Source organism: Peromyscus leucopus, chromosome 3 (assembly GCF_004664715.2).
Source record: "Peromyscus leucopus breed LL Stock chromosome 3, UCI_PerLeu_2.1, whole genome shotgun sequence".
NCBI lineage: Eukaryota > Metazoa > Chordata > Mammalia > Rodentia > Cricetidae > Peromyscus > Peromyscus leucopus.
Genome location: NC_051065.1, coordinates 142,465,543 through 142,609,721, shown reverse-complemented (window position 1 = coordinate 142,609,721; position 144,179 = coordinate 142,465,543). Strand labels below are relative to the sequence as shown.

The following is a 144,179-nucleotide window of genomic DNA, read 5'->3' as shown; positions in this document are numbered from 1 at the left end:
GCATTTTAAAGGCCAGGTGTGGAGCAGGGTGGTTGGACGTTGGTACCCGCAGGGACGGCTGCAGGAGAAAAAGACAGCGAAGGTGAACCTGTGCAGACTTTCATTAGCAAGTCTCTCAAGGGCAAGGAGCCCACATAGCTAAAATGGCTAGCATGCGGATTGAGCAGGATGCAGTGAGCAAACCGAGATACCAAATGGTGGGGTCACTTTGTTCTCACTTTATACCAATAGCGACTTGACTTCATTAAAGTGTTTTTAGGTGTAAGAGTAACAGCCATGCCCTCTCTGTTGTTATTTGTTTGCTTGGTTGGTTACATTTTTGAAAGAAAGAATGAGAGGGTTAAACACAAGATCTGCAGTCAGGGAGCTGGAGCCCCAGGGAACTGGTACAGGGTCCCATTCCAAGCTCAATAGCCCGAGGAGCATGGCAGCCGATGAGGTTATCTCCAGTCCCGATTCCAGCACCTCAGATCCGAAGACCGCGATGCTTTCATCCAAGGACAAGGCAGACACAACCTGACCTCTCAACTCAAAAGTCAGGCAGAACCTGGCCTTTTTTGCTCTGTGAGGTCTCAGTTGATTGGATGTGGCCCCCACACACGGAGGGAGGGGCAGGCTTTGTTCAGCCACCAATTGAAATCTCCCTGTGGGGAAGGGTTATCTTCTTTCCTTGTGCCCTACTGAGAAGTGCTTTGCCCGCTCAGCCAGCTTCCTGGCTTTTCTTCAAAAGATTTTTTTTCTTAACTTGGGGGCATTGGAAGTTAGGCCTCTTTTGTTGATTTCCCAGTTTTTATGTTATATTATTGTATTGTGTAATTATCTTAGAGGTAATTTCATAGTTATCTCTCCAAAAAATAAATGTCCTTAAATGTTGAAAGAAATACACAGATAATTCTGATTCAATAGGAAATAGCAGTGTTTGACCTAGAACATCATAGTTCCATCCTACTCTCCTCTAAAGGTCCCCATTCGGTCATTTGTAAGTTGACCTGATCATAATGGCCAAGGCATCAGCTATTTGATAGTTACAAATGCATTTTAACATAAAATAAGTAAATATTGAAAATACTTGGAAGTCAAAATTAAAGCATTTCTAGCAGTGAGGATTTTAGGTACACAAAACTATAGGGTTATTTTGTGTCAGAAGAACAACATTGAATTAATTACACTAATTTTCTTTTAAGGTGAGACCTATGAAGTGATTTCTGTAGAAAATTTCTGTAGAAAACCTAAAAGGAAAATTTAGTTTGTTTTCTCAGTAAATGAATACCTTGTGGTTTTTATAGTCTTCATAGTATTCAAAATTTACTTTTTTTTTTTTTTAAAAAATTAGAGTATCAGCCTCTAATTGTTTCCAATATAATTTAAACAGAGCTCATAGAACATGCCTGTCCTTTAAGTGCCCAGTGTGTTCCAATGCACTACAGAACGTGGACAAGAGCATTCAGACACGTGAAGGAGTGGCTGGTGTCAACCTCCCATATCTATACTATCTAAGAACCTAGACAAAGCATGGATATGCTGTTCTTGGCTTGGCCAGTGGAACCACATCTTCACTGTGCCAAGTCTTCGGTTCGCACATTCACCCCCTCCTTCCAATCTCTTCACTGCACAAACATTGGCTTATTCCTTGGATTGACACCTTGGAAAAGCTGTTGTTTGCTCATGGAGGACAGACCTTGCTCTGAGGCCTCTAACAACTTCTCTTGGTCAAAAGTGGTTTCATTAGATAGCTCAAAAGAGGCTTCAAAAGCACAGTGACTACAGTGGCTATTCAACACATGGACAAGAATGGGGCCTTTGACTGAGTAGAGGGGATCTTTGTCCTCATAACATAGCCAGGTTGTAAATGGGACCATCAGAAGCCCAGAGAGCATCCTTTAAGAGGTTCATGGAGCTAAGGCTTCTGCCCATCTTCTTGTGAAGAAAGAATATTTTCTTTCAGGTTGATGTCAAAGTATAGCCTGTTCAGGAGAGCAGAGGCATAGTTTCTGGGCCTTTGGGTCACTTTATTTCATCTATTTTTATTTAATGATAAGTACACTTTAAGTTTTCTCTTCTTGGTGCTTTAAATGCTCTGCTAGCATTGATTTTGATTTCCACATTTTCTGTAACTGAAACATCGATGAAGGCCAGGCACGGTTATACACACCTGTAATCCAGCTAAGGCCTGGGGATGTAGCTAAGTGGTAGAGTGCTTGTCTAGTATGTGCAAGGCCTTAATCCCCAGTGGAAGGCAAAGCCAGAAGGTACAGGTTCGAGGCCAGTCTATGTTACATAGTGACACACTGTTGAACCAGGATTGAGATAGAACTCAGTGACAGAGGGGTTGTTTTGCACATCCAAGGCCCAGAGTTTGAGCCCCAGCATCCCACCTCTCTCTCTCTCTCTCTCTCTCTCTCTCTCTCTCTCTCTCTCTCTCTCTCTCTCTCTCTCTCTCACACACACACACACACACACACACACACACACACACATACACAGTGTTTCTTTATCTAGTGTTTAGTGTTTCTATTTACTATTTACTAACCAGATTGTCTCGATGCAAGAATATAGTTACCTTTTGAAGTCTTTGATGTTCCATTCCATTTATATGTGTTATAATAGATGATTTTTAAATTTCTAGCCTGACTTGGTGACTCATACATACAACACCAGCACATGGAAGGCTGAGGCAGGGTGCCTGTCAGTATCAGGTCAGCCTAAGCTGCATAGCAAGACCCTGTTACAGAAAGCACCAAAGGCTGAGGTTGTAGCTCAGAGTCAGAGGGCCTGTCTAGCATGCAGAAGGCCCGAGTCCCACCTCCAGCACCACAACACGGATCAATCGATCTCTAAGGCTGTAAAACTCTTTCTCACCAAATTGTCCACATCTCAATGCAAATAGCAGTGAACCAGTTATTTGACTTAATTCCATAGATCAGTATTGAAGACTAATAGTCAGACCCCCTTACCCCTACAGTAACTTTTAGTATTATCTAATTTATACTAGTTGGATGGACTGGAGACTCTCTGTTGAAATTGTAGTTCCCAGACCTGCAGTCTGGACTGTGTGAGAGAAGCTTGCTGTCTCAGGCCTCAGGCCTCTGCAGCTCTCAAACCAGAGTCTGCCAAGAGCCTCAGGGGCTGTGTGTGCACAGAAGAAAGGACTGCACAGACAGTCAAGGTCATTTAAGTTCTGTTTTCTGTGCTCACCACTGATTAGCAAAACTGCTAAGCTTCCAGCCCTAGACTCTTATTAGATGAAGCAATTTCTAACTCAAGTTCTAAAAATCATTACCAAAGTAAATTTGTTTATACAGCACACATTTCAATACACTTTAGGTATTTTGTTCTTTAAGATTCAAGAAGCAGGGAATAGTGAGGTGGCTCACTAGTTAAGAGCACCAATTATTCTTCCAGAGGGCCTAGGTTCAAGTCCCAGCACCCACATGGTGGCTTACAATTGTCTGTCACTACAGTTCCAGGTGATTCGATGTCCTCTCCTGACCTTTCAGAGCACTAGGCATACATGTGTTGTACAGATATACATGCAGGTAAAACACTCATACATGTTAAAATTAAATATATTTTTTTAAAAGAAATTGAAGAAGCAATTTAAGAATTTGACTATTTGGAAAAAAATCCAAAGTGTAGAAAAGTTCAAAATGATTTCCATATGAAATGATTTGTTAAAAACAAACCAGTTCCAGTCTTTTATTTGATTTGGCTTTTCTTTATGTTACTGTACATCATGCCATGCTTTTCATTCTTCAGAACTGCACAGGTTAAATTGATTATGGAGTTCTTTCTCCCTCTGATCCAAGAAACGCTTGCAGGCATTATTGCCTTGCTCTGCATGGGGTTGACATGACTGGGGTGATAAGGGAATGAAGAAAGGATAGACAGACAGACAGTCAGGCAGGCAGGCAGGCAGGCAGGCACGCACGCACGCACGCACGCACACTAAAAGGCTGAGATCAGGTGGGCCGTGTGCTCTGATGGAGTTGTAATCACAATTGGAAACTCAGTATGCTTATTTTGTACTTTAGAGTGGAGGAAGTGGGTTTATTGTTAGAGTAGGATTAACTAATCTTAGTAGGGGGTCTCTGCAGAGAAACAGTCTCAGACTGTAGAAGTCCTAAAGAAGGGAACAGTGGTCCACACTTTCTGCATACATTGTTAACATTGGCACATGGACCAGGGGAAGGCTTTGCCATTCCCATGGGTCTGAGGCATTGAGGTCCTTGACATGGCTGTGCCCCGGTCAACTATACACATTCACTCAGAACTTCATCAGCTCCACACATTACATTTGGACACTGTGCAAGTTAAAAGGACACTTGGCCCACTGCATGACAGGGACTCTGAACTTGGATCCACTTGGATAGCTGGGGCATTTCAAATTCCTATCAGTATCTTATCGATGCTTATATTACAAGATACATATTTTGCTTTAGAAAACACTGGAGATTTATGTTGTTGGTTGTTTTATTCTTTTTACTCTTTTGCTCTTTAGCTCTTTTGGGGGCCCACCATCCAGCTCCCAAATAAATCTACATGGAGCCTTATTATTACTTATAAATGTCCAGCCTTAGCTTAGCTTGTTTCTAACCAGCTTTTCTTTCTTTCTTTTTTTCTTTTTTTTTTTTTTTTTTTGGTTTTTCGAGACAGGGTTTCTCTGTGTAGCTTTGCGCCTTTTCCTGGAACTCACTTGGTAGCCCAGGCTGGCCTCGAACTCACAGAGATCCGCCTGGCTCTGCCTCCCGAGTGCTGGGATTAAAGGCGTGCGCCACCAACGCCCGGCCAGCTTTTCTTAAATTATCCCATCTATCTTTTGCCTCTGGGCTTTTATCTTTTTCTATTTCTATATACCTTTCTTTCATTCTTAATCTGTGGCTGGTTGTGTGGCTGGGTGGCTGGCCCTTGTGTCTTCCTCTCCTTGTTCTCTTGCTCCTCCCAGATTTCTCCATTTATTCTCTCTGCCTGTCAGCCCCGCCTATCCTTTTTGCTGCCTTGCTATTGACCATTTAGCTCTTTATTAGACCAATCAGGTGTTTTAGACAGGCAAAGTAACACAGCTTCACAGAATTAAACAAATGCAACATAAAAGAATGCAACACATCTTTGCATCATTAAACAAATGTTCCACAGCGCAAACAAATGTAACCCATCTTAACATTCTACAACAGATTTATATTGGAACATCTTTATTTAGTAATTGCTCACTGTGCTGTTTCTTACAGGGAGAGAATCAATGCAATTCATCACCAGGATGTTGTGCCAGGGAAGAACACAATGCCTTAAACGTAGCAAGACTGCAATAAGTGTATATTAATTGAAGTAATAAGTAAATGTAAATTTTATTGCTTGAAAAGTGGTTCTCAAAGAATGTGGGCCCCTGAGTCAGGGACACTTTTCATTTATGCCCCACTGTTCATTCTCTGCCTGTTTTTCTTCATTGTGGTTGGCCTAGGGATTATAAAGAAGTGCACGTGTGATTAAGAAACTCTTTAAACTCTGGGAGTGAAAAGTGAAATGTTAACTTAAAAAAATTAGGTGTATGAATGTTTTGGCTGGGTGTTTGGGTGTCTTAGAGGCTAGAAAGGATGTCAGAGCCCTTGGAACTGCAGGTACAGAACCTTATGAGTGCCATGTGGGTCTTCTGGAAGAGCAGTCAGTGCTCTTAACCACTGAGCCAGGCTCCAGCTCAGCTTATGGTTTCTTTAGATGTTGGCAGTCAAGTTTGGGGTGATTTTACTGCTATGACTAATGGAGTACCATTGTTTCGAGCTACTAGATGACAGATTAATGAGAGCAAGGAAGGAGAAAAGAGAGAAAGAATGAAGGGGGGATGGGAAAGAAAAGCCAATGCAGTGTGGTGGCTCATACTTTTTATCTTAGCACTTGAAAGGCTAAAGCAGGAGAATTGCCATGAGTCTGAGGTCAGCCTGGGCTGCCTGGTGAATTCTAGGCCAGCCTATCTCAAAAAACAAAGGGTAACAAGAAAAGGTAAGGATATACCTATCTGATCTCTAGTTCACACTGATTCTAATCTAATACTTCAAAATTATTCTGGACTTCTGACTTGACATGTTTACAAGTGCATTTTCCATTACAATGCAATGTGGCTCTCATGATCAACAATGCCCTTATTTATTGACTCAACCAATTTAATTATTTGCAATCCGATAAATCTTCAAACTTCCCCAAGACATCCCTCCATCTGTAAGTCCCCCTCCGCCTTGACTGTACTCCTGCTTGACTCTTCTCCCATGCATCAGTACCCTGCCTGCTTCCAGGAGGACTCCCCAGGTCCCCACTGTACAGATGGATTCCGATGTCTTCCCTCTTGACCTCACTAACAGGTCCTTCAGTGGAGGGCACTTTTGTCCTCACCTCCTGGCACTCCTGCCTACTGCTTGGGTGATATCATTCACTACAGACCCCAGGAAGTCTTCCTATGCCTCCCATCCTGGCCCATGGGTAGGTCTTTGTCTCCCAGAAAGCTATGTTTCAGTGGGCATCTCATTTCCATAGATCTTAAAGCTATGATCAGATTTTTATCCTTCATACAAATTAGTCTGAGTTATCCTTCATGAGTTAGTTTGCCTGGTCCATGAATTCTTGCACAGAAGACATGGACTCTGGAGGCACAGAAACAATGGACAGGGGGATTGCATTTTGCTTTGGTTCTACTTGTCCCAAGCCCTGCATATTCTCTCCATATCTTACTGCCATGTTGCATAGAAGCATTTGGAGGCATTTTGAGTTTTCCAGGCATGCAATGATCTATGCTGTATCTTAAACAGCAGTGGTTTCTCCCATATACCTTCCATTTCTGTTTTGGGGAAATATATTTCCAGATTATAACTTCACAGGAGGCGACTCTGACTCAGATACTGCCTGAATGTTCGCTTTTCCTGGCTTCATTAGTTCACCGTACTGACTGAGTGCCCTCTGTACCAGCTTGGAGAAGGTCATCTTGAAAAATTCAAATAAGAAGCTGGATTTTTACAACTGTCTCAAAAGGCGGATATTATTCATTGCAAATTAAGACTAGTTAGTATTTATTCACTAAAAACAATGCTAGGATTAGGGGTAAAACTGAGTGTCATCCAGCAAGTTGAAACCTCTTGAAAAACTGATGTTTTTGTCTGCCAAATGAGAAAAGCAAATGAGTATCCGCAATATAGGTTTTAAATAAAGATCAAATGAATCATTAAAGACAAAATATTTAGAATGAGGCTTGGCCTGCTGTAAGAACTCAATAAATCCCAGGATTGGTGAATAGGTAGAGAATTTGTGCCTAAGCCAACCTTGGATGTGGTGATCTTTTGGCTGTTGTAGAATGCGGCCACTGCACACTGTCCTGTCTCTACGGTTCCATACAGACTTATACAGCCTACTCTGTGGCTAGCTTAACTGAACTTTCTAGCCAAAGGAAAGGTCAGTTTGCTTAGAAAAAGGAGCGATTGCTTGCTGGATGCCAGGCAGTGGTGCACATTGTTCCAGGAAGAAGGAGGATCATAAATATTTTGCTGTGCTCTGGACTCTGCCTAATTGATCTGTCACTGTGCAAATGATTACAACAATGTTTGGTTAATTCACTCCAACCCAAGCACAGAGACATTCTTCCATGCTTCCCTCGTCTTCCAGGACTCAAAAGTGCGGCGGGGGGGGGGGCGTGTTGGAGTGCAGAGACTGAAAAAAAAAAACGAACAAAAACCCTATAACAACATCCCCCCCCCCAATAAAAATCTAAGTGTCACTCAGATCTTTCAAAGGCCAAGCATTTTCTTTTAGAATAAACAAGGAAGTTCTTATTTGGGATTAGAAAATATTAGACATAATGCTAATGTCTTTGTTAAGCCTTCTCTGATCTGAGCTGTGTCCAGCTTCCCTTTGTTCACTGACCTGTGATACCTTTAAGTATTAGAAGTACAGGGAGACTCTACGGATGTCATCGTCCCGTATCAAAGGGAAATGTTCTAAAAAATGGAGGTTTTAATTCTTCAGGTAAAATGATTATTATGCAAGATAGCCCTGATTAAAAGTGATGTAAATAAAAGCATGTAATTTTAGTTTTGAAGAAACTGTGCAACCACAAAAACTAATGCCTCAGATAACAAGACATTTGTGGAGTCAAGATACACATGGTTCTTTTTGCTGCCCCAAAGTTCTATCCAATTACACCAGTAAGATTAGGAATAAGTCCTCTGTACATCTAATAAATAAATCTAATCAATTTTCTCATATTTGAACCTACTTTTTCTTGAACTCCTTTTTTATTATAATGTGAACACTTGACACGAAAACTGCCATCTTTACAAATTTTAAGTGCAGAATTCAATATTATTAATTTAGCAGTGTTGCATAGCAGATTTCTAGAATTTATCATCTCATATAATAAAATTTTTATACCTATTGATAGCAAGTCCCCATCCCTCCCTGCCCCCTCCATTCCACTCTCTTTTCTATGAGATTCACTAGTTTGTATGCCTCTCAGAAGGGGAATCAGAGACACTTGTCCTTAAGATTAAATTGAATCTGGGGCTGGAGAGATAGCTCAGTGGTTAAGAGCATTGGTTGCTCTTACAGAGGACCAGAGTTCGAATCCCAGCACCCCTATGACAGAACCAGAGTTCAAATCCTAGCACCCCTATGACAGCTCACAACTGTCTGTAACTCTAGTTCCAGGAGCTCTGACACCCTCCTCTATCAAGCATGAGGTGTACAAATATACATGCAGGCAAATATACATACACATAAAATAAAAATAAGCCAGGCAGGCTGGTGGTGTGCTTCTTTAATTCCAGCACTCAGGAGGCTGAGGAATGGAGAACTCTGTAAGTTTGAGGCCAGCCTGGTCTACATAGTGAGTTCCAGGACAGCCAGGGCTACATAGAGGGGCTCTATCTCAAATAACAAAACAAAACTCCCAAACAACAACAAAACATTAATAGTAAGAGTAATATAATTAGAATAATACATAAGTTTTTATTAAAAAAGATGAAGTGGACTCCTATTTTCATGCCTCTGACTCACAGGATGTTGGGCTATTTGCTTTAGTACTTAAATGGCACGACCAAAATTAAGCAGTGCTGGCCAGGACATGCTGACCGTGTGTGAGGCCTGTGGAGTTTATGGAAGTCCCACTTCAGAACAAGCAGAAGGAGGCCTTGGGAAGGTCATGAAGAGCTGGTGGTCTGCCTCACAAGGGCTCCATTCACCCAGGTTTAGACTTAGGCACAATTTCCACCTCTGTCTTTTCAATCCCTGTTTCACAATCACAGAACCCAACAACTTCTGAAACAAGAGCAAATATTTAAAAATGCGTTTCCTATTTCAGACCCAGTGGACTTCCTCAAACACTTCTTCAAATACTTCGTTATCAAGAGATTTTTGCCCATACTAAGATCTGTGCACAAAATGATCCAACCCCCCATTTCCTAGGAGGCCTGTACCTTTGAGCCAAGGCATAAGATGGTACCGTTGAGCACAGTGCCAACCTGGAGAAGCCCTTCCCTCACCATCTCTGCTTTCATTCTCTTTGACACACTTAGGATTTTTTCATCCATATTGCTTCTGACATTGCTAATTCCTTATTTATTTCCTCTACTTAATAGCAGAAAGCAAAACCTTTCTTTTTCTACTTTCTGTTTCTAAGCATAGGACAATTGCTCAGTATGTATTTATAAAAAAATGGCTATTTATATTAATATTATGGAGAAACTGACCAGATGTGAATTATTCAATTACTAGTTATGAACAAAGTTTATTTTTCAAATAACTGCTTTAGCTTCTTCAGTAAGAATAGCTTTATATTAATTTTATTTTTATGCATATTGATGTTTTGCCTGCACGCATGTCTGTGCACCACATGCTAGCAGTGCCCACGGAGGCCAGAAGAGGACGTCAGATCCCCTGGGATTGGAGTTACAGATTGCATTAGTCAGAGTTTTCTAGAGTAACAGAATTTATAGAATGACTCTTCCTCTAATTATAAAAGGGGATTTATTAGAATGACTTACAGGATGCAGTCCAGCTAATCCAACAACTGCTGACTGTGAATGGAAAGTCCAAGATTCCAGTCATTGCTCAGTCCACAAACCTGATGTCTCAGCTTCAGTATGCGCTGGAGTCCTGAAGAAGTTGGCTCTAATGCCAGTGAAGGAATGTATGTGCTGGCAAGGAAAGGGTAGGCAAGCAGGCAAAGAACAAAAGCTTCCCTTTTTATGTCCTTATCTAGACTTCCAACAAAAGGTGTGGCCCAGATTAAACGTGTGTCTTCCTACATCAAGATCTGGATTTAGGGTATGTATCTTCCCATCTCAAAGTGGATTCATCCACTTCAAACCAAGCCCCCCCCCCAAAAAAAAAAATCTCTCACAGGTGTGTCCTCCAATTCTGGATTGTAGTTCATTCCAGATGTAGTCAAGTTGACAACCAAGAACAGCCATCACACAGATGGTTGTGAGCTGATGTATGGATGCTGGCAATTGAACCCAGGTCCTCTGGAAGAAAGATCAGGAGTCTGAAATTAATCCTTTGTTATTGATTGTGGTGCTGAATGAATAGGGTGGCATGTTAATGAGCCAATTATTAAGAATATTACTTTATTCACATTATGCATAAAATAAAAACACCCTTTAAAATATTATAGCAAAGTCAACTTCTTCAGGACTCCAGCACATACTGAAGCTGAGACATCAGGTTTGTGGACTGAGCAATGACTGGAATCTTGGACTTTCCACTTACAGCAGTTGTTGGATTAGCTGTACTGCAACCTGTAAGTCATTCTATAAAATATAATTTTGCGGCTTGCAGCACAAGAGTGTGGTTAGAGAGCCATACTCCAGTTATAGAATGTGAATGAAAACATAACACAAGATGATTATGTAACTACAACATAAAGAATATTTGAAAACTAATGTATATTGGCAACGTGTCACATTCTTCTTTATTTTATTTTATTTGGGGTTTTTGAGACTGGCTTTCTATGTGTAGCCCTGACTGTCATGGAACTTGCTCTATAGACCAGGCTGGCCTTGAACCCAGAGATCTGCCTGTCTAAAGGTGTGCGCCACCACTGCCTTTGGAACCCATCTCATACTCTGTATTTTTAAATTGAATTTAATCTGAAAAGAACAAGTCATTGTGGTTCTGCTAAAAGTCAATATCCTCTCTCCTCTTCTGTCTGTCTGTTTCTCTCTCCTCTCTTCTCTCTTTTTTCTCAAAGGAAATACTGACCTAACATGATGAGATGTGCTACAGATACTTCAAAACTATACACTAAAACTCAGGGTAAAATTATGTTTGAACTTTTGGCTAAAGTTATATTTGATCATGCATCAAAACCACTTGAGAATTGTCCAGGGAGTCTGCCTCTTCCTGAAGTCCATAAGCCCTAATTTTATGTGTTTTTAAGATAAATACAGTGGGGCTGGAGAGATGGCTCAGAGGTTAAGAGCACTGACTGTTCTTCCAGAGGTCCTGAGTTCAATTCCCAGCAACCACATGGTGGCTCACAACCATCTATAATGAGATTTGGCGCCCTCTTCTGTATACTTAATAAATAAATAAATCTTAAAAAAAAAAGATAAATACAGTGGTGGCTGTTGGTTATCTCACAAGAGTCTAACTGGCTCTGGTTGGCTAGTGCTCAGTAACTAAGTGGCAATAATGCCCAAATACCTCAAATTCAAGTCTTTAAAAGAAAAAATTTGAGTGTGCTGCAGGAGTGTTTTTTAGACTGCTGTCTACAGCCTAAGGCAGTAGGTTTTGTTTTTGTCCATTGATTATTTACTGGTACAGAGGCTTGAGAAGAACATTGTTACCGCAAACTCCCTGTGTAGCTGGAATGACTTGAACTCCCAGCCTTCCTCCTCCACCCCTTCAGTACTGAGTACTGGGATTTCAGGTGTGTGACACCAAGCCTGAAAAATCCATATCTGTAGGTTTCATCTCATCTCAACACTTCAGACCAATTTAAAAATACAGAGTATGAGATGGGTTCCAAAGGCAGTGGTGGCGCACACCTTTAGACAGGCAGATCTCTGGGTTCAAGGCCAGCCTGGTCTACAGAGCAAGTTCCATGACAGTCAGGGCTACACATAGAAAGCCAGTCTCAAAAAAACCAAATAAAATAAAATAAAGAAGAATGTGACATGTTGCCAATATACATTAGTTTTCAAATATTCTTTATGTTGTAGTTACATAATCATCTTGTGTTATGTTTTCATTCACATTCTATAACTGGAGTATAGCTCTCTAACCATACTTTTGTGCTGCAAGCCGCAAAAATATATGAAGTAGGATTTCAGCTGATTATGACAAGCTAATACCTGGAAGAAGCCAAGGGCCTTCCAGAGGTCAAGCTGAGGTCACGGAGTCTTGGTGATATTGGCTTTTGATTACTAGCCATTTCCTACTATTAATTTCTTGCGTGTTATTGTAGCTTTTCCATCATTTATTTCCCCTCTACTAAAGGAATATTTAGATAACCTTCTGTGCTGACAGCTTTGCACAGCCAGAACCCCAGTTCAAGCCTCCCTGTAATTATCGTCATTAGCAGCATCCGGCCAGGTCCATCCCCAGATGAAGGAAAATACCTTATCAGAGATACCTCTGCACTCTCTAAGAACAGACTTAAGTGTCAGGACTACCTGTTTGAGAAGGCCTGGCAGATGCACCAATTAAGCTTAACTTTCTCCTTTCCAAAGTCTTATCTCTAGTTTTAGATCCACCCTTAACAATTAACTCAGAACTAAGGGTTCCAACTTACAGGTACGTTGAGCTGTGACAGAAGTTGCGAGCACACTCACCAGAAACAGCAGGAGCAGAGATAGCTTGGAGAGATAAGGGTCAAAGGGATAAAAAGGCCGTTTCATTTTCAGAGAACGAGGAGACGGAGAAGAGAGAAGAGTATGGGAGACCTAGATGGAGAACTTGAGGATGAGATGGAAGATGAGAAAGAGCCAGACGGGGAAGTACTAGCTGGGTAAGAAAAAGATGAGAAGAACCTAGTTGAGGCAGAATTAAGATGAGAGAATTAAAATAGAACTTAGAGGGGACAACAGATAAATATAGAGAGAAATCAGGCAAGAAAGGAGCTAGGCACGAGAACAGAACTGAAGCTGTGTAGATAGGATTTTATCCCAGAGAAACAAAGTAGACAGACAAAGAGCTTAGATTCATTTGCTGAAAAGAATTCTCATCATCATAGTTTTTCTTCTGAGCCCCTGGGAAGTATATTATTAAGGCTGGCCATATGATAATATACAAGACTCTTGGCTTAATAATCATTCCCATCAACTGGATTACACACTAAACACAACTTACTAAACTTTTTCACAACACTCAATACCATCTCTTACTCATTCAAAACAAAATATGAATCCTGAGTCACTAGAAATCATAAATCCTAAGTAGTTCAGTGAATAAAATGAGGTACTTGGTCCAAAAGATAATAATGGCTGTCTGTCTAATATTAGATTTTTTTTTTCGAGACAGGGTTTCTCTGTGTAGCGTTGTGCCTTTCCTTTAACTCACTCTGTAGACCCAGCTGGCTTCAAACTCACAGAGATCCAGCTGGTTCTGCCTCCTGAGTGCTGGGATTAAAGGTGTGTGCCACCACCACCACCCCCCGGCTTAATATTAGATATTTTTACACAATTGGCAAACCGTCTTATCATTTTACTTGTACATTATACAAGTCAACCCAGAAGAAAATAATTTTATCTGATGATGTTAAGGATGGAGAGTTCTTTTCATTATTTCCTTACTCTTGGACAGTTTCATAATACAATATATTATGATTATATTTAACCCTCCATTACCCTGTCTTATCCTTTATTCCTCTGAATTACATCTCCCACCTAACTAATTTCCCTACTGTTTTTGTGCCTCCGCTCTTTCCCCTTTCCTTTCTTTGACTCACTGAGTTTATTAGGGTTGCTTGTAAGATCATGGGTAGGGGGTTGTTTGTAGGAGCGTGAGCACCTTACAGCAGCAGCACCACTGAGGAAAACCACGCCCTCTCTGACGGCAACCATTAACTCCTCACAGAAGGGCGGGGCCTCGCGACACCTCCCCCATCCATGATGGATGCTGAAGGGCCTGATCCTGTGCAGGCATCCTTGGCTGCTGTTTGTCCATGATCAGTACCGCCCTGGCACAACCAGACGGCGGTGTTTACGGCAGTCCTCCCCACCCTCCAGTTCTTACATCTTGTTTTTTTTCCTCACCATGTCCTATTACAGCTGAGCACCCAACTATCACTTATTCTCAATACTTTGGCCAGATAATATGCCTCTGCATGAATCATTGCCTGCTGCAAAAAGATTCTCTGTGCAAGGCTGAAAGCTGCACTAGCCTATGGGTATAAGAGAAGGCAATTTGACGACATATCTATTTACCATTTTGCCCAGGCTTACAGGATCATGCATGTGTGCCCTCCTGTGGAGAGGCCTCAAATCCAATTGGAGAGCAGTTGGTTACCCCATAAACACTCACATCATTATCGTACCAGTGGACATCTCTTGCCTGGCAGGTCAGAACTGTATCATGATGAGTCTACAGCTGGATAAGATCACTGATGAATCTGCTTTTCCAGTACCTTTTGGCACAAATTTATGGTCACCAGAAAGGAAGGAGCCTCTAGCTTTGTTCTGGGTAAATCTCTCTGTATCCTGTAACCAAAGCATGTGGTATTTTCAGCAATAGGATCTTACCATGTAATTCTGGGGGCCAACCAAGAATAACGACACTAGCTTGGATTATTTGAGGACCCTTGGAGGCCTCTCTGGCCAACAATTCACAGGGTGGTATCATGCACATGGCAGTGGGATTTTAATTTTAAAACCATGACTCTGGGAGCAGCATTATCCACCCATGTAGGGATCCTGCATTTCAATCTCCTTTTAAAAGTATATTTTAAATTATCCCATAAAATAGTAAGTTTCTATATGACTTTTTCACAAAAGGTTTCATTTCTAGGATTTTAAATGTTATTTTTTGGGGAGTAAAATAATGACCCTGTAGCGATATTAAAGTTCTTACATCTTTTCTGTCTTCACACACCACTACCTACCACTGTAACCCACTGAGTGCTTGACCCTGCTTAAAAAAAGCTCCCAGTGTTTAATCTTTATTAGAAAATTATCTAGTCTTTACACAGGTCCTTTGTAGGTTTCTTCAAATAATACTGATTTCATTTTATTTAATAACAGTATAGATTTAAAAACGAAACATATTTAAAGTGTCAAGGAAGCTATTCAATTACAGATTCAAATTTAATCCGGAAACATGATCTTCTCTCTGAATTCAAGTCAGTCTGTGTGACTGATTTAAATATCCTCCCCCACATTTGCAGGGAAAGGTTATTCTTTGTACAAATAGAGGTGTGTTCAGTTTTTTTTTTTTTTTTAGGTTGTTGCTTGCTCACTTGGAAAATGGCTTTCCACTGGAAATATTACTAAATAACTTTATAAAAAATTTACCCTTTATCAAAGCAATGTCTGGTATTCAGCAGAAAATAGAACTCAAAACCATAAAACAAAGCTAACAAAGTTTCAGAACCTACAGATCTTCTATGTCCTAAAAGGAAGTTATTGCATAAATTGGTGAGAAAAACTCCACACCTCTATGTTTAGGGCACATCTCTACAGAAAACAAGTGTGACTAGATATGACAATATCCAATATCAAAACTAGATTGATCAATACTAGATCAACACTATTGACACAGTCTTATCATTAAACATGTAGAAACAACTTCTCTGCAATAATCGCCCAAGTACATCCCTTCATGACTTAAACATGGGAATTTACTTTTCCTAGAGAGACACCACGAAAACAAAAGCCACCACCACCCTTTGAAGGAAGGGACCTTATTACTACTGCTATCAGCAGCACAGAAACTGGAGTATTTAAAATATACATTACAGTTTCTCTAGCAGAATGTTTATAATAAACGATACTGATGGCATGTATATATGCCTACATGGGACGGAACCAGATCTTCCTCAGAGAGATCATCACTGTGTTGGATTTTCTTATTATTGATGAGTAAATTAGACATCTAAGACAACCACCACTGGCTTATTAAGGATCAGACAATTTGGGTGGCTGAATTAGGACCTCGGTCCAGAGAATCTTCTATTGCACGTGCCGTATATACAGAATACATAAGAGGAGGAGACTTTTTAGAAAAAAGAAGTAATAGCTGTCACAGCTTCTTCCTAGTCCCTACAGCAAGCACAAGGAGTGAAATAAGAAATGGCCTGGTGCTGACATTGGAGAGCCAATAGGGTTCACCTAGACATTGGAAGATGAGACTTCAATGATTGAAACAGTTGCTGGAAACATTTAATGCTGTAAGAACTTAAATGATTGGGATAGGGGTCCCTTTAGACTGGAAAATTCTCATTCTTCCTTTTTTTATGTGCGTGAAAAGTAATCTATGGTTCTGAAACATCACTAGAGCCATCAGCCTCATGAACAGAACTTGGAGTTGAAGGGACAATGAAGACAAACTTGTTTCTATTATTTGTTGCATTAATAAGTGCTATCTACTGCTGAATAAATCCCCCAAAATGTATTAGATCGAAACATCCCTTACTTTACGACCGTCTGTTTTAGCACGGGGGCTCACATGGTTCCACTGGGTGATTTTCTCATGGTTTCCAGTAGAGTCACAGTCGGGGGGCAGCTCCGGCTGGGGGGCTTTCCTGACTTACATGCCAGCGAAGAAGGGTGCCTGTCACCCTGAACTTCACCTGGGACTGCGGGCCAGAGCACAGTACATGCAGCTTCATTTCTCTTGTTGGGATCCAAAAACAAGCTTCTCAGGAGGACCCGGCAGCGCCTCCTTGAGTTGTGTGGCGGTATCACCCGGCACCTCCCCCACCCCCACCTCCATCCCCATTAATTGAAGCCAACGTCTAATTCCGTTCTAGAGCTGGAGCGTGGACTCTTCCCTGTGGAAAATGTCAAAGAATTTGGGGCCCAACTTTTAACATTGAAAATGAAATGAGGAGAAAACAGTCACACATATCCAGAATGCCAGAAATTCTTGGACTCTTCAATCAACGGATGCCAGCGGGGAAGGGAAGGATGGATCGCTCTTTATTAAAAGAGACCAAAGGGTCAACAACCAACTACAAACTCTAAACTGGGGTAGGACTCATGTTTGAGGAGGGGGTTCTAAAATATATTAACGATAGTTTAGTAAAACTTGAAAAATCCATATGTATCTTAGAATATGAGGTTGGTCTTTTTATGCCTTACGTTTTCCCCCATGCACAACTTTCAAATCATTCAGAAAAAAAGTAGTCAAGAGGGAGGCTAAGGACATTCAAAAGAATTGTAACGATTATTGGGCCTGTATGGGGAGGATACCAGTGTCCACTGAACGTTCTCCATCATTTGGGTAAGTGTGAAAATGCCCCTAAAGAGCTACGCTTTCAACGTTGCAGCTGTATATTATCGCCACAAGGTGGCGATAGACTCCCATTTGAATTTTTGTGAAACCATTCCTGTAACCCAAACTGCATGGAGAAGCAAATCCTTTCCTCCCCTACTGGATCTAGAAAAGGTGTGAAGGTAACCCAGAAAGCAGGCAACCCCGAGAAAGTTCTCCAGTGAGTAGTTAACACGTAAATCAGCTGGAAGTCTAAGAAGCGACAATTGGTAGCTTGCGAGAGATCTGGGTTCAAGTCCTGGCTCTCCTGCTGTGACTTGATCAAGACATCAGCTTTGGGAGGTAACATGTGGAGCCAGTTTTGAAGATATGGGGCTTTTCATCTGGTTGGAAGAGCCAATATTTCCTGTTTGGTTACACACACACACACACACACACACACACACACACACACACAATGATAAATAAGATTGAATTTTAGACATACACGCAAGTATAGACGCTATGAATTTTTTTGGGGGGGCAGTGTCTCTATTTGCAGAACAGAAGCTATTCCCAGAGCACAGAGGTGGGTTGGTGAGAACTGGGCTGCTGTTGGGCAGGAGTGTCAAGGTCCTTGTGCTGGTGCTCCGTGGGGTGACTGCAAATAATGATAAAGTACTTAAAAGAGGAAAAAAGCTAAAGGAATGATTGAATGTTTTCAATGTAAAGAAATGATAAATGTTGAGGGTAGCTTCATGTACCCTGTTTCAAACAGTATACAGTGAATACATGTATCTAAACACAGAGTCCTATAAATGTGTCCAATTTTATGTCTTTTTAAAGGTGTGTGTGTGTGTGTGTGTGTGTGTGTGTGTGTGTGTGTGTTCGCATGAGTGCATGCCAAGTGTATGCAGCGCCCACAGAGTCCAGGAGAGCGCATCAGATCGCCTGGAATTGGAGTTATAGGAAACTGTGAGTCACCCCACATGGAAGAGCAGCAGAGTTTTGTTAACCACTGAGCCATCTCTACAACCTGATTTTATGTTTTATATATCAAATCAAAATTTCAATGAAAAGATCAAATGTCTGAGTTTCCCTCTCCGCCCCGCGCCGCGCCGCCCCCCCCCCTCTCTGTGTGTGTGTGTGTGTGTGTGTGTGTGTGTGTGTGTGTGTAACAGAGATGGCAGCCGTTTGGGGTCAGTTATTTCTCCTGCCTCTGAGTCTCCTGCCTTGAACAGCAGTGATGGGTCCTACCAGGAGGCAGTGTGAAGTAACAGATTAAGCATGAGGAGACCACAGTGACAGGGCAGATTTGAACAAGCAAGATTGAAATGTTACATGAGTCTTATTGGAAAGGAAAATAGACTAGGCCTTTAATGAAAAGCACACCGTGAACTACACCCCATCACCTTGCTCCTTCTGGGAGCCTACTGCCTTACACTACGCTTTCAAAGTTGCAGCTGTGAACTCAGCATTCCGAAATGTAGAAAACACCGGGACCTTCTTCTTTTGTCCTGTCTGAACCTGCTGTTGTTACTGTCCTAAGTGGTCATGCTGTCAAATTGCCTCCTAAATATGTTTATACCCGCAGGCCTGGGCTGCTCTTGGCCTTGGTCAGAGAAGCTCTTGGTGCAGTAAGAGCCCTCAACAGACAGATGCGTAACTGGTCAAAGTGCTGAGAGTAAGACTCGGTGTCTAGCCAGTGAGTGAGCGCAATGCTGTCTTCCGCTCGGGACACAGCCACAGCACTCATGAACTCCCAGCAGCTGTGGTTACAGCAGAGCTGGGATCGAGGATTTCCACCCCTTACCGAGGGGCCCGTGGCAGTGGACAGGAGCCCAGGAGAGACAGTCTTCTTCTTCTTCTTCTTCTTCTTCTTCTTCTTCTTCTTCTTCTTCTTCTTCTTCTTCTTCTTCTTCTTCTTCTCCTCCTCCTCCTCCTCCTCCTCCTCCTCCTCCTCCTCCTCCTCCTCCTCCTTCCTCCTCCTCCTTCCTCTTCCTCTTCTTCCTCCTCCTTTCTCTTCCTCTTCTTCTTCCTCTTCCTCTTCTTCCTCCCCCTCCTCTTCTTCCTCCTCCTCCTCTTCCTCCTCCTTCTTCTCATGCTCCAGTGGACCCATGCTAATTATAAAGTGACTTCAACTCTCCTTCCCTAAAGACAAGATAGCAGGTTCTCCACCCTTGAGCCTAGGGTGGTCTTTTGACTTGATTTACCTAACAGAATGTGAGGGGCATGAGTTCTGAGTGGACATCTATCCAGTGACCACATAAATAACCCACCTGAGAACTGGAGACATGAGTGTGTCCACCACGTGGTCCCTGAGCTCATGTCCCACGTGTGGTGGAGCTCAGCCTACAGCAGCCAGGTCTCAGACAACCAACCAAGGTTCCACAGATGTGAGGTTAGGCGGAGAGTTGAGCACAAATTCCCAGCTAATCTCATCTTATACACAAAGCCACTGGATGCTGAGAAGAGAGTCATGTGGCAAAACTTAACAGTCATAGGCATCAGAGGACAGCCGTATTTGTACTTACTTATGCCATTATGATTTTGTAGTTCAGATTAGATAATTTTGTTAATTACATTTGAAATGATTTTGAATCATTTGCTACTGATTTGTTTGCTCTGATCATACTAACCACAATTTTTGGAGGTTTTAGTTTCTTTTTATTATTCATTTGGGCTATTTTTGTCTGTGGTTAACTGGTAACTGCCATAGATCCTAATTTAGAAAAATATATAACTAGCTTTAAAGTAGCCCAGTTATGTGCTAACCAGGTGATGAGGACTGTGAAAAATACATGCATCATATGTCCCTTTTAGTATTGTTCTATGCCATGATAAAACAGTGTGTTTGTCTTAGGTAGGGTTATCATTGCTGTGATGAAACACCATGACCATAGCAACTTGGGGAGGGAAGGGTTTATGTGGCTTCTCCTTTCACATCACAGTTCATCACCAAAGAAAGTCAGGACAGAACTCAAACATTGCAGGAGCTGATGCAGAGGCCATGGAGGGATGCTGCTTTCTGGCTTGCTCTCCATAGCTGGCTCAGTCTGCTTTCTTATAGAACCCAGGACCACCAGCCCAGGGATGGCACCACCCACATGGGCTGGGCCCTCCCTCTCCCCATCTTATAAAAGCATTTTTTTCAGCTGAGTTTCCCTCCTCTCGGATGATGTTAGCGTATATCAAGTTGACATAAAACTGTCCAGCACAGTTGACCTGTCAACCTGACACACAAACACATCACCCTTAAGCCAGAGGTTTTTCCTTTCTTGTTCATCCTCCAGATATCCGTTAAAATATAAATAACTCAAAAGGCATATAGTCTTTACAAACTCAAAACACATTAGAAGTTAGTCTCTTTAAAATGGTCAATCTCAGGCTGGAGAAATGACGCAAGGCTAGGCTTACAACCAAAATTATAAAATAACCAATTTCTTTTAAAATCCAAAGCCTTTTATAATTCAAAGTCTCTCAAGTCTGTGGGCGCATATAAAATCAAAGTTAAGTTAAATACTTTCTTACTTCAAGAGGGAAGAACCAGGGCACAGTTAAAATCAGATCAAAGAAAAGCCAAACTCCCAACAGTGTAAATAACACGTTGTCAAATGTCTGGATTCACTCGTGATCTTCTGGGCTCCTCCAAAGCTCCTGGGTCACTTCTGCTCTGTCCTCTGCAGCACACATAGCTTGTCTTCTAGGCTCGGGCTGGCTCCACTCCACATCTGCAGCTGTCCTTGGCAGTCATCCATGGTCCTGGCATTTCCAAAACCCTGGGGTCCTCTGCTGCAACTGGGCTGTACTTTCACCAATGGCCTCTCCTGGGCTCTCTTCATGGTGCCAAGCCTCAAGTCATTCTCTGCATGACTCCTCCCTTCAATCCCAGACCTTCAACTGCCACAGGCTGCACCTTCACCAAGGGCTTTTCCTGACCTCTCTGAGCGCCAAGCCTCCATGACTCTCCATGACCCCTTGGTACTTCAAAATCAGAACCACCTGGGTGACCCTTACAAAGTTCTGCTCTACCAGTTCTCTGGAACACAGCTTCTGTGTGTTCTCAGGAAACGCTTTCCAGGAAACTTCACCTCAACAATGCCGGTCTCTTCTAATCACTGCTAATTTCTCACCTCCAGCTGACTAGCACTGAGTATCTCAGCAAAGGAAAGGTTTCACTTTAGTAGTTCTGGTATCTTGTTAATCACAGCTGATTCGTCAGCCCCAGATAACCAGAACCACAGACTCTAAATTAAAAAATAACAAGTGGCCTGGACTGAGTCTACCAAGTTGATCACAGTCCTCGGGGGAGGACTTGTCCTGGAGGAGGTGGGAATGGAGGGTGGGCTGGGGGTAAGGGGGGGGGGGGGGAGGGGGGAGAATAGGGGAACCCATGGCTGATATGTAGAACTGAATGGTATTGTAAAATAATATATATATATATATAATAACAAGTGGCCCAGTTAGTCTTTAAACTTCCCTTGAGACTTCACAAGCCAGGCCTCTATCTTTTGCATTGCCCTCAACATTCTTATCTTCCAAGCTCCCACGGAACAGCTCACCAAGCATTGAGCACCCAATGGCTTTTCCTGCACAAAGTTCCAATGTCCTTTCACAATCCTCACCAAAACATCATGGTCAGATCTGTCACAGCAATACCCTACAATCCTGGTACCAATTTGTCTGGGTTACTATTGCTATGATGAAACACCATGACCAAAGCAAGTTGCGGAGGAAAGGGTTTATTTGGCTCACACTTCCACATCACAGTCCATCATCTACTCTGTGTCAAGTTGACATAAAGCTATCCAGCACAGTGACCAAGGCAACTTATAGAAAGAAAGGTTTGTTTGGTTTACAGCGCCAGTGGGTTAGGAGTCCTTCACCATCATGGAGGGGTAAAGCATGAGAGCAGGCAGGCATGGTGGTTGGAGCAGAAGCTGAGAGATCACATCTGGAACTGCAAGCAGCAAGCAGAGAGAGCAAACTGGGAATGATGCATGGCTTTTAAACCCCAATGGCTACCCCCAGTGATACACTTCCTCCAAAGCCACACCTCCTAAACCTACCCAAACCATGCCACAAACTGGAGGCCAAGTATTCAAACACCTGAATTTCACCTTATTTCTATTTTATTATACTGTGTATAGTGCAGCTCTTTATGGACTGTGGTGGTTTGAATGAGATGAGAATGTTCCCCATAGGCTTAGGTGTTTGTATACTTGGTCTCCAGTTTCTAAAATTATTCAGAATTTCCAGTAGATGAAGAAATTTCAGGATACGTAAGTGAGAAGATGAGATATTGTTAGTGTTTATGTTCTATGCATTCTACATATTTCACTACTGTTAAGGTAAAGGGATTCTATAAACTAACTATCAATGTAAATCACTCTGTAGTGTTCCTTATAGTCTCAAATGACAAATTGAAGCAAGACAGTGGCAAATCCCAATGGGTATTACTTTTCCTGTGTTACTCCTGAAAACCACTGCTGATGAATAGAAATATCTGAATCTAAGCATCTGAACAAAACAAGTCAAATGCAGAGGAACGACAGTCAGCCTTGGGATTCAGTTAGTTGTGGTTGCTGGTTGAATGCCTTTGCCCAGAAATGTTTAGCTGTTGTGTTGGATAGTTTTACGTCAAATTGATACGCTAAAGTCATTTGAGAAAAGAGAACCCCAATTAAGAAAATGCTTCCATAAGATCAGGCTGTAGGCAAGTCTATAGGGCATTTTCTTAATTAGTGATTAATGGGGGAGGGCCCAGCCCTTGTGGGTGGTGCTATCCTATCCCTGGGCTGTGGTCCTGGGTTCTATAAGAAAGCAGGCTGAGCAAGCCATGAGAAACCAGCCAGTAGGTAGCACCCCTCCACAGCCTCTGCATCAGCTCCCACTTCACTGTTCCTGCCTTGCTTGAGTTCCTGTCCTGACTTCCTTCAATAATGAACAGTGAAATGGAAGTGTAAGCCAAATAAACCCTTTCCTCAACTTGCTGTTGGTCATGGTGTTTCACTACAGTAATAGAAACCTTAATTAAGACAGTTGTTATGGGTTATCTGCTTTCCAATGTAATATGCAGGGGATTTAGGATGAAGTACAAAGGGCCGCATGCTCTGATTTCCCAGTGTTCCCTGGTGTGTGAGAAAGGGCCTTAAGAGGTGGTGTTGGGGTAGTGCACAGCAGTGCACTAAAACTTGGGGTCCAGCTCTATCAGTGGGTTGCTCCCAAATGCTGACAAATCATTCCACACTCTGCCTTAGTATTTGAAAAACAGACCTCATCCATTTCTTTGTCACTGGGTGATCCCTGTGTCTTTCTTAGGGTCCTCTTTACTAGGTAGTCTCCCTGGAGTTGTGAGTTACAGTCTGGTTATCCTTTGCTTTACATCTAGTATCCACTTATGAGTGAGTACATACCATGTTTGTCTTTCTGAGTCTGGGTTACCTCACGCAGGATGATATTTTCTAGATCCATCCATTTGCCTGAAAACCTCATGATGTCATTGCTTTTCTCTGCTGAGTAGTACTCCATTGTGTATATGTACCACATTTTATTTATCCATTCTTCAGAACTCTCATCCAGTGACTGGTGGAAGCAGATGCAGAGATCCACGGCCAAACGCCAGGTGTATCTCCAGGAGTCCAATCGGTGAGAGAGAGGAGGGATTATATGAGCAAGAGATATTGAGACCATGATAGAAAAAGCACAGGGACAAATAGTCAAACTAGCAGAAACACATGAACTGTGAACCAAGGGCTGAGGAGTCCCCATGGAATTGAACCAGGCCCTCTGGTTAAGTGAGTCAGTTGATGAGCTTGAACTATTTAGGAGGCCCCCAGGCACTGGGACTGGGACCTGTCTTTGGTGCATGAGCTGGCTTTTTGGAACCTTAGGCATATGCTGACACACTTTGCTCAGCCTTGATACAGGGAGGAGGGGACTGGACCTGCCTCAGCTGAATCTACCAGACTGGGCTGAATCCTCAGGAGAGACCTTGCCTTGAAGGAGGTGGGAATGGGGAGTGGATTGAGGGGGAAGGCTGGGGAGTGGGAGGAGGGAGGACAGGGGAATCCATGGCTGATATATAAAATTAAATTAATTATAAAATAAAAATATTTAAAAAAAGAAAAATAGTCCTTTTGGGAAGAATCACTGTTACTACCCAGCTTAGGTACAGGGCAACATCCATTATCAATAACCATATATGTAAATGACATATGTTGCCAGTAGTTAGGCCAGGGTGGAGTGTTTCAGGTTTTTGAGTGTCCTTCAGGGAGTAGAAAAATGGCTGGGAAACTTTATCTAAAGCAAGGCTATAGTACAGATTAGAACACACTGTAAAGAGAACACCCAGCCACAAGAGTGAGTACTCTAGGGTCCTAGTTGTTGCTTGGAGCTTCCTTTCAGGGGGCTCAAGAGAAGGAGGACTTTGGTTACTAGGAGATTAATTTGGGTGGTTCTCTATTTTGACTGGCAACCCTTCCCATAACACATCTTTAATAATGATTTTGCAAATGGTTTTGTGGCTGTTTGCAGATGACCTCAGACACAGGGAGTGAGGGTCACAGACTTGAGAATCCAGGGCCCCCCAGCTGTCTGGATTTCTTTCCACAGATCATTTCTCCTTAAAAAAATTTTTTTAAAGATGTATTTATTCATAATATACTAGTGCTCTATCTGCATGTACACCTTTATACCAGAAGAGGGCATCAGATCCCATTATAGATGGCTGCGAGCCACTATGTGGGTGCTGGGAATTGAACCCTGGTCCTCTGGAAGAGCAGCACAGTACTCTTAACACTGAGCCATTTCTCCAGCCCAGGTCTCTTCTCTTAAATGGCACGTCTCTCTGTGCCCTTTACAGAATGAAGAAACTGGACAAGGCATTTGTTAGAGTCACAGTGTTTTTAGATTCCATGCTTTGCGCTACTAACTGTGTGCTGGGGGATGGGTGGGATGTCAGCAGCCTAGACATATTGGGTGCAGAGATCTGGTGTGGATGGTAAAGTAATGGAGATGGGATTCACAGTCAGGGGTCATCACACATGGTTTCAGAGACATGGTTTTGGTTCCTTTTGGCAGATCCAGTTGTTGTCTGAAACACAGCTCTCAGAAACCACTTTGTCTTTTGAGACGGAGGCACAGCTGTTTTCTTTAGCTTCACCAAAGATTTGTAATCTGAGAGCAAGAGAACAGCCACTGTTAGTGTTTAGGATTTTCTCACAATGATCCTGTCAGCCATTGTTCTCCTTTGGACAGAATGCACAGTTATTAAGTATAGTGAACACAGACGCGATGCTATAAACATTGAAGGCAGAGCTGATTCTAAAACCTGCTGTTTCTTCACTGGCAAAGAACGATTCCAGCAAGAATCTTCATAATGACGCATGAAACGGAGACGGTTTGAAAGAGGGGGTGATGGTGACCTCATCACTGGACCACTGACACATCATGTGAAGACCTTCATTTCTTTTTAGTTTCAGTTTTCTTTCATTTACAGGGTTAGGCACTGGCTGGAGACATGGCTCAGTGGTTAAATCACTGGCTGCTCTTGTGAAGGACCTGAGTTCAGTTCCCAGCACCCACATGGTGGCTCACAGTTTCTGTAACTCCAGTACCAAGGGATCTGATACCCTCTTCTGATTTCCATGGATACCAGGCATTCATGTGGTACACATACACACACGCATGCAAACACTCCTGTACATAAACCAAAAATGAGTAAGTCTCTAAAACAGATTAATAGCAGAAAAGCATAAGTATTACACACACACACAAACACACACACACACACACACACACACACACACACACACACACGGTTTAACAAGCTAATGTTCGGGGAAGTATTAAGATGGACATGAATGTATGACAACAGTTACACACAGCAGGTGTTCAATGAATTCAGAGTGAGCTCACAGAGTCTGGATCACAGAACTGGATGCAGACAGGGAAAGAGGCTCAGCTCATGTGACACAGAGTCACAATTCCTTTCATTCTCCTGTCTTAGGTTGAAGTGTTTGATGAACACATGGGTTCCAAACCTCCATGTTTTTCATGGCTCCGTGCTGGTGGGAACTAGAATTCAAGCGCTAACACAGACAGTATCAGGGTTGGCTGTAAGGGGCAGATGAGTTCTAAGCACACTGGTAGGTCTTACAAAGAAGGTGACTTATGCCAGTGCCAGGGCTCCTCACGGGTGTCCCTCTTTGTTTTGTTCTTCGTGGAGCCCCTTGGGACTGAGAGGCAAATCTGATGCCACCCTAGTGGTCAGCATGCTAGTCCAGCCATGATTTCCCTCTTTCATTTCCTCCATGCTCAGGATCTTCCTTCAGCTGTCAGGATCATTTCCTCAGGGCTGGTCTGTTTCAGTCAATGACTTCCTTTCCAAATTCCTTTAAGGCTTCCCAGGCCTTCTCCTACCAGACACCTGGAGAATTCTCTAACAGTCCTTATTAATTCCCCAAATAACCCTGTGGGGGAAACTGTTGCTCTCTCCCTTTCTGGTACTGAATCCAGGGACAGAGAGTTGAAACAAAAGCAGGGCTTGCTTGACTGACACTTTGGACTGAGCACAGCAGCCTCCAGGCCGACCAATCGCTTTTCCCTAACCCCAGTGTCACTTTGTCCTCGGAGGAAACTGACAGATGAGCTGAGCTTAATCCGCACACTTCACGTATACTTCTCTACTGAACGCCAGCTTCTTATGTTTAACAATTTCTATACTTAATAAATTGTCAGTACATTTTAAGTAAACCTAAATATGTTTCAGCATTTTACATTTCAATCTCATGTGTTCTGAATAACAAGAAGTACATTTTCTTGTAAGATTTGCCTAAGTTTATTCAAGCAAGATGAATAAAATGATTCTCATTATAATCCCTGAAAACCTCATTGAAAGCACTGTATAGGAATTTGGCTGAATCCTATACACTTTTACTTATGAAATGAATGAATATTCTGTTCTTCTTGTACAAAACGTCGTTAATTCCACTAAAACATATGACTTAACTCCATAGTGTCGGCTCTTTGTAGCACAGTTACCACGACAATCTCACACAATAAGAAAATAACAAGACACCAAAGAGCTAATGACGTTCTTTGTACCTATACTCAATTTTATCTTTGATGGCAAATGCCCCAGGAGGTCATGTGTAGGATAGCTGTGACACTGTGAAGAGGTGACTGGATCGTGGGTGCACTGATGCCATCAAGGAAATTACTCATTGCTGAGTTCCCAGCCAAACAAAATGAGGCCTCCTGGAAAGATGTAGGTCATGGGGGTGAGGGCACAGCCTTTGAAAGGCAGATCTCTGCTCCCCATCCCAGCCCAGGGGTGGCCATCTCCTCTGCTTCCTGCCAACTATGAGGGGAGCAGCTTTCCTGTGCCCTTACACAACCACATTTCTGCCTTGCCACAGGGCTAGCATCAACGGAGCAGGCTGAAGACGGACAGGAGATCCCTTGACTGTGAGCCAAAATGACTTCACTTTCCTGTTTCTCTGTGATATTTTGTCACAACAACAAAAGCTGATTAAGGCTTCTTTCACCACAGCTCCTCAGATAACTATATCTTTCCCAACTCTAGCCACACTACAGTGTAACCTGTGACAATGTGGTCATTTCTCTCAGCTGACCAAGCTCCCTGCTGACACTTAGAGCTTTTCCTTCACACTCACTCTTCCTCTGCTGGCTGTCACCTGAGAAACTGGCCTCAGGACACACTGTGACTCATTTTCACCACAGTGTGGAAAGTACCACTTAGAAATTCTTTGGCCATCCCTGGTCTATGGGCAGGCTTTTGGGAATCCGGTGCCTGTGGAGTGACGACTTGCACAACCTTGGTGCAGTGGGAAGGGGCTTGGACCTGCCTAGGCTCAGTGTGCCGGGCTCTGCTAACTCCCCACGGGAGACCTGATTTGGGGGATGTGGGAATGCGGGGTGGCTTGGGAGAGAGGGCTGGGAGGTAGAAGGAGGGAGGAGGTGGAATCTGTGGGTGGTATGTAGAGTGAGTAGAAAATTTCTTAGTAAAGAAAAAGGAAAAAAAGAAATTCTTTGGAAAATTTATAAAAGTGTAAGAGTGAAAAAAGAAAAGTTCTCTGTGCCTACAGGTTCTCAGTAGATATTTACAACTGCATTCTCTTTCCAAAGGAGAGGTCCTTTGAAGTCCACTGGATACATATATATAGTCCACTGTATACATACACATACATACATACATGCACACACACGACCTTATAAAAGGCTGATACCTTTTCATACATGGAAAATTCTAACTAACTTTGAAATCATACTTTTAAACTCTTCCGAACCTCTTTAATCTTTGGTATCAGTGTTAGAGCCCTGAAATGACCTGAAATGAATATTCAGGGTAGCTCCTCCAATACTCACACATCAGAACTCAAAGTAGAGCCGTTTATCCACCTCCAGTTCTCGTCTGGCAATGTGTAATTTAGTCCAATCCAAAGTGAATCGCCTTTTTCTTTTGCTGAGTCCTTTATGAATCTCTACAATCAAAACAGAGTAGAGGACTTAACCCTGAGTCTGTGTACTGGTGACTCATATTCTCCCAGCCTCCTGAAACCTAGTTCAAGTGTCACCTGTATCCATCCTGAGTCCCCAGCACAGTTAATTCTTGCTCCTTTGAGAAATCTGTGTCCGGTATTTATGATCCTAGGACACTCACCTTGCATAAGCAGTTATTGGATCACATGACCAATTAGCCTCTCAGACCATGAGCTTCCATAATATAAAGTCTCCATTCCCTTTGCATGGAAGAGTCTAGGACACTGGTGTAGCTTCAAGAACATGCTAACATCTCTATTAAACAGAACAACTTACCAGCTCTTCTTCGTCTTGAATGAGCAGCAAAGTGCCTCCTTTTGTAGCACAGTCAACTAGACCTTCCTTCCAAATGTTGACATTTTGAGAAAAATGTATGCATTTATCTCGGTGTGTAAGCCAGTCTTTTGGACACTTTAACATAGCTGGACTCTCTGAAGTGAGAAGGAGACATGGAATATTTCTACCTTGTTCTTGCTGCACCACATCCAGTTACACACAGTAGTTGCTTTACTAACACGCACTTTTATTAACACATGCAGGGACAAAATTGTTGTTTTGACACATCAAAGAAATATAATTAACAAGGAATTCATTTGTGTTTCTATCAATTAACTTTATACAAAGTTAATTGTTTAACACATTTTGTTAAAACAAATATTCTGTTAGAGTGTTGTTAAAGTTAATGATCCATGTGCTAGCTTATTGAGTGGTTAAGATCTGAGGCTTCAAGGTCACATAGTTTCAAAGAGGTTCCCAGCATTGTTAACTACCAGTCATGAGACCCTTAACAAGACTTTATGCAACAATTCCTTCTAACATAAAACCATGGGACTGTAGTGTCTTCATGAGTGAGTGTTTTAAACCTCGACTGATGTAAGCCCTGGTAAATAGCAAATGTCAACTGTTATTCTTGGGAAATCCAAACTGAAAAATTACCTGTTGGTTTAGCCATGTTCTCTTGAATATACACTCTGCATTTTTCTATTGATGGTTTTTGTATCAAGACTCGCACTAGAAAATAAGAAAACATGGAGAGGATTAAATCCTGAAATGAAAGGTGGAGTGTGTGTTCTCTTTCCCACTTCAGGAAATCAAGCTATTTCAACAAACCTGAACATCTGCACAGGATAAAATATAAGGGACCAGTTGGAGACAGATGTATAAACAAAGAAGAAAAGCCCAGAACATGTGGATTCACACCACTGTTAACTTACCCACGCTCATGCCTGCATTCTCACCTTCAGAATGAGAATTATCACACCCCTCCAAGAAAGACAGCTTAACGCCACTGGAGTTTAGTAGCCACTTAAGAAACTAAACACTTGAGCCTTTGGTTTTCCTTGTTGTTGTTTTTGTCTCAGTTATGGCTTTTTTTTTTTTTTTTGGTTCTGGGTGTATGTGTGTTGTTGGGGGCTTGGTGTCAGCTCAGAACACACACAGACACCAAATCTCAACACAAAGGAGATTTATTACCCTGGAGGAAGGGGGGAAGGCTGCCTCTGTATCTGGCAAAGACAGCAGCAGGTGTTTTTGCAGGAGTGGTTTTTAAGGAGAAAATGGGGAAGTCTGTGTTAGGATGAGGTGATAAGTCCTGGTTGGACAGGCTAGCCAGTGTAGCCAAATAATGAATTTTGATTGCTGGACCTTGATGTTTTGATAGTTGAACCTGAGTGCTCAGTCTCAGGAATGTTCCATGGCCAAATAAGGGAGTGGACCTCGGGGGCTAACTGAGGAATGTAATCTGACAGTTCAGTGAGAGGAAAGGGGAAAGGGAAAAGCCTGCGGGTGCCACGTTTGCCCCGCATGGGCCTGTTAGAGAGCCCTTCATGAGTAACAGCCCCTAATGACTCTCAGAGGAATTCAGAAGCACAGAAATGTGAAGCTTCTGCACTGGACATGGGACACTGTCCTGTAACTACTCATGTCATTGACTTCCCCAAGGCTCAAGTTGACCAAACCATGTGAAGAGGCCCTGATATTTAGAGGGAAAAGTCTGAAGCAAAAGTTCTTGCCTCGGCTGGGCGGTCGTGGTGCACGCCTTGAATCCCAGCACTCGGGAGGCAGAGCCAGGTGGATCATTGTGATTTTGAGGCCAGCCTGGACTACCGAGTGAGTTTTAGGAAAGGCGCAAAGCTACACAGAGAAACCATGTCTCGAAAAAACCAAAAACCAAAATAAATAAATAAATAAATAAATAAATAAATAAATAAATAAATAAATAAAGTTCTTGCCTCACTTACCTAAAACACTGAGCCCAATCACGGTCAAGACAAGAAGGATGAGCCCAGCACAAGTGAGTTTCAGAGCCAACCTATGGGAGCGTGGCCACCGACAGGCATCTGTGAAGTTAAACACCTGTTACTTGTTTAAGTCAGTTGAGTACATCAACGGGAATGAAAGTGAAAGGTGGTTTGGGGACAATTGGATTCAAGTAGAGGGTCAGCTGCAGATGTGAGCCTTTCCCTGCCAATTTAAAGCAGAATTCCATGAGATGAATTCTTCGTTAGGTTCAACTGTTTGCTTTGATGAAGTAGGACTGAAGAATAATGCTTATGCACATACTATGTATTGGAATTCCTGGCCACTGGCCACTCCCCCAGCTATATGACCATACATGCACTGTCCAGTAGCTGAAGAAGAGGCTTAGTCACCCTGGGGCCTTATGTCCTGCATAATTCATGCACTGTGTGGACGAGTAATTTGTCCGCAGTGTGATAACCCAATCTATGCACATGCGTGGTGTAGCTACAAAAGCCCATATGCACATGTGTGTGTGGGATCCATAAAAAGCGGGTCACACACTCCTCCCCTTCTCTTTCTCTTTCTCTCTCTCTGCACAATCTCCATAGGCCTAAGCACATTCCCTCTGTTCCTTCTCTTCATAAACTCTTATAGTGGGTTTTGTTGTGCCTTGTGGCTTTTCTTGCATGGTGAACAGCGCCGCTTAATGAATAACATTGCATTGCATAGAACTAACACTATGCACAAAGACATATTGGGTGAACCAAACTTGATAGATGTGAAGATGTGCTGAAAACTATGAGTGCTGTCAAAGTCAAGTGACATGTTCTGTTGCAGGAAGGGGGTCAAAGCATCCCTAAGGAGGACCTTCTTTTATTCAATAGACAGGTTTGATGCTCCCTTTTGTGGTAATTGTGACTTTTGGTGCTAATGACATGTGAATCTATTCCTGAACACGGTGTCTGCTTCACTGCTATGTACAATGATCTTCTCCAACTTGGGTCAAAGTATGACATGAAAGGAGGGGCCTCTCATGAGTCCCCAGGATATTTTCAGTATTTCAATTGAGTTATTCCCTCCTTATTGGCTGAGTTCTGAATCCCCCTAAAGGATAGATGAACTGGAAATGTGGCTAATATCACATACTATATATACTGTTACACACACACACGTACACACACACAAACTAAACACATACACCACACATTGTGGCTGTAGCTTACAGTGTTCTCTCTTTAGAGTACATTCATAATTGCTTTTTGTTGTGCTCTGTTCTGTTTCTGAGATAGGGTGGCCTGTTATTCCAGGCTGACCTCTGACTCTCTATACGGCTCAAGAGGACCTCCAGTTCTTGATTCTCCTGCCTCCACCTCACCACTGATGGGATTCTGTTGGGAGGTCCTGCTACTGGCAGCTTTCTTTAAGCTCAGAAACATGGGGGACCCCCTCTCACTCCCAGCGAGACTTCCTGCTCTTACCTGCCCTTATCTGGTGAATGTCTCTGGGCCAGGAAGACTGACCTTATCTGAAAGCTGTCTCTAAGCCTGAATGCCTGATTTATCTTCAGCATGACTCTTGGCACAGTTTCCTGCTGGAAGTCTTTCCCATGCTGCACGTATGGTAACTAAGATTTGTACTAGGAGCTTTGCTATAGGACCCTGCTGCCACATATGAAGCCTTATAATAGGAGCGTGCCACTTAATGCAAATTAGGGTTTGTCTCCAGGCTCCCCAATCTGATATATATTTCCTATACTCTGGAATAAAGCTGAGCTGACTCATCAAAGTCATCTCCTGGAGGGCTATCTCTGTCTTACCCACAGCCATCCAAACCCTGTTCCCTGCTTCTGTTCCTTCCACCCTCCTGGACCAATGCAGCTAACCACCCAAGGAAGAAGCAAAGCAACAGGATTCTAGGTGTGCACCACCCACAACTATTCAGCATTTACAGAATAAGAGACTACTAAGTACTCCACCCTAAATGGGACATCTGCATCCCATCCCATCCCCAACCAAAGCCCAGGCATCATCACAGAAGAAGGGGCAGAGTGGACATAAAACAGAAGTGATGGATAACTACAAGGAAACACTGTCTTCTGGATGTAACAGGCAGTTGCACATATGAACTTGCACGATTTGTGACAGCGTGCACAAGACCTTGAAAAGCTTAAGTCAGACAAAAGATTGTCAGGGGAGTTGGACATGAAGTTCCACCTCCAGCTGGGGAGCTATTGACAGCTGATGGCTGCTAGGAGTGGGAGAGTCCGTTTTCTTCAAGGATACAGTCCCTAAGAGGCCACCTATGCTGCAGGACATGGCCCACACCCACGCACACACTGGAGCCGCTGACTGGACTCAGTGAGAAAACAAACCCCAAACCTTAAGCTGTCAAGGTCCCTTCTTCCACTTTTACAGTCTCTCTGCTAGAAGCATCCCTTTCTTTATATATGTAATTATCCTTTCTCCAGGGTCTTGTGACTAAAGCTGAAAAGAATGGCTGCCCAAGTTTCACACTGACTGACTAAAAGTGGAATGCATGAGCCTTTAATCTCTAAAGTTGTGACCGTCTACCCTCTTCAGCACGGACAGCTGCTCATCTTCATAGCGATCACAAAATGGTAAGAAGAAATCATAACTCTGGAAGATATTCTAATGCCAAATGGAGAAATAAAGCCACTGACCTGGGGGAAGAGATGGCGGTGATGCACGCTGAGCCCCTGGAGTCTTGGATGCCTTGAAATTGAGGCAGACCCTTGATGTGTCCATTGTAAATGGGGGACGTGAGATGAAATGAGCAAAAAAAGGAAGTCCGCTGCGAACACTCGGCTGTGTGTCCACACCCACCCACACTTGTCTCTGAGGGTTTCTCCGAAGTTACTGACCTTGATGTTTGTCCTGCTCACATAGCTCACACATTATTGCCTTTTTTCTCTTTTATTCTTCTTTCACACAATACATCCTAACTGCAGTCTTTCCTCCCTTCCCTACCCCTAGTCCTCCCCTCCTCCCCTCTCCCCCAGATGCACTGCTCTTCCATTCCCTTCAGAAAAGACCAGGCCTGTCAGGGATATCAGTGAACACAGGATAACAAGATGCAGTAAGACTAGGCACAGACCCTCATGTCAAGGCTTGACAAGGTAACCCAGTAGGAGGAAAAGAGTCCCAGGAGCAGGCAAAAGGGTCAGAGACACCCCAACTCCCACTGTTAGGAGTCTAACAAAAACTCTAAGATAAACAACAACAGCATGTATGTAGATGGCCTACTAAAGACCCATGCAGGCTCTATGGTTGCTGCTTAAGTCTGTGAGCCCCTGTGAACCTTGCTTAGTTGATTCTGTGTGTGGTGTTCTCCTGTCTCCTCTACCCCTCTGGCTTCTACAGTCCTTCCTCCCCATACTGTGGGGTTCCCAGAACTTCACCTTATGTTTGGCTGTGGGTCTCTGTATCTGCTCCCATCACATGCTATTGTCTTAAAAAGTTGTAACATGTTGTCTCCTTTTCTTAATAAAACTCAAGAGAGGGGACTTCTTGTTGTGATTCCTCTAACCATCTGTTTTGAATCATTCTCTCAGGGTGACGGTCAGTGTAAGTGAAGTGTAACATTTTTCCTCAATTCAAATTTAAGTGACCATTTTCCCGCAAATTATCAGCAATTAAAATATACAATATATTACGCTGTGTTGTAAAAATACATATTGACATGCGAAAGTTCATGGTCATAGTTGACATGAATTGAAGCTCTAAAGTCCTCTGGAAACATCCATGATGTGAAGGGAGCTGTGAAGTGAGGCAATGAGGACAAGAATGTGGGAAAAGCTCATGACGGACATGACAGGAAAGCAGTGAGGAGGGGCTGCATGTGCTGCTCAGCCTTGTCCTGAGGGTCCCTGTGGCTGTAACATCATTCACCAGTGAACGGACTTCATCTCAGAGCTACAGCGTGGAGGACACAGGTGTACAGGATGTGCTAATTCCTCCAAGGATTTCCAGACCTAGAGCCTTAGAGCAGAACTACAAATGCCAAGTCAGACGTTCCCATATCACAAGCGAAGAAGAAGAAAAGCCAGGATTTCCTAAAGTCACCTTCTGTGTCTCTGTGTCACAGTGGACTCTTACCAGGCTCTCACAGTGTGACAGTGACAACAGTCTGTGAGTTCCAGGAGACAGAGGTGTGTACACAGTGTGTGGGGCTCACACTCACTCCCCAAGACCACCGACGATTACACAGTGAGGGAAGCATGTGTGAGGGTCTCAGCACACTTGAGACTCGGGACTCCTCCTCGGCTGTCACTGTTTGGGGACAGTCATTTCGCTCAGAGTCGGACATGAGGTTCTGCCCCTTATGCCATCTGTTTATTTTTGTAGCACTGGGAAGTAAACTCAGGGCCTCATGAATTTGAGGCAAGCGCTCTAACTATGAACTATGTTTCTGGCCCTAAGTTTTGTGCTTGCCTAAGCTGAAGATTTTAGCAATTAGAAAAGATTTTTCCAGAGTTTCCCCTCTTGAGTCATTATTTTTTACAATCAAATATAGAGAATTTAATGAAAATATTCTCAAGTTTCAGTACATAAAAATTTTAGCATTTATAAGAGTCTCAGGCCTCACCCAAATGCTTATGAATGATGTTTGTTCCTGCCTATTATCCCCTTCCCTTGCCAAGACACTGACAGCTTTAGGAGGGGAATGTGTTAATAAACATTGGGTCTATTTAGGTGTTTATAATCACCTAGTAACCTGGTAACCAGTGAACCTGTGGGGATGTATTAGATAGATCAATAAGGAGAAATCTGATGCTCTTAGCAGAAGATTCAAACAATGCTTTGTGGTCACTGAGGTTTAACTAAGTTCTGAAGTTGTCTGTGGCTACCAGGAATCCACAACGGTCCTGTGAATTGTAACAGATCTGAGGTGAGATGTTTTCTTTAACAGATGCTGGCAAAAGTGTAAAGTGACCAGAAGTGAGAAGAGCTTCGTGTGTCTGCAGGCAGCATGCAGTGTGCAGCAAACTGGGGTTATTTTGCCGGATACAGAATCTGGAACAACATCAAATACCGGCATAATCATTTACACAGCAAAAATCTTTATAATCATTATTGTGATATAGAAATAAAACCCTCTGAGAATTCATACTTGGAGAATATATCTGTGCGTGCTAATAAAGCCACACGATTATGTAATTGCCAAAATCTTACTGCAAAATCTATCAGATTTCAGGATTATCTTGGTTGTGTCACAATAAAATACATGGATAGATGTAGGTGGAGGTTTTGTTGGGACAGCCAGTTCAAAAAAAAAAAAGAGGCTGGAGAGGTGGCTCAGCTATTGAAGAGCACTGGCTGCTCTTCCAGAGGACCTGAGTTCAATTCCCAGCAACCATATGGTGGCCCACAACCATCTGTAATGAGATCTGGAGCCCTCTTCAGGCAGAACACTGTGTACATAAGAAATAAATAAAAAACAAAATTAAAAAAAAACAATGCACAGAGACTTAATAATAATTATAAATGCTTGGCCAATAGCTCAGGTTTGTACTGGATAGCTCTTACATTTTAAATTAACCCATATTTCTTATCTAATCTCGCCACGTGGCAATACCTGTTTTCAGTATGGAACACCCATCTTGCTTCTCTCTGCATCTGCCTGCAGCTCCTCTCACTCTGCCCTTCTTCTTCCCAGTGTCCATAGTCTGGTTTTCTTGCCTCCCCTTATCCTGCCCAGCTATTGGAAAGTCAGCTTCTTTATTAAGGCAATCACAATGTAATTTACACAATGTATAGAAGGATTATACCACAGCAGATGAAGAGTGTGTGTTTGTGTGTGAGAAGGAGATTACAGTGGGATATTAAACACACATACAATGTGATATTAAATATAAATAAATCAAATGGTGAATGAATGGGGTCTGGAGATATGGCTCAGTGGCTAAGGGTGCTTACTGCACTTGTGGAGGACCCAGTTCCTACACCTACATCAGGTTGCTGTGGGATAATCCTTCTGTACACTGTGAATAGGTATTACTCTCATTGGTTAATAAAAAACTGACAGGCTGGTATCCAGGCAGGAAATATAGGCAGTACAACCAGACACAGAAGACTTTGGGAAGAAAGGCAGAGTCAGAAGAGTAACCAGGAGATGCAGAGGGAGTGAAATATGCTGGAGGACAGGTAAAGCCACGTGGCAGCACATAGATGAATAGAAATGGGTTAATTTATGTTGTAAGAGCTAGTTAGCTATTGGCCAAGCATTTATAATTAATATTAAGCCTCCGTGTTGGTTATTTGGGAACTGGCAGGTGGGAAAAAAAAGTCTGCCAACATCAGGTGGCACAGTACTGCCTGTCACTTCAGCTCCAGTGGATTCAATGCCCTCATCTGGCCACACCAGGAAGCTGTACACACACACACACACACACACACACACACACACACACACACACACAAATACTTTTTATATGATTAATGATTATAAGAAATCCTGGGTTTTAGAGTGTGGCAATATAAAAGTCATATTGAGAATTTGAGAATCTCAATAAGAAATAAAGGCAAGCTTCGCCCCCCCCCCCCCAGGCAGGGTTTCTTTGTGTAGCCCTGACTGTCCTGAAACTCACTCTTTAGAGTAGACTGGCCTCAAACTCAGAGATCCGCCTGCCTCTGCTTCCTAAATGCTGGGATTAAAGGCCTGTGCCACCATTGCCTGGAATAAAGACATGTTTTTAACCAAAAGCTGTTTTGATATTGAACTCAGGTTAATAAAGGGAGTTGGGACATGTAGAAAGTAGAACAAAAAATACTATAAATAGCAATACTCTTTTTTTTTTTTTTTTTTTTGGTTTTTCGAGACAGGGTTTCTCTGTGTAGCTTTGTGCCTTTCCTGGGACTCACTTGGTAGCCCAGGCTGGCCTCGAACTCACAGAGATCCGCCTGCCTCTGCCTCCCGAGTGCTGGGATTAAAGGCGTGCACCACCACCGCCCGGCAAAATAGCAATACTCTTTTTTTTTTTTTTTTGGTTTTTTTGAGACAGGGTTTCTCTGTGTAGCTTTGCGCCTTTTCCTGGAACTCACTTGGTAGCCCAGGCTGGCCTCGAACTCACAGAGATCCGCCTGGCTCTGCCTCCCGAGTGCTGGGACTAAAGGCGTGCGCCACCACGCCCGGCAGCAATACTCTTGAATGAAGCAAAACAGGAAAACAAGAGTAATAAAATAATGTTTTATGCATCAATGTGAAAATACGAATCAGAAAGTGGTAATTATGAGGTGGGAGCATTCACTTCACACTAGAAAACACATGTAAAATGTCTCACCCACCTGGAAGCACACCTCGCTCCACATGGGTCAGCACTGTACAGATTGTACGCCCCTGTGGGGAGCCTGAAGACTGTCTGAAAACGTGAGGCATCAGCCCGCTTCCTTCCTTCCTTTCTTTTTTAATACTCCTCTCCTGTAAAGAAAAAGGCCAAACAGGTCTAAATATATTTTGGAAATCAAAAGGCTATTGAAATAAAAAGGAGCATTGTGACTCAGAGAACTTGTGGAAAATATGTCTGTTTGTGAAATAATCTTTTTAGAAATCTGACAAATGAACCGCAATAGATCTGTCATGAGAGTTTAAAAATATTTTGTTGATTTTTTTCTTGCTTTCACAGATGATTTTCTGAGCTCCATTTGCTTGTTTCTATGAAACAAAGCAAACATTTCAAACATATCTCCTTTTTTATGTAAAACCCAGAGACTCCAGACAAGTTATTTTATGCAATGTACAAAATCATTTTCAAATTGCCAGCATTCTTTCATGATGCCTACCAGCTTCTATGGTAAAAATAGGTACTATTTTTTTTAATATTAAACAGACTTAGGACTATGTTATAATTTAGACATCCAGTCTCCTAAATTGTAAAGATACAATGATCTAACTTACTAGGTCTTCATGAGTATTTCTTTTTTTTTTTTTTTTTGGTTTTTCGAGACAGGGTTTCTCTGTGTAGCTTTGCGCCTTTCCTGGGACTCACTTGGTAGCCCAGGCTGGCCTCGAACTCACAGAGATCCGCCTGGCTCTGCCTCCCGAGTGCTGGGATTAAAGGCGTGCACCACCACCGCCCGGCTCTTCATGAGTATTTCTAATACATATATGTAATTGTTACACACATATGTACATAGTTTATTAGACAGTAATTTAATCTCATCTATTTTTCTTTATTCTTCTCTCATGCAATGCATCCCGACACAGCCTTCCCTCCCTGTCCTCTTCACAGCTACCCCCCTCTGCCCCGCCCAGATCTGATGCTCCTCCCTTTCCCATTAGAAAAGAGTAGGCCTCCCAGAGACATCAACCAAACATGGCATAACAAGATGCAAGAAGACGAGGCACAAACCCTAGTTGACTGGATGAGGCAACCCTGTAGGAGGAAAAGGGTCCATATGGACATCTGATTTTTGATAAAGAAACCAGAAATACACAATGGAAAAAAGAAAGCATCTTCAGCAAATGGTGCTGGTCTAACTGGATGCCTGCATGTGGAAGAATGCAAATAGATCCATATTTATCATCTTGCACAAAACTCAAGTCCAACTGGATCAAAGACCTCAACATAAAACCAGATACACTGAACGTGCTAGAAAGGAAAGTGAGGAATAACCTTTAATACATTGGCACAAAAGACAATTTTATAAACAGAACATCAATTGCACAGGCATTAAGATTGGCAATTAATAAAAGGGACCTCATGAAACTGAAAAGCTTCTATAAGGCAAAGGACACTGTCAATATAACGGTAGGTTCCAGAATGGGAAAAGATTTCCACCAACTCCACATCCAACAGAGAGCTAATACCCAAAACATATAAAGAACCCAAGAAACTGGATATCACAAACCAAACAATCCTATTAAAAATGGGGTACATGCCAGATGGTCGTGGTGCATGCCTTTAATCTCAGTCCTCCAGAGGCAGAGACAGGCAGAACTCTGTGAGTTTGAGGCCATCCTGGTCTACAGAGCAAGTTCCAGGACAGCCAGGGCTACACAAACCCTGTCTTAAAAACCCAAAACTAAAAGGGCAGAGGGAGGGGGGAGTACAGGCCTAAACAGAGAATTCTCATTAGAGGAATCTCAAATGGCTGAGAATCACTTAAAGAAATGTTCGGCATCTTTAGCAATTCCATTTTATACCTGTCAGAATGGCTAAGATCAGTAATACAAAGGACAGCTCATGCTGGCGACCCTGTGAAGCAAGGCGAACATTCCTCTGCTGCTGGTGGAAGTGCAAACTCATATAGTCACTATGGAAATCAATATGCAGATTCCTCAGAAAATTGGGAATTGATTTACCTCAAGACCCAGCTATACCACTCTTGGGTATATATTCAAAAGACACTCTATCCTACCACAAGGACACTTAAGTGCTCAACTATGTTCATAGTGGATTTATAATAGCCAGAAATTGGAAACAACCTAGATGTCCCTCAAATGAAGAATAGATAAAGAAAGTGTGATATATTTATGCAATGGAGTACAATACAGCTGTTAGAAAAAATGAAATTTGCAGGTGAATGGATGGAACCAGAAAAAATTGTCCTGAGTGAGGCAACCCAGACCCAGAAAGACAAAAGAGTAGGTAATCGATGCAGCTCTCCTATGCCCCATTCTCCAGAAACTCTAGGAGGAAACACCCCATACAGGGATTCCTTCCTCTCAATGAAACAAAACTGCACACACTGAGTGTTCTGTCTTGTCTGGAGATGTATCCAGAGCTGGTTCTGTCTTGCCTTACTTGGATTGTTGATGGGAAGGAGTGTTCCTGATTTTGTTAAAGAACTTGAGGTTATGGTCGGTAGCCCAAGAAGCCAGATTCAGCTACCTATCCTCAAGAAGCCAATTTAAATAGCCCAGTTAATAGTGTGTTTGTGTGTGGGGGATTAGAAAGGGGAGATTTCTCAGTGTAGGCACAAGGGGAAGAGGGACAAAGAGATGAGTGATCCCGCCCATGCGGAGTTAGTTTTGGAGCCCACAGAACAGCCTGTTCCAAGTGTAGTTCTCAGGCAGATTCTAGGGAGAGGGAGACACGAGGATAGATTTGAGGATGGCCATCATTTCAAATTGAAATGATTGGTGAAGCGTTCCTGTGGGTGGAGAACATTTGTAAAGTCTGGAAGAGACGACTTCATTTTCAAATTCTGAAGCCACAGTGAGAACTGGGTGTAGTGAGGCATACCTTTAATCCCAGAACAGTGTCAGAGGCTGAGGCAGAGGAGGCGGAGACAGAGGCAGGTGGATCTCTGTGAGTTTGAGGACAGTCTGGTCTACATATCGAGATCCAGGACAGCCAGGGCTATGTAGAGAGACTTTGTCTTAAGAAAAATGAAAATGAAAACAAAACAAAAACCAAAGGGAGAAAATATTCTACACAGATACAAAGAAACAGAGAAAGAGGTCCCATCGAATGAAGAAAAGGATGCTTCACAGACTAAAGTGTCATAGATGTGTGAGCTGCTTGACAAGAATTTAAAAATGCGTCCTAAACTTGCTCAGTCAGCTGACGGAACCACAGAGAAAGCGCTAACAGAAGACGGGGAAATGATGAATGGACACAATTATCTAACGATATAAATAGAACCAAACAGGAAGACAAAAGGTGTATGAACATCTCAGTGAATGCAGAAGCAGCATTTGACAAGATTACACACCACTTCATGCTGAGATCTTTATCAAACTAGTGGGAGAAGTCCATCCCTGAAGTCAATGCCAGACTAGTCAGATGGCTCTTTGGAGAGAGGCTCCTACAATCAAGCCGGATGATCAGAGTTCAATCATCCGGACCCATACGATGGAGAGCAATGACTCCCACAGCTGTCCTCTGTACTCTGACCTCCACAGGCACACTAAGGCGCTCATGTGTGTCATGCTTGCACACACACAAAAAATCAGTGTTTTTAAACGTTTTTAATTCTAAAAGCCAGTGACTAACATCATAGTCAAGTGATGTAAGACTGAAAACATTTTCTCTGAAACAGGAGTATCTGCCCCGCCCCCTTCTATTCATGACATAGGAATATACTGAAGTGAACATGTGACGTTTTTGCTGTGTTTGTACTGCGCTTTCTTGTTTGTACTGAGGAGCAGATCTGAAATACTTCCTGTGTTGGATTTTCTCAGATTTGCATGAAGAGTATCACTGCTTGGGCAGCTTAAACACTAGGAATTTATATTCTCAAAGTTCTGGAAGCCAAAGTCTACAATCAGAGTGTTCTCAACATTGGTTTCACCTGAGGCCTCCCTCATGATTTCAAAGTGATCTTCTTGTTTCTCTATGTCCCCCTCCCCTGTATCTGTGCCCTAATCTTTTTTTCATCAGTCATTGTAGATTAAGGTATAGCTTAAAGCTTCATTTCAACTAATGAACCAAGACCCTGTCTCCAATACCATCCCATTCTGAGGCATTAAGGATTAGAACCTCAACATATAAATGGGAAGGGCACATATCCTAGTGATTTAGACCAGTCCAGTGGTAGCCTTTATCTACAAATGACTTTTTAAATTGTCAACACTCTAAAACAGTGATTTATTTAATGTTTGTGTGTGGGTGTGCACATGCTATGAAGCGAAAACTCATGAGAGTTAGTTCTGTCCTTCCACCTGGTGGGTTTCCTTGATCAAACTCAGGTCATCAGGTATGGCTGCAAGTGCCATCGGCCTCTGAGCCGGCTCTATCTGTAAATGATTTCATCTGTTTCTATGACTGGGTATTATAGCTAAATGAATGGTTATTGATATACACAGGACAAATAGCAAAGATTCAAGACTTCTCAATGCCAAGTGAAACTACTGATTAGTATCAGACGTTAAGTGCAAACTCTTCTGAACAGGAAGTGCTCTTTCTGACTTGTCCTGTAATAAATGACACCAGTACTCAGAAAAATTTCAAAATCATGATGAAATGACACATTGGCCAAAAGCCTTTGATATTCAAGGTTCAGAACTTTCCACTGCAAACAAAAGCAGGGCAGTTGTCTTTGTGTACAGGAAATACCAACCACAAAGGTCTCCAAAGAAGCAGGTTTTTGTAATTATGATCAATAGACACATTAACCATTTGTGTACTAACAAGCCTATTAGCGTCTGCCTGGAGCCTATGGACATCGATTTTTTTTTTCCTTAACAAATGGTTCTATAATTCTGTTACCAAAAACAAAGATTGTAGATAGGGAAACAGCCCTGGAAGTCACTCTTCTCCAAATTCCCCATAAACAATATGGCCCCCTTATTAGGTGGTCACTCCAGTTCAACCGTTCAGTAAACAGTCACTACACAGCTACTTGAGTTGCAAGCCACCTTATTTGTTGGAAGGGTTGCATGGAAAAACTGAAGTATGGAATACACATTCTGTATGAGGACAATGTACATACAAAGCTGGATCTCCAGAATTAAAAACCAGAGTCGGGGGAAGGCTGCTCACGTGATGTTGCACTGATGGATGGTTTTGTTGTTAGGGATGGAGTAAAAGTAAAAGAATTTACCCAAAGCATGGGAAGTTGCAAGCCGATGACCAAGGGTCTTTGGTTGTGGGTATACCACAAGATAGAAATTACATAAACAAATGTATGTTATTTATCATTGAATATTTATGGTGACCTCACAGGAAGGGCAAGCACAAATAATCTCTGAAATCTCCTACTACCCGTTACCTCTGTTTATACAGAAAATGGGACATTTCATCAGGATGTGTTTTTTTCCTTGACTGCTCAGATGATTTTTGGTAAAGTTTCCCATATAAATGTCTACCTTTTGGGCTGTTTGTTTTTCAGAAACATCAGTTTCATACGTGTCAGATTTCCTAGTTGTTTAACAATTACCTTCCTGTGGCTTTAACTTGCTGACATGTAACTATCCCCCTTTGTCTGTCCCATTGCATCCTCTATTCAGTTCCCATTGTCTTCTGTCTCTGCTGACTGCTGCCAGCTCGTTTACCCCACTTTCATGCCTGTTCTTTTAATTTGATCTATTGCAGAAAATCTCTTATCAAAGTCAGGTTTGTCCACAACTTAACCGGCTATGATAAGGTTCTATATGACTTATCGTATTTTTCCTAAACTATTTATTCTGATATGAATTCTTCATCAGCTTTCATATTTGTTTTCCCTTGGTTCTGGTGCAGTCTGTGGCAAAGGAATGTCAGAGCAGTGTCAATGCAAAATCTCCAGCAAGTCCTTCTTGTAATTACGTGCTGTGTGTGGAAATGTCAGCGGCTGGCTGAGGGTTCTTTCTCTTCACCTGGATAAGAAAGAAGCTCTTCCATTTCTGGTCCTGGCCCCCTTTGCTTCCCTGCTGTCCCCAGTGTTTGCAGAAGGGAGCCACAGTGGCTGTTGGGGACTCAGCAGCAACTGGCGCCCTCAAGTGTTCAGTCTTTGTGCAGACATCAATGATCACAACCCTCAGCCCTCAAGGGTTCAGACCCCAGGACTCATGACCCTTAGTCCTTAGCAGAAGCCTGTGTTACAGCTCTCAGCCCCAGGTCTGAGACCCTTGTCTATGAAGACTTAGTAGCTCTCTGGGACTCTTCCTGCAACAAGGACCTGCTGTTTCTCTTCACTTGCTCCTTACAGTCCTTTATCCCTCTTCAGCCTCAGCTCCCCCCCACCCTTTGTCCTCTTTCTCCTTCTCTCCTTCTCCCTCCTGCCCTGGCTGCTGGAAAACTGACCAACTGCTTCTTCAGCTGTCCAGCAGCAGCTGCCTTGACCTGTTCACAGCGTGGCCTGACTACACTCGGCTTCCCTGCCTCTTGCATGTTCTGTAGCCTCAAACATCACGTCGCTCTCTGCTGTCCCTCCTGCTACTTCCCCAGTGTTACCAGCTCAGCCTGATCTGCTTAGGAAGGCAAGAAAAAGCCACTCAAGAGAGGCCTTTGGACAGGCCTGAGCGGCAGCACAGGACTGCATCTGCCAGCAGACTTGGTGAGGCAGAGCAACCTTAGATGATCAAAGGACTGAGTATAAGTAAGTGCTGACTGCTGAGCCTCGAACAAGACGTCTGTGTCAACAAGACATCTCTTGGCCTCCAATGCAAAGAGAATACTGTGGAGTAGGGTTGGAAGGATTGACTGTAGGAGCTAAAAGGTGGGGAGAAGTGAGGTGGGATGCTGTCTTCTTTGATTTACACTAATTCCATGTTTGTGTGTTCGGTATTCCCTCTTCAAAACACTTTTTGGCCACGGGTGTCTCTTTTTTTGCTACAGTGCCTATTGAAATGCTTCACCCATTTTTGTTTGGTTATTAAAATGTTAAAAACTGCTGAATCAGTCATGCAATCTCCTGGTTTTATTTGGGACATATAAGAGGTAGGGCAGGGGCCTCCCCACCTGTCAACGAAAACTCTAAGCCATTGATGTGACACCATCCAGGTGCCCAGTTGCCCTCCACAGCAGGTGGCCAAGTCCAGACCACACCCAGTTCATGGCACACAGATAGATGGAAATCCTTAACCTAATTCTGGCAAAGAAATGTGAAGTTGGGATGAGATGCACACTGAACCACGGGTTCATTAAAGGTGGTGTCTACAGCTGGAGGAGGGTAAGTGTTCTGGTGACGGGCACCACTGGGCAAGAACCAGCGGTGTCCACCACTGTTTTATTTTTGTATCGAGTTCTCTTCCCACCCTGACCCGGCCTCTCCTGAAGTCACGCACGTGGAAACCAGTGTCAAGCCCCCAAGTGTCGGTGGTCCCAGCAGTTTCCCGAGGATTGAGTTTTGAGACCTGTCGGTCATTCCTGAGGACGGTCACCTTGTGCAGCCTCCTTTCGGTCACTGATCTTCCGCTGTGAACGTGGAGGGCGACAGGGCAGAGGGATAGAGAGTACAGATGAATCCACGCATGAGCAGCAGAGTGACGGCCTGCTAGCTGCTGGTAGAGTGTTCCCCAGAGTGAACAGCAGGGATGCTCCACAGAGGAAGGGCTTTCAGGGCTGGTGAGGATGTGGATCCCTGGAGTGAGGGCGGTGGGCTTGAGGCTGGTCGTGGTGGTAGATACCACTAGGCTTTGCTGATAAGACAGAGGCAAGGAAGATCAGGAATGCTAGGCCAGCCTGGGATACATATCTTTTTTTTTTTTTTTTTTCTTCCAAACACCAAAACTCAATCTATGGCCACACCCCACTCCAAAGCATCCCTCCAAGAGCCACAAAGGCCCTCCTTCCACCCCTGTCCTTCTCTGGGCAACCAGCACCCAGGTCACACCAGCTACTCCAGTCATAGTCACCAGCTCCACACGGCTGCTCACAAGCCCTTGCCCATGTGCCTCACTCACTCTTGGGTCCGCAGGAACCTGCTCTTCACTCTCCTCTCCTGACACACTCTGTTCCCTCCTCTCTGCGGCCTCAGCCCTCTCAACCCTTAGGCTCCTTTTTAGCTAACCCTGCAGGTGCAAAGCAGCAAGCAGTCAGTTGCTAGATTAGAAATGATGTCTACAAAGGTTTGGGACTCATCCAGTGCGGGTTTGTTTTTTAACCTCCGACTCAGACAAATAGTTCCTCAGAGAACAGAGATGTGAATATGCTCGACAGAAACGTAGTTTCACCACGGTTCTGAAGTACTTCAGAGAAAGATTGGAAACCCACTGAAGGCTGGAGAAAGGGTTCAGCCTTTAAAGGCTAGGATCACAACCCCAGCTACCTCTCAAGCGACTTTATTTTGTTTTGTTTTCTTAACAGGCCCTGCATATTTCAATAAAAAGAAGAATATTATCTGTTAAAAATAAAAAAGACTATTTTCATTTTTAATTTATTTGAAGGTCACCTTTTAAGCCTAACCTGATTATACTTAGTTTTCTTTATAAAATTAAATCCATTCCAATTAGTTAATTTTAAGTTCAGCTCGAAACCCAGAACGTTCCTGGGGGTGACATATTTTGAAAAATACAAAGTGCTCCACTTCCACGTCTGGTCTGCACCGTCCTTGCACTGTGGGGCCCAGGTCCTTGGTGCTCTCTGCATCAGCTTCAGGTTTCAGAGCAGTGTGTGGTGACAGGAAATGTCCACCTAAAGAGACCTGCCCCTCATCCTTAGGTAGGGCCCACACCACCTGCCCCACATCCTGCACAGGACCCAGACGACTGACCCGCATCCTGCATAGGACCCACATGACTGACCCACATCCTATACATGTTTATCTTCTCTTGCTTGTTGTGCTTCATTTAACATAAAGACCTGGTTTCATCCTTATTATGTCTGGTACATTTCCCCATCCCCTCCTCCTTCCCCCTCCATATTCCCTTCCCCCTCATGAGCCTCTCTCAAGCCACCAGGACACAGGCACTGCCAACATCTTTTTTCTTTTCCAAGATTGGCAAACCCTATCCAAATTAATTAAAAGGCATGGAGAGAATATTCAAATTAACAAAACCAGAAATTAAAAGGGGGACATAACAACAGACATCAAGGAAATCCAGAGAATCATAAGGGCATACTTTAAAAATGTGTATGCCACCAACTGGAAAACATAAAAGAAATGAATAGTTTTCTCAATAGGTACCACATGCCAAATTTAAATAAAGGCCAGATAAGTAATTTAAGCAGATCTATAGCCCCCAGTGAAATAGAAGTAGTCATTAAAAGTCTCCCAATCAAAGAAGCCCAGGGCAAGATGGTTTTAGCACAGAATTCTACCAGACTTTCAAAGAAGAGTTAATGCCATTACTCTTCAAATTATTCACAAAATAGAAACAGGAAACATTGCCCAATTCATTTTATCAGTCACCCTGATACCCAAACCATATAAAGTTCCAACAAAGAAAGAGAATTACAGACCCATTTCCCTTATGAACATAGATGTAAATATACTCAATAAAATACTTGCAAACTGAATCTAAGAACATATCAAAAAGATCATCCACCATGATCAAGTAGGCTTCATCCCAAAGATGCAGGGATGTTTAGATATATGAAGATCAATAAATGTCATTAACCAAATAAGCAGACTTAAAGAAAAAAGCCACTTGATCATCTCATTAAATGCAGAAAAGGCCTTTGACAAAATCTCACCCCTTTCATAATAAAGGTCCTGGAGAAATTAGGGATAAAAGGGACATACTTCAACATAATAAAGTCAGTTTACAGCAAGCTCATAGCAAACATCAAATTCAATGGAGAGAAACTCAAAGCAATTCCACTAAAATCAGGAACAAGACAAGGTTGTCCACTCTCTCCATATCTATTCAATGTAATACTTGAAGTCTTAGATAGAGCAGTAAGACAACTGAAGGAGACCAAGGGGATTCAATGGGAAAGGAAGAAGTCAAAGTATCTCTGTTTGCAGATGTTATAATAGTATACATAAGTGACCTTAAAAATTCTACCAGGAACAGTCTATAGCTGATAAATACTTTCAGCAAAGTAGCTGGATACAAAATGAACTCACAAAAGTCAGTGACCTTCCTACATACAAGTGGCAAACAGACTGAGAAAGAAATCAGGGAAACAACACCTTTCATTATAGCCACAAATAATATCAAATATCTGGGGGTAACTCTAACCAAGCAAGTGAAAGACTTGTATGATAAAAACTTAAGGTCATTGCAGGAATAAACTTAAGAAGATATCAAAATATGGAACGATCTCCCTTGCTCATAGATTGGTAGGATTAACAGTAAAAATGGTCACTCTACCAAAAGTAATGTGCAGATTTAATGCAATCCACATCAAAATTCCACTGATTCTTCACAGATCTTGAAAGGACAATTCTCACCTTCATATGGAAATATGAACAATAAACAAATAAACAAACAAAAACAATGACATCTTCCCTCAACCTCCACAAAACCCAGGATAGCTAAAATAGTCCAGAACAATAAAGGAACTGCTGGAGGTATCACCATTCCCAATTTCAAGTTGTACTGTAAAGCTACAATAATCAAAACAGTGTGGTATTGACATAAAAATAGACACACTAATCCATGGAATTGAACTGAAGACACAGACACAAATCCACACACTTATGGCCACATGACTTTTATTTTTTACAGGAAGCTATAAATACACACTGGAAAAAAAGACAATGTCTTCAACAAATGGTGCTGGTCAAATTGGATGGGTGCATGTAGAAGAATGCAAAGAGATCCAATCTTATTACTGTGAACAAAACTCAACTCCAAATGGATCAAGGACTTCAACATAAGACAAGATATATTGAACCTGAGAGATGAGTAAGTGGGGAATAGCCTTGAACTCACTGTCACAGGAAAAGACATTCTAAACAGAACACCATTAGTGCAGGCACGAAGATCAATGATTAATAAACAGGGCCTCATGAAACAGAAAAGCTCCTGTAAGGCAAAGGACAACATCATTTGGACAGAGCAGCAGCCTACATTCTGTAGAAAATGGGAAAAGATTTTTACCATCTCTACATTTGATACAGGACTAACATCTAAAACATGTAAAGAACTCAAGGAAGTAGGTATCAAAAGACTAAATAATCCAATTAAAAGTGGTATATAGATCTAAACAGAGAATTCCCAATAGAGGAAACTCAAATGGCCCAATAGAAAGAAGTGTGTTTCAGTCAACAAAGCTGAAAGGAGTTGGAGATCTGAAGTGTGTTTTGACATCAGACATGGAGATGCAGAGTTTGGAGTTTGTTCAGCTGGTTTTTAGTCTTTTTTTGGTTCAGTGTTTCCTTACCATACTGCATTTCCTACCCTTTGGAATGATAATGTATAATCTGTGCCATTGTATGTTGGAAGTATGTGATCTGCTTTTTGATTTCACTTTTACAGAGGGTTATAGTTAAGATATTGTCATGAGTCTCAGAAGAGAATTTAAACTGGCCATCGCTCATCACCAAATGAAGCTTCCAATAGTAGGACTAGGTTACATGCAATTGAATTATTGCCCAAAGGGATGCCCTGGAAATTCCCAAACAGTCCAGGTTGTTGCCAAGACAATAGATTGCTCTTTAAACTGACAGCAAGGTCCCATTGCTGAAGACAATACCCACATAACTCATTGAACATGGCAGGGTTGAACTGGTGCCTACATAGAACCATCACCCCTATGTTCTAGTGTCTTTGGGACAATGCTGTCACGCCTGAAAAATATCCTAGGGCAATAGTGTCACAAAGCTTGTGGGAATAGCCAACCAATGTCTGATTTGACTTACGGGCCACTCCACAAGATGGAACCCATACCCAACATCCGACATTGCTTGGGTGACCAAGAACCAGAGACTAGATAGCCAAGAGAGACCTAGGATAAAACCAAATGCTACTGGTCTTTAAAAAACAAAAGTAGACTCCCTCTCCTGGGCTCCATATCCTGACCAACACACACATCTAGTTGCTTTACCAGAGGCCAGGCCAGATCTAGGGACTCCAAGTAAGACATTGTTCACTGCCTGCCAGCATCACTTAAAGTCCACCCAACATCAAACCTACTCTGAACTCTGTATCTTGGCCACCACACACCTCTGGCTGCTTTAGTGGGGGTTAGGCTGGTCCTAGGGACCCCAGGTAAGATATCCCCCACCTTTGTCAACAATCCTTAAAGCCCACCCAACAACCCCAGGCTGTGCCTCCTTCCCTGGGTTCCATATTTTAGCAAACAACTTCAGCAGAAGACATCTGCTTTACCTGAGGCCAGGCAAGGAGGATTTTGGAACTTTGTGCAAAAAAAGCCATTGGGTGTTCAGTGCTCTTGGTGAGCTGTTGTGTAGGAGCTTGGGACATCAAATGTTGAGGACAATGCAAAAGATGGAGACCTGGCTTGTGAAGTCTCAGGAGGAAGTTTAAAGACTCCAACTGGGCCATTTGTTTTGAATTTAGATTCTGTGGTTCTGGTTAGCTGGGACTGAAGAATCAGCTATGATTAACAAGATAGCAGAATTACTAAGGTGAAACATTTGCTTTTCTGGGATACTTGATGCTGGTTGGCTGTGTAAATGATTATGCCGGCATTTGATGTTGTTCCAGATTCTGTATCAGGCAAAATGATCCCAGTTTGCTGCACACTGCATGCTGCCTGCAGACACACAAAGCTCTTCTCACTTCTGGTCACTTTACACTTTTGCCAGCATCTGTTAAAGAAAACGTCTCACCTCAGATCTGTTACAATTCACAGGGCCATTGTGGATTCCTGGTAGCCACAGACAACTTCAGAACTTAGTTAAACCTCAGTGTCCACAAAACATTGTTTGAATCTTCTGCTAAGAGTATCAGGTTTCTCCTTATTGATCTATCTAATACATCCCCACAGTTTCCAGTGGTTACCAGTTACTATGTGGTTATAAACACTTAAATAGTTGCAATGTTTATTAACACATTCCCCTCCTAAAGCTGTCAGTGTCTTGGCAAGGGAAGGGGATAATAGGCAGGAACAAACATCAATCATAAATGTGGTATTTTGTTTGTGCTCTAACAAATAAAGCTTGCCTGGAGACCAACATGCAGAGCTACCCACTAGTTAACCATAGAGACCAGGCAGTGGGGCACACACCTGTAATCCCAGCACTTGAAAGGAGAAAGCAGGAAGACCAGGAGATCAAGGCCACCCTGGGCTACAGGAGATTAATCCAGTCTAAAAGAGAAACAGAGCCAGGCAAGTGGTAGTACACACCTTTGATCCTAGCACTTGGGATCTCATGCCTTTGATCCCAGCACTAGGGAGGTGGAGACAGGGAGTGATATGGCTGGGTGGAGAGAGGAATAGAAGGTGAGAGGAGACAGGAGCTCACCCCCTTTGGTCTGAGGATTGGGTAGAGGTAAGAAGTCTCTCTAGTGGCTGGCTCCTTTACTTCTCTGATCTCCAGGCAAGCTTTATTTGTTAGAGCACAAAGTATCACCACACTTAAGCAATCGGGTAGTTCTCTATATACTAAGGCCTGAGGCCCTAACATTTGCTGGAATTTTTATGTACTGAAACTTGAGAATATTTTCATAAATTATAATTGATTGTAAAAAATAACTCTGGAAAATCTTGTCTAACTGCTAAAATCTTCAGCTTAGGCAAGCACAAAACATAGGGCCAGAAACATAGTTCATAGTTAAAGTGCTTGCCTCAAATTCATGAGGCCCTGAGTTCACTTCCCAGTGCTACAAAAATAAACAGATGGCGTAAGGGGCAGAACCTCATGTCCTGCTCTGAGCGAAATGACTGTCCCCAAACAGTGACAGCTGAAGCCTGGGAGTGGTGGTGCACGCCCTTAATCCCAGCACTCGGGAGGCAGAGCCAGGTGGATCTCTGTGAGTTCGAGGCCGGCCTGGGCTACCAAGTGAGTTCCAGGAAAGGCGCAAAGCTACACAGAGAAACCCTGTCTCCAAAACCAAACCAAACCAACCAAACAAAAAAAGAGTGACAGCCGAGGAGGAGTCCCTAGTCTCAAGTGTGCTGAGACCCTCACACATGCTTCCCTCACTGTGTAATCACCGGTGGTCTTGGGGAGTGAGTGTGAGCCCCGCACACTGTGTACACACCTCTGTCTCCTGGAACTCACAGCCAGCAGACTGTTGTCACTGTCACACTGTGAGAGCCTGGTAAGAGTCCACTGTGACACAGAGACACAGAAGGTGACTTTAGGAAATCCTGGCTTTTCTTCTTCTTCTTCGCTTGTGATATGGGAACGTCTGACTTGGCATTTGTAGTTCTGCTCTAAGGCTCTAGGTCTGGAAATCCTTGGAGGAGTTAGCACATCCCGTACACCTGTGTCCTCCACGCTGTAGCTCTGAGATGAAGTCCGTTCACTGGTGAATGATGTCACAGCCACAGGGACCCTCAGGACAAGGCTGAGCAGCACATGCAGCCCCTCCTCACTGCTTTCATGTCATGTCCGTCATGAGCTTTTCCCACATTCTTGTCCTCATTGCCACACTTCACAGCTCCCTTCACATCGTGGATGTTTCCAGAGGACTTTAGAGCTTCAATTCATGTCAACTATGACCATGAACTTTCTCGTGTCAATATGTATTTTTATAACACAGTGTAAAATATTGTATATTTTAATTGCTGATAATTTGGGGAAAATGGTCACTTAAATTTGAATTGAGGAAAAATGTTACATTTTACTTGCCTTGGGCTTCACCCTGAGAGAATAACTCAAAACAGATGGTTAGAGGAATCAGAACAAGAAGTCTCCCCTGATTATATTAAGAAAAGGAGACTACATGCTACAACTTCTTAAAATAATAGCATATGATGAGAGCAGATATAGAGATTCACAGCAAAATGTTAGGTGGAGTTCCAGGAACCTCAGAGGAGATGGGGAGGAGGGACTGTAGGAGCCAGAGGGGTAGAGAAGACCAGGAAAACACCATCCACAGAATCAACTAAGCAGGGCTCACAGGGGCTCACAGAGACTGAAGTAGCAAGCATGGAGCCTGCATGGGTCTGCAGTCTAGCATCTGCATACATGCTGTGGTTGTTTATCATAGGGTTTTTGTGGGACTTCTAACAGTGGGAGTTGGGGTGTCTCTGACTCTTTTGCCTGCTCCTGGGACTCTTTTCCTCCTACTGTGTTGCTGTGTCAAGACTTGATATGAGGGTCTGTGCCTAGTCTTACTGCATCTTGTTATCCTGTGTTCACTGATATCCCTGACAGGCCTGCTCTTTTCTGAAGGGAAATGGAAGAGCAGTGTATCTGCGGGAGAGCAGAGGTGGGGTTAAATTGGAAGGAGGGTAGGGAGGGAAGTATTGTATGAAAGAAGAATAAAAGAAAAAGAAAATAGCATGTAATCTATGTGAGCAGGACAGACATCAAGGTCAGTAACTTCGGAGAAACCCTCAGAGACAAGTATGGGTGGGTGTGGACACACAGCCGAGCGTTTGCAGCGGACTTCCTTTTTTTGCTCATTTCACCTCACAGACCTTGGAGTTTGTCCAGTTCACAAGTTCAGTGTCACATCCCCCATTTACAATGGACACATCAAGGGTCTGCCTCAGTTTCAAGGCATCCAGGACTCCAGGGGCTCAGCGTGCATCACCGCCATCTCTTCCCCCAGGTCAGTGGCTTCATTTCTCCATTTGGCATTAGAATATCTTCCAGAGTTATGATTTCTTCTTACTGATTTGTGATCGCTATAAAGATGAGCAGCTGTCCGTGCTGAAGAGGGTAGTCGGTCACAACTTTAGAGATTAAAGGCTCATGCATTCCATTTTTAGTCAGTCAGTGTGAAACTTGGGCAGCCATTCTTTTCAGCTTTAGTCACAAGACCCTGGAGAAAGGTTACTTTACGTCTGTAAGGAAAGAGATTCTTCTAGCAGAGAGACTGCTATGCAGCATCTTGCCTGGTCCAAACTCTGCAGAACACAAACACCAAGACTCAGCACCACCACGGCATCCTAGCACCGGGCACAGGTGGAATCAGCACTCTGTCTCTCAGAAGACTTAAAATCAGAGTGACAGAAATGTGGAAGACTGATATGTGCCACAAATTACAATGACTTAGGGATGGATGAAAAGAGACAGACATGGAGGCAGAAAATAAGTCTAAAATGGTCAAGGTATAGTATGAGATTCTGTGATGTAACTGAGCTTCCTTATATAATACTGCAATGTTTACTTAATCTTTCTATATTATGTCAAGAATGAATGTGAACCATGGGAGGCAGAAACAGTTGGATTTCTGTGAGTTTCAGACAAGCCTGGTCTACAAAGTGAGTTCCTGGACAGCCAGGGCTGTTATACCAAGAAACCCTGTCTCAAAAAACCAAAGAGAAAAAGATAAAATGTGAACCACAACTTTTTAAGGATGCTTGTCAGAAACTTTTAAATTAACAGATTTTTTTTTAAATCAAAAAAGTCTTAGAGTCACCTAATAAGCTTCATTATAATCTTTACAAAGGGTCTGGGGAAAGTGGGGGGGTTGATAACTAGAGGGAGGATTTGACAGAGCTACTTATCTGTGATAGGCACAAGAAAGTCTTTGTTTTCCCTGTTTATACCTGTAAAAGTGGAAGAAGGGACCTAGACAGCTTAAGGTTTGGGGTTTGTTTTCCCACTGAGTCCAGTCAGCGAGGCCAGTGTGTGCGTGGGTGTAGGCCATGTCCGGGAGCATAGGTGGCCTCTTAGGGACTGTATCCTTGAAGAAAACGGACTCTCCCACTCCTAGCAGCCATCAGCTGTCAATAGCTCCCCAGCTGGAGGTGGAACTTCATGTCCAACTCCCCTGACAATTTTTGTCTGACGAGCTTTTGAAGGTCTTGTGTAGGCTGTGACAAATGGTGCAAGTTCATATGTGCAACTGCCTGTTACATCCAGAAGACAGTGTTTCCTTGTAGTTATCTGCTACTTCTTGCTGTGGGATATCTTTCTGCATGCTGTGAATATGTGTTGTTCCCATTGGTTAATAAATAAGCTGTTTTGGCCTATGGCAAGGCAGCTTAGAGACAGGTGGGAAAGGATAGAGACAAGAAAGAGAAAGACAGGGTCTGGAGACACTCAGCCACCATGGAAGGAGCAGCAAGATGCTAGCAGACTGGTAAAGCCATGGAACACGTGGGAAAACATAGACTGATAGAAATGGGTTAAGTTAGGATATAAGAGCTAGCTAGCACAAGGACTTCAATAGGTCATAGAGTTTGTAAATAATATTAATCCTCTGAGGCTGCAGGATTGTGGGGCCAGGCAGAACCAAAGAAAACTTTCAACTACAACTTCTAGTTTATAGTCATTCTGCCGCTCTTCTGTGGCGATGCCTGAGCTTTGGTTGGGGATGGAATGGGATGCAGATGTCCCATTTAGGGTGGAGTACTAGGTAGTCTCTTATTCTGTAAATGCTGAGCAGTTGTGGGTGGTGCACACCTAGAATCCCATCACCTGAGAGGTGGAGGCAGGAGAGTCAGGAGCTCAAAGTCATCCTCAGTTAAAGATCAGCCTGGACTATTGGCAACCGATCTCAGAACACAGTGCAACAAAAAGCAATTATGAAAGTATTCTATTTAAGGAAAGAACACCATGAAATTTACAGCCACAATGTGTAGTATGTGTTTAGTTCGTGTGTGTGTGTGTGTGTGTGTGTGTGTGTGTGTGTGTGTGTGTGTAACAGTGTGTGATATTAGCCACATTTCCAGTTCATCTATCCATGAGGGGGATTTAGAACTCAGCCAATAAGGAGGGAATAACACAATTGAAATACTGAAAATATCCTGGGGACTCATGAGAGGCCCCTCCTTTCATGTCATACTTTGACCCAAGTTGGAGAAGATCATTGTAGATAGCAGTGAAGCAGACCCCGTGTTCAGGAATAGATTCACATGTCATTAGCACCAAAAGTCACAATTACCACAAATGGGAGCATCAAACATGTCTATTGAATAAAAGAAGGTCCTCCTTAGGGATGCTTTGACCCCCTTCCTGCAACAGAACATGTCACTTGGTTTTGACAGCATTCGTGGTTTTCAGCACATCTTCACATCTATTGAGCTTGATTTACTCAATACAACTTTGTGCTTATGCATGGGTGTGCATAATAAGCATTATTCTTCAGTCCGACTTTATCAAAGCAAACAGTTGAACCTAATGGAGAATTTATCTCATGGAATTCTGCTTTAAGTTGGCAGAGAAAGGCTCACATTTGCAGCTGACCCTCTACTTGAATCCAATTGTCCATGTTAACCCAGGCCACCTTTCACTTTCATTCCCAATGTCCTCAACTGACTAAAACAAGTAACAGGTGTTTAACTTCACAGATGCCTGTCGGTGGCCACGCTCCCATAGGTTGGCTCTGAAACTCACTTGTGCTGGGCTCATCCTTCTTGTCTTGACGGTGATTGGGCTCAGTGTTTTAGGTAAGTGAGGTAAGAACTTTTGCTTCAGAATTTTCCCTCTAAATATCAGGGCCTCTTCACATGGTTTGGTCAACTTGAGCCTGGGGGAAGTCAATGACATGAGTAGTTACAGGACAGTGTCCCATGTCCAGTGCAGAAGCTTCACATTTCTGTGCTTCTGAATTCCTCTGAGAGTCATTAGGGGCTATTACTCATGAAGGGCTCTCTAACAGGCCCATGCGGGGCAAACATGGCGCCCGCAGGCTTTTCCCTTTCCCCTTTCCTCTCACTGAACCGTCAGATTATATTCCTCAGCTAGCCCCTGAGGTCCACTCCCTTATTTGGCCATGGAACATTCCTGAGACTGAGCACTCAGGTTCAACTATCAAAACATCAAGGTCTAGCAATCAAAATTCATTATTTGGCTACACTGGCTTGCCTGTCCAACCAGGACTTAATCACCTCATCCTAACACAGACTTCCCCATTTTCTCCTTAAAAACCCACTCCTGCAAAAACACCTGTTGCTGTCTTTGCCAGATACAGAGGCAGCCTTCCCCGCTTCCTCCAGGGTAATAAATCTCCTTTGTGTTGAGATTTGGTGTCTGCGTGTGTTCTGAGCTGACACCAAGCCCCCAACAACACACATACACCCAGAACCAAAAAAAAAAAAAAAAAAAAAAAAAGCCATAACTGAGACAAAAACAACAACAAGGAAAACCAAAGGCTCAAGTGTTTAGTTTATTAAGTGGCTACTAAACTCCAGTGGCGTTAAGCTGTCTTTCTTGGAGGGGTTGTGATAATTCTCATTCTGAAGGTGAGAATGCAGGCATGAGCGTGGGTAATTTAACAGTGGTGTGAATCCACATGTTCTGGGCTTTTCTTCTTTGTTTATACATCTGTCTCCAACTGGTCCCTCCGTCCAGTTGGCTAATATTTTATCCTGTGCAGATGTTCAGGTTTGTTGAAATAGCTTGATTTCCTGAAGTGGGAAAGAGAACACTCACTCCACCTTTCATTTCAGCAATTAATCCTCTCTGTGTTTTCTTATTTTCTAGTGCGAGTCTTGATACAAAAACCATCAATAGAAAAATGCAGAGTGTATATTCAAGAGAACATGGCTAAACCAACAGGTAATTTTTCAGTTTGGATTTCCCAAGAATAACAGTTGACATTTGCTATTTACCAGGGCTTACATCACTCGAGGTTTAAAACACTCACTCATGAAGACACTACAGTCCCATGGTCTTGTGTTAGAAGGAATTGTTGCATAAAGTCTTGTTAAGGGTCTCATGACTGGTAGTTGACAATGCTGGGAACCTCTTTGAAACTATGTGACCTTGAAGCCCGAGTTCTTATCCACTTGGGCAAGCTGCCTCAATATGCCAGCACACTGGATCATTAACTTTAACAACACTCTAATAGAATATTTGTTTCAACAAATGTGTCAAATAGTTAACTTTGTCTAAACTTTGATAGAAACACAAATGAATTCTTGTTATTTTTATTTCTTTAATATGTCAAAACAACAATTTTGTCCCTGCATGTGTTACGAAAAGTGTATGTTAGTAAAGCAATTACTGTGTGTAACTGGATGTGATGCAGCAAGAACAGGGTAGAAATATTCCATGTCTCCTTCTCACTTCAGAGAGTCCAGCTATGTTAAAGTGTCCAAAAGACTGGCTGCCACACCGAGATAAATGCATACATTTTTCTCTAGATACCAACATGTGGAAGGAAGGTCTAGTTGACTGTGCTACAAAAGGAGCCACTTTGCTGCTCATTCAAGACCAAGAAGAACTGATAAGTTGTTCTGTTTAATAGAGATGTTAGCATGTTCTTGAAGCTACACCAATGTCCTAGACTCTTCCATGCAAAGGAAGTGGACACTTTACACTATGGAAGATCACGGTCTGAGAGACAAATTGGACATGTGAGCCAATAACTGCTTATGCAAGGTGAGTGTCCTAGGATCATAAATACCAGACAAGATTTCTCAAAGGAGCAAGAATTAACTGTGCTGGGGACTCAGGATGGATACAGGTGACACTTGAACTAGGTTTCAGGAGGCTGGGAGAATATGAGTCACCAGTACACAGACTCAGGGTTAAGTCCTCTACTCTGTTTTGATTATAGAGATTCATAAAGGACTCAGCAAAAGGAAAAGGCAGTTCATATTGGATTGGACTAAATTACACATTGACAGACAAGAACTGGAGGTGGATAAACGGCTCTACTTTGAGTTCTGATGTGTGAGTATTGGAGGAGCTACCCTGAATATTCATTTCTAACACTGATTCCAATGATTAAAGAGGTTCAGAACAGTCTGAAAATACAATTCCAAAGGTAGTTGAAATTTTCCATGTATAACATGATATCAGCCTTTTATATGGTCGTGTGTGCATGCATGCATGTATGTATGTATGTATACAGTGGACTATGTATATATGTATGATGTATATATTATGTATACAATGGACTTCAAAGGCTGGAGACTAAACTAGCTCCTTTGGAAAGAGAATGCAGTTTTAAATGCCTGCTTAGTGCCTGTAGGCACAGAGAACTTCTCCTTTTTCACCCTTACACTTTTTATATTTTCCAAATTATTTCTTTTGTGGTACTTTCCACACTGTGGTGAAAATGAGCCACAGTGTGTCCTGAGGCCAGTTTCTCAGGTGAGAGCCAGCAGAGGAAGAGTGAGTGTGAAGGAAAAGCTCTAAGTGTCAGCAGGGAGCTTGGTCAGCTGAGAGAAATGACCACATTGTCACAGGTTACACTGTAGTGTAGCTAGAGTTGGGAAAGATACAGTTATCTGAGGAGCTGTGGTGAAAGAAACCTTAATCAGCTTTGGTTGTTGTGACGAAATATCACAGAGAAACAGGAAAGTGAAGTCATTTTGGCTCACAGTGGAAGGGGTCTCCTGTCCATCTTCAGCTCCATTGATGCTAGCCCCATGGCAAGGCAGAAATGTGAAAGCTGCTCACCTCATAGTTGGCAGGAAGCAGAGGAGATGTGCTGGGACCCATTCCCGGCAGTGGATGGGTCCTGCAGAGGGTGTAAGGAGTCTTCGGGAGAAGGAAGTGAGCCAGGCTATGGTGGTCAGGAGAATCTTGCAGCCTGACTGACTAGCAGCCAGTGTTTCTTTATTTATACAGAATTTAGTTAGCAGGGATACATTCATGATGTTCCAAAACATAGATCATATCATTTTTGTTTTTGGAAATGTGTTTCACTTCCTTTTGCTTATCTTTTAGTCATCATTAAAAAACTATGACAGAACAGAGTTATCATTTCCAATCATTTCCCCCAAGTTTTGACATCATTAATAAACAGAGTTATCATTCTTACTCATAAACCTCATAATCCAGGTTTTGAGAATCTAGAAGCATATGACAGCCTGGGCTCAGGTGGTTGTTTTGGTTGCTTCAAAGACACTAGACCAAAACAAAACCTTCAACCATCCTGGGCATTTTGCCATGTCTCAAGCAGTGTATTATTAACTCTTAGTGGTCAGAGTGCCCAGGAAAAATTCTCAGGCTAAAGCTGCTGCAGTTATTATTCAAATTCTGGCATAATACAATCAATGTTCACATTTATATCTTTATAGAATTTGTCTATATGTCTAATCCTGGCATTCTGTTGTTCCTTGGTCATATGACATTATAGTGGCTCTACATGAGCTAACTTCTAAGACAGGGAGGTCTTAACACCTCATACTTTCATCCTCTTTCCACTCCATACTTATCAGTATGTCTCTATGTAGGGCAGAGTTGTATGCCATGTAATTGTCTGAGTGTACAGTGGGAAGAGGCTTGTATCTGAACTGTGGACAATTCCTCTAGCCCACCGAATCTTGTTGACCTTTTTAAATTTACTTTGTTTTGAATATCTTGTTCCAGTGTAAGTACAGGGACAGATGTCTCAAGAATGTCTTATAGCCTCATAAAGAGACCTCTGGCTTCTTTATGTGTCACAACCTCCAAGGCATATGGAAGACCTTCAAATAGATAAGGATATCTCCTTCAAAGTGGGTAGGGGGGAGATAGTATGTTCAGGACTTTCCTGGGTAAGCTTAGAAGCAGCATTCCTGAAAGAAGGCATAAATGATTCATAAGGAATTTCCCATCAACCCAACATCCCCAAATTGTGCAAATATCAAAAGTGCCCCAAGTATGTAGCAGGTGGAGATGAAAACCAAAGGTGGCATGGCAGCCATCATGCGGCTCAGCTCTGCTCCATCTTTGTCAAGCAGCTGTGCTGGCTCTATGACTTCTGCCATTCCTTTCAGATATGGCTGTGCCAGAGATGGCCACCCCCGGGCTGGGATGGGGAGCAGAGATCTGCCTTTCAAAGGCTGTGCCCTCACCCCCATGACCTACATCTTTCCAGGAGGCCTCATTTTGTTTGGCTGGTAACTCAGCAATGAGTAAATCCCTTCATGGAGTTAGTGCACCCATGACCCAGTCACCTCTTCACAGTGTCACAGCTATCCCACACATGACCTCCTGGGGTATTTGCCATCAAAGATAAAATTGTGAGTGCAGATCATAAAGAACGCCATTAGCTCTTTGGTGTCTTGTCATTTTCTTATTGTGTGAGATTGTCATGTATGGTAACTGTGCTACAAAAGAGCTGACACTATGGAGTTAAGTCATATGTTTTAGTGGAATTAATGACATTTTGTACAACAAGAACAGAATATTCATTTATTTCATAAGTAAAAGTGTATAGGATTCAGCCAAATTCCTATACAGTGCTTTCAATGAGGTTTTCAGGGATTATAATGAGAATCATTTTATTCATCTTGCTTGAATAAACTTAGGCAAATTTTACAAGAAAATGTACTTCTTGTTATTCAGAACACGAGATTGAAATGTAAAATGCTGAAACATATTTAGGTTTACTTAAAATGTACTGACAATTTATTAAGTATAGAAATTGTTAAACATAAGAAACTGGCGTTCAGTAGAGAAGTATATGTGAAGTGTGCGGATTAAGCTCAGCTCATCTGTCAGTTTCCTCCGAGGACAAAGTGACACTGGGGTTAGGAAAAGCGATTGGTCGGCCTGGAGGCTGCTGTGCTCAGTCGAGCAAGCCCTGCTTTGTTTCAACTCTCTGTCCCTGGATTCAGGTACCAGAAAGGGAGAGAGCAACAGTTTCCCCCACAGGGTTATTTGGGGAATTAATAAGGACTGTTAGAGAATTCTCCAGGTGTCTGGTAGGAGAAGGCCTGGGAAGCCTTAAAGGAATTTGGAAAGGAAGTCATTGACTTAAACAGACCAGCCCTGAGGAAATGATCCTGACAGCTGAAGGAAGATCCTGAACATGGAGGAAATGAAAGAGGGAAATCATGGTTGGACCTGCATGCTGACCACTAGGGCTGCATCAGATTTGCCCCTCAGTCCCAAGGGGCTCCACGAAGAACAAAACAAAGAGGGACACCCGTGAGGAGCCCTGGCACTGGCATATGTCACCTTCTTTGTAAGACCCACCAGTGCGCTTAGAACTCATCTGTCCCTTACAGCCAACCCTGATACTGTCTGTGTTAGCGCTTGAATTCTAGTTCCCACCAGCACGGAGCCATGAAAAACATGGAGGTTTGGAACCCATGTGTTCATCAAACACTTCAACCTAAGACAGGAGAATGAAAGGAATTGTGACTCTGTGTCACATGAGCTGAGCCTCTTTCCCTGTCTGCATCCAGTTCTGTGATCCAGACTCTGTGAGCTCATTCTGTATTTTGAATACATTCATTGAATACTTGCTGTGTGTAACTGTTATCACACATTCATGTCTATCTTAATACTTAGAGTAAAACTGAGTGATTATTCTCTTGCTCTCAGATTACAAATCACTGGTGAAGCTAAGGAAAACAGCTGTGCCTACATCTCAAAAGACAAAGTGGTTTCTGAGAGCTGTGCTTCAGACTACAAGTGGATCTGCCAAAAGGAACTAAAACATCTCTGAAACCTCGTGTGATGACCCCTGACTGTGAATCCCATCTCCATTACTTTACCATCCACACCAGTTCTCTGCACCCAATATGTCTAGGCTTTTTACCCTCTCCCCCAGTGCACAGTTAGTGTCACACTGTATGGACTTTAAAAACATTTTGACTCTTACAGATACCTGTGTCCAGTTTCTTCACTCTGTAAAGGGGACAGAGATGCTGATATGACATTTAAGAGAAGTGATCTGTGGAAAGAAAGCCCAGACAGTTGAGGGGCACTGGATTCTAATCTTTGAGTCTGTGACCCTCACTCTCTGTGTCTGAGGTCATCTGCAAACAGCCACAGAAAACCATTTGCAAAATCATTATTAAAAAGCTCTTTAGCCGGGCGGTGGTGGCGCACGCCTTTAATCCCAGCACTCGGGAGGCAGAGCCAGGTGGATCTTTGTGAGTTCGAGGCCAGCCTGGGCTACCAAGTGAGTTCCAGGAAAGGCGCAAAGCTACACAGAGAAACCCTGTCTCGAAAAAACCAAAAAAAAAAAAAAAAAAAAAAAAAGCTCTTAATGCAGGGTATGGTGGCTCATGCCTGTATAACGGCACTGGGAAGGTTGAGCCAGGAGGATCATGAGTTCAAGGCCAGCCTGGGTGTGGTGGATTAACTGATAAATGTCCTCCATAGCCTTTGACATTTCATCACTTGGTCCTCAGTTGGTGGCACTGACTGGGAAGGTTTAGGTGCAGCCTTGCTGGAGGAAGATTGTCGCTGGAGGTGGCCTTTGAGAGTAAAAGCCTCACTTACTTGTGGTTTGCTCTGCCTCATGCTTTCTGCTCAAGATGTGAGCAGTCAGCTTTCTGCTCCAGCTACCATGCTGTCTGCCTTCTTCCTGCCGTTACGCTCTCTAATCCTCTAGAACCAACAGCCAAAGTAAACTCTTTCTTCTGTGGGTCACCTTAGTCTGGTGTTTTATCATAACAAAATGGTCACAAGCACAAATTTTAGCAGGCTGGAAAATTAGGTGCTAAATAGTAGTACAATGGAAACATTAGAATGTAGTAATGCAATGGGATACTATTTAACACCAAACAAGAACCCATTCATGCATTAGACAACAACATAAATGATCTCAAAAACAATGTTCAGTACAAGAAGTGAGATGCTGCAGAATACATTGTAAACAGTTTTGTTTCTATAACACTCACAACCAGACATTCAAACACATATTGAGAATACAGTGCTTGAAAAGTGAAAGTAATCCATGCTACGAAAACAGTGGCTTGCTTAGTTAGGTGTGTCCCCCAGAACACTGGGGCACTTGCTCAAGGGAAAACGAGACTCAGCCCAATTCCATCCTCTCCTCCAATCAAAAGTGCCAGTGTTTGTTTCTTCAGGCCTGGCTTGACAAACTTTCATCTTACCCAATATGGCAGAAGAAAGTCTAAATCAACCCTTGTCTTCCACATCACCAGTTCTGGAGTTCACAAAGCCTGGGACAGTACACTGTTGGCCTCCTGTGAGTTGTGGTGCACATTACACTTTGGCCATATGGGCTTTTGGATTTGATTTGCTATATTTTTTTGTGGTGATATATTGTGTACCCCAATAAAGCTTGCCTGGGGATCAGAGGACAAAGCCAGACACTAAATTAGACATAGAGGTCAGGCAGTGGTGACACACTCCTTTAATCCCAGCACTTGAGATCTCATGTCTTTGCTTGGGAAGCACACACACCTTTAATCCCAGGAAGTAATATGGCAGGACACAGAAATGTATAATAAGGCTTGAGGAAGCAGTAACTCATACTCTTGAGGCTGAGGATTTCTTAGAGGTAAGAATGTGGCTGGCTTGATCTGTTTCTCTGATCTTTCAGCTTTCATCCCAATTTCTGGCTTCTGTTTTTTTTTTTTTTTTTTTTTTTTTTAAATTAAAAAGGCCATTTAGCAATTGGTGTTATAATTTTTTTTTTTTTGAGACAGGACCTCATGTATCCCAGGCTGGACAGTGCTGTCCTTGAACTCCAGATCTTCCTGCCTCTGCCTCCCAGTATTGGGATTATAGGCATGAACCTTGGTGTCAGGTTCAGGCCAGCTTTGGTGGTGCCTGGTGCCTGGGCTACTCCCAGTACTTGAAGTTTATCTGTCTCCACACTGACTCTTCAGAGAACTGGACCTGCATCTATCCAGTGGGTGACTTAAAACAGGAAAAGGGGCTTCAAATCTGTTTAGCCCTAACCCTTGGATCCCACTCAGTTCTGGATGTAGACTTGTAATTTAACAGCTGGGCAGGGTGGCAAACGCCTTTAATCCCACACTCAGGAGGCAGAGGTAGGCAGATCTCTGAATTTGAGGCCAGCCTGGTCTACAGAGTGAGTTCTAGGAGAGCTGTGGCTACACAGAGAAATCCTATCTCAAAAAATCAAAATAATTATAATAGTAGTAATAATAATTTAGAAAACATTTTGTCAAGAACTATAACATATGCTATGGTGTTTTAAATGAGAATGGCATATGCTAATTATTTGAATATTTGGCTCTCCCTTGGTAAAACTGTTTGGAAAGGATTCAGAGGTGTAGCCTTGTTAGAAGAGGTATTCCACTGGCATTCGGATTTGAGGTTTTAAAATCCCGTATCACTTCCAGTTAGCTCCCTTTCTCTGGAGATAAGATGTAAGCCCTCAGCTACTGCTCCAGTGCCTGCCTGCCTGCCTGCCTGCTGCCTTGTTCCCTGATCCGTGAGGGTCGTGGACTCACCTTTGAAACTGTAAGCAAGCCCCAACTAAGTGTTTTATTTTATAAATTGCCCTGGTCATGGTGTTTCTTCACAGCCATAGCAAAGTAACTAAGACACATGGCTACTTCAGCCTAGACGTGTTTGGCCTTTCTCCAGTTCTTCAGAGTGTCCAACGGGCCCTGACAAGAAACAGCAGGCCACAAGAGAAGAGGGGGTGCTGGAGTTTGTGGGAATTGCTGCCTAGTCCCAGAAGAAACCCAGGTGTGCCGGTTGGGTGTGTCAACTTGACCCAAGCTGGAAGAGGGAACCTCATCTGTGAATTGCATCCATCAGATTGGCCTGTGGGCAAGTCTGGGGGCATTTCTTGACTGATGATAGATGTGAAAGGGCCCATCCCCGTGGGCTGTGCCATCTGTAGGTGTGTGGTCCCGAAGAATAAAATGAAAGCATACAGACAAGCCATGAAGAGCAAGCCAGTAAGCAGTGTTTCTCTGTGGTTTCTGCTTCAGTTCTGGCCACAGCTTCTTACCTGGTGAACTGTCAACTGGAGGTTGATAGTTACACCCCAAGTTGGTTTTGGTCATGGTGTTTTGTCACGGCAATGAAAACCTAACTAGGACAAAGAGCATCACGGCCCCACACCAGCGTCACCAGGCCCCCCATGCCTTACTTGGCTGTTCTGTGAACACAGATCCCTCTTCTCTACCCTGTGGCCGCTGCCTGCAGCTTTTCCTATCCCAGCTCTGTCTCTGGAGTTACTGGCCTTTTCCAGAGGCAGCTGAAGGGGCCATTTTCTTGCTCATTGAGAACCCAAAGAGTTAGGTTGCTGGGGCCAGTTGCCGGACAGGGAAACTAAGAATTCTTTCCTTGCTCGGCCTTTCCACAACCCTTACCCATTTGCTAATCCAGAAAATTCTCGGGAGACATCCAAGCAGATTTAATCCACGTAGCCTAGCCCAGGCCAGGTTCTCAGATAATAGGAAAGGGCCTGCGGGGATCGTAATCTTATACAATAATTTTATATAATAGTTTCATTCACACATTTGGACCACAGGATTCTAATCTCTTGCCACTACCACTGCCAGCCCTGGGACCATCCTCCTGCGGCAGTACCAAGGATGCTGGTGTCCTGATGGCAGCGCGCATCATTTCAGACCTCAGGGAAACAGCCGGAGCTATAGGCCAAGTCAGTGTGGACACTCATGAGGACCTCTGTCAGTGAGCGGACACGCACATTGGCTGCCATCAACAAGAAGGGTTGTCCCCTCATCCAGAACCTGTACCTGGGCTTGCTACAGGTGTGGGGAGAGATCCCTGAGGTCCCCGTTGAATAGCAAGAGACAGATCAGCACAAGAGCCTAGGATTAGACAAAAGTTATTGGGAATGTTGTTCCTAGTGGCTTCAGGCGGGGGTGGGGTGGGTCTGGGTGTGAGATGTCAACAAATATTTTTAAAAGGGAAGAAGAGGAAAAGATAAAGAGAAAGGAGAGGGGGGAGTGGGAGTAGGAGTAGGAAAGGCGGTGGCAGTTGGGATGACAGCCGCGAGAGGGAGCAGCAGCAATGGGGGAGGAAGAAAACGCACCGGGTCCGATGAAGGTGAAAGAGGTCATCGTGCTAAGTGAACAGAGCAGACACAGAGCACACATCCGTGGGGCACATGCAGGGTGGGATGCGGAGGGTGTGTGGGAACGCAGAGCTCTTTGGCCGGGGGTTCGCTGTGAGCCCCGCACAGCGAGCCCTGAAGCTGATGTCAAGGTCACCAGGCAGAAGGGGGACGGTGCAGAGAAGACGGAGAAGTGTGGCTCTCTGTGTCTGTGAGTGTCCCTGAGCACTGGGAGAGGTGCTGGCTTGAAGCTGGCTTTAGTAAAACCAATTAATTTAATTGATTAAAATTGCTTAAAGGCAATTGAGTTTAAAAATAAAAAAGTTGTCAGAAAAAAAATTTCAACGTAGTGAAGAGAAAAGAGATGAAACTTTTTTTTTTTTTTTTTTTTTTTTTTTTTTTTTTTTTGGTTTTTTTTCGAGACAGGGTTTCTCTGTGTAGCTTTGCGCCTTTCCTGGAGCTCACTTGGTAGCCCAGGCTGGCCTCGAACTCACAGAGATCCGCCTGGCTCTGCCTCCCGAGTGCTGGGATTAAAGGCGTGCGCCACCACCGCCCGGCGAGATGAAACTTTTTTTAAATTTAGTTTTCGTTTCTTTTTTCAGTATTACTTTTTAACTTTGTGTGCCGCGTAAGCCAAAAAAGGTAGCCGGAGGGATAGCCGTGGGTGCTGGGAACCGAACTCTTATATTTTTGGTTGTGAGCCTAGCCTTTAACGGCTGAGCTATCCCTCCAGCCCGCCTGCAGGCGCGAATCTAGACCTGATGTAGGCAGCAGGCGTGGCCAATGCTGTGGCCCTTGAGTATTTCACATCTCCATTCCCTGAGTTTCTGCCACACACACATACACACAAACAAAAACCAAACTCTTCGCAGCGATCGTTTCTGGTCTGGGCGACCGCTGCTTACTGCTTCGCCCGTGCAGCAGTAGCGAAATGAAGCTTAAGGGTCGGGAGGGCGGAGGACACGGATTGGAGTGAAGGGATCGTGTCAGGAGAGGAGTGTGGAGCGAGGACACGAGGGTCGGGCGTGTGCAATTTTGCGTGGGCAAGAGCTTGTAAAGTGCACTGGTGCCTGAGAGGCTGGAGGAGGTGGTGCGAGCTGAGTGCGGGCGCGGGTGGGCATAGTGGGAGGAGAGTGGGGCTCGGAACTGTGGCAGGTACAGGGATGCTTGGGGTGGTGTGTAGGCCTGTGGATTTGTTTTCGTGTTGAGGTTAGAGAAGACGGAGCATCCCAGGAGAAAAATTGGGAGGAGGGCTTAAAAAAAAAAATGTGTAGCCCAAGCTGGCCTCGAACTCCAGATCCTCCTGCCTCTGCCTCCTTCAGCAAATCCTTCCGGCCTGCGCCACCAGTGCCGGCGGTTGTAGAGGTAGTTAAAATACTAGTTAGCTATGAGTCATGATGACGTCACCGCCCTCTCAACACTGTGGGAGGGGTGGAGAGTGAAAACTACGTACAACGCCCAGCTCGCCTTCTCCCGAAACTGCAGTCAGCCAGGCTCACGCACACTCCCGACCTAACATCAGCTTCCCTTCACTCCAGGGAACCGCAACCCCACGAGCCCCGAAGGCCCTTCCCGCCCCGCGCCCCCTGCTGGTCACCTCGGGAATCACACTCCCGCACCTCCCGGCGTGGATTCGTCTGAACTCGCTTTCTCTTCTGGTCGCGTTTTGCTTGTGCAGTGCTTGGGACTTTTCCTAGGTGAACAGACACAATTGCTCCAAGTAAAAGAACTGCAGAATTAGACCTCTAGTGTGCTGGTGAGGTGCAGGGTCAGGGAAGTGTGATAAGGTCTCAGGGTGCCTGTGACCGTGTGCCTTTAACGCTGAACTCCCAAGTTTGACTTACTTCCTCCTTAGTGTCCTCGCCTCTTGATTTCCAGCTGGTTCACGTGAGTGCTGTGAGGATGAACTGGAAACGTCCAAGCTCCTTCAGGCAGATCTAGAAACCAGGGGTCTTTCCACACTGCCTTTTCATTTTAATCCTCATGATGGTTAGTGATGTTTGCAACCTTTCACCTGCTCCTTGGGCATCTTTACGCTGCTCTGATACTTAACCTTGATTGCCAGCTTGCTAAGATTAAGAAACTCCTGGGAAATTAGCGGAGCACATCTCTGTGAGGACGTGTTCGGTGAACATTATCAGATCTTGAGCATTTTAAGGGATCAATCCCTGGGGTATATTCAACAGATGATGGTATTTTGAGAGCGGGTCACAGGTCAGAGACTGTGGCCTGATGGATTTAGAGAGCATGTCCTAAGAGCTGTATTGTGCCCTGGGCCTTCTCTGTACACCCCATCCATTCTCTTCAACCTGAGATTCTTCTCCTTCCTCTATACCAGTAACTCACAAATTTGGGCTTCATGGTGTCCCCAAATTCTTGCATATCCCTTTTTAAATGTATAATTTTCTTTGTTTCAGTGTTCCAGTTGCTCTACTGTGTCTCCAAGTCCTGACATTCTATCTTCTACTTGATCCATTCTCCTAGGAAGGCTTTCTATGGAGTCTTCTCAATGTGTGGTAGACTCCCTTGAGACCCAGGGCCACCATAACCAGAATGCAGCCGCAGCCACAGCCATGGCCAAGCCATGCCCTTGGGTGTACAGAAACCTCGAGACATCTCTGCAGCAATCCCCTTTGCTTGGGAAGCCTTCCAGGAGGCCTTGAAGGAAGGACAAAGAGACCACCACTCAGTTTAGTCTCCACCTAAGTGCTACACATGACCTTGCAATGCTCCCCAAGACCTCCTCCCTTCCTTGACATAAAAGCCATTTAAACCCACACAATGGGTTTAAAGTGGCCATTAAAATGTATGTTCCCAAACACATCTCTGTCTGGATAGGATCCGGTCTGGTTCTCTCCACCAGGACTTGAATCCTCACACACACAATAAAAACTGTTTGCCTGAAGGTGTCCAGTGTCCTGTTCACTGAATGTCCCTAACAAACAGGATATTGAGTTTTTCAATTCTATCTCCATTTCAGACCGAGTTTCCTTCAATATTTACACCTCTTCTACACCTCTTCATTGAGTGCACCTCGTCAGTCCTGAGGTGCACTCCATCCAGCCATTGATTTGTCTTCTCTTGGACTTCAGTTGGGACTTCATTCCTGTCCTCTTTAAGTGATTCAAGAGGTTGTGACCTCCACAGACTCCTTCACTTCCTTGCTTCTGTTTATAATTATTCTTTTACATCCTAAGACCTGCGATTCATCTAGGTAATTCCCATTGGAGAAGATTTCTACAGGACTGGGCCATACTGTCTTGGTGCATTAGTTTGCTTTCTATTGCTGTGATAAAGACCGTGACCAAAAGCGGCTTGTGGAGGAAATGGTTTATCGGCCTCACGTGTCCCAATCACAGTTCACGATGAAGAAAAGGCCAGGCAGGAAGACCGCAGGGCAGGCACCCGGAGGCAGGAAGGGAAGCAGGGGCCGTGGAGGGATGCTGCTGACTGGCTTGCTCCTCATCGCTTTCTCCATTTGTTTTTTTATATAACCCAGGACCACCTGCCCTTGGGTAGCACCACCCACGGTGTGCTGGGCCCTCCCATATCCATCATTAGTAAAGGAAATGTCACATAGACTTACTGCCGGGCCAATCTTATGGCAGTATTTTCTCAATTCAGGTTTCCTCTTCCCAGAAGACTCTTAGCTTGAGTCAAAGTCACAAAAAACCAACAAGCACGCATAGGTAGGTAAGTTGTTTTCCCCAGTGCCTTTTTGGACAGGTTGTTCGGTGCAGCCCAAAATTAAGCCCAGTGTAGAGTGGATTTTAACCAATGGGAGAGAAGAATTGGGAGGCGGCTGGAAGAAGCAAGTGTGAGAGGAAACTAGAGTCAAGTCTGGAGCCAGGAAGGACGTCCGACCAGGCCCCACTGCTTCAACATCCTGCTCCCTCAGCATTGACACAGTGAGGCCCAAACGTGCAAACAGGCGTGTCCAACCTTTTGACACAACAGGATGTTATCACCCACGAAGTTCACTCTTGAGAACTACATGATTGAATCAAAACCAAACCAAACCAAACTCAAACACATAATATCTCATCATGTTTGAAGTAAGTTTTCGGTTTTGTGTAGGGCTGCATTCCTAACTATTTCAGGGCACCTTGTGGTCCATGGGATGTGCATGCAGGGTTGTAAGTAGGTATTCATATGCCCATGTTGATGGCGACAGGACCCCAATGACCTCATCGGGTGGAAACCACAGCCTTGCCGGCTTGCCATCAGGAAGGGTTCAACGGTGAATTTTGTGTGCATTGATGCAATTGGGCACTCTTCAGCCTTAATCAGGAAGGGCCATTTAGTGTTGGCCTCCCACATGCCATCCCCACGGAGGAAGACCTTGAGATCCCAGAGCCATACGAACCACTGCCAGCCTCATCCCAACCCGCTAGCAGCAGAAGAGCAGAGATTTGCTGGGGTCCTGAGGGCTGCACGCATCAGACAGAAGCAAAGCCAGAAGGCGGCCTGAACACCGGGAGCAACACAAAGCTCCTCCCCAAAGGTCAACCTCGACACAAGTGGGGCCTTTTTCATGGCACAGTGGCTGCCAGGACAGGAAGTCTTGCCCTCCTGCATGTGGACCCTGAGACTACTACAGGTGTCTGGGGGAGGGAGAGATCCCTAGGGGCCTGTGAATAGTGAGGGACAGCTCAGCACAAGAAACTTCCAAAGATGAAAGATGATGAGAACACCAGATGACGTGAGGAGTGTTCGTGAGCTATTAACAGTTTATCATCAAAGGAGAGGTGGAGGAGGAGGAGGAGGAGGGGGATAAGGAGAGGCTGTGGGGTCACCAGCAAGAGCTGGGGGAGGAAGAAAATGCACGAGGTACAATGAAGATAAAAAGAGGTCATCATGCTAAGTGAATAGGGCAGACAGGGGAGGACAAATCTGATTATCAAATGCCTTGCGGAGCAGACCGTGTGGGAATGCGGATCTCTGGCTAGCTGTTCCCTGTGACCCCACACAGTGAGCCCTGAAGTTATGTCAAGAAGCAGACCCTTGCATGCGCAAGACTAGAGGAAAGGAACCCAAGGGTCGGGAGGGCCGAGAGGGCGGGTTGTAGGGAGGGGAGCGTGTCCCGGGACGAGTGCGCGCTGCGGCCGTGGGCAGGCGCGGGGGTCGGGCGTGGGAGTCGGTGCGTGGGCCAGGGCTTGGGAGCTGCGGTGTGGAGCCGGCGCCTGTGCGTCTGGAGGAGCTGGTGCGGGGTGGGTGGGGTGGGGACGCGGGTTGCCGAGCCGGATCCGGGTGGAAGGAGCCTGGGGAGCGGCCTTGTGGCTGTTGGAGGTTTGTTGGGGGTGTCGTGTGGCCACATATCTATGATTGGGGAAAAAAAAATGTGTATCCCAGGCTGTCCTCGAACTCCAGATCCACCTGCCTCTGCCTCCTTCAGCAAATCCTACCGGCCTGCGCCACCAGAACCGGCGAGAACTTTAGCTGTTAAACTGCTAGTTGATGATACATTTCAGTGATGTCACTAGCTCCACCCCCGGAGAGGGCGGAGCCTTAGCTGTGAAACTTTCAGCAACCCAAACCGGAGCACTACTCAGGCCTCACGCGCACTCCCGACCTCACGCCCTCCAAGGAAGCACAGCCTCACAAGGCTTGAGGCACTTCCCGCTCCCGCGCCCCCTGTGGGTCTCCTCGGGAAACACAGTCCCTCACTGAGGGGCAGCTCCTGAGCCTAAGGGGCAGCTCCGCATTCATTCTCAACTGTGACCTTTGCAAAATAGTTTCAAGATTCATGTGGCCTCACTTGCCTATTTATTGTCTGTTGACAGTGCTTTTGATGTCACATCCAAAAAGTCATAATCAAATGCAATGCCATTAGTACTTTCCTTTATGTTTTCTTGTAGGAATTTTAGAATGTTAGGGTTTTGTTTGTCTCCTTAATTCATTCTGAGTTAATTTTCGTATATGGTGAACAGTAAGACCCAAACGTCCGTGGTCATCCAGATCTCCCATCATCATTCGCCCGAGACTGTTTCCTCCGCCCCCACGGTGTGGTTTTGGTACCCTTGTCAAGATCATATGTGAACATTTAATAATAATCTTTGTTCTGTAATCTTTTGCTTTGATTTATTTTTCTCTATGCCAGAATCATACTTTTTTCGTTATTTTAGGATACTAACATGTTTTCACATAAGCCTAAGTCCTTCAGCTTTCTGTATTTTCAAAGTGTTTTGAATGTTTCAAATCCATGAAGTTCTAGTAAGCATTACTAAGGTTTTGATAGGAATTGCTTTGAATCTGTAATCACTTTGTTATTATGGCTGTCTCAATATTTATGTATCCAACTCATTAACCCAAGATGTCATTTATTAGTGTTTGTTTTAATTTCATTCAGCAATGTGTTCTGACTTACACTATATAAAACATTCACATTTATAATTTGGTTTATTTCTAAGTATTTTAACTTGTTTCATGTATTAATGGAATTATTATTTTAGCTTTCTCTTCAAATTGCTCATTTTAAGTGATGTACACAAGGTGGCTGTGGTGGTTTAAAGAAGACATGTCCTGCATAATTTTGAGCATTTGAACACTTGATCCCCAGGTAGTGGTGGTGTTTGGGAAGGGCTAGGAGGTGTGGCCTTGCTGAAGGAAGTATGTCACTAGGGACAGGCTTTGAGATCACAAGGTCCCTACTTCCTGTTTGTTCTCTCTGTTGAAGCTTGTACTTCAAGATGTGAGCTCTTAGCATCCTGCTCCAGCTGCCATGCCTGCCTGCTGCCTCTGCCCTGCTACTATGGACTCTAATCTCTCTCACAGACAGACAGACAGACAGACAGACAGACAGACAGACACACACACACACACACACACACACACAGAGCTCTTTAGAGGTTTTTTTTTTTTTTTTTTTTTTTTTTTTTTTTTTTTTTTTTTTTTAATGCACATATACATATTATGTTCCAGAGCCAGTGAGGCGGCTCAGTGACCAGAGTACCTGCTGCCAAGCCAGAGGACCCTGAGTTTGATCCCTGGGACCCATGTAGTAGACTTTTCCTAGTTGTCTCCTGAGCTCCATATGTGTGCCATGGCATGTGCATAGGTACACACATGTGTACACACACACACACACACACACACACACACAAATAAATGTAATTTTTAAAGAATATGTTCTTTGCTAACAGCATGATTTGATCTCTTTTCTAATATAGATATCTTTGTTGTTTTGTTTTGGGTTTTTTTTGGTTGTTGTTTTTTAAATCTCTTTTGTGTGCCTATGGCCTCCAGTCCTATGTTGAACATCAGTGTGTTTATTGGCCAGCAGGGGTTGGCACACTTGTTCTGAGTTTTACCCCACTGAGTAAGATATTAGCCTCTGGATTTTTATAAATGCTGTTCACTGTGTTAGCAGAGGGGCTTCTTCCCCCAGCTTGTTAACTGCCTCACCATCAAGTGGCCTGTGGTCTTGTCAAATGCTGTTTCTGTGTTCCCTGGGATGATCATGAGACTTTTGTCTTCTCTCTGTCAACACTGTGCATGGACTAAAATGTCCTTGTGTTCCACATTGGTTGAAATCAACTCTCTTGTCTATCAGAGGATTTAGTAAGCTGAATGAAAGAAGTATAGAAGGCTGACAAGAGGTCACACATGAAGGGCATGACCTGGGGATGAATGAGAAGGGACCAGAAGCTCCCTCAGACAATATGAACACAACGTCATGATGCAGTATTCCATTCTGCAGTCCAACGAAAAGTCAGTTTCCAATCTGGTATGCCTTCCAGTTGTGGCAAGTGTGTGGATCCTGACTGTTTCCAGCTGCTTGTTACAAACAACTAAATTGTCACAGTTTTGAGTCAGGAAAAAAGCTTTGGAGTCACCCAGGCTTCACTACACTCTTGACACAGGAGTCAGGGGAAAGTGGAGAGTTAGGATAACTGCAAGGAGCCTTTGGTTGATTTATTTTTTTAATTACATTTATTTATGTGTACTCGTGTGTAAGAGTAATTTCATTTTATTTTATAATGATGTAATTGAAATTATTAAGCAGGCTATGAAAGTTGAATCCGGAAACATGACCTTCTCTCTAAATTCAAGTCAGTCTGTGTGACTGACTTCAATGTTCACAGCTCCAGAGGAAAAGGGAAAGACATCCTTCATACAAATAGAGAGATACGTTTGGGGTTTTGACCATTGCTTGCTTACTTCTCTGAGAATGGTACTAAATGACTTTGAAATTTTATTCGTTATTTTAAAAAAATAGAGAAAACAAACAGAACTCAAGAACCAGAAAATGGCAAAGCTGGGTCTTCTATGGCCAAAAGGGAGCTAGTTGCACAAGACTGGGGAGAAGAACTCCCTGAGAGGTTCGTTAGCAGACCACTCCATGTGCTGAGAGCAGGTGTGACCAGATAGGACCGGTCTTACCATTAAACAGGTAGAAACGACGTTTCCACAAAATTATCCAAGCAATCCCTTCATAACATGAACATGGAAATTTTCTCAAAGAGATTCCATGAAAAAAAAGTCGCTGTCACCCTGTGAAGGAAGCGAGCTTTCCAGGTACCGCAGACAGCAGCCCAGCAAGGTGGTAAAACCCCAAGTTGTTGATCTTGGGGTTCGTGCTTTCCAATTAAAAGGTCACATCATCGACAAGATGGACATCATCATTTTCTAATAAACGAATGCCCATTCATTTGGGAGACTCTAAGAGGGCTCTGAGCTGCCCTCAGACAGCGGCAGAGAGACTCCCGGGGGGCTGGAGAGACAGCCTGGCCGTGCAGACCACCTGATGCTTTGTAGAGGACCTGGGTTTGAGAGGACCTGAGCTCGGTTCCCAGCACCACACCAGGTGATCTACAGCCCTCTGTGACTCCAGCTCCAGGGAACGCAGTGCCGCTGGCCTCTGAGAGCACCCACACATGCAATTAACAAATAATAAAAATAAATACTTTTCAGAAAGAAAACTGCCGTGCAACGGATGGAATAAAGTTCTCTTTCCAGTGCCACGCATCTCTCTTTCTTTCTGCTTGTTCATCTCCGATCTGGCCTCCGACTGTACTTCAACAAGCCACACAGACTCTGAACGACTTCTCCGAGTGCTCCCATCTGTCTTCTTCCCCTACTGTTGACACCCGCCCTCTCCCCGTCCCCTGCCACGACAGTCTTCTGTTACTCAAGGAATTCTTTCACACATTTCATCATCTTACAGCGACTCTGACCAGTAGACCTGTCCTTCCCTGTCTCTTCATGCTATTTGGTAGCTGTTCTGTGAAATCCACATTTTCTCAGGGACGACCTCACCCACAGGGGGAGAAAACTGCTGTCATGGGTTGAAAATGTTTCTTTTCTCCATGTGTAAGCCTCGCTCTATACAGAGCATGGTAAATGTCTCTGTGACATTAAGATTTGGGTATGACAATTACAACCAAATGCCTTTTAAAAGGCAAGAAGGCACTCTAGGGAGTAATACAAAAAACAATTGAGAAATAGTGCTTTAATAGTTCGGAAAATGGATTTTTTTCTTTCTTTAATTTTTATTTATTTTTATGACTTTGGGGATATGGGAATAGGTCTTAGGGTTACATGTATGTGAGGAGGGAAAGCCTGATCACTGAATTTATACCCTCCACCCGGAAAGTAGATTTCCTTTTCTTTCATGGGACTTTTTTTACTTTTATGTATTTTCCTATTTATTGTCATCCTGACCAACAGAGAATGTGAGTTGTATAATCTTTGCCAGTTTTGTACAGTGATACAGCCCAGGCCCAAATAAATAAAGAAACACATAATCACAATCCTCTTCAGTAAACAAATCTATCTTGAACTTTAATGTACCATAAATAAAGAAGTAAAATGTTTTTTAGTATGTGAAATTTACAGAAACAAATCATAAAGGGGCATTTTGGCCTAACACTCTATACTTGCTAAAATTAGTATATAATGAACTATGATACAAATGAAAGCACAGGATTGTGAGCTGTTTGTATTCTACATCTCAGGGAATACATAATTTATTTCTCAAAAAAGAATTCTTTAGCATTTCATCATTATTTTATAATTTATATAAAACATTCTAAGAACTTTATCTTTCACAGAAGGAAGATCACTTTTCTATATAACTGGTGAACTAGAAGAATTTCAAACAATAATTATAGAGTATTTATAATAAATAATATTGGAGCTGGAGAGATGGCTCAGCGGTTAAGAACACTGGTGGCTCTTCCAGAGGACCTGGGTTTGATTCCCAGGACCTACATGATAGCTCACAATCATCTCTTACTCCAGTTCCAGGGGATCTGACCTCTTCTGCTCTTTCCAGACACCAGGCATGCAAATGGTACAAAGACACACATGCACACCAAACACTCATACACATAAAATAATAATAATAATAATAATAATAATAATAATAATTTAGTAAAAAATACAGGCAGTGTTGTGTATCTAAACACAGGAGTTATAGCCAAATCTTTGTCAGAGAGACTATCACTATGCTTAATGTTCTTATTAACAATGAGAGATTGAATTTCAAAGATATTCAATTGTTTATTTGATTGAATTATTTTGAGATCAGGTGGACAAATAAGCACTCCCAGTGCAGTTATTATCTTATTGTGTGCATTCACTACACACGTATACACACTCAAACACACTCACACACACACACTCTCACACACACTGCATGCATATGGCATCTCTGTTTAGAAAAGACTTGTGGGGCATGGTGGTACACGCCTCCAATCCCAGCACTTGGGCAGGCAGAGGCAGGTGGGTCTGGATGAGTTCCAGGCCAGCCTGGTAAACAAAGAGTTCCAGGACAGCCAAGGCTATCACATAGAGAAACCCTGTCTGAAGTGTGGGTGGGGGGAGAACTTAAAGACGTCTAATAAACACTATCTAACTTTCACAGATGTTGCTTCATCTGCAGAGCCAGCATAAAGAATTAAATATAAGAAATGGCAAGTGGTATTGGAAACCATGTGGTTACTGTTTCCCACTTCAGCCCTGGGAAACAAGATTTCACTGAGGATGTATTTGTGGGAAGCAGTGGGTATTATAACTGCTTGAGTGGTTAAGAGGTCAAGAAGTGAGCTTGTTTAGACCGAGACATTCTGTAAATTTGTTTTTATGTAAATAAAAATATGGTGCCGACATATCATTAAAGCAACCAGATAGCTGAACTTGGGGCTGAAGGAGCAAGCAAAAAAAAAGCTGTTCTGATTATCTGTTGTATTAAAAAGTACTGTCTATTGCTGAACAAATCCTTCCAAAATGTTCTAGATTGAAACATCACTCGCTTTGTGACCATCTATTACAGCGCACGGGCTGCCAAGGCTCCACCAGGTGGTAAATGTGAAATTTCTCCCCAATACGCTTCATTTTCAAAGTTGCAGCTGTGCGTTGTGGACACAAGGTGGCGACAGACTCCCCCATCAATTGATGAGCTAACACTCCGGCAGTTAGACAAGTCTACTGCTGGATCTAGGAAGAGAAATGCGCAAAGATGCCTTAGAAGGCAGGGAGCCCTGAGAGGATTCACAAAATAGTCGTCAAGACACAAGTTGACGTGCAGAGGCCAGGCGTGGTGGCGCCACCCTTAATCCCAGCAATCCGGAGGAAGAGGCAGGAGGATCTGAATAGCTACTAACTGATTAAATTCCCTTATCTTTTCCTTTTCCACCCTCCATCCTTGAAAACTGAAAGTAAAGCCATGTCACAGTTTTTCTTTTATTAGGACGTAGGCACAGAGTGGGATTATTTGATGGTAAAGTGATGGATCTCTAATTTTTAAGAACTCCCTTGCTGTTTTGCATAATGGCCACGACAGCTTTCATTCCCACCAAGCTAGGCACTTTATCTCTTCTCCATATCCTCATGAACATTTATCTCTTGTTTTGTTTTATAATTGGCAGGAGGCAGGGTTGGAATACCATACTTTGTATAGAGTTGCAGTTAGTTTATGTGGATAAACGCTGACTCAGATCTGACAGGTGAGGAGTGACCACCTGTGGCATTTGAATTAGACCTGTGGCATTTGAGTTAGAACTGCTATTTTTACAAGCCTTGCTGGTGGAATTTCACCTTCATAGCTGGAGTTCCAAAGATGATCTCAATAGGATCCTATCCAGTAGTAAAGCAGAAAAATCCAACTCTTTGGGGTCATGGGAAAACTTTGCACCCAATGTGGCCTTTAGGGTTACTTGATTTCATAGGTAACATCTGTGTGTGGGATGAATCATGGACCATCAGAAAGGACTCAGCTCATCTTGAACAGTGTCAGAAAGTTGTTACCAATACCATGCCAGGAGGCGAGCATGCACATGATAGTTTATGGGACTATTTCCTTCAGATTTGTGCTCTGATGGTGTTATTGTGTTACTGAAATGACTAAGGCAACACCATCCTGTCCCAACATTACTTTGTGCCTGCCTGGTCACTTCTCAGTCTTCCACCTCCAACAGCCACATTCACTTTGGTGATACTTCTGGGACTGTCCATGACCTTGACCATGGTTCAGATGTATTGTGTGGTGTCTGGAAGATACCACCAAGCCTTGTAAAGAACGAAGATGTTACTAGGCAAGTCTAAATCCCTCACTAATGTACCTCCCCAGCACTGCAGTTATATGAGTTTGTCCTCTAAAACACTGTACCCCTGAACTCAGGCACCAAGGAACACTGCCGAGGTGCGAGCGCATTCGTGTCTGGCCATTAATAAAGTACTCAGAACATTTAGTTGGCTTAATCAGTGTGCTTGTTAGTAACTATCTCATGTGGATCATTTCATTGCTAGATATCTTAGTCAGGTTTTGGTTGCCATGATTAGCACCATGACCAAAAGCAACTTGGGAAGGGAAGGATTTGTCTCAGTAAATCTTCAGGAAAGTCAGGTGACGAACTCAGGGCAGGAAGCTGGAGGCAGGAACTGAAGCAGAAGCCATGGACGAAGGCTGCTGACTGGCTTGCTCCTCCTGGCTTGCTCACTTTGCTTTCTTATATTATGCAGGACCACTTTCTCAGGGGTGGCCCCACCTACAGCGGGGGCCCTGTCGGGAAAACGCCAGACAGGCTAGCTTACACTCCAGTTTTATGGAGACGGTTTCTTAACTGAGTTTCACTCCTCCCAGACGAGCCTGGCTGGTGTCAGGTTGGCAAAATGTTGGCTGACACCCCAGGTAGAGATTTCTCCTCTCATTTTGTCTTTTCACAGAAAGAATTCAGCTAAGACACAGTTTGAGCTCAAGTTTATTTAGCAAAGCCAAGAAACTCAAAGCAATAACAAACTCCAGAACGACGTTGGGGCAGGCAGGACTAAAGTGGGGTGGCCCACCTGGCTGCGCGTGGTGGAATTTTTTAAATTTCTTATGGTCTCCTCTCTCTTATGTCAACGTCGAGTTCCTCCCTTTGGGAGCTAGTTTCATTTATATCTTACTCTGCTGAAACTGTTCCAGGGCCAAAATGCCTCCACTGTTTGTCCTTCCCTGCTCATTAGCATACTCACTGGTGACCTGTACCATCACTGGGAAAGTCCCCTGGTGCCTTAATTTATTACATGGCAGGAAGAGCCCAACTGCAGCTTCAAGGGTGTCTAACCACTAAGGAGCATTGTAACCTCAGGAGACACAGGTCACGCTGTAGTCCCCTCGTTTGACTCCCTAGTCAGGATGAACCTGCGGTGGGATGGTCTGTATGTCAAATTGCTCTGATTGGTCAATAAATAAAACACTGATTGGCCAGTGGCCAGGCAGGAAGTAGGTGGGACAAGGAGAGAGGAGAATTCTGGGAAGCAGAAGGCTGAGACAGAGAGACACTGCCAGCTGCCGCCATGACCAGCAGCATGTGAAGACACCGGTAAGCCACCAGCCATGTGGCAAGGTATAGATTTATAAAAATGGATTAATTTAAGATATAAGAACAGTTAGCAAGAAGCCTGACACGGCCATACAGTTTATAAGTATTATAAGCGTCTGAGTGATTATTTTATACGTGGATTGTGGGACTGGGGGGTTTGGTGGAACCTGGAGAGAAGCCCTCCAGCAACATGAACCTAACTAGCAAAGGGTGGGTGTGCATGACCCCGCCTCCCACCTACTCATATCTGCTTAGTTGCATGCTCTTAACAGTTAACAAACATCACTGTTGTTAATGGTTGATTTATAGTGCTGCTTTTCTCTGAAAGGTTTTCCTAGGTAATTTGTTTCCTAAGAATTTTCACAAAATGAATTATTCTTTGAGTGTTTGTATATTGAAAATTAGCATTATCAAGTATTAAAACACTTTATTCCCACAAAATAAGAATTGAGAATTTATTTGAATTATGATAATATGTACTTCAATTTAAATGATTCAATTTGAAATTGAGTGATTAGAATATGAAGATGTCTATTTTTAAAGAAATTGTATACCTCCTTGTAAAGTAGATTCAATATTCTTCATTTTTCATGGAAAATTTGGCAAATTTTTAGAAAAGGGGACATTGAAAAGATCTATCTTTTTTAAAACTCAATTTCCCCACGCATGGGAAGAAGACATGTTGAGCAAATTAGAGACTAATTTGCTTCTCAGCTGTCTGGGCTTCTTCCTACAGAACACCTCTTTTTAAATGGCACATCAGCATCTCTGTTCCCTTTACAGAATGAAGAAACTGGGCACGGGCGGAAGGACTAGCAGAGTGGTGGGAAGAGTTAAGCCTTGCCTTAGTTTACTTTCCTGTCACTTAAACAGAAAACTTTTTTTTTTTAAAAAAAAGCTCATCTTTGCTAGTTCTGGATCTGTGAAGCCCAGCACCAAGATGCCAGCGTTGGTCCAGGGTCTTCTGGTGCATCATGTCTTGGTGGAGACGTCACGTGACCAGCGCTCAGTTTACCTAGGATTTTGCAGGTGCCGTCCAAACCACTGTCAGTCCTTTCCCCAAATCTCTTAACCATGGGCTTCTGGTGTCAGGCAAGAGCAAAGGCTTCAATCAGTGTTCTACAGCCCAGCAGTGTGACGAAGGCTAGTGGGTTGGGGGTGGGGATCAGGACTCTGCAAACAGTTTTCTGCACGCACAGAGACCAGAGAAGGCCACGCAGACTCCAGAATGGAATCCACTGCTTCTCAGCTGTCTGGGCTTCTTCCCACAGAACACCTCTTTTTAAATGGTACATCAGCATCTCTGTCCCCTTTATAGAATGAAGAAACTGGGCACGGGCATCTGTAGGAGTCACTGTGGTTTTAGAGTTCATGCTTTGTACCGCCAAATGTGCAGTGGGAGGGGGTCAGCTGTAAGATGAATTGCTAAACTGTTTTATTAATTTAAAAAAAAGGAGCCAGATATTGATCAGAGAAGTAGGACAAGTCACAGCCAACCTCACCTTACCAACTCCTCAGCCTCCAGAGAGCTACTTCCTGTATACTGACACCTATATCCTTTTTGTGCCCTGCCATCTCACTTCCTCTCTGCCCAGCTACATCAATTCCTATCTGTACAGACCTCCAGACCTCTATGGTTAACTAGTGCTAGGAATAAAGGTGTGTACCACCACATCTGGCTCTGTTCCCAGTGTGACCTTGAACTTACAGAGATCCGGATGAATCTCTGCCTCCCAAATGCTAGGATTAAAGGAGTGTGCTACCACTGCCTGACTTCTATGTTTAATATAGTGGCTGGCTTTTTCCTCAGATCTCAATGCAAGCTTTATTTATTAGAGCACAAATAAAATATTACTACAGTCAGCAGTCTAGATAGAGTGCAGAGATCCGGTATGGATGGTGAAGTAATGGAGATGAGATTCCGGTCAGGAGTCATTACACGTGGTTTCGGAGACACATTTCGGTTCCTTTTGGCAGATCCACTTGCTGTCTGAAGCACAGCTCTCAGAAGTCACTTTGTCCTTTGAGACGGAGGCACAGCTGTTTTTTTTAGCTTCACCAGTGATTTGTAATCTGAGAGCAAGAGAATAGCCACTGTTAGTTTAGGATTTTCTCATAATTATCTTGGGTTGGCCATCTTTTCCTCTGTATTTCTAAGGACTGTAGAATACATAGTTATTAATCATAGAAAACACAGAGAAACAGCATGCATCAACATTAAAGATAAAAGTTTATCTGAACAAATCTCCAGTATAATTTTCAATTTTACTTTGAACTGGAGAATTCTTTCAGCTAATAATAATAATAATAATATATATATATATGTGGAGGAGGTTTGGAAACCTCATTCTGCTGCTAACATCTCATGCAAGGAAGAACTCTGCCTCACTCTGCAGAGCTTCAGTGTCCTAAACACATAGGATCTAACCAGCCAGTGCCTGGGGAAGGGGCTCATAGATACATGAAAGTGTGACATCAGTTAAACACATAGGATCTAACCGGCCAGTGCCTGGGGAAGGGGCTCATGGATACATGAAAGTGTGACATCAGTTAAACACAGCGGGTGCTTAGAGACTGTACAGACTGAGCTCTCGGGATCTACAGAGGAAGGAGGCTAGGCTGTGTCGGTCATGGTCCCTTTATTCCCTGTGTTTGATTTAACACTCATGCCCGGCTCCCATGGCTCACTGCAGGTGTGAACGAGACTAGAATTCAAACATAGCACAGGTGAAATTAGAGTTAACTGTAAGGAAGAGATGAGTTCAAAACGCACTGATTTATTGTAAACAGAAGGGTGGATGACTGTGGGTGGGACTTCCTCACAGCTGCTCTTTCTCCTTCTGTCATTTCTTCTTGGAGGCCCTTGGGCCTGAGAGATAATCGCTCTCACCCAACTGCCAGCATGCTAGTCACACCGTAGACTACCCTCTACTGTAATGTTCCTTCCTCTTATTTCTTCCATGCTTCAGGATTTTTCTTCAGTTTTAAAGATAATTTCCTTAGGGCTGATGTATTTAAAATACCTTTAAGGCTTCCTAGGCCTTCTCCTACCAGGCCTTGGGAGATTACTAACATTATTTTATTAATTCCCCAAATAATCGTGCAGGGAAAGTGATTACTCTTTCTTTATCTGAAAACCAGGGGCAGAGAGTTAAAACAAAAGCAGGGCTTCACTGACACTCTGTACTGTAGCTCAGCAGCCTCCAGGCTTTCTTGATCACTGCTATGTAATCAAAGCATCATTTCACACTCAGGATGAAATGACAGATGGACTGAGCTTAATCCATACACTTCAGCTGTCTTACAATTTTATTATCACTGTGAATCACAATAAAATAAACAAATAAAATAAGATATTTTATTTGTACTGAAATGTGATTTTATTTGTATGTTAATAAATAAAGTTGCCTGGGGGTCAGAGCTAATAGCAAGCCATAGCAGAAGCTGGGCGGTGGTGGTGCACGCCTTTAATCCCAGCTCTTGGGAGACAGAGCTAGGAAGATCTCTGTGTGTTCAAGAATACAGCCAGCATGGAGACACATGCCTTTAATGTCAATACCAACCATAGAAGACCTGGAGGTCTGTACAGACAGGCAGTGATGAGGCGGTCGTGTGGTTGGGTTTACAACCAATGAGAAGGCAGAACAGAAAGTCTATATAAAGACAAACACACAGGAAGTAGGTCTCTTGGCTGAAGAGGATAGCTGCAGCAGTGAAGGGTAAGGCTCTTAGCTCTAACCTCTTGGGCTTTCATCTCTGCATTGGCTCTGTGTTTCTCATTTAATAGACGATTACTTCTATACACACCACACACCACACACCACACACCACACACACACATACACACACACAAACACACACACTGAAAAGTGCTATGCAGGCTTCTGGGTGAGAAGAGTAATCAGTGTCCACCTTAGCTGTGGATCTCACAAACTACAATAACAAACTGCTTAAACCACTGGTGCAATAGTAACAAGACTATTATGGAAGTAACCAACCACTTTCTGACTGGATTTGAGGCCCACTCTACAGGTGGATTCCATCTACAGGCTGGAATTCATGCCTGTACCGCAAGTCTGGTCAATCCCATATGGAACATACTACTGCTGTACTGCTAAATGAGCTTGTTTCAAAATGCCTTCAAATACACAACTTTATACTATAGATTATTGCAGCTCGCAGTCTGCAGGACAAAAACTTCTTTTTGAAGTGAGAAATGATTAATGTAGAGCCTCACAACTGGGCAAAATGCTAAGAATAAGTGATTGTTGAATGCTCAGCCCTAAGTGGGGCAGCTGTATCATCACTTCTACCTCCTGGCTCAGGGAACATCATGGATAAGGAGGCAGAAAGAACGTAAGAGCCAGAGGATTGGGAGGAGTGAAGAAAGTGTCTTCTGAACTTGACATGGTTGGTGCACTCAAGGACTCATAGCCCCTGTGATTAGCTGCACAAGATTGGGACTGGGCAGCCAACATTCCATCACAGGTGTAAAGGGAGTTCTTGAGACCTCAGACTTCCCTGAGGATATGGGCAGTTAATAGTCACTGGGTGAGAAGATGTCATTTTCTTCAGTGAGATAGCCATTATTCATTTGCCTGTCCTCCAGTGAATAACCCCCAATTCATGTTTATGCAAGCAATCACAATTAAACTCAATGGGTCACACACACACTGTTGTGTAGCAATTTCCTCTGAATTGAAACATTCCATTCTGGCAGGAAGCTTATTAAGATTCAGAAAGATGTAAAGGGAAGCTCCTTAAAACTCAGGAAATAAACAGCTCATAAGTTGTTACCTGAAACTGACCAAATGTAGGAGGCCTTTTACTCTCTTATGAACAATAAGGACTGGTTGGAAGAGCTAGCTCAGTTGGTAGAGCATGAGACTCTTAATCTCAGGGTCATGGGTTTGAGCCCCACGTTGGGTGCGATTTGTACCTGGAGTTTTCTCGAGTCCTGCCTGGCGCACAGTCAGACAAATCTCTCTCACCCACCAGTCCCTCAGCTGCTTAGACCCAACAGAGTAAACACATAGAGACTTATATTGCTTACAAACTGTATGGCCATGGCAGGCTCCTTATTATCTAGTTCTATCTTAAATTAACCCATTCTATTAGTCTATAAGTTGCTATGTGGCTTGTGGCTTACCAGTAACTTACATCTCACTTGTCATGATGGTGGCTGGCAGCGTCTCTCTGACTCAGCCTTCCACTTGCCAGAATTCTCTCTCCTTGTCCTGCCTATACTTCCTGCCTGGTTACTGGCCAATCAGTGTTTTATTTATTAACAAATCAGAGCAACACATTTAATATATGGAACATCCCACAGCAGAGACTCTCCAACTGGTTAAGCTGCCTACACATTGTGCAGAGAGCTGCAAGGCTCTAGCTGTTATGAGTTGTCACTAGGGCTGGGGTGGGTTTTCAGTGATCAGCTGCCTTTGTGTTATCCACGCTTCTGTAAATACTCTCTCATTCATACTCTTATAAGTAATCCCAATTAACTCACTGGTTTACCAAGTTGGACTCGGGCAGTATTGTTATTTTGGCCTGTCATTGGTTCCCTATCTGGGGTCAGTAGACGTTTGTCCACATCTCCACAGGAATAGTGTCACATCACTCTCTCCCCCACTTCTCTCTTACACACACATGCACTCTCACACTCACAGTAGGAGAGGAGCTTGAGTTTGTTGGGAATAAGAAGAGTTTTAGTAGAAGAGAGAGAGGGAAATGGTACATGAAAATGACCCAAATTCACTAGATATTTGGATGAAATTTGTAAGGAGTAACACACAAATCAAACCTTGCTGTGCATGAGAAGTATAAGCTAACATCAAATGGTTTTATTTCTTCATAGGTACTATGTTGAAAATAATCTTCAGTGTCAGAGTTAGTTTTATGTTGATACAATTTGAGTCACCTGAAAGGAGGAAACCTCAGTAAGAAAATGGCTCCATAACAAAGGGCTGTAGGCAAGCCTGTGGGACATTTCTTAATTAGTGATTGATGGAGGATGGCCCAGCTCACTGTGTTATGGACACCTCTGGGCTGGTGGTCCTGGGTTCTATAAGAAAGAAGGCTGATGCCGGGCGGTGGTGGCACACGCCTTTAATCCCAGCACTCAGGAGGCAGAGGCAGGTGGATCTCTGTGAGTTTGAGGCCAGCCTGGTCTACAGAGTGAGTGCCAGGAAAGGCACAAAACTACACAGAGAAACCCTGTCTCAAAAAACCAAAAAAAAAAGAAGGCTGAGAAAGCCACAAGGAGCAAGCCAATAAGCAGCATCCTTTTATAGCTTCTGTATCAGGTCCTATTTCCAGGTTGCTGCCCTGTTTTGAGGGCCTGTCCTTACTCCTTCAGTGATGAATAGTGGTGTGGAAGCATAGGCCAAATAAAGCCTTCCCTCACCAACCTGCTTTTGGTCATAGCAATAGTAACTCTAAGTAAGACACTCAGAAAGCATTAGGAAAAATCAGAATAGATTTTATGAAACAGAATATGTATATTTTTATTTTTATAATATATTCTAGAACAGAACACTGTTTTTAAATAATCCTCACTTAAAAGTCTTATTTGTTGAAAAAAAATTCAAAATGTAGTCCTGTATATTGTCAACATTTGCTACCTAGGTAAACTTTTTCTGTTTAACAATCTCTATACTTAATACATTGCTGTGGATATTTCTCTGAATGCTATGAAAGTGTTGCTCTGATTGGTTGATAAATAAAGTGCTGATTGGCCAGTAGCCATGCAGCAAGTATAGTATAGGCAGGACGAGAAGAGAAGAGAATTCTGGGAAGAGTCAGGAATTGCTAGCCAGACACAGAGGAAGCAAGATGTGAAGGCAGAACTGAGAAAAGGTACCAAGCCATATGGCTAAACATAAATAAGAATTATGGGTTAATTTAAGTGTAAGAGATAGTCAATAATAAGCCTGAGCTAATGACTGAGCAATTTTAATTAATATAAGCTTCTGAGTGATTATTTTATAAGTGGGGTCTATGGGACCAGGCAGGACACAGGAAAACTTCAGCTACAATACATTATCATTATATTGTGTATAAACATACATATGTTTCATTATTTTAAATTTCAACAATTTTTATTATAAATGACCAAAAGGAATGTTTTAAGTATTGATTTGTGCAATTTGCATAAATTTACTCAAGAGTCATGTACCTAAGGTTACCATTGCTGTGATGAAACAGTATGACCAAAAGCAGCTTGTGAAGAAAATGGTTTATTTCACTTATAGTTCATCGAGGTAAGTCAAAGCAGAAACTAAGTAGGGTAGGATCCTGGAGGCAGGAACTGATGCAAAGGTCATGGAGGGGTGCTGCTTATTGACTTGCTTCTCAAGACCTGCTCAGTCTGTTTTCTTATAGAACCCAGGACCACCAGCCCAGGGATGGCAGCACCCACAATGAACTGAGCCCTCCCCCATAAACCACTAATTAGGAAAATGCCCTACAGGCTTGCCTACAACCTGAGCTTATGGAGGCATTTTCTCAATGGAGGTTACCTTATCTCAGATGACTCTAGCTTGTGTCAAGTTGGCATAAAACTCACTAGCACAATTAGTAAAACAAGATCCTCAACATCATTTCTTCTGAAAAACAAAATCATTGAAAGCTCTGTATAGAAGTTTGATTGAATCCTTCCTGCTTTTGCTTATGAAAAACATAAATGCATTGCTATTGGAACTCAGTTCAGAAATGGACTCATGTAAGGAGAAGCCTGAATGATTGTGGGAACACTCCAAGAAAACAGGACAAGAGTCTTGTGACTCATATTTTTCAAAACATGGAAATGTTCTTGGAATTTGTTTTTGTGCTCCGCCAGGCACAACAGAAAGCAGTAGGTTTATTTCAGATTACTTATTACTACTTACTATTGGTAATCAATAATATTTAAACTTTCCTTTGTGTGCTTTCTCTGGAAAAGCATATTTGTCATGCTCAGCTTGTCTGTTATTATATGCAGCTTGAATTCATATGAGCTTTCTTAACCTTCAGAGTGTAGATGGTCTGCTGCTCTGTGCAAAGTTGACTATTGCATAGGACTTTAGTCCACCTCACTTATTGGTTCCATTCTTCCAGGTCCTACTATCTCTAGAGCGGTGACACATTGCTCTTTGTTATACCAGTATTCATGAATTCTGTTCAAATATATAACTTGACTATGAAGCATCAGTTCACTCATTGCATTCATGGTTTTCTAGACAGTCTCACACAATAAGGAAAGGAGACACCAGAGAGCAAATAGCTCATGGCTGCTTTGTGATCTACACACATGGTTATGGCCTAGATACCAAGTACACCCTAGCAGGTCACATATTGAAACCTCAGTGTCTAGCTGGGGATGCTTCTGAGGGGTGAGTGGATCATGAAGGCACTAATTCTGTCAATGGATTAGCTCCGAGATGAATGAAGTGAGCCTCACAGGAAGGGGCGGGCCTTTGAAAGGCCTGTTTGCCCCCGTGCCTCCTTTCTTCTCTGCTCCTGTCCACTCTGAGGTGAGCAGCTTTGCTTGTCTCTGCTCTTCTATTGTGTTTCTGCATTGCCACTGAAGTCACAGCAATGAAGCAGCAGACTACAGACTGAGAATTCTTAAATTAAATGAAAAAATTTTGATGTCCAATCCTCTTTCCATTCTTGTTGATCTCGGGTATTTTATTACAGGGACAAAAACTAACTGATACACAATTTTATCACATCCTCTAAACTGTTACTACGTGGGTAGTTTCTCTCAGATGTCAGAGTTCCACACTGATATTTGCTGCATTTTTTCATACTCTATCTATATTGATTGGGACCTGACAAATTGATCTGAAGACATCCTGTGTTATATTTTCACCAAAATTTAAAATGTGCTGCTTAAGACATTCCATGTAAAGTGTAGGAAAGTGTAAAAAGATAAAAGAAAGAAAGAGTAATTATGTGTGCTGAAAGGTTCTAAGTATCATTTTTCAAAGGAGTAAGTCTACTCCCGGCCTTAAAACTCCATTGCATACATACATACATACATACATACATACATACATACATACATACACACACACACACACATATATACATTCATACATATGTGCATACATATATGCATACACATAACTTTGTGAAAGGCTGGTATCTTTTCATACATGGACAATTTCAACCACCTTTGGAATTGTATTTTCAGACTGTTCTGAACCTTTTTAATCTTTGGTTAATCAGTGTTCGAGCCCTGAAATGACCTGAAATGAATATTCAGGGTAGCTCCTCCAATACTCACACATCAGAACTCAAAGTAGAGCCGTTTATCCACCTCCAGTTCTCGTCTGGCAATGTGTAATTTAGTCCAATCCAAAATGATTCACCTTTTCCCTTTGCTGAGTCCTTTATGAATCTCTACAATCAAAACAGAGTAGAGGACTTAACCCTGAGTCTGTGTACTGGGGACTCATGTTCTCCCAGCCTCCTGAAACCTAGTCCAAGTGTCACCTGTATCCATCCTGAGTCCCCAGCACAGTTAATTCTTGCTCCTTTGAGAAATCTGTGTCCGGCATTTATGATCCTAGGATACTCACCTTGCATAAGCAGTTATTGGATCACATGACCGATTAGTCTCTCAGACCGTGAGCTTCCACAACTTACCAGCTCTTCTTGGTCTTGAATGAGCAGCAAAGTGCCTCCTTTTGTATCACAGTCAACTAGACCTTTCTTCCAAACGTTGGTATCTTGAGAAAAATGTATGCATTTATCTCGGTGTGTAAGCCAGTCTTTTGGACACTTTAACATAGCTGGACTCTCTGAAGTGAGAAGGAGACATGGAATATTTCTACCCTGTTCCTGTTGTACCATATCCAGTTACACACAGTAGTTGTTTTACTAACACACTTTTAGTAACATGTGGTAGGACAAGTTTACTGTCATGGCACATTGAAGAAATATAAATACAAAGAATTTATTTTATTTTTGTTTCTATTAACTAACTTTAGACAAAGTTAACTATATGGCGTATTTATTAAAACAATCAAATATTCCTTGTGGTGGTTTGAATAAGAATGGCCGCCATAGGTTCATATATTTGAATGTTTAGTCATCATGGAGTGGTACTACTTTAAGAGGTGTGGCCTTGTTGGAGGAAGTGTGTCTGGGCGGGGGTGGGGGCTGAGGTGGGGAGGGTGGAGGGCGGGGGTGGGGTGGGGTGGGCGGGTTGGGGGGAACGACTTTGAGGTTTCAAAAGCCCAAACCAAGCCCAGTGTCCTTCTCAACCTGCCAATCTAGATATCTCTCAGCAACTTCTCTAGCACCATGTCTGCCTGTGCCACCATGATTCCCACTGTGATGACAATGGACTAAACCTCTGAAACTGTAAGCAGGCTCCAGTTAAATGCTTTCTTTTATAAGAGTTGTTGTGGTCATGGTATCTCTGCACAGCGATAGAATACTGACTCTAAAGCATTCCTCTAAAGCATAATACTTTTTTGGTATATGTGTCAGAGAGAGAGAGAGAGAGAGAGAGAGAGAGAGAGAGAGAGAGAGAGAGAGAGAGAGAGAGAGAGAGAAGGGAGGGAGAAAGAGAGAGGTTTATGTGCATGTGTGTGCAAGTACATGTGCCTATGCACATGCAGAGGCCAGAGAAAGATGTAAGGTCTCCTCCTCTATCCCTCTCCACCTATTCTTTAGAAGCGGGGTCTCTCCTTGAATGTGAAGCTAATGTTTTTTCTGCAAAGCTGAAAGCCAGCAGGTTTCAGTGACTGTCCTGGGGTGTTCATTACTTGGATGCTGGGGTTGTAATAACAGTTTTCACACCTGCACACAAGTATTCTTAACACTGAGCTGTCTCTTAAGCTTCATATTTTACTTCTTAAGTTGCTATTTGTCTGTTAGTAACCAACTGCATTAGCAGGATGAGGCTGCATAGTCAGATGGCCAAGATGCTCGATTTCAAGGTTACGTATCTTCATTGAAGTTTCCAGCAGCATCACTTACCAGTCATATGACATTTGACAAGTTCTTAACCTTTTTATGCTTCAGTTTTCTCAAACATAAGCCCCGCTCTGCTGTGAGCCTTGACTAAAGGTAATGTGATAGTGATCAAATATCAGGATATCAAAATTACCTGTTGTTTTCGTCAGGTTGTTCTCTTGAACATCCAAACCGCTTTTTTCTACTGATGATTTTTGTAACAATGATATCACTAGTAATAAGAAAACACAGGAAGAAGATGAAATGTACATTCTATGTGCACTAGAATGGATATTGTATCTATCACTTCAGGAAATGAAGTCATCTGAGCAAGCTTGAGTATGGACAGGAGACAATGCATCAGCAACATGTTAAGAATGGACCAGTCTGGAGACAGAATGAATAGAGGACAAGAAGAGCACAGAACAAATGGATTCACGTGCTGTTTACTCGATAGCTAAGGGCATTGCTGAAGCTCTTCCCTGCTCACACCCTGAACTTCTCCCCTGTGGGAGAAGTTCACACCCACCCACAGTGAAGAAGGTTGTTGGCTGCCTTCGGGAGTTTAGTAGACACCAAATAAACTCATATTTAGGCATTGTGGTTTTCGTTGTTATTGTCATCTTGTCACATTTGTGACCTTTTTTTAGAGTTCTAGGTGCACATGTGTCATCCCCATAGTGATTCTCAAAACAAGTAAGAAGAGAAATGTGACAGGGGATATCGTCCCGTAACTGCTCAATCATCATTGATCATCCCACAGGCTCAAAGTGGCCAGATCTTGTGAAGAAGCTGAAATACGGTGGAACTAAACAGAGATTTTTGTTTTGTTTTTCAAGGCAGGGTTTCTCAGTGTAGCCTTGGTTGTTCTAGAACTTGCTCTGTAGACCAGGCTGGCCTTGAACTCACAGAGATCTCCCTGCCTCTGCCTCCCGAGTGCTGGGATTAAAGTCATGCACCACCACTGCCAGGCTAGAGAAAGAATTCTAAGGTAAAAGCTTTTGTCTCACTCACCTAAGACACTGAGTCCAATCACACTCAGGACAAGAAGGATTAGCCCAGCACAGCCAAGTTTCAGAGCCAACCGATGCCAGCGTGGGCACCTACAGGTGTCTGAGAAGTTGAAGAAAACACACTTTTAACCTAGTTGAGTGCATTTGGAATGAAGGTCAGAGGTGATTTGATTAACATGGACAGTTGGGTTCAAGTTGAGGGTAGGGTGCAGAAAAGAGCCTTTCTCAGACACCTGACTGTAGAATTCCACAAGATGAGTTCTGAGTTGGGTCAAACAGTGTTTTCTCTGATAAGATAGGATGACTTGTACATGATTCATGTGAAAGGGGGTGGTAGGAGGGTTAAACTTGATTGATGGGGAAGAGGTTGTGAAAATTGCTGAGTGAGTGCTGTACAAAATAAAGTATGTGTTCTGTTATGGAAATGAGCCAGCATTTCCTCCAAGAAGGAGGATCTGTGGGTGATATACTGTGCACCCTAATAAAGCTCTCCTGGGGATCAGAGAACAGAACAGCCACTAGATTACACATAGAGGCCAGATAGTGTTGGCACACATTCCTTTAACCCTATTACTCAGGAGCCAGAGGTCCATCTGGAGCTCTGTGAGTTCAAGGCCACACTGGAAACAGAGCCAGGCAATGGTGGCACACACCTTTAATCCCAGGATTTGAGATCTCATATCTTTTCTTGGGAAGGACACACACCTTTAATCCCAGGAAATGATAGCAGGAAGTAGAAGGGTGTATAAGGAGTAAGGACCAGGAACTAGAGGCTTTTAAACAGTTCATCTGAGATCCCTTCCAGGTAAGGACTCAGAGGCTTCCAGTCTGAAGAAACAGGATCAACTGAGGAGTTGGCAAGGTGAGCTTGTCTGTGGCTTGTTCCGTTTCTCTGATCTTTCAGAATTTATCCCAATATCCGTTTTTTTTTTAAATAAGACCATTTAGAAATTCGTATTACAGAGGATTTTCATTTAAAGAAGGTACACACACACACACACACATACACACACACACACACACACACACACACACACACACACACACAAGCTCAGTTTTGTGCTAAGAACCATCTTTGGTGTTGGTGATGTATAACAATTCTGTTATTTAACATGGGGCCCGCTTCATGGTTATCTAGAATGATCTTCTCCATCTCAGAGCAAAGTTTAGGTATCCATGTTGTTTTGTTTATTTGTTTTGGGCAGAGTTTCAGTATGTAGTCCTGGCTGGCCTGGAACTCTAAGCAGACCCCAGTGGCCTCAGCCACTCTGTTGTTTCCAGTATTTTGACTACATTAGTCTCCTTTTATCTGCACAGGCTGAGTTCTCAAATTCTTAATGGAGAGCTGAACTGTGGTTAGAAGCAATCTCTATGGACATTTTATCACACACGCAAACACCGAGGTTTGCATCTTAACTGAGCTCATGCTTACTGTGGCTGTAACTTTCACAGCTTGGTATGTAGTAGCAAAATCTGTTTTTTCCCCTCTTTCCTTAAATAGAGTATTTTCACCTTTTCATGTAGAGGAAGCATGCATGGTTTTTTTATTCACACAGCAGGGTTGCCAGCATTCACAGAGGCCACAGTTTGAGGCCACTATTCAGTAAAATGAGAGTTATTTGAGCACAAACCGTGGTGATTGGCAGGTTGTATTAGTCAGGGTTCTCTAGAGTCACAGAAATATCTCTCTCTCTCTCTCTCTCTCTCTCTCTCTCTCTCTCTCTCTCTCTCTCTCCAATATATGGGAATTTATTGGAATGACTTACAGGCTGCAGTTCAACAATGGCTAGTTATGAATGGAAAGTGCAAGAATCTAGTATCTCCTCAGTCCCATGAGGCTGGATGTCTCAGCTGGTCTGCTGGGATCTCAGAGAAGGAATGGATGGGCTGATGAAAGTGAGGGTAAGCAGGTGAAGAACACCCCTTCCTTCCTCCATTGTCCTTACATAGGCTTCCAACAGAAGGTGTGGCCCAGATTAAAGGTGGGCCTTCCAGTCTCAAGCTCTGGATTAAAGGCATGTTAGGTTGTCTTCCTGCCCCAAGATCCGAATCACAAATGTGCCCTCTATTTCTGGATTATAGATCATTCCAAATAGAGTCAAGTTGACAACCAAGAACAGCCATCACACAGGTGGTGAGGAGTGACTCATGTCTTGACCAAGATGGTGTGAGATTTAATTGTGCTGCTCAGAACAATGTCCAGCTTAACACACAGAGTAATTTATTCCTGGGATTTTCTATTCAAAATTTTTATTAATGTTTGTTGACTACAAGTTATGAAAGTGCACAAACTGAAATGGCAGCTAAAGCGGGTACTGTGGTATAACACATATTTACATCTACAACACTACACTGGTGAAACACCACACCCTGTATCTTTGCTTTTCTTGGTGACCATATCACCATATTTACTTTACAATAAATATCTCATGTATATCAGAAGTTGAGATACATCAAGTTATGAAATGTGTTCATAAAGTATCATGATTTGGTCAATTTATTTTTATTTTAAACAACTTTAAAAGCATGGGTGTAATATGGAACACAGTAACAATATTTTTTTTTTAATTTATGAAAATACTATGTGGAAAACATTAGCTAGCTCCTATCACTCTAATTGAATTATAATACCCTATTGCTCCTACTTGGTGTCTAGCATTTACATTTATAATGACATTATAAATTCTAAGAAAGCTTTCCTGGTTGTCTTTTTTGCTGTACTTTGTTCTCTTTTTGAGATAGGGTCCCTGTTGTCCAGGTTGGCCTCTAACTCTCTATGTGGTTGAGAATGGCCTTGAACTCCTGATCTTCCTTCCTCCACCTCCCAGGTTCTGGTTGGTATCATAGGTATGAGTCACATACCTTGCTAAAGTCTCCTTATTTCTGCAGAACTTTTGATTTGTGATTTATATGTACTTCCTGTTGGTTTATATTTTGCTAAATATTTCTTAATATAAATGAATACATGTTTAGAGTTACATGTTAAATTTTTAAAATCAGATGTGCTATTATTATATTGTCTTTTACTTTCATTGTATTTTCCAGAATTGTCTGTATATCCAGTTCTACTTTTTACATGATCCCTGGCAACTGAATTGTTTAACCCAGACTGAAGACAAGACCAACTGTCTCTGGTCTCTAGACCAGCATATCATGACAGCCACTTACATGAGTTAGTTCCTTTTAAAATGTTCCTCTGGAGAAAGAATAAAAGGAAGGGATAGAGGGGGAGAAAAGAACAAAAATCTCCCAGAAGAGACAAAAGACACTCAGTCTAACTTATACTTGGAGTAGTCTCTGTAGACCCAACTAACTACAGACTGAAGATAGTCACATACAAAAAGCTGCATTTGTGTGGAATGCACACATCCTTTCTCCATCTTTATTCTCTAAACAAATACTCGACAGCAGCTATTCCTATGGCTTTGAAATTACCCTAGGTGCTGTACATAATCTACAGATTATCTCAAGCACACAAGCCATATGTAAGCCGGTTACTTATAAGGACTACATTTTATGTAGGAGACCAGCATATATTCGAGGTCTGGAAGCAACCCTCTGTGGACAGTGAGCAGTGTTGTATGGAGAGAGGTGATACAAGGCTGTCATGGAAGGAAGCAGTCAATGTGTTAGGTCTGAGGATGTGGCCAGTGGTTCACCACTGCTGCTGTGTAGGTCATGAGTGTCCTGGACAGGAGGCAGGGACAGACACCAGAGGAGACTCCAAAGCCCCAAGGCCCGTAATATTTCATAATCCATGAATTTTCTTATCTGTAAAATGTGGACAATATCTACTTCATAATGCTCTAGAGAGGGCAGTAGGCAACAATTATTCTAAATTCCAAGGCATAGCATCTGGCCTGTGGTAACTGCCAATAAATATCACCTTCCTTCCTTCCTTCCTTCCTTCCTTCCTTCCTTCCTTCCTTCCTTCCTTCCTCCCTCCCTCCCTCCCTCCTCCCTCCCTCCCTCCCTCCCTCCCTCCATCCTTCTCTCTCTCTCTCTCTCTCTTTCCTAAAAAGTGAGCTTTTTTGTTTGTTTGTTTTTGTTTCATTTTAATTATAAGTAAAAAGCCATTTAGGTGAATTAAAAAAAACTTCATTGATTCATGACAAAATTTAAGGAACTCCTGTCCTTAGAGCTTCCTGGGCCCTGTGTACTATCTCTTCTACTATTGTAGTTACATATGAAGAGGCTGTGTGGGCACTGCTTTTGTGGAAGTACTTCCTTCAGGCATTCTCTGGTATCCACACAACACTAAGTCATCTTCACTGTTCCAGACATTTCAACATCTGAACCTATGGAATGTCTCCCAAACCCCTTTCTGCCTGACACCATCCTCCTGACTTGATCTCCACAGCACACCGGACACGCATGTTCCCCTACAACATCACAGGCATCTTCTCCCTTTGCCTTCGCTGGTCTAGCTTCCTAGAAGACTCATCTCTCAGCTCCTCAGTCTTGAACCCCAGAGACTTCCAGGATTTGACTCCAGCATCATCTCTCAGAAAGGCCTGCCTTGATCACTCTGCTTGGCCTGATGCCATCTCTAAAGGCAAAAATCTTAATTTCCATTGAAATGTTTTCTTGTTGGCATCCAACATCACACAGTCATTGATGCAAGTGTTTCTATCACTGATTTAAAACTTCACAGTAATATAAAATCTGCAGAAAGGTATTTATTTCTGAATGAATGAATACACTCTGGAGGCATTTTTACATGTTTTATCCACCGTACCATCAAAACAGACCTTTGGCCATTTGACCACGAACAAAATAGGTCACTGGCCATGTCCCCCTTTCCGGTTCCTTTGTTGGCAGATCTAATCATGGTGCTTTGAATTCACATGGTTTGAGTCCTCTAGTTAACAGGTCCCAGTGGTTTCACTGTTATTGTGCTTCTGCGTCAGCATTTTCTAGTGGAACACTATGTTCTGCTTTTATTCTACTATTATTTGTTTTTTTTCTTCAGGTTTATTTCTAGATGTTTAAAATAATGATTTTTTGCAGTTTTTTTTTTTTTTTTTTTTTTTACTTTCCAGACACTTTTTTCTAATGTTTTGGGGATCGTAGACCCTAGAGTTTGAGGACAGTGTCAATATCTTTCTCTATATTCATTTTCTTATACCCTTTTCAACAAGGCCCTTCCTCCACTTTTCCTAGGTGTGATAGGAAAACAAAGACTTGCTTTTTCCCAACAAAAAACAGCTGGTGCCATTAATTCCCCCTACAGTTATCAAACCAGTTTTTCCTTCCAGTTTCTGTTCACCCTTATGTAAACATTATCATGAAACTTATTTGGTGACTCTAAGACTTTCTCCTTGACGCAATCTTTTCACAATATAATAGTTTCTAAAAGAAGCCCAAAAGTTCAAAGTCTACACGTCATAACACATAGAAGATATATCACATTGGAAAACAACTGCTTTAAGATGGGTGTCAGTGGGTTCGGTTAGACAGCAGAATGGAATAATGTATCATGATCATTTTCTATACATTTTCTATACCCTGTCTGAGCTTCTGGTCTCTTACTTCTCAGCCATCCCCAAATCATGTGCTTATCTTACCAGCTTTCCACATTTCCTTTGCTCGTATTACTAAATCCCCTGGTAGATAAGAGTGCTATTTTCAGCCAGTGTTGAAAGGTTAATTCCTGACTGGCTTTGGTACCTTGTGTGGTTCACCCATTTAAAGCTGTTATACTTTGCAAGACAGAAAGAACCAGCTTTAAAAAATATATATATATATATTTATTTTCATTTAATATATTTAACATATATTTAATTTAATATGAATTTATTCAAATATATATATATATATATATATATATATATATATATATATAAATCACCAGCTTTTAATTTAATTCAAGTCTTTGATTTCAACTGTGACTTTTCCCCAAAGATCACCCTCCTTTTTTGGGAGATGAAGACATGAAGTCTCCACTCTGCACTGTGAAGGGACAGCTGGGGTTACTGCTGAATTACAGCTGGGTCACAGTGTCCACATTCTGTTGATAAATTTGGAATTGGCAATTGATTGCATCAAGTATCTCTAAAAACAGGCTTCTGCTCATGCAAGTAAAATATCCTTTCTTCAGGATATTTAACAAAGGCTGAATAGGGGCATTGATGTTCAGGTTTCCTGCTGTCTACCTGAATAAAAATGGAATGTGCGACCTTTCCAGAACTGTGGTTTTCTGCAGGCGGGGTGCCTACACTAACACTAACACTAACACTAACACTAACACTAACACTAACACTAACACTAACACTAACACTAACACTAACACTAACATAGACCTGATTCTCACCTTCAAAGCAGTGACTTAACCCCACAGGTTTTAGAGGGAAATCTTAACTCTGGAAGATAATTCAGATGACAGAGAAGTAAAGCTCCTTACCTGGAGGAAGAGACAGAGGTGATGCACGCTTAGGCTCTCGGGTCTTGGTTAGGTTTAAGTCAGCGTAGACTACTGATGCATCCATTGTAGATGGAGGGACCTGATACTGAACTTGTGGACAGGGACAAACTCCAAGGTCTGTGAGGAAATGAGCAAAAAAGGAAGTCCGCTGCGAACACTGCCGTGTGTCCACACCCACCCACACTTGTCTCTGAGGGTTTCTCCATAGCTACTGACTTTGGTGTCTGTCCTGCTCACATGGCTTACATTTTATTTTATTTTAAAGAAAGAATGTGCAACACACAGAACATAGAGTTTGGTTTTTCAGACAACTTTCTGGAAAGGTCTTTCTGGTTCTTGTTCCTCTAACCATCTGCTATGGGTTTTCTTCTCGGAGCTCCAATGAAATATTCATCTCGAATTCAAATTTACCTTCCCCCTGAACTCCCAGGGGTTAAGATGTGCTATGCTAAGGGGTTAATTTCATGCTATGCTAAGGAATTGAGGATTAGTACATCAGAGTCCACGGTGCTATTTGGCACCAGTTGAAGCTCTAAAACCCTCCTGAGATATCCACGCTGTGAAAGGAGCTGTGAAGTGTGGAAATGCAGGCACGAATGTGGGAAAAACTCATGACGGACACAGCAGGGAGAGCACTGATGGGGGCAGCACATGGCACTCAGCGTTGTCCTGAGTGAAAAGACTCCATCCGTCCGAGCTACAGAGAGCAGAGGACTCCGGTCTATGGCACATGCTAACTCCTCTAACGATTTCCAGACCCAGAGCCTTAGAGCAAGGACTACACATGCCACCAAGTCAGACATTCTCATATCACAAGTGAAAAAGAAGAAGACAAGCAAGGATTTCCTTAAAGCCACTTTCTGTGGTCAGAGTGGAATTGTACCAGGTGCTCACAATTATGTAACAGTGGCAGCAGTCTGCTGGGTGTGAGTTCCCGGAGACAGGGGGTGTGTTCTCACAGCACGGGGCACACCCTCAGTCCCCAAGACCACTGGTGATTACAGAGGGAAGGTCTCACAGCACACTTGGTGACTCAGTGGATCTTCACCAGCTGTCACTGTTGGATGGCAGTTGTCACTCAACGCCAGCCTCATGCTTCATCGAAACCTAAAGTTTCAATAAGGGTACAAGATTTTCCAGAGCTGTCCATCTTCAGTGATTCCTTACGTTTCTTTTACTCAGATTACTATATCCTCTGGTAGACAGTGCTGATTTCAACCAGTGTTGAACCTTTAGTACAGATAAATTTCATATATATCAGGTCCTCAGGCTTTAGTTTATATAAGAATCATCTAAAAGTTTATTATAATTCATTTTGCTGTCCCATAATGCCCCTCCCTTTCCAAGATATCACTAGCTTTCAGTGGTAAATATGTGAAGAACATTCCAAATGTTTGAGGTGGGTCTTAGACCATGCTTACGCAAACAATCCTGTGGTCAGAGACTATGGGGATATATTAGACAGACCAACAGAGTAAAGAGAAGTATGAAGCTGTATTTCAATGAAAACGAAAGCTCTGAGGACGCTGAAGGTTTTTCTTTTTAGTCTTACTCTAATATTTTATGTGTGTTGCTGATCTGTGGTTGTGAGCTGCCTTGTAAGATGGGAACTGAACTCGGTCCTCTGGGAGGACAGCCCGTGCTCTTGACTACTGAGCCCTCTCTGCAGGCCCAACATTGAAATTTAACAAGTTCTGAAGCCTGACTCTGATGGATCTACAATGGCCTTATTAAATGCAAGAGATTTGAGGGGAGGTATTTTCATCAGCAGGTGCTCCCAAAAGCCTTGAAGCCACAAATCGTAGAGAAACTAAAAATAACAACCAAACACATCGCCATTGGTCTGTGTGTTCCATGCAGCTGATAGACCACTTTTCCTGTGATGGAGTGACAGGAGCCACACCAACTACCACACAGTTATTTTTACAACAAAAGTTTTGCTATGTAGCCATGATTGTACAGATAAAAATAAAACCCTCCTGAGAATTCACATCGGGGATGCATCCGGCTACTGAAGTTGTCTGACCACCTCATTGTCCAAATGATAGTTTCACTGTCAGATTTCAGGATTATATTAATCTTGCTGCTATAAAATATAAGGAGGGTAAGCGGGTGTGTATTTGTGTGCTAGAGAGAGTACAATGTGATATTAAGCATATATGATGTGATGTGAAATCTAAAGAATTCAAATGGTGAATGGTTGTAAGTGATCCTGGATTTTATTGACTTTTATTTATCCATGTAGGTGTATATGGTGGTATTTTATTTGTACTGAAATGTGATTTTAATTGTATTTTAATAAATAAAGTTGCTTGGGGGTTAGAGCTATTAGCAAGTCATAGGAAAGCAGGGCGGTGGTGGCGTACGCTTATAATCCCAGCATTAGGTAGGCAGAGCTAAGTAAGTCTCTGTGTGTTCAGGGATACAGCCAACATTGGAGACACATGCCTTTAAGACCTGGAGGGCTGTTCTTGAGCGACAGCTTTGGGTTTTGACACAACCGCACCACCTAGACTGAGAATTCTCCTCATACATTTTGTTTTTGTCTTTTAGGAGAATGAAGGTTAAGGAATCTGAAGAACTGGACAAATGAGATAACTGAAGAAAAGGGACAAATCATCTATGCCAGGAAACAGAGTGAAACAGGGAATGGGTATATAGTATATAAAAAATTTTATGTCTTCCTAAATGTTTGTTTCTGCTTTTCTCTAAAGATTGAACACTGTTGGTCTTCTAATAGTCCCAGTTTAATTAAAATTTAAAGCTGACTTTGGAGTTGGAGAATGGCTCTCTCCTTCTTTAAACTCAAGCATGTTGTTAAAAAGAAAATGCAAACTCCCTGTATCATGCCAGAATAAAAGAGCCATCTTCTGCTATGGGACAGGAGAAAAGCCAAATTAATTAAGGGATTATTCTATTACTAATCTCAACTCTTTGATTCTAATCTGATTCTTTAAACTTTTCTTAAAGTATAAATTTTATATCAACATTTACAAGATTAATATATATATATACATTTTAAACTTTGTTAAGATATGAATGGTCATATAGAGTACTAACTAATTCTAGAAAAAAGGCTTCAATTACCTGCATATATATGTCTTTGTGTTCGAGTCTCTTATCAGTTTTCTGCAGGAAATCACAGCCAGGCCTAACATCAACTGAAGTCTCCAGGAAGGAAATGGGGCCCCACAACAACAACTCCACGTGGACAATAATAATATCACTAAGCTGACAAACATCATCTACAAATCAGCTTTGAACTACAAAGTGCTCAGAGCAATTTTGAGATGACTAGCTGAGATGATCCAGTCTCAAAGACTACTTGAATAAGGACTTGAGATAAACCCTGAACTTTGGCATTATACACAGACTGGATAATAATGAAGGATATAGTTACCTTTCCTAGAATTTGACAATTAACCTACATTTTTTCTTTTCAGGATAAAGATAACTTCGCCCATACCAGTAGGAAGCAATTTCAAGAATATGACGCCCACATTCCCAAAGAGGTGGTGTGGAGTGGGTGGAATTTTTTTTTTTTTTTTTTTTTTTTTTGTCTTTTAATGGGTTTTGGATCTGGGATAATTTTCAATGTTTAGGGGGCTTGGTTACAAGTTGTTGTCAAGGGTTAGGAAAAAGGCTAAGCAAAGGAGATTAGATTTAAGGTTCTTGTTTAAAAAAAAGAAGGAAAGAAAGAAAGAAAGAAAAGAAGAAAAAGACAATTACTACTTTTAAATACTTTACATTGGATTGGATTGTTTTATATTGTATACAAATTATATATATTGAAATTGATATTGTTAGAAAATGTTATATGTATATTTCTACTTGTACTTATACCATTCATTTAACAATGTAATGCAATTTTCTGATCCTTGAATGTTATTATTACCAACTATTAGGATATAAAGAAATGAAAGTTAGTAGTTAGACATTACAATAGAACTTGTAGATATGTTTAAAAAATTGAGCAGATATATTTTAGATAGACAGGTCATCTTCAAACCCTTCAGAGATCTATAGAATATGGCATTTAAAATGTTTTAATAACTTAGAAATTCTTCTTTTTTGAGACATGTCGGCTCTTGGCAGTACCAATCTACTTCAGAGAAAATATGGGCATTGAAGAAACTGCATATGGAGTTAACTTTCATTGTGGCAAAAGTTAGCCACTGGACAACAAATATCCTCGAATCAACAGGACAAAATGGACAGACAGAACACGAAACAAAGGACTACTGATTCTTGCCAAAACAAGTGTGGTTATGGCTTTATCAAAAGGCATCTTCTGAGGCCAGGACAATATGGCACCATCCCTGAAGTGGCCTTCACAATCCGGAAAAGGTACAGTGCCCTTTTCTTCAAGGCAGCTGAACAGGCAGTGGGCCGATGGCTTCTGATGTGCAATGGAACAGCAGCTGAAACAGTTATTCTTGAAGAGCAACTAAGCTCACACCTCTCAATAGTAGACTGGCATTTAATAGAGGGATATGGAGAAGAACGGGATGCTGAGATGAAGCCATATATACACAGCCAAGAAGAATGGACAGCTGAATTAAAAAAACATCAACAATTTCCAGAATTTAAAATCCTGAATCTTGACATGACACTAGTGGAATTCAGGTGTTTCTGGTACATGGACTGCTCTCACCCAATGTGAGGTTGAACTGTTGACCTTGTGTACATCCTACTTCACAAATGAGTCTGTCAGATACGCTAAGCCTATAGGCTGAAGATGATGTCCCAACACTGTGGAGAAACCTCAGGTGACTGTCCAGGCAGCTGGCTGTTTCTGTCAACTCACAATTTTTTTGGAAGTTGCTTGCATGCACTTCCTGTTTTTATTTTTGTTAGCTAATATTATTTCCTTCTTGGGTCTCTGGTGGCATTTTATTTGTACTGAAATATGATTTTAATTGTATGTTAATAAATAAAGTTGCCTGGGGGTCAGAGCTATTAGCAAGCTATAGGAAAGCAGGGCGGTGGTGGCGTGGCATATGCTTATAATCCCAGCACTTGGTCGGCAGAGCTAGGTAAGTCTCTGTGTGTTCAGGGATACAGTCAACATTGGAGACACACGCCTTTAAGACCTGGAGGGCTATACTTACAGGCAGTGACGAGGCAGTTACGTGTTTGGGTTTACAATCAATGAGAAGGCAGAACAGAAAGACTATATAAAGACAAACACACAGGAAGTAGGTCTCTTTCGGAGAGGTAGGACCACCGCAGGAGGAAGGGTAAGATTTTAGCTCTGAGCTCTGACCTCTTGGCTTTCTTCTTTACATTGGTTCTGTGTTTCTTATTTAATAAGATATTTGGTTACATCTACAGGTGTATGTGTTTATACATGTGTGTGAATATAGTGTATGTTTGTGTGGCGTGTGTGCATGTGTTTGAGGATATACACACTGTGTGCATACCCAGAGGCCAGAGGAGAGTGTGAGATATTCTTTCCTCCTTGTTCCTTTGAGGCAGGGTTTCTTCCGGACCTCACATTGATTTTGTCTGTGTTTTCAGACAGTCTGGAAACCAACATGCTCCAGTGATCCTCCCATCTCCTCTCCTCTGGATGCTGGGGTTCCAGGTGTTCCAGGGACCACACCTGGCTTGCTACATCATTCTTATCGGCTGAGCTATCTCTCCAAACCCTGATACCGAGTTTTAAAGTGGCTGTAGTTAAAGTCATAATGAAAATCTCAAAGATTAAGAAAGACAAGCTTCCTAGTGGTAGCCTGCTTTGTTATTGAACTCTTTCACTTTTATAGTGGAAGTTAGAATGTGTAGAAAATAGAGTGAAATACGAACATTACTCTTGCATGTGAAGAAATAAAAAAGAGGCTACACAAATGACAGTGATAAAAGGAGGGGCTGGAGAGATGGTTTAGAGGTTAAGAGCACTGGCTGCTCTTCCAGAGTTTGATTCCCAGCATGCACCAGGCAGCTCAAAACTGTCTGTAACTCGGTCCCAAGGGTCCTGATACCCTCTTCTAGCTTCTCTGACCACCAAGTGCTCATATGATGCACAGATATACATGCAGGTAAAACACCCCACACACGTGAAATTAAACAAAAATAATTTAACAACTTAAAAAGGACTAGGAGAGGTGAGTGAAATTTCAAATGTCAAAATCACAGAAAAATTTACACAGATAAAAAGCAAACAAACCAAAACAAAAACAGGGAAAGATGGCCCAGTCAGAGAAAGGAAGGAATACTTATAGATTAAAGCACCACAAATGTATGAGCTTCTTCAGGAGGAGTTTTGATGATCTGATGGACACCACAGATAACAGCTGCAGGGACACAGGAAAGTGATACACAAGGAAGGAAATTCATCTGCCAACAAGGACACGGAAACTGTAAATAGAACCAAACAGACTTTGGGAATGAAAAACTACAATAGCAGAAATGAAATGTTCATTGGGGGTCAAGGGAGCTTGGTACTTTTCAACCATGTGAGAAAAACAAATTTCTTCTCATGAAAGCAGAAGATGGAATGTTCATGAAGGAGAAGAAGGACGGGAGAGAAAGAGGGGAGACCACTGAATGTGACAGGGTGTCCGTGGGTCAAGACATGGTACATGCATGTGTCAACGTGTCATGGAGAAAACCATTATGCTGTACACTTAATACCTTCTAATATAAAGTGGAAAAAACGATGAGCCACTTTTCTTTCCAGATATTCTGATCTCAATTATTTCATAATAACTGCATCAAATGGACTCATACAGATGTCTTCAAGTGGTGAAAAATTAATTTTAACCAAGAATATTGCAGTCAGCAAAATTATCCTTCAAAAGTAAAGAAGAAACTGAGACTTTCCCAAATATTCAAAATCTGAAGGATCTTATTAATACTGGACCTGCTGTCCAAGAGACAACCCAGAGGTCTTCAAAGCAAAAGGACAGTGAGGAGAAAAACACAGTCACACAAAGTTTTCAACACACACAACAACACAGGCTACTCTAATACTGGTACATAGATTTTAAGTCACAAACAAACGTGAAAAAGCAGGTATAATTGTGGGCAAATGTGTATATAATACTTTAACATCAATAACAAATCTTGAGTGAATAAAACTGCAACATAATGGAGTGTTTGTGATTGAAATTAAGCTAATACTATTTTAAAATAGAATTCTACATCTTTAAGAAGGTTTATACAGGAATTGGCAAGATGGCTCAGAGGGTAAAGGCATTTGCCATCAAGCCTGAGTCTAAGATGCATGCTGGAATCCATGTGTGAAAAGAGGGAATCAACTCTTGCAAGTTGTCCTCTGACCTCCACATGTGTACCCATATTCTTTAAATTTAAATGGTAATTTTTAATAATTCTTCATTATATAATTGCAATGGTTAACCACAAAGCTAATATATATAGTGTCATATATATATATATATATATATATATATATATATATATATATATTGCTGTCAAGACACTGGTAATTTGAATAAAAATGGTCCCTATACCCATAGAGAGTGGCACTATTAGGAGGTGTGGTCTTGTTGGTGTGGGTGTTATTAGAGGAGGTATGTCACTAGGGGGTGGGCTTTAAGGTCTTAGAAGCTCAAACCTGGCCAGTGTATCACTGTCACTTCCTGCTGCTTTCAGATCCAGATGTAGAACTCTCAGCTACCTCTCCAGCAACATGTCTGCCTGTGTGCCACCATGCTTCCTGCCATGACACTAAGGGACTAAACCTCCAAATGTAAGCAAGCCTCAATTAATTTTTTTTTTTTTTTTTTTTTTTTTTAGTAAGAGTTGCTGTGGTCATGGTGTCTCCTTACAGCAAAAAAAAAAAAAAAAAAAAAAAAAAAAAACCCTAACTAAGATGCCATGACTAAGGTATCATATAAAAGAAAACATTTAATTGGGGCTTGCTTACAGCTTCAGAGAATGAGTCCATTTCCATCATGGACCTGGTGTGGACTTTGGAAACCTCAAAGTCTACCTCCAGTGTTACACCTCCTCCAAAAGGCCACACCTCCAAATCCTTCCTAAATAGTCCACCAACTGAGAACCACATTCAAATATATGATGAGTCTAAGGGTACTTTCTCATTCAAACCACCTCATATAGAACAGGGACAAAAGAAAATAATATAGAACAGAGACAAAAGAAAATAAGGTGAAAATCAAAGCATAGCACTATAAAAATAATGAAATATGAAAGGAATCAGTAAGAGAAGAACAAGGGAGCGGAAATCATAAACATTTAGAAATAACAAATTAGTCACCTTTCTGTACTCCATTTATGACAAGAAAGTCAAAAAGAAATTAAGAGAACAATTCCATCCATAATGTCATGAAACAGACTAAAATACTGAAGAATAAACCCAGTTATAGATGTGAAAGACTTATATAGCAAACACCATAAAACATGCTGGATGAAATTAAGCGCACACTAATAAAGGAAATCTTGGATTAATGAGATGGTTGGCTTTGATAAGTTGAGATGACTATACTAACAAAGTGATCTACAAATTCTAAGCAATCTCCATCCATCATAATCCTAAGAACTATCTCTTTTGAGGAAATATAAAAATGTTTCCTTAATAAACAGAATTTTAAGATTCAACACATTCAAAACACTCAAGGGATTCAATACATTCAAAACACTTTTGGAAGCTTACAAAGTTGGAGGACTCATGTTGATTTATTTGAAAAAGTATTTGTTATCCATATTAAGAAAATTCTACTAGCATAAAGACAAATAGATCAAGAGAAAGAAACATAGAACAGACAGGATGAATAAATGCCCGTGTATATGGTCAAATGATCTTGACAAGTATACCCACTTGGACAAAATAGTCTCTTCATTGCACAATATTTTTAATTCTTATTTATTTATGTGTATGTGCCTGGGTATTTATTATTTATGCATATGTGGGTGCAGGAGCCTGTGGAGGTCAGAAGAGGGCATTGGATCCCCTGGCCCTGGAGCTTCAGGCAGATATGAGTTTGCCATGTGGGTGCTGGGAACTGATCTCAAGTCCTCTGCAAGAGCAACAAAATGTTATTAATTGCTGAATCATCTCTTCATCCCTCAATGAGTAATATTAATAATATTAAGTAATTAAGTAACTAAATATTAATAATATTAAGTAATAATAATAAGTAGTATTAAGCTATATATCTACACACAAAGAATAAACTTTGACTCTTAATTTACACCATATGCAAAAATAGACTAAAAATGGATTAGATACCTAAACATAATCCTAAAATTATTAAATTTCTGCAAGAAAATATATAGGGAAATATTCAAGACATAGCACATAATAGAGACTTCTTGGGAGTAATATCAAACGCATCAGCAACAAAAGCAAAATAGACAAATGAGACTATGTGAACCTTAAAGGTGTTTTTAATGACAAATGTCATGGGTGACAAGGTGGTCCACAAAGCAGAGAAAAGGGCCTTGAGCATACAGGGAGAGCCCAAGGTGAAACACTGCAAAGGATTAATCCGTTAATTATGTTAGAGCCCTCACAACGTAATGGTGTCTGGACACGTCCACACTGACATGTGCTTTACTAACATCTTAGGCATTTGTATCTTAATCTTAGCAACCTGGCAATCAAGGTTAAGTATCAGAACAGCATAAAGTTTCCCAAGGAGCAGGTGAAAGGTTGCAAACATCACTAACCATCATGAGGATTAAGACGAAAACACAGTGAGGAAAGACTCCTGGTTTCTAGTTCTGCATGAAGGAGCTCGGACGTTTCCCGTTCATCCTCACACAAACACCAAGGTGAACCAGCTCTTCTAGGCTGTGCAAAAGAGGTGAGGACCCAGGGCAAAGATGTGCCCCCAGCCCTGGAGAGACAGAAGAGGGAGGGCAGAAACCATGGCTCATGAGAGCAGAGATTCAGGCTGTCTTTCCTCCGAGGGAGCCAGAACCAGCAAATCTCAGCTGCCATCGACGGAGTGCGTGGACTTAGTGTGGTTAACTTTGTAGTTACTAGCAACAGGGGCAGCCAGTGGGAAGGCAACTACAGTTTGTGATACTGGCCTCCAGGAACTTGTCCTAGTTTTCATAGTAACCACAACACAAAATTAACCTTAAGAACATCATAGGGAAGAGAAACTACTATATTAAAAAAAAAAAAAAAAAAAGATGACAGAGCCCTCTGCTCTTCCCAGCAGACTCTGCTCTCAGAAAAAGGAGGAGCCCAGAACCCAAGTGGCTGGGGGTTTAGCCTAACGGACCAGGGACAAGAGATACCCAACTCCACCAGCTCCACTTTTCTCACAGAGAAGGTAAATGTCAATTGCAGCCCACTCTAGCTTTCTAGGTGAAAAAGGGAAGCGGCCGACCTCAGCGGCTCGGCCTGACCAGTCCTCCCTCCTGAGACGGGAGGAAATAGTGAAGAAACACTGGAGTTCACAGACGGAGGCAGAAGGTCAACAACACCCTTAGCACATTTGCCTCTCTGGGCACCTCACCAGCACACTAAAGGTCTAATTCTGCACTTCCTTTACCTGGTTACCCTAGAAAAAGCCCCAGGCACTGAACAAGCAAAACATGTGACTTGAGAATTAAAATCACACCGAGGTATCACCGGCTATCTATCCATTGGATGACTACTCTTAAGCAAGCAATTTCCCCACTAAGAAAATGAAAGGATGTTGAATGTGGGTGAGAATGTGGAGTTGGAAGCGTTATACATCATTGTTGGAGAAGCAAAACGGTGCCACCCCTGTGGAAAACAGTGTGGTGAGTCCTCTAATACGGAAAACAGGATCTCTGTTACAATTTTATTTAGTGTCTCTCAAAATTCACGCTTGCAATTGAGCCCGTGATGGAAATTCTGTTAAGGATGAAACCTTTCGGGAAGGGATTAAGCCACAAGTACTGTACCCTCATGAATGGATTAGGATTTTATAAATGGAACAAACCTTGTTCACAGTCTTTTTGCTTTTCTCCTTACTGCCGTGTGGGGACGCAGCATTCATCCTTCTGCCTCTTCATCCCTTTCACCATGTAAGGATGAAGTATGAAGATCCTCACTAGACACTAATGCCTGTGTCTTGACCTTGGACTTGACAGCTTCCAGAACTGTGAGAAACAATTTGTGTGCTTGTATCTGTGGTCCCACAAAGAGACTAAAGACAAACAGAAGAGCTATTTGCACACCATTGTTCAAGGATGCAGTGCTCACCAGAGCCAGAATGTGGACAAGCCCATATTGTTCATCAGCTGATGAATGGACAAAATACCGCATCTGCATAAGGAAATTTACTTGGCCTGAAAGGAGAAGAAATTTGGACATATGTGAGATATATTATGAGAGATCCACGGAGTCTGCTTAAAGGGTAAAATTTATTAGGAAGAAAGACTCACTACAGTATGGGAGATTTATTGTAGGGTCCTGCAAGGCCGAGGTATAGTTCTGCCACACACTGTTTGTTCTTCCTCCTGAGTCAGTCCCCACATCCAAGCCCAAGAGAACTCTGCCTGGGCTACAAGGTGAGACCCTGTCTCAGAACACCAAAAATAAGTTAAAAAAAATACATTTAACCCTTCCTTCTTCTGTGTTCCTTCAGGTTCTGTACATAAAAGATTTATAATAATTTGTGGTATGGTAGAATCATTTTATGACTTAAATGAAAGCCTTTCCTGGGCTTTTTGTTTGCACTGGCGAGCAGATATGGATCACTCTCTGTATTAGTTGAGGCTTGCTTTAAAAAGCATTAGAGACTAGACAGCTTAAACAAGAGAAATGTGCATTCTTAGAGTTCTGAAAGCTGAAGTCTACAGAGTGCTGGCAGAGTTTCCACCTGAGGCCTCTCTCCTGGGTTTGCAAGGCTGCCTCTCATTTCTCCATGCGGTCTCCTCCAGTGTGTCTGTGCTCTAATCCCTTACTTTCAGCCTGGGGTAACCCTAAAAGCTTCAATTTACTGAACCAGACAAACTACTTGAAGACTCTGTGAGGCTGCACCAGGATGGAGATCCTGAGTTGTTGAAGTTTAGTCTGTAGTTGACTTGAAATCTGTTGGGACAGATGGACTAGGGACAGAGGTGGAGTTAAGGGATTTAGAAAAAAAAATTATCTTGTATGTACAGTTGGAACTGTTAGGTTCGTGGTCCTGGTTGTTGGGAAGAGGAGTCCCAAGACCTGGGAAAGGGGCAGAGCTCCCAGGGAAAGGGGGAGAGGTCCCACCCTTAGGAACAGGCAATAGGCAGGAAAACTTATCTGGAGTTTGAGAGTTCTTGAGAGGAGCCAGGAAAATTTAGATTTGCTATACTAAGTTAATTGGGGAACAGCTCTCATCTGAAAGCAGGTTGTGTTTGGGAGAATACAATCTGAGAGGCTTTTGTTACACCAGAATCATCTTTCCTAGGGTACTTAGGTGGGTTTTGAGATTGGAATGTTTTAGGAACATGGATGACTGAGGAGGCTCTTGGCAAATGGTGAGAAGGACGGTCTGTAATGGGATTTTGGAGTTGTGAAAAGGCTGAGAGAACTTGGCTTTGGTTCCCAAAGGGGGACTTAGATCAAGGGGACAAGTGTCTGAGAGGGATAGGGGAGGAGGTCTTTGAGAGTTTGGGACAGGAGTGTAGAGGATCTGGGGAACACCAGGGGAAAGGGATAAGTGTGGAAGGATTGATGGAGGACAGGTAAGGAATGTGAGTGACAAATATTCGATAAGAGAAGTTTGGAGGGATGGAATACGAGAGGGTGGAAGAGATTTAGGAGTTGAGGGAGATATTGGTGGGAATAGATTTCGAGAGAGGATTGTACCAGGCTTTTTCTTTTGGGCCTCCAATCAACTCCCAAACATGACACAGAGACTTATTAGTTTTGAATGCTCAGCCTAGCTTAGGCTAGCTTTTTTGTTTGTTTGTTTGTTTGTTTGTTTTGTTTTTTGTTTTTTGTTTTTCAAGACAGGGTTTCTCTGTGTAGTTTTGGAGCCTGTCCTGGAGTTCGCTCTGTAGATCAGGCTGGCTTCAAACTCACAGAGATATGCCTAGCTTTGCCTCCTGAGTGTAGGGATTAAAGGCATGTGCTACCGGTGGCTAGTCTTTTAATTTAAATTAATCTGTTTCTCTTTATCTACATTTTGCCTCAGGGCTTATTACCTTTCTTACTTCTGTGTTTCTTGCTTTCACTGCTTCTCTGTCTGTTAGCTTTCTGGCTTCTGGCTCTGGTGTCTCATTCTCTCTTCTTCTTCTTCTTCTTCTTCTTCTTCTTCTTCTTCTTCTTCTTCTTCTTCTTCTTCTTCTTCTTCTTCCAAGCCTGGAGTCCTCCTCCTTTTTATTCTCTCTGCCTGGCAGCCCCACCAATTCCTCTCCTGCCTAGCTATTAGTTATTCAGCTTTTTATTAGACCAATCAGGCAGGAAAGGTGCAACAAATGCAACAACAACACAGCTTTACATAATTGAACAAATGCAGCATAAACACACCTTTCCACAGTTAAAGTAATGTTCAGCAGCATAAACAAATGTAACACATCTTTGACTAGTTAAAATAATACTCCACAACAGGGGATCCCAGAGTTAATTTGTTAGATTTGGTGGTGAGCAGAGGGCCTGTAGCAAGAGCACACAGACGGGGAGGTCAGCTGTGGGTGGTGGTATCTAGAGTTTGGGAGAGGTGGCCTGCAGGGGCAAAGGTCAGTCTTAGGAAGTGTTTATGTATTTTGGAAGTGTAAGGGTGAAAAGATGTATATAGGTCTGTAACAGGGAGATCTGGAGCTAAAAGGAAAGTGTTTTCTGAGTTTAAAGAACTGTTTATTAATGGGAGGGAGAGGTTCATGGGGGTGGGGCAGAAGCAGCTTGGGATAGAGGATGTACTAGGATTGAATATTTAGGGTACCATGAGCAGAGGAAATTGGCTATGAAGGCAGAGATGGGCAAGGTGGTCTAAAGTGAGGTGTTTATGGGTTGGGATAAGGGGCAAAATTTATGTCAATTCTGGAGAGGAAATTCTTTTCTAGTAAGGGTGTAGGGCATGAGGGAATGAGGAGAAAAAACTGTGAAAAGTTAAGGGAGAAGTCTGGAGGAGTCTGGAAGACTAGTTATGTATTCTGACTATGGGTTATGGAGAGGGGTTAACACAGAAAGAGGGAAAGAAATCAAAACAACTTTTCATTTACTTTACATTACTTGATTAGGCCCATAAATGGCTTATTCAAACTTTTATGACTTACTTAAACTTTCATATCTTCAGACATTAACATATACTGTCATAACTTGGACCTGCATACTTTGTATCATTAATTTTCCTTGACCTACATAACTTACTTGTCCATTTGTCATAACCTTTAGAAACTTTAAATCTTAGTGTGAAGCCTGTCAGCAAAATAAACTGCACATATGAAATGGACTGACCAGGCATCTGGGTGTCACACTTTAGCCTCAAACACAAAGTGCCAGTAGAAGCATTGTTAAAACTACAGCTAGTCATCAGAGACCTGTGAAGGATAATTTAAGTAGGAAGTATAATTTAAGTGGTTTTTGTATCAATAATAATGACAGAGACTTGCTTAGACAGTCATTCGAGGCTTATGTTATAGATGCAGTAGTCAATCATCAATTGTCAGAAAAGGGCAGTGTTTATTTAATCATCAATTGTCAGAAAAGGGCAGTGTTTATTCTTCAGTTGTCTCACAGAGCAGCAGGCCTTCAGTTGGTCAGACTCAGGTCTGAATTTGTCCTGGAGAGGAAGAACTTGGGAAAATTAACTTTATTTTGACAAGGCAGGGTACAACAGTCAATCCAAAAGTGTCCACAGTATTTGCAGGATCTTGGTAGCAGATGAGGCATGGGGCAGTTTTCCCAGTGATTAGCATTACCACGGTCCAGGTGGAATCATTGGTTTAGTGTTTTATCTGTCTTTCTTGGAGACCTTAAAGTTTTCTTGTTGGTGGCAGGTGGTGGTGGTGGTGTCTCTGTTTATTGTGGGAAGCTTTTACTGAACATTTTAAATGCCTTATTCATCAAGTCTCTGAGGAGTTTGAGAACCATTATCTATTAAGAGTACCTGGACTAGATAAACTTTGTTTCAAGTTACTTGTTTCAAAGGCTCAACTTTGAAAACATATACATATACGTATATATGCTAAATGAAGCTTATTTCTATAATTAATCATGACTATAAGTATTTTATGAATATATTAAAGAATATGATTATTTGTGAGGTAACTGATAATTAACCTGTATGTTTTAATTATCTTTAACAGTTTATAGTAAGTTAAAATAGCTTTTATAAGATTAGGACTTGGAGCTTTAGCCCTGTTAAGTTTGAGTTGAAGATTTAATTAGAGATCTTCTAGTATGAAAATAAACCATAGACCATAAATGTAATAAACTTTTGTCGTTACAGATTGTTATAGTGAAGGAAGTGTCAGGTCAGGAAAGGGTTAAGGTGAGAAAGTGGCAGTGACTGAGGGAGGTGTTATCAGGTTAGAGCAACCTATGACGTTTTCTTGTGGTTTTGGGGGAAAAGAGAACATAATTCAGTTCATAGCATGTCCTACTCAACTTAAAACATTTAAGTCTGTTGCATTTGCCTGCAAATGATTTTTTGTGTGTATGTGACTGGGTCATAAATGAATGTATAGGTATTTATATATACAGGTCAGAACTCAAAAAATTATGACTTCTAGACACCAAGTGAAACTACTGGCTAGCATAAGACTTTAAATGCAAATTCATTCAAATAGTAAGTGCTCTTCTCTAACTTACTCTGTAATAAAATAACACCAACACTCAGAAAAATTTCAAAATCGTGATAAAACAAAACATTAGCTAAAAATGTTGCTATTCCAGTTACAGAACTTGTAACTGGAAACAAAAGTAGGTCAGTTGTTTTTTTCACAGGAAATACCAACCACAAAGGTCTCCTCAGAAACAGACTTTAGTAATCATGGGCTGCAGGCATGTCAACCCATGTATTAATGAGCCAATAACACTTGCCTGAAGTCAGTGGGGGATAGAAAGAGTTAAAATTCTTTTTCCACCAGGTGTAGTGGCTCATGCCTTTAATCCCAGCACTCTGAAGCAAAAGCAGGCAGAAATACATAGTGAGTTTCATGCGGGGTCGTTGTAATGAGACATTTTCTTAAACACAAGCAAACAAATGAAAACCCCAAGCCACACACAAAACCAAAAGCTGTCTTTCCCTACCTAATAATAGTGTTTATTATATTTTTTAGAGTAATATGGTTGACATAATTTTGTGTTATCAAAAACAAAGGCTGTTGATGGGAATAAGAAGCTGCTGGAAGTTAAAATGCTCGGTTCCCCTTTTAGGAAGCAACATGGTTCCTTTATTAGGAGGGAACCAGTTCAATCAGTCCGTTGTTAATGAACATTCATTCATGTTACCCCCCATCTTACTTGTTGAGAGAGCCCTGTGTAAAAAGCGGAAGTATGAGGTTCAAGTGCACGGCATAAGCTTGGCAGCAGCAAATATAAAGCAAAAGGCCGCATCTCCATAATTCAAAGTCTAAGTTGGAGTAGATGCTTGTCTGGTGTTACCTAGATAGTTGTGGTGTTAGGGATGGTGGCAAGGGTTAGAGAATCTACACAAAACACAGAAAGTCCCAAGGTAGAGGCCAAGAGGCTTTGGCTTTGTAATTATGGCTGGCAGGCATGCTAACCATTAGTATTTTAACAGGCCAATAACACTTGCCAGAAGTCTGTGGGGATGGATAGTGTTAAAATTTTCTTTCCTCCAGGCATAGTGACTCATGCCGTTAATCCTAGCACTCTGAAGCAGAGGCAGGCAGATCTCTGTGACTGGGAAGATAGAAATTTACATAAACAAATTTCTATGTCATCTATCATTAAATATTTATGGTGAATACAAAAATACCTGCATGCAAATAGTCTCTAAAACCTCAGATCTACGAGTTCCCTCTGAAGGGACAAAATGGAAAATGACATTTTAAAAGTACGTTTAATAAGATACATTTATTAAGTACATTGTAATAAATACATTTGATTTTAGACATTCACATTTTAGCCCGACACACAAAGTGCGAGTAGACGCATTGACATATGCTGCTGTAAGAGCCCTGTTACTTTTTACTTTTAATTACTCACACTTCTGTGCGGGTATGTGCACACGAGCGCAGGTGCATCCCGAGGCCAGACGAGGTGCATGCCACACGCATTCGGGCTGAAGTGCCTGGACCTTGGCAGAAGCCACTGTGACAGTCTCAGTCCCTGCCTTTGTCTGTGAAGTCTCAGGAGCTCCCCACAGCCTTTCACCCTCCAGCCTCCCCTTCCTGCTCCCTCTTGTCGTCTTTCTTCTGTCTTCCTTATTCTTCTGATCTTGGCCTCCCTCAAACTGCTCCACTGGCTTCTTTAACTGTCAAGCCAGACTGCCTGGTGCTTTCCAGGCGACGGGTACTGACTACTCAGCTGTTCCTGCCTTTGGGCGGCACTGGCCAGGCCCAGGGCACGCCGGTGAGGGGTTACCCGGGTTAAGGGTAGCTCGGAGAATGCATTTGAGGGGGCGTCTCGGCAACGTTAATGCACGCGGGGGGGACCCAGCTCTATGGTGGGCAGGACCAGCTCTATGGGGGAGGGGGATAGGGGAGGGGAAGGGGGGGGAGAGAGAGAGAGACAGACAGAGACAGAGACAGAGCGACACAGAGAGAGACAGAGAGAGACACACACAGAGAGACAGAGAGACACAGAGAGAGACAGAGAGACAGAGACAGAAAGACAGACAGAGACAAAGAGAGAGACAGACAGACAGAGACAGAGACAGAGCGACACAGAGAGAGACAGAGACAGAGAGACAGAGAGAGGAGGGGGAGAGAGGGAGGGAGGGAGGGAGGGAGGGAGGGAGGGAGAGGGAGAGCGCTAGCTGAGTGCACACTTCGGTTTCCTGACTGGATGTGATGTTACCAATCCCTTCAAGCTCTGGCTGCCTTTACTTTGATTGACTGTGCCTTCAAGTGTGGACCAAAACAAACCCGTCTTTCCTTGAGTTTCCTTTCTCAGGATATTTTGCCAAAGCGACGAAAAACAAAACGAAGACAACAGCCTCATGCTGTCTCTGAAACACTAATGAATACTGCATTTTGTTCACAAACAGAATCTTTCGGCTTAACGCTCTGAAAGCTGCTAACATTCCTGACATTGTTCCAGTCTGGTCTAGGGCATGTAAAGACCAGTGGATATTCTGAACCCGCCCCTGGCAAGGAAACATAAAGCTGGGGGCACAGGGGTAGATAGGGTGCTCGCCCTTTGCTCCCGGGCGGGCTCCTTGAAGGAGGTGTGGCACGCAGTGGGAGGACCCGCAAGAGCCAAGTGTCGAGAAAATGAGTGGGGAGCTGGAGTTCATGAACCGGACGAAAAGTGTGAGATTGGAGAGAAGGAGAGTAGGGGCCTTGTTGGAGCCCCCAGGTTTTAGTTACCTTTCAGACCAGCAAATAACAACATGTCCGGCAGCTTACGTCATCAAGAATAAGCTTCAACTACTGAGTTAGCGACAGCTTTACTCGCCGGTTCTGGTGGCGCAGGCCGGTAGGGTGTGCTGAATGGAGGCAGAGGCAGGTGGATCTGGAGTTCGAGGACAGCCTGGGATACACATTTTTTTTTTCCAATTTAAAACAAGACTACATACATCGGCGGTCACACGACACCCCCAGCAAACCTCCAACAGCCACAAGGCCGCTCCCCAGGCTCCTTCCACCCGGATCCCGCTCGGCTACCCGCGTCCCCACCCCACCCACCCCGCACCAGCTCCTCCAGACGCACAGGCGCCGGCTCCACACCGCAGCTCACAAGCCCTGGCCCACGCACTGACTCCCACGCCCGACCCCCGCGCCTGTCCACGGCCGCAGCGCGCACTCCTCCCGGGACACGCTCCCCTCCCTACAACCCGCCATCTCGGCCCTCCCGACCCTTGGGTTCCTTTCCTCTAGTCCTGCACACGCGAAACGACCAGTCAGCAGCCACCGCTCAGAGCAGAAATGTTGGCGGCAGAGTCCGTTTTTTTGTTTGTTTTTTAACCTCGGGTCTTTGGTTTTAATGCAGAACCCGAGAAAATGAAGTTTATTTAGATTGGAAAGGAGAAAGTGCCCGGCGGCGTGGTGGTTGCGCAACGCCTGCTCACTACAAAGGGGAAAGAATGCGAGCGACTTTCGGGCTGGAGAGATGGCTCAGCCGTTAAAGGCTAGGCTCACAACCAAAAATATAAGAGTTCGGTTCCCAGCACCCACGGCTGTCTCTCCAGCCACCTTTTTTGTCTTACACCGCACCGCCAACACACGGACAGCCTGTGTGGAAACAACAATCTTAAGGGGGGGAAAAAAAGGAAGGTAGAAAGTTAAAAAAAAAAAAAAAAAAAAAAAAAAAAAAAGGGAAATCCTATGTGTAGTCTCTGAAACTCTTCCTCATTTATTCCTAACAGCCCAACCTTACTACCAATTTAGCTGCCCTGAAATTCTCAGTCAATCTCTGCTAACTGGCTTTAAGCTGGCCTCAAGCCAGCACCTCTGCCAGTGCTCAGGGACACTCACAGAAACAGAGGGCCACACTTCTCCGTCTTCTCTGCACCATCTCCCTTCTTGACATCAGCTTCAGGGCTCGCAGTGTGGGGCTCACAGCGAACCCCCGGCCAAAGAGCTCTGCGTCCCCACACGCCCTCCGCATCCCACCCTGCATGTGCCCCACGGATGTGTGCTCTGTGTCTGCTCTGTTCACTTAGCACGATGACCTCTTTCACCTTCATCGGACCCGGTGCCTTTTCTTCCTCCCCCATTGCTGCTGCTGGTGACCAAACCTTCCCCTCCTCACCTTCCTATTTCTCCTCCCCTTGTCCCTTCTCTCCTTTTGAAAAATATTTTTGGCATTCATGGACTTCCCTCAAGCCACCAAGGACCTAGCTAGGAACTCCCAACAACTTTTCCCTTCTTCTAGACTCTTGTGCTCAGCTGTCTTCAACTATTCAGTTGCCCAGGGAGTTCTCCCTTCCCTGGACATCTGTGGCAATCCCACCATAAGCTCGGTGAAGGGCCAACTCTTCTTGTCCAGGGCAGCCATCATGCTTGTCTGTTACCATGCGTTAAGCCTGACCTCTGGGCTGCAGCTCTGGTATTCCCCCCAATGGTCAAAGCTCCTAAGTGCATGCTTCCCTAAGGTCTCTCAAAGGTGATGTGTGATGCCGGCTACCACCAACAGGACCAGGGCAGAAGTGCTTCTGCTACTGGGGGATGAGGGCAATGGATGGCAGTGGTTCCTTGGCGATGGATTTCCAGGTCTTTCTCGGTGTGGGTAGTCTGGAGGTGAATGAAACTATACAGCCCTTCCATCCTAGGCTGATGAATTTCTGGGCCTATGCATACATTATTTACTGGGTAACCAACCATTTCTAGGAATAAGCAAATTTGCCTGTTGCTTTGGCCACTTGGCTGTTGTGAATGCTGTTGTCATCAACATGAATGATTGAATATCTACCTGTTTAGGACCCTGCATTCACATTCACATCCATGAGATGCATGTGCCCCTGAACAGTTAGAAATACAGACAACAAATATGTAAACTTGCTTAAACAGTGTGTGTGTGTGTGTGACACAATACTGTGGATTTCAGGGGTGAACTTTTGGGATGGCACTGTCCTGTTGCAACTTCAAAAAGCTGGACATACTGTGTCAACACTGAGTAGATCAGGATACTAAAGCGTGGAGGCTTGGTGGGAGGTCCTTGCTGGCTCTTCTCTGCTCTAGAATCCCTTTCCAACACATCTCACACATGCTTCTTCCCTGGGGATGCTGCTTGCCTGAGCCCTTTACCAGGGGCCAAACCCGTGAGGTCACCCACTCTTGGATTAGCCTTCAAAACTACAAACCAGAGAAAATTCTTTTCATGAAACTAGAAGGATTATTTATGAAGGGGAATAAACGCAAGGGAGAGAGACAAGTGAGGGTGAAGGTGTGGTCAATGTGACCAAAATGTATTATATCATGTCACAAGGAAGCTTGTTATTTTTGTATAATTAATAAACTATTGCTGGGTTGTGGTGGTACATGCCTCTAATCCCAGCAGTTTTCTTTATTTACATCACCTGGTTTCCATTATTTCATTTGAGTTACAAAAATAAACTTAATCAAATGATGTCTTCAAAGTGGGGGAAAAAACCTAACCCCAAACAAAATATTGTATTCATCACAAGTAAAGAAGAGGGTCAGGAGGTGGCTGAGCTATTAAAGATGCTGGCTTTGCAGACCAGACTGTCAGAGTTTGGTTCCTGGAATCCATGTCGAAACTCCCATTTCCTAGCACATCCCACATTTCCTTTTGGTATACAGTTCTTTTCCGATGGTTATATTTGGTTTTATTGAAGTTGAAGAATTACTCCAAAATGTGGTGATTGAATACAACAAATGTTACTTTACATGACAGCCTGCAGGTCAGAAGGGTGGGGTAGCTGAGCTGGCTACTCTCACCCCGGTTTCTTTCAAGACTTCAATCAAGTGACATGGCAGGTCTGGAGTCGTCTCAGACAGAGATGGGAGATAAGGCAGACCTAAGACAGAGGGTCTCGAGTTGTTTAGTAGGTTTGGCAGCCTTGTCTGCTTTGGTAAAGAGAATAAGGAAAATTACTGCTGGGGGATATTCGATCACACTGTGGACCCTGAGTTTGCGTTTGTATTAATTAAATAAAATTAACCTTGGGTCAGGAGGCTGAGCTAGCAACTGGTTGACAGAAAGAAATCATATAGCATGGGGGCATCCGGAAGAGTTAAGGAGAAGCACAGGAAGTAGTTGGGAGGGATTTAGAGTGGCCCAGCTATTTTAAGCTTTAGGAGCCGAAGTCAGGGTCTTTCAGAGATACCAGCAAGGAGAGGGTTACCTAGTTGCTACTCAGCCTCTCTGAGCAAGAAGGTTTTCATCCCAGCCTTTGAATTTTGAGTCTTATTTATAAATAGAACAATAGAGATTTAGTTCAAGTTACCTTTAGAGACAGCGACAGGGCCGTGCCTGTGGGAACAGAATTCCTGCCAGGCCGCTGTCAGACAGAGAAGCAGGCCGGTAACTGCAGAGTCTCAATTGCTGGCTGAAATAGTAGTAGACTAAGGTGCAGCCACTGTGCTGAAGATAAAACAACAAATTACAGCCTGATTCTTTCTTTTGGGGGAGGGGGACTATTATTCTGCTTATACATCCACATCACAGGTCATTATCAAAGAAAGTTAAGCTAGGAACTCAAGCAGGGCAGGAACCTGGAGGCAGAAGCTGATGCAGAGGCCATGGAGGAGTGCTGCTGACTGGCTTGGTCCTCATGGCTTGCTCAGCCTGTTTTCTTATAGAACCCAGGACCACCAGCCCAGGGATGGCATCACCCACAATGGGCTGGGCCCTCTCCATCACTAGTTAAGAAAATGCCCTATAGGCTTGCCTATAGCCGCATTCTTATGGAAACATCTTCTTTTTCTTTTTCCCTTCATCATAATGTTTTTATTAATTATTTGGGACAGCCTGATTCTTAAGATGCCCCGCAGTAAGATACTAGTTGAGCAGACTGCAGTAGTCACATGGCCATGCTTGAATTCAGGGGCACACAGGTACAGTCCTATATGGCCTCTGTTGTGTTTAAGAGTCTGGTGCCCTGCAGAGTCTGAGTGTGGGAGGCTTGATCTCAGCTGATGGATGGATGCAGTAAGTGAGCAGTGACTGGATCATGAGGGCTCAGCTTCCACCAATGGATCAATCCACACATGGCTTCATAATTTAATAGCCTTATCAAAAAGTGAGGGAGGCTTTCTAAGATGGGGTCTCATGGTTGGAGGACACTGGGGGTACTCTTTGGAAGCTATGACTTGTCCTCCGATCTGCTCTCAGTCTCGCTGCTCAGTGTTAGTGTGGCAGTGTTTGCTCTGCCACAAGCACTCTGCCATCTCGTGCCATCCCCCATGGACCCAGAAAGACTGAAACTCCGAAACTGAGTGGACCGAAGTGCTTCCCACTTAAACCCTCCCGTATTTTTCACAGAGATGAAGTCTAATGAACCGTAGAGAAAAGCAAGCATCTGAATCCATTTTTGAACAGCACTAACATTTTAATGCTTTGACCAAGACTCCGGGATCCAGAACAATACATTATTAATATTTCAGAATGCATGCTTAAGACGTCTTTCTTTTTCTTTTATTTTTCCCTTTTTGGTAACAAAACGGTGATGGTTAAGTGTTAACTGACAACCTCGTGCTGTCTAAAACAACACAAAAACCGAATTTTTGTCCATGCTCTTTATCCTTGTGCTTAAAGACTGAAAATTATTAACATTCTTTTAACATTTTGCTACAGCCAAGTTCAGGGCATGCATAGATGGTGGGTATCCTTAGCCCACCCTTGGCAAGGATGCTTAAAGCTGGGAGTGTGGGGATCCCCCTTAAACCTGGGGGTATGTGGGTCCCCTGAGCTGGTGGGCACCTTTGAAGAAGGTATCTACAGCTGAAGGAAGGCCAGTGCTCCGGTCATGGTGACGGGGGCACCACTCACTGGGCAAGAAACAGCGGTGTCCACGCACTGTTTTATTTTTGTATCGAGTTCTTTTCCCACCCTGACCCGGCCTCTCCTGGAGTCACGCACGTGGAAATCAGTGTTAAGCCCTCAAGTGCTAGTGGCCCCAGCAGTTTCCCGAGGATTGAGTTTTGAGACCTGTCGGTCATCCCTGAGGACGGTCACCTTGTGCAGCCTCCTTTCGGTCACTGATCTTCCGCTGTGAACGTGGAGGGCGACAGGGCAGAGGGAGAGCGAGGCCACGCGTGGGCTGCGGGGCAGAGCGCGGGGCAGCAGGGACTTGCGGCTGAGCAGAGTTGCCTGGCGGTGCCAGAGTGGATTTCCCGGCGTTGACCCGCAGGGGTCGCGGGACAGGCGACCTTCGGGCATTGTACAGGGGTGACTCCCTGGAGTGGGGGCGGCAGGAGTGAGGCCAGAGAGTGTGGGAGTTCAGCGGGCAGCGTATGGAAAGCGGGTGGAGAACGTGGGTTTGGATGAAAACGAGATACTGTTGGCGCCATGGGTGCAGCAATCTTCCCGTTAGGCGCACGTTAGCTTGCGTCATCAAGCAGAAGCTTCAATAGAGTTATTTGTAGTGCAACAGTCGCCGGTTCTGGTGGCGCAGGCCGGTAGGATTTGCTGAAGGAGGCAGAGGCAGGTGGATCTGGAGTTCGAGGACAGCCTGGGATACACATTTTTTTTTTTCCCCAATCATAGATAGGCGGCCACACGACACCCCCAGCAAACCTCCAACAGCCACAAGGCCGCTCCCCAGGCTCCTTCCACCCGGATCCGGCTCGGCTACCCGCGTCCCCACCCCACCCACCCCGCACCAGCTCCTCCAGACGCACAGGCGCCGGCTCCACACCGCAGCTCCCAAGCCCTGGCCCACGCACCGACTCCCACGCCCGACCCCCGCGCCTGTCCACGGCCGCACCGCGCACACGTCCCGGGACACGCTCCCCTCCCTACAACCCGCCCTCTCGGCCCTCCCGACCCTTGGGTTCCTTTCCTCTAGTCCTGCACACGCGAAACGACCAGTCAGCAGCCACCGCTCAGAGCGGAAATGTTGGCGGCAGAGTTCGTTTTTTTGTTTGTTTTTTAACCTCGGGTCTTTGGTTTTAATGCAGAACCCGAGAAAATGAAGTTTATTTAGATTGGAAAAGAGAAAGTGCCGGGCGGCGTGGTGGTTGCGCAACGCCTGCTCACTACAAAGGGGAAAGAATGCGAGCGGCTTTCGGGCTGGAGAGATGGCTCAGCCGTTAAAGGCTAGGCTCACAACCAAAAATATAAGAGTTCGGTTCCCAGCACCCACGGCTGTCTCTCCAGCCACCTTTTTTGTCTTACACCGCACCGCCAACACACGGACAGCCTGTGTGGAAACAACGATCTTAAGGGGGGGAAAAAAGGTAGAAAGTAAAAAAAAAAAAATAAAATAAAATAAAAAAAAAAGATGAAAGGAAATCCTATGTGTAGTCGCTGAAACTCTTCCTCATTTATTCCTAACAGCCCAACCTTACTACCAATGTAGCTGCTCTGAAATTCTCAGTCAATCTCTGCTAACTGGCTTTAAGCTGGCCTCAAGCCAGCACCTCTCCCAGTGCTCAGGGACACTCACAGACACACAGAGAGCCACACTTCTCTGTCTTCTCTGCACCGTCTCCCTTCTGCCTGGTGACCTTGACATCAGTTTCAGGGCTCGCTGTGCGGGGCTCACAGCGAACCCCCGGCCAAAGAGCTCTGCATTCCCACACGCCCTCCGCATCCCACCCTGCATGTGCCCCACGGATGAGTGCTCTGTGTCTGCTCTGTTCACTTAGCACGATGACCTCTTTCACCTTCATCGGACCCGGTGCCTTTTCTTCCTCCCCCATTGCTGCTGCTGGCCACATGGAATCTCTACTCTTCATTGTCCTTGTCCTCTTCATTCCCCTCTTTTCCTTCTTTAAAACAAACAATTTTTTTTTTCATTTTACATACCAATCCCAGTTCCCCCTCCCTCCCCTTACCCCACCCTCTACCCCCGTCCATCCTACCCCCATCCACTCCTCAGAGAGGGTAAGGCTTCTCTTGGGGAGTCAACAAAGTCTGGCATACTAAGTTGAGGCAGGACCAAGCCCCTCCCCGGCTGAGCAAGGTGTCCCACTCTAGGGAAAGTGTTCTAAAAAGCCATTTTATGCACCTGGGATAATTCCTGGTCCCACTGACAGGGGCTCCCCAAACAGCTCTAGCCACATAACTGTCACCCACATTCAGAGGGCCTAGTTCGGTCCCATGCATGTTTCCCAGCTGACAGGCTGGAGTCCATGAGCTCCCACCAGCTTGGTCAGCTGTCTCTGTGGTTTTCCCCATTGTGATCTCGATCTCACCAGCTCCTGTGATCCCTCCTCTCTCTTTTCAACTGAAGTCTAGGAGCTCAGCCCAGTGCTTTGCTGTGGATCATTGCATCTGCTTCCATCAGTTACTGGATGTAGGTTCTATGATGATTATTAGGGTACTCACTAATCTGATTGTAGGGGGAGGTAAGTTCAGGCACCCTCTCCACTATTGCTAGTAGTCTAATCTAGAGTGGTCCTTGTGGATTCCTGGGGATTTCCTAGCTCCAGGTTTCTCCCTAACCCCCTAATGGTTCCCTTTACCAAGATCTCTTTCATTGCTCTCCCTCTTCATCCCTCCCTCCACGTGACCATCTCAGTCCCTCCTGTTCTCACCCCTCATCCCTTCCCTTCTATCTGCTCCTCCCAATTTACACAGAAGATCTTAACTATTTTCTCTTCCTGGGCCCTCCATGTGTGTCCCTCTTAGGGTCCTCCTTTTTACCTAGCTTCACTGGGGATGTGGATTGCAGCCTGGTTATCCTTTGCTTTGCATTTAATATCCATTTAAGAGTGAGTACATGCTTTTCCTTCTTTTAAAAATATGTGTTGTCATTTCATGAATCTTCCCTGTCTTAGTTTGCTTTCTATAGGTCAGAAAAAACACCATGGCCAAAAGCAAGTTGGGGAGGAAAAGGGTTCTTTTGCTTACAGGTCCTAATCACACCCCTCACTGAGGGAATTCGAGGGTAGGACCTCCAGGCAGGAGCACAGAGACAGGAAACTGAAGTTGAAGTTCCAGAGGAATGCTGCTTGCTCAGTCTGCTTTCCTATACCTCCATGATCACCAGTCCTGGGGTAATACTTCACCCAATGTGCTAGCTTCCCCAGCCTGCCCTCATTAATATTTATTAGGATGGCACCGTGAAAGGTTGGCCTACAGACCATTCTAATGGGGGCATTTTCTCAATTGATGTTCCTGGTATGCCCAAGGTGCAAAGTCCCCCAGAGACCACCAAGGAGCCCAAATCAGTATGCAAAAGCAAAGAATCTTTATTCAAGCTCACGCTTGTCCAACGCAGCGGCGCAATCGGAGAGCCCCAAGCCCGTCAGGGTAGGGCCAGGAGCTCTCTGTTGTCTCCTAGTGTATATGTATATAACCTGTTCTCAACTATTTTGTTAGGTTACAGGAAATAGATTCAAATAGAATATGTCATTAATTTGGGGAAAAACTTAACCCCAAACAAAATACTGTATTTTGTAATACTATATCCTGGAATCCATGCTGATACCCTCATTTCCTAGCCACATTCCATATTTCCTTCTGTTATATGGTTCTTTTTTTTGATGATTATATTTGACTTTTTTCCTTTTTGCAGTTGAAGAAATTACTCCAAAATGTAGTGATTTAATATAACAACTATTATTTTACAACACAGTCTGCATGTCAGAAGGGTGGGGTAGCTGGGTTTTTCTCATCCAGTTTCTTTCAAGACTTCAGTCAAGGAACATGGCAGGTCTGGAGTCATCTCAGACAGAGATGGGAGATATGGCAGACCTAAGACAGACAGAGGGTCTTGAGTTGTTGCTCAGGTTCTGGAGTGAGTGCTTGCTTGAGAAGTGATGTTCTGAGGTCGATACAGAGAGCATGCATGCTTAAACACACACACACACACACACACACACACACACACACACACACACACACAGAGGGAGGGAGGGAGAGGGAAGGAGGGAGAGAGGGAAGGAGGAAGAGAGAAATATCTATCTATCATCTATCTATCTATCTATCTATCTATCTATCTATCTATCTATCTACCTACCTATCTATATCTCTATCTATCTATCTATCTATCTATCTATCTATCTATCTATCTATCTATCTATCTCTATCTCTATCTATCTATCTATACATCTATCCATCTATCTATCTATATAGAGAGAAACTCGGGGAGAGACGACTGGAGACATCCTTTCAAATATATAGAAATCACAATGTGTCCACTCAGGTTGCTTGGAGGCCCCGTTTTTCCTCTATTTCATTCCACGATCCACAGGAAGATGGTAGGCTTGGCAACGTTGTCTGCTTTGGTAAAGAAAATAAGGGAAATTACACCCTGGTTCTTAAAACACCCAGCAGTAAGATACTAGTTGAGTAGACTGCAGTAGTCACATGGCCATGCCTGAATTCGCGGGCACAGGGGTACGGTCCTAGATGGCCTCTGCTGTGTTTAGAGGCTGAGTGTGGGAGGCTTGGTCTCCATTGATGGAGGCAGTCAGTGAGGGGTGACTGGACCATGAGGGCTCAGCCTCCACCGATGAATCAGTCCACACGTGACTTTGTAATTTGATAGCCTTACTGTGAGTGAGGGCGGCTTTCTGAGATGAGACCGAGCTGCTGGAAGACCCTGGAACGCGTCTGTCTTATCCTTGGTTCCAATGTTGTCACTCTCTGGATGCCCACTGTCCCGAGGCCAGCTTTGCTCTGTCACCCACTCCCCGTCCTCGTGTTCTGCGTCTCCATGGGCCTAGAAACAGCACACTGGGACTAAAACTTCCAACCCGAGGCCAAAGAAACACTTTCTGCTTCAAACCCCTTCCAGATACTCTACTCAGAGATGAAGTCTGATCAACGCATTGCAGAGGAAAAAGCAGCAACAGGCAAACATTGGAGTCCTCTCTGAACAGCATTACTATTTTAATATTTGCACAAAGCATTTCAGAACCCAGAGCAACACAGTGTTAATATTTCACAATGTATGCTCATTACAGTTTTTTGAAACTTCGAAGGAACAAAACCGTGATGATAAGTGTTAACTGTCTGCTTGGCACAGTCTGCAGAATCACCGGTGAGACCGAATCACACCCGTAGGGTGTGAGGGGTTATTTAAATTATTTATTTAAATTACCCTGAGTCTCTGAGAATGTCTGTGAGATATCACCTCCATTACATTAGCTGAGGTGGGAAGAGCCATCTTAATTGTGGGCAGGACCATTCCTTGGGTAGGGACTCTGGAATGTATAAATGGATCAAGTGAGCTGGGCGCAGGCCCCTCCTCCTTCTTCCTTATGGTGGAGTCCACGTGACCAGCTGCGGGCTGTACCTTGAACTGTGAGCTAAAAATGAACCCGCCCTTCCTTAAATCGCCTTTGTCAAGAAGGTATTTTATCACAGCGACAGGAAAAGAAACAATGGCAGTCACCCTGTGCTGTGTATGAAACACTGTGAGAACTGGATTTTGTCCACCCTCATCCTCAGGCTTAAAGAACTGAAAATCGTTAACATTCTTGAACATCTTGCCCCATTCATGGGCATGTAGGATGGGTAGAAATTCTGAACTCACCTAAAGCTGGGGCTGGGAGAGTCGTGCGGAGCTAGTGGACTCCTTGAAGGAGGTGTCTACAGCTGAAGGGAGGAGAATGCTCCGGTGATGGGGGACCCCTGGGCAAGGACCAACAGTGTCCACTCCTCTTCCCACCCTGACCCGGCCTCTCCTGATTTCCGCATTTAGAAGTCAGTGTCAAGCGTCCGAGAGCTAGTGGCCCCAGCAGTTTCCCGAGGATTGAGTTTTGAGACCTGTCATTCGCCCCTGAGGAAGGCCACCTCCGTGTGCTGCCTTCCGCCGAGCCCTGATCTGCCGCTGTGAATGTGGAGGGCCGCAGGGCAGAGGAATTACATGTGTGCACGGAGGCAAGCGTGGGTTGTGTTGCAGAATGGACTCTGGCCTGGGAGCTGCCCGGAGTGTGGGAGTGTATTTCTTAGACAATAACGCCAGGGGGCACTCACCCTCGACAGTTACGTCATCAAGAGGAAGCTTCAACTACTACATTAGCAAAGGAAGTCCCCGCCGGCCCTGGTGGCGCAGGCCGGTAGGATATGCTGAAGAGGCAGAGGCAGGTGGATCTGAGTTCGAGGCCAGCCTGGACTACACATTTTTTTTGGAGTCCAAATGTTGGACCAAGCTTTATATATGTATATTTTAATGCATAGTTAAGGTAGGATTGCCTCTCTCAGATATACCGTGACTTTCCTTCTTGTAAGTACCTAGAGATATTGAGAGGACCCTTCTCACCTCAACCCGCAAAATACTTCTTGTTGGCCACAAACGAGGTGAATGTTCACAAGGGAATCTCTTGATTTCCTTCAGGACACGGTATATATTACGCGAAGTAACATTTCAAAAACGGGAGAACTCAAAATTTGAAGTCCGATATTACTTCTTTGATCTAGTAGAAGAAATGAACTGACCTTATCACCAGCAGGGACCGCAGAAAACATTACCGGATGTAGCCACCCCCTTCTTTTGGTCAACATGGATAGATAAACACATGGAGCAAGTGTAAGTGACCCGAAACACACTTAGAGCCGGGTGGAAGGGGCGAGAGAGAGATAAAAGTCTTATTTCACACCTCACACCTCCAGGCCACCAGCCCCACAAATGAGGATGCCACAAGAACAGGCTTCCCGTGTCCATCTTGTCCTGCCCTTGTCCTCCGGGGAGGGAGAAAGGAGACCCACCCTTCTCCCACGGAGGCAGAATTGTAAAGCAAGGGAAAGACAGCCTAGAAATAAAACCACAGAAAAGAGATCTTCCAGCGGGCAAGCGCTGGGGCCCAAGGCAAGTGAGTTTGTTTGAAGGTGTTTTCCTGCTGTGGCCCAGAGGGACCTTACGTTGCTATTTATTATAATCTGGGAGCTTCTGCATGTCATAGAGACATGACTGTCAATCGTCTTGCCCCTGGGGTGTGACATTTATCAGTTGAATCTCCAAAAAATAAAAGCTACAAATTGCAGTTGAAGAAAAATCTGAAGAAAGAGACAGAGAGCTTGCCTGTGATCATCTATATACAACCCGGGAACCTAAGTTATCTTAGGAGATTCCCCCTCCCCCCATTTCAGGCCTCTTAGGCACTGGAAACCCCCGCCACCCAGATTGTTTATATTCGTGATTACTAAAGCATCAAGTTTTAGACTTATACTTTCGTACAACGTAAGAAAATCTTTTTAAAAATTATCAAACAGGGGCCCAGCGGCGGCCTGCTGAGGTAAACGGACCCGGCGGCAGCGGCCGACAGGGACATTCAGGCCCAGCAGCGGCCCACAGAGGTAGACAGGCCCGGCGGCAGAGACAAGCAGACGCAGGTAGGCCTGCGGCGGGGCCCGTGGAGGTAGACGGGCCCAGCGGTGGCAGCCGACAGGGATACTCAGACCCGGTGGCAGCCGGCAGAGACATTCAGGCCCAGCGGCAGCCCACAGAGGTAGACAAGGCCTCTCCCTAACTAGTCAGCTACAGAGCATGGGGCCCTGGTGACTCCAGGAAAAAACACTATGTCTCTCTGGAACTTAACTTTGCCTAATAACTCTTTATACATGTCCTTTCTAGGATCCATTGCAACTAAAAACGACAGTGGTCCTTTCTGCTTATGCTAACAAATGATTTGAGAAATTTTACTATTAAAATTATTAGAATCCCTTACTACCCACAGGGTCAAGCTATCGTGGAACATCACCATAAACTACTTTATTGGCAAATTAAAAACAAACAAACAAAGAAACAAATAAATGGGGGTATTTACAACCACCTAAATCCTCACATAGTATTAACTATTTAGCTATATTAACTTTAATTTTTTGAAATAATTTCATTTTAAAAGATAATAGTTTTTCTTCTGCCCAAAAGTGTTTGCTGTAAAGAAGACACAACCCAAAGTAAAATACTAAATAAAAAGAAAGAACCCGATATTCTAACATCATGGTGAGGTTATGCTTGAGTCTTTTCAGAATATAAACAAAGTCCCAGGTGGCTCCTGACCAGGACATCCAGAGACCACTGGACAAACGAAACATCTAAAACACACAACCAGGACATCTAGAGACCACCAGATGAATGAAACCTCTGAGGGCAGATGACAAATCCATCCAGAGGAGATGTCCCAGAGGGAGAGTAAGTTGATAATTTGGGGAGACACCAGGACTTTAAATCATCAAGCTGAGGCTTTGGGCTTACAGTGAAAACCAACCCAAAGTGATACTGTTGTATTTAATGACTCTATTGCATGCTAATTCTTCTCAATGAAGAATCCAAATTCCTTTTGTCAGGAGGAATGAAAGACACACCTGTGAAAGGAGACATACGATACTATTTTGCCATGCTAAGAATTATATATAGGGGTTTATGTGAAATATGCCATATTATATCCATTTTTCTCACAGCAAAAATATTAGCAGAAATCAGTCAAGAGATGGATGAATTGAGAATGGCTTTCACCTTTCCTCTGTCCTCTGTTAGCTATTCTTATTAAATCTTTTATGTCTGTCTGTAAACTAGTTATAGAGGCAATGTATTCAACCTTGGCCTTTAATAGGGCCGTTATGTTTTCTTTAAAAAATTAGAAGGGAGGAGATGTTGGGAGCCTAGCAAGAAGGTCCTTGAACCCACAGATCTCCAGAGAAACCAGGAATGTTAAGCATATAGGATTGTCTTTCCAATGGGAAAAATGAAAAGCAAGTTCTTCCAACCAGAAAGCTAAGAACTGGAAGTGATTAACAGCCTGGTGATCTATGTTATCTGTTGGGCCAGGCCATATCAAGCTCCTACAACCAAGACCAGAGGTGGCTAGTTATCTAAATGACTATGATAGCCAGAGGCCCCACCTAGCTCCTACAAGCAGGATCAGAGGTGTCTATCAGCCCAAATGAGCTCTATACTATCTGTATGACAGAGACCAGGCCAGAGCCTTAGGCCCTTAAGCTAGTACAGATAGCATATCTCTAGAATGCATCTTCTTGGAAAAAAATAACATGTACCCTGAGTTGAGTTTCAATGTAATTACACTTCCTTGTGCAATGGGGATTGTATTACACCAGGAAACATTTTTCCAAGCTGAACTGGGCTTAAATACATTGTCAATAAACTGTCTGTTATTAAGCTCCCTGAAGTCTGATCCAGGTCAATCTGTACCTGGTTTTCATTCTTATCTCTTTGTGGGGTTTGCTCCTCCCTTTCTGTTTTGTGCATTTTTTATTTTTTAAAGACAGTTTTCTCTTATACCTTTCTTTGGATGTTGACCCAAATCCTAAACCTTCTTGCTTTGACTGGCTTTGCAGTTGTTAGTTATTTGCGGTGCTCTTACCCTTCGAGGAAATGTCACGAAACATGGCAGAATCCACTAACAAGAGTTTTATTAAGAGAGAGAGAGAGAGAGAGAGAGAGATGTGCTCAGGCCTGTGGGAAAGACACGTGAATAAAGAGATGGAGCCGGGAATATGGCACCAGCTTATAAAGGCTGGGCAGCGCCTGCATACACAGGGTCATGTGGCTACTCCATGCATGCGCGTAGATCACATGGTTGCACTGTGTGCTTTATGCAACCATGCAAAGACACAGGGTCTTTGTCACGTGAGACGTTTTGACCTGGAAATGGCTATTTTGACCCAGAAATGGCTAGGTAGAAGTGTCTAGGTCCACAACCATGGGGGTGTATTGTGAATCCCTATCATCCTGGACTCTAGCTTTTTTTTTTTTTTTTTTAAGAGAAAATGGTGCATGAGTGGGTATGGGGCATTGTTTCTCTCAAAGACTGCTTCCAGCTGAATGGTGGGCATCAGTTGGCTCTTGGGGAAATGGGGAGGGTAGCTTCTGAAGTCCTGCATGATGGTGGGAGTCCTGGAATGAAGTTCTGTTGTCCCCTTGCTCTGCAGCTGTCCATCCTTCATGGTGTGGCTGGGAACCTTTTGTCTGACAAGATACTGGTGACATAGAAAAAGCTTAGAGGAAAAAAGAATCATTTTATTTTATTTTTGGAGTTAACATTTATCTGAGGTAGATCTGGCCTTAGTACTCTGCTTAATTTTTACCTGAGACAAGCCTTATTAGAAGTAGTTTATTTAAGGCACCTGTTTCCTTCATTAATTTAGCATTTAGGAAATGCAGGTGATCAGTTGCTGAGTATTGAACAATGATAAACTGTTATATTACATTTTTTTCTTACCGCCTGGATATTTTTGATGGTCCCTTTTGCCTTTAGCTCTGTGTTGCCCTAGTTGGGAAAGGAAGGGGTGATACCTTATTCCTCTGGAACTGGTGACAAGGCAGTGACTCCTGATGTCCTCTGGAGCTTGAGAGAACAAGGCCCTGTTGGTTTTGATGTATATGAAGAGAGATTTTTCTGGGATGGAGGTGAGATAAAAGGTTTTAGATGAGACAGGTGGACCCAGTGAGGAAAGCCCTCGAGTTTAGCAGCTATAGGAGTTACAAGGATTACCTTGAAGGGTCCCTGCTACTTAGGGGAAAGGGGTGATCGGCGCTGGCCTGGAAGAAAGAGAAGAACCTGATCCCCAATGTGGATTGGAGGTGGACAATTATTGTCACACATCTGAGGTAATGAACAGTCTGCGTAGCTCCATAGGATAGACCTTAGGTGACATAAAAGGGGAGTTAACAGGCTATCTGGAGGGTTGGATAAAAGACCTGGTATTAGAACTGGCCTTCCATACATTAGCTCAAATGGAGAAATTGAAAGAGGCTTTTTAGGAAGGGTCCTGAGCCTGAGAAGAGCTAGAGGCAATAATCTTACCCAGTCAAGGTGAAGTTCCTGTGACATCTTAGTAAGAATAGTTTTTAAAGACGCGTTGGTACGCTCCACCTTTCCTGAGGATTGAGAACGGTATGGGATATGAAAATGCCAAGGAATGTTAAGAGCCTTAGCTAGTGTCTGAGAAATCTGAGAGGTGAACTCCAGGCCATTGTCAGACTGAAGAGAAGCAGGAATAATTTCTCAGAGAAGGAGGTCTGCAATTGTCTGAGCTCGCTTATTAGAAACTGGATATGCCTCCACCTATTTTGAAAATGAGTCCACCATCACGAGGAGATATTTAACTTTCCTGACAGTGGGCATATGGGTAAAATTGAGCTGCCAGTCAGTCCCTGGAAGGGAACCTCTAGCCTGGTGGGTGGGAAAAGGCTGACTCCTGTACTTGGTATTGGGATCTGTTTTTTGGCAGATCTCACATGAGGCAGTAATAGTTCTTAAGAACTATAAGTCCTCCAAGGTGGGCTGCAGGTGAGCTTTTATGAATTGAGACAGAGCAAGATTATTAGGATGAAAGAGCTGGTGTAGATAGGAAAGAATTTGTCTAGTGTCTGGAGTTCCCTGTGAGGATGTAAGTTGTACTGTATGGATTCCCTGTGGTGGGTGAGGTGAAACTTGGCCCTGGAGGGCTGCTGTCCTGGATGCCTGGTCAGCCCGATTGTTTCCCTTAGAGATGATGGAGCTATTGGTCTGATGAGACCGGCAGTGGACAAATCCTATAGCCCTGGGGAGGTGGAAAGCCTTCAGCATGGCCATTATTTGGCCTGAGTTAGATATGGATCCCCTTTTGCTGTGAGAAGGCCACACTCCCTCCAAATGGCAGCATGGGACAGGTGGATATAAAAAGCATATTTGGAGTCTGTGTAAACATTTAGAGATTGTCCCTGTGCCAATTGGAAGGCATGGGTGAGAGCTATCAGCTCAGCCTGTTGGTTAGTGGTATGTGTGGGTAATGCCCGTGTCTCTATGTGACACTATGGCATAACCTGTGTGGTGGTAATCTAATTATACTGAAATGTGATTTTGATTGTATGTTAATAAATAAAGTTGCCCGGGGGTCAGAGCTATTAGAGCCATAGCAAGAGTGTGTCGGTGGTGGCACACGCCTTTAATCCCAGAAAGCCAGCCTTTAATCCCAGGGAGTGGTGATATAAAGCAAAAAGATATATAGGGCGTGAGACCCAGAAACTAGAAGCATTTGGCTGGTTAAGCTTTCAGGCTTTGGAGCAACACAGTTCAGCTGAGAGCTATTGGGATGAGGACACAGAAGCTTCCAGTCTGAGGAAACAGGACCAGCTGAGGAACTGGTGAGGTGAGATAGCTATGGCTTGTTCTGTCTCTTTAAATAGACAAACAGTCAGGAAATAGGGCTCTCATTTCGGGAGGCTGGGACACCGCAGGTGGAAGGGTGAGATTTTGGCTCTGAGCTCTGACCTCTCGGCTTTCTCTTTCGCATTGTTTCTGTGTTTCTTATTTGGTGGGACGGTTGGTTACATCTATAAACCTGTTTTACAGGTCCCTTCATATAAAAAGGAGCTGCCATCTGCATACCAGGTATAAGTAGCCTGAGGCAATGTGCCCTCCTGTATGTGTGAAGGGTGAGGTAACAGTTCCTCTAAGATTTCAGTGCAGGAATGAGAATAGTCAGCATTAGGTTGAGGGAGGAGGCTTGAAATATTGAGGTGGACAAGTCCAGAAAGTAAGTGTGGCATCCTCTAGTAATGCCACCTGGAGAGAAAGAACCCAGGAAGGAGATAAAGTTTGTAAGCCTTTATAAGCTAAGAGATGGGACAGGTTATGGTGAGAGAAGAGAGTAATGGGTGACCCAAAGCTTAGCTTCTTTGATTCCCAAATAAGGAGCTCTGCAGCTGCTAAGGCACGGATGCAAGGTGCCCAGCCCTGACTGGTAAGGTCTAGCTTCTTTGACAGATAGGCTACAGGTGCAAAGGAGGGTCCCAGCTGATGCCCTAGAGTTCTCAGGGCAAATCCCTCCTTCTCTGCTACATAGAGGGAGAAGGGATGGGTTAAGTCTGGAAGATGAAGCACTGGGGCCTGAAGAAGAGCCTGTTGGAGCTTCTGGAAAGGTTTAGTGACAGGATGGAGGAGGGGCTCATGTGGCGAGCCCTGAGCTGCCGAGTATAAGGGGCAAACAAGGAGAGAAAAAGATAGAACCCAAGACCATAGGAAGCCAGCTATTCCTAGGAAAGATAGAATCTCCTGTTTAGTAGAAGGGATTGTAAGAGACTGGATTAGATGCTTTCTGTCTACAGTAATAGCCTTGTGGGTTGGAGTAATGGTTAGACCCAAATAGGTGACCTGGGGAGTTGACAGCTGAACTTTAGAAGGAGATACCCTGTAACCTCGGCTGGATAAGAAATTTAGGAGAGCAGAGGCGTTAGTTTGGCTAACCTGTAAGGACGGGCTACAGAGTAAAATATCATCTACATACTGTATTAGTTTAGAGCCAGAGAGAGACAGAGAAAGCAGGTCAGAGGCCAGAGCCTGACCAAATAGGTGTGGACTGTCTCTGAATCCCTGTAGCAGAACAGTCCAGGACAGCTGTGTGGACAGGTGAGTGTCAGGGTCGGTCTAGGTGAAAGCAAAGATATTTTGAGACTGAGGACTGTGAGGAATAGAAAAAAAAGGTGTCTTTGAGATCTAGAACTGAGAAGTGAGAGGTTCCTGAAGGGATAGTGGACAGGAGAGTATAAGGGTTAGGCACTACAGGATGGAGGGGGACCACGGCAGAGTTAATGAGTCGGAGGTCTTGAACCAGGAGGTAGGTTCCATTAGACTTTTTAACTGCAAATATGGGGGTGTTAAAAGGTGAAGAGGTTGGGCAGAGCAGCTTTTTCCTGAGAAGGTCCAGAAATGATAGGCTTAAGTCCTCTTAGGCTCTGGAGTGAGAGAGGGTACTGAGCTTGGGTGGTATATCGGGTAGGATTCTGTAACTGGATAGTAATAGGCTGATGGTGCCTAGCGATAGAAGGGTTCTGGGTATCCCAGACTTTTGGGTCTACCTGAGAGGTTGGCAAGGGAAAAGAACTGTTAGAGTCAGTAGAGTGAGTGGCTAGGAGAAGGAGGAGGGGAGCTGCTGGTGCGTCTGGGATGAGGCGAATGTGTGGAGCGAAAGAAATGGACGCTCCTACCTTAGCTAGAAGATCCCTTCCCATTAAAGGTCCAGGGCATCTTGGCACCACTAAGAATGTGTGTGAGAGAGGGATGCCTCGGAAAATACAATTGAGTGGTGGTGTCTGCTGAGGTAGGTAAGGCTGTCCCCCAACCCCGACAATAGGGAGACGAGCAGGGGAGGTGGGCCCCAAAACTCTCTCAGGACAGAGTAGGTAGCTCCGGTGTCCAAAAGGAACGAGATGGGTGCCCATTTACTTTGATCACTACCCTTGGTTCCCTGTGTGAGATGGGAGTGGCCGGGGCGGAAACCGGGCAGCGTCAGTCCTCGTTGTAGGTCAAGCCTAGAAAGTCAGCCGGAGGGTGGTCTTCGTCTGGCGTTCCTATGTCGCTTGGGGCATTAGGACAGTCAGCTGACCAGGGACCCTTTCGGCAACATTTTGGACAAGGCCCTGTCGGTGCCCTTCGTGGGGCGGTGGTGTAAGCCCGGGCCCTATGGCCTTCTTTCCCACACTTGAAACAGGGACCAAATGGCTTTCAGGGAGCCGGTCAGATGGTGCTTGACAGCATCTGGCAGCTCCTTCTATGGGCTTTTTCATCTCTCCCATGGTACACTTAAATGCTATCGCTAGCACATCTGCCTGTGGGGTCAGAGGGCTGTTCTCTAAACGTTTAAGTTTAGCCCTAATGTCGGGGAAGCTCTGAGAGACAAAGTGGGTCATTAGGAGCTGCCTGCCCTCAGGGCTCTCTGGGTCTAAGCTAGTGAACTGAAGTAGAGCCTTGGTGAGCCGCTCTAAGAAGTGAGATGGATTTTTGTCCTTATCTTGAATTATCATTTTTAGTTTTTCATAGTTTACTGGTTTTAAGGCAGCCTTACGGAGGCCTGTCAGGAGACAGGTAATAAACCTATCTCTGGCTAGAGAGTCATCCTGGGTTTTATAGTCCCAGTATGGTTCTTGGTCAGGAATTGCCACGTCTCCTGGAGGATGTGAGGGGTTAGTTTGGTGAACCTCATTTGCGTGAGTTCTAGCCTGCTCCCATACCCGCCTGTGCTCTTCAGGAAGTAAATTATTAGAAAGTATCATGTATATGTCATGAAAGGTGAGACTATAAGATTGAGTTATATATTGAAACTGTTTAATAAAGGAAGCAGAATTAGAAGTATAAGAACCCAGCTTAGTTTCTATCTGAGAGAGTTCTGTGAGAGAGAATGGAACATGGACCTTAATCAGTCCATCCACACCAACCACCTCTTGCAAAGGAAGAATAGTGGATGGGTTTGGGTGGCTGGAATCAGGCAACTTAGCAGTTCGAGAGCGGGTAGGAGGAGGAGTGAAGGTTGGAGCCAGGGCAGGGCCTTTGGAAACAGCCGCTGCTGAGGAAGAAACAGCTTTAGAGGAAGAGGAATCCGGAAGAGGAGCTGAAGGAACAGTCGCCCTAGGAGTAGGGGTGGGAGCCGGAGGTCGGATAGGTGGAGGTTCGTTAGCAGGACCTAGAGTCAGAGATTCCGGAGTCAGAATCCTCCGGTTTAGGCATAGCTAGGAGCATATGAGCAGGAGAGAAGGAACCCAGAAGAGACAGTTTAGCACTGAGAAAGGAGAAAGCTATGACATAGGGTAACTCTTTCCATTTGCCTGTTCGCTGGCAGAAATTAGATAACTCCTGTAAAATATCGGGATCTAAGGAGCCGCTCGGTGGCCATTTTTTTATTTTCTAAAGCATATTTGGGCCATCTCTTAGTACAGAGATGGATAAGCTTAGGAATCTTTAAGTAAGGCATTAAGCTGAGAGGTTTCAAAGCTTCAAGAAGACAGCCTAAGGGAGAAGTAGGACTAATAGGGTTGGAAGCCTTATTTCCCATGTCTGCAGCAGAGACAGAAACAAACAAACAAAAGAAATGTGACCCAGAGCCAAGGCCCCAGGAGTCCCTAAAGCCAACGACGGATCTTCACAAGGCACAAGCTGCTAGACGAAAAACATCGTCTACTGCTTCGTCAAGCCGGAAAAACATGTTGAAGTCACACAGCCCCAGGATGCACCCAATGGTGGTGGTCCAACTGTGAGGAATATCTCAAGCTACAGACATGGGAGATGGCTAGAAATTTAGGCCTGTGATAGGGGCTGACCATAGCCAGTAAAGACCGTGGTTGGGTGTTCCCCCAGTTTCAAGAATACTCAGTGAGGTGCGGGACGTTCAACGGTTGTTCTCACAGATGCAGAAAATCGTTTATGCTGGCCGAAAAGTGGGGGACTCACCAATTGGAGCAGCGGCGTTGCATGGAAATTCATGCGGCCAGGCGGATGGACAGTGGTTTGTCACGTATGGGGCAAAGTCCCCGGTTTACCTGTTTCCAGGCGCAGAGCGCCCAGAAGCGCCTGTTCTGTCACAGCACCAGATGTTAGTTATTTGCGTCGTTCTTACCCTGAGAGGAAATGTCACGGAACACGACAGAATCCACTAACAAGAGTTTTATTAAGATAAGAGAGAGAGAGAGAGAGATGTGCTCAGGCCTGCAGGAAAGACACGTGAATAAAGAGATGGAGCCGGGAATATGGTGCCTGCTTATAAAGGCTAGGCCGCACCTGTGCACACACGGCCATGTGGCTATTCCATGAATGGGCGTAGGTCACATGGTTGCGCTGTGCACTTTACGCAACCACGCAAAGCCACGGGGTCCTGGTCATGTGAGACGTTTTGACCCTGAAATGGCTATTTTGACCCCAAAATGGCTAGGCGGAAGTGTCTAGGTCTGCAACCATGGGGGCGTATTGTGAATCCCTACAGCAGTCACTTTGCAGTCTCACTCTCCTGAAGACTTCCCACCCCTATGCTTGTAGACTTCCATGGCTGAGCTTGACTGCTTCCCTGATCTCTACAAGTAGCCCTTTGAACTCTCATTGGCTCTTTTCACAACCTCTCATCTAGGTGACAAAAAGCCCAAGTGTATTTATCACCTGGTCCAGGACTTCCAGAAGAACAACCAGGCAAGGGTTCCCACCTTCCCTGTGGTTGCTAACCCATACACACTCCATCACCCATCCCCTCCTCTGCTGCCATCTCTTCTGTCTTTGATCTTGAAGATGCCTTCTTTACTATTCCTCTGCACCCATCTTCCCACGCCCCCTTTGCTTTCACATGGAGGACATAGACACCCTGCCTGCCCAGCAGCTCACCTGCATGGTTTTGCTTGAGGGATTCTGAGGCAGCCCCCACTGCTTTGGCCAGGTCTTACAGAAGGACCTCACCTACCTAGCCTGGCCCCTCATCTCCTTCTCCAGTATGCAGATAATCTCCTCTTATACAGCCCGTCTCTTCAGACCTACCTCCAGCTCTCCAGGACTCTTCTTTCCTGGCCTCTTGTGTCTATATGATTTCCAGACACAAGTCCCAGATCCTCCAGCCATCAGTCACCTGTCTGGGTCTGTCAGTCTCACAAGAGGAAGAAGTTTACCCAGAGCCAGGTTAGAGGAACTCCTTGATTTCCCAAACCCACAAACCATATGTGAGCTGCTTGTGTTACCAGGCCTCTTTAAATCCTCTGCACATGGGTCCTTAACATTTTCCTTGCTGCTCAGCTTCTTTATTATGCCACAAAGCAGCCCCTAGAGGAGTCTCTCTCCCCTTCAATCCCTCCTTCCCCCTATAAACATACTTAAGTCTATTCCCTGGATTCTACAGTAGCCTTTCTGGACCCATGCAAGCCCTTCTATCTCTTTTCACATGCTAACCAAGGATGATCCCTCAAAATACTTTGCCAAATGTTGAGAGGGGTCACGTATCCAATGGACTATGTCTCTAAACAACTAGACATAGTAGGCGTAGGCTGGCCACTTTGCCCCTAGACCATGGCCACAATGGCACTGCTTTTCCCGAAGGGCGAAAAAAATCTCAGTTCACAGTCCCCTGCATATCCTCATACACTCACTCAGGGGCCTCATCAACCACTGAGATTTCCCGACTCTCCCTCCATCCAGAGTACAGCTTCTCCAGACTTACTGATATTACATCACAGCCTCATATTGGAGCCATGCCCGCTACCAACCCCACACCACCTCTCCATAACCCCCCACATCCTCTGATCTCCTTCACTCTTGCTTTGAGACACTTGACCTCCTTCCAACCCTTTTGCCCATGTATTCGATCACCCCCTGAAGAAGCCCCAGGTTGTTGACAGATGGGCACAGCCTAAAACAGACCCTTCCACAGCAGGATGTGCTGTACTTCAAGGGAACCCTGCTGTGGAGGGGTCCAGCTGCAGCAGACTCCCAGGAGGTCAGAGACACTGGAGAGAGGACATGGATGGGCAAACCATTGCACTGAGGCACCCGCACACAGGGACTTTATCTGAGGGCCAAAGCTCAGTTCCTCCTGTTGTTTCCCTCTGTTGGCCTTTCTTCCTACTCTGTGTTCTTTTCTTCCTGTTCTGTCCCCTGCTATTTCCCTTTTCTTATTCTTCACAGTTGTTCCCCTTCTACTTCTTTCAGATGTTTTTTCTGTTACCTCTTCCCGGATGGTCCCTTTACATCTTTCCTCATTCTTCCTCCTTCTATTTTTATTTTTCTCTTATTCCTGTTACATACCTCCTAAGACAAAACTCCCCCCCCCCAACTTGTATGCAAGAAGAGGGCATCAGATCTATTATAGATGGTTATGAGGCACCATGGGCTTGCTAGGAATTGAACTCAGGACCTCTGGAAGAGGAGCCAGTGCTCTCAACCGCTGAGCCATCTCTCCAGCCCCCTAAGACAAAAATTTCTATGAAAGAAAAGGCTACTTCATAAGTATAAGTTACATATTTTTCAAAAAAAAAATAAAATGTTACATAGGAAGAAATTACATTATTATCACAAGTTAACTGTTTTTCTTAGAAGCTCACAAGTAGTTAAACATTTTAATTTATATTAATTTTCCCACCCTAACATCTTCACCCCAAAGAGGTGATTCTTTTATTACTGATTGACAAAGGTTTAAGTAAGCCAAGTGTTTTTTAGCCCGTTTCTTTTGTACTGGCAGGCTGGTGTTTGGGTTTTAGTGTACAGACTCCTTTCCTGTTTTTACTCCAGAGACACTGTAAAGGAATGAATGGCCAGCTAACCATCTATCTTTCTTTACACACAATAGGGTCATTTAATTTCCTTTTACAACTTTGCTTTTCCAAAGTGAATATTGGGGCCTGTGATTAATTCTGTAAATTACATGACTAAGAAACTCAGGTCTAACCTTGTGTACAGAGAGACATAGTTTTCTTTGATTATCAGCCTGTTTTTCCACAGGCAGAATTCATGGGTCTAGAATGCACAAAACTTCCTTGTTCTCATTTTAAATCCTCTTCAGCTCTCACATCTAATGAAAAGGAAGGTAACTTTTAGTATAAAAGTTTTTTTAATATAATATTAATTTAATATAATATATATAATTTAATATAATAAAGTTTTTTTAATCTTTTATTGAAGCAATTGGCCAAGTAACCTAAACCACTTCCCTAATCATCTTTCCTGTCATAACCATCGATAGGTTTTAGGCTAACCCAGAAAGCACAATTAAATCATTGACCTAATCATCATCGCTCTTATGAAAATCATCCTCATTGTGATCTGCAGGTAAATGTCCAGTGAGCAGTGGGGTTTCATCACACCATGTCAAATGCAGCAGGCACATGGCCTCATCAGACAACAGGAAGCACTGCAGAAGCAGGGGGCATTCTGGGAACAATCTCTCTCTCCCTTCTCAGCCTCCTCCTCAGAGCCCAGGACTTTGCCTCTCCAGGGCTCAGCTTTGCTATTCTATATGGATGGAGCTACAGCCTAATGCATCTTGACTCAGTTCCTTGTGACCTGAGTCTCTTACTCTAAATATCCCAACTCTGGTAGGGTGAAAAAAATGGTGGAGAGGATTTGTTCTTTGGAGATCATGCTGGGGGTCCCAAAGGTGGAATGAGCATGTTGAGGATGCAGAAGGGTCTTTCCAGAAAGTGTTGTCTGCCTTCCTCTGTGTTTGATCTTTCTAATTGCCTAGCATTTCTCTTTACTCAGCAGGGTTGATTAGAATCAAGTAGCACTCTGCCTACAAAGGCTAGCCTTTAAAAAAAAAAAATAATAGCCTGTCAGTGGGGGAGGAAGGTGAGCAACTTCAGAGATAGAAGATCAGAGTTTGATTAGAATAGGGAATATAGGTAAATCAGGATATCAACCATCAGAGGGGCAGGGGAAGGAGTATGTCGGCTTAATAAGAGTTGATTAAAGGAGCCAGAAAAGGCAGAAACAGAGAGGCAAGCCAGACCTTCACACAGGACCATTTATACTGGCAGAAACATAGTGAGGGGGTTATCTCAGATCTTGCTCACATGGATAGATGGGCCATATATCCCATGCCATGTTGGTATATGAGCAAATGTCTACTCCATGAGGGTGGACAAGAAAAAAATTCCACAGGAAGAAACTGACTTCAACCTTTATGGGGGCAGAAATGACTTCTATAGTCCAGAAGCTGAGACTTTGAGTAGGAAACTATCCAAGTGTCTTGTGTGTGGTCAGCTGTGGGGAAGGAGTGTCTTGAGTGTACAATGTTGGCCCTGGAGATGGTGTTTGTGTTGTTAGAGCAGAGTTAGGATAAGACAGGACAGTTTGTTGGGCCTTATAGACAGCCAGGAATTTTGAGAAGAGAGATGAATCATTTGTCTTTTTAATGTCCCCTTGGTGGAGAATGTTGTCATGGGAAGGTGAACTCCTTGATTTTGATATCCAAAGGGAGTTCATAATTGATGAACATCAACATAATTGATGAACCAGAATGACTGTTCAGCTCCACCTGCAGAAACAACATGCCTGGGTAGTGAAGACAACTCACCTGCTCCCAATCAGACCACAAACACAACTGCAGTTTTCTGGTACACACACACACACACACACACACACACACACACCCATGCCCCCCAGCTTCTATAATTGTGCTCAATCTCATGCCATGGTAAGATTGGGTCCCTCACTATTCCAATAAAGCACTCTCAGCTTTCTGGTATCTAGTCTACCTCTTCTCTGCCTCACTTTTCCTACAGAGACAATGTGCTCTCCTATCCTGTTCCCAGAGAGTCACTGTCCATTGTCTGCAGAATCACAACTCTCACCTCAGAGGGGTTAAGAGTTTACTATAGAAACAAAATGAGTGACCATGGCCCAGGAACAAGATTTACATTACCCCAAATTCCAAGGTGATAGTGGAGTCTTTATAGTCACAGAACAAAGGAAGCCATACATAAAGACACTTCAAGCACTTTG

The 144,179-nt window shown here is 43.5% G+C and overlaps 3 protein-coding genes and 1 long non-coding RNA gene across 5 annotated transcripts; 1 reads left to right on the top strand and 3 right to left on the bottom strand.

Annotated features, from left to right (window-relative positions):
* Positions 1 to 25,131: 25,131 nt before the first annotated feature.
* Positions 25,132 to 34,039, bottom strand: LOC114701402 (killer cell lectin-like receptor subfamily B member 1A). Its single transcript, XM_028881488.2, has 6 exons — positions 33,869 to 34,039; positions 31,188 to 31,286; positions 29,884 to 29,958; positions 29,224 to 29,378; positions 28,774 to 28,889; positions 25,132 to 25,560 (listed from the first exon to the last, which is right to left on the bottom strand). Exons 1-6 carry the CDS (start codon positions 33,951 to 33,953, stop codon positions 25,434 to 25,436), a joined length of 657 nt encoding a protein of 218 aa, XP_028737321.1. The 5' UTR covers positions 33,954 to 34,039; the 3' UTR covers positions 25,132 to 25,433.
* A 19,986-nt stretch (positions 34,040 to 54,025) lies between these two features.
* Positions 54,026 to 63,210, top strand: LOC114701468 (killer cell lectin-like receptor subfamily B member 1A). The gene is made up of 6 exons (XM_037204102.1): positions 54,026 to 54,153; positions 56,843 to 56,941; positions 57,978 to 58,052; positions 58,568 to 58,722; positions 59,056 to 59,171; positions 62,763 to 63,210. The coding sequence occupies exons 1-6, from the start codon at positions 54,069 to 54,071 to the stop codon at positions 62,884 to 62,886; spliced, it is 654 nt and encodes a 217-aa protein (XP_037059997.1). The 5' UTR covers positions 54,026 to 54,068; the 3' UTR covers positions 62,887 to 63,210.
* Positions 63,211 to 82,814: 19,604 nt separating this feature from the next.
* LOC114701401 (killer cell lectin-like receptor subfamily B member 1B allele C) lies at positions 82,815 to 99,545 on the bottom strand. Of its 2 annotated transcripts, XM_028881487.2 has the most exons (6): positions 99,375 to 99,545; positions 92,973 to 93,071; positions 92,113 to 92,190; positions 90,642 to 90,796; positions 90,280 to 90,395; positions 82,815 to 83,081 (listed from the first exon to the last, which is right to left on the bottom strand). In XM_028881487.2, the coding sequence occupies exons 1-6, from the start codon at positions 99,457 to 99,459 to the stop codon at positions 82,934 to 82,936; spliced, it is 681 nt and encodes a 226-aa protein (XP_028737320.1). In that variant the 5' UTR covers positions 99,460 to 99,545; the 3' UTR covers positions 82,815 to 82,933. The 2 variants fall into 2 exon arrangements, with proteins under 2 accessions (XP_028737320.1, XP_037059996.1); XM_037204101.1 differs by lacking the exon at positions 92,973 to 93,071 and having other exon boundaries at positions 99,375 to 99,543.
* An 8,515-nt stretch (positions 99,546 to 108,060) lies between these two features.
* LOC119087558 lies at positions 108,061 to 112,206 on the bottom strand. Its single transcript, XR_005091021.1, has 4 exons — positions 110,748 to 112,206; positions 110,303 to 110,651; positions 109,050 to 109,219; positions 108,061 to 108,397 (listed from the first exon to the last, which is right to left on the bottom strand). It is a non-coding gene; the product is annotated as an uncharacterized LOC119087558 (long non-coding RNA).
* Between the last annotated feature and the right edge of the window lie 31,973 nt (positions 112,207 to 144,179).

Coding starts and splice junctions, on each gene's coding strand:
- LOC114701402 (XM_028881488.2), bottom strand. CDS start 33,953: ATGGACACATCAAGGGTCTGCCTCAATTTCAAGGCATCCAAGACTCCA. Junction 31,287..33,868: donor ACCGCCATCTCTTCCCCCAG/GTCAGTGGCTTT, acceptor TTAACTTCACAG/ATGCCTGTCGGTGGCCACGC. Junction 28,890..29,223: donor TTCAAGACGAAGAAGAGCTG/GTAAGTTGTTCT, acceptor TTTTGATTGTAG/AGATTCATAAAGGACTCAGC.
- LOC114701468 (XM_037204102.1), top strand. CDS start 54,069: ATGGACACATCAAGGGTCTGCCTCAGTTTCAAGGCATCCAGGACTCCA. Junction 54,154..56,842: donor ACCGCCATCTCTTCCCCCAG/GTCAGTGGCTTC, acceptor TTAACTTCACAG/ATGCCTGTCGGTGGCCACGC. Junction 58,723..59,055: donor TTCAAGACCAAGAAGAACTG/ATAAGTTGTTCT, acceptor TTTTGATTATAG/AGATTCATAAAGGACTCAGC.
- LOC114701401 (XM_028881487.2), bottom strand. CDS start 99,459: ATGGATGCATCAGTAGTCTACGCTGACTTAAACCTAACCAAGACCCGA. Junction 93,072..99,374: donor ACCTCTGTCTCTTCCTCCAG/GTAAGGAGCTTT, acceptor TCAACTTCTCAG/ACACCTGTAGGTGCCCACGC. Junction 90,396..90,641: donor TTCAAGACCAAGAAGAGCTG/GTAAGTTGTGGA, acceptor TTTTGATTGTAG/AGATTCATAAAGGACTCAGC.